Source organism: Phalacrocorax carbo, chromosome 16 (genome assembly GCF_963921805.1).
Source record: "Phalacrocorax carbo chromosome 16, bPhaCar2.1, whole genome shotgun sequence".
In the NCBI taxonomy this organism is placed as follows: Eukaryota; Metazoa; Chordata; class Aves; order Suliformes; family Phalacrocoracidae; genus Phalacrocorax; species Phalacrocorax carbo.
The window spans coordinates 8,406,696-8,526,635 of record NC_087528.1 but is presented as its reverse complement, the minus strand read 5'-3'; the positions used below and the strand labels follow the sequence as shown (position 1 = coordinate 8,526,635).

Here is a 119,940-nt window from a genome sequence, read left to right as displayed (position 1 = left end):
CCTCGTCCTGCTGGCGTGGGCAGGGGCTGCGCCTCGCAGGGGGCGTGGGCAGGGCTGGGGGGACCCAGATCTGGGGGGAGTGAAAGGTGGAGGGCTGCATGAGGGGGGAGGGGGAAGGAGGAGGGGGAAGGGGCTGCTGGAGAGGGGAGGGAGGCTGCAGGAGGGTGGAAGGTGGATGCAGGCAGGATGCAGGCAGGAGGAACCTGCCGACGGGGGAAGGGAGGCTGGGGGGGGCAGGGAGGATGCTGCAGGAGGGATGCAGGCAGGACACGGGGCTGCAGGGAGGAGGAAGCTGCAAGCAGGACGCTGCCGGCAGGGGGGATGCAGGTGGCCGGGGGTGCGGACAGGTGCAGGCAGGGGTACCGGCAGGGGGGTGCAGGCAGGAGTATGGGCAGGGGTACGGGCAGGAGGATGGAGGCGGGAATGCAGGCAGGGGTGCAGGCAGGGGTGCGGGCAGGAGGATGGAGGCGGGAATGCAGGCAGGGGTGCGGGCAGGAGGATGTAGGCGGGGATGCAGGCAGGAGTACGGGCAGGGGTACGGGCAGGAGGATGGAGGCAGGGATGCAGGCAGGGGTGCGGGCGGGGGTACGGGCAGGAGATGCGGGCAGGGGTACGGGCGGGGCACGGGCAGCGGGTGCGGGCAGGGCAGGGCAGGGGTACGGGCAGGGGGTGCGGGCAGGGGTGCGGGCGGGGGTGCGGGCAGGAGATGCGGGCAGAGGTACGGGCAGGGGGTGCGGGCGGGGCAGGGGTACGGGCGGGTGCGGGCAGGGGGTGCGGGCGGGGCAGGGGTACGGGCGGGGTGCGGGCAGGGGGTGCGGGCAGGGGGTGCGGGCGGGGCAGGGGGTGCGGGCAGGGGGTGCGGGCGGGGCAGGGGTACGGGCGGGGTGCGGGCAGGGGGTGCGGGCAGGGGGTGCGGGCAGGGGGTGCGGGCGGGGCAGGGGGTGCGGGCAGGGGGTGCGGGCAGGGCACAGGCAGGAGGAAGCTCCGGCCCTTCCCCAACAGCGCGGGGGGGGGAAGGGCAGAGCGCTCCCACCCCACGTGGGGACTGACGGGCAGGCAGGGATCGCAACGCCATTGGTCGCGCCGCAGCCAACCAGAGGCTGTCGGGATGCGGAGCCCGGCACCCATTGGCTGGCGGGGAGCCCTTTTGTTCTCACCACCCGGCTGCCGTTAACCCTTTCCCTCCCGCCGGCAGCTGCGGGGGGCGGGGCGGGGGTAGGTACAGGGGTGCGGCGGTGCTGGAGTGTAAGGGAGCGGGGGGGGGCTGCAGGGACCCGGGGGGGCGGTGTAACGGGGGCGGGGGGGGCCCGAGTGGGGTCCTTCCTGCCCCGCCCCGGGCCCGGGGAGCTCTGGCACGCCTCCCACGGACCCGCCCCCGGTCCCTGCCAGTGTCCCCCAGGGCCCCCCACGGACCCCCCGTTTCCCCAGAGCCCTGCCCGGCCCGGGCCCCGCGGAGCTGAGGCCGCGCAAACTCGCGTCGTGCGGCGGAGCGGCGGGGCGGTGCTGCCCCCTGGCGGCCGCCCCCGGCCAGGGCGCGACCGACCTACGGGGATGGGGCGGGGGGGGCGTGTGGATGGACAGCCGGACAGAAGGACGGCAGGATGGACGGACGGATGGTGGGCAGACGGGTGGGCAAATGGAGGGACAGGCAGGGGGGCGCCTGGAGGGATGGACGGACGGACAGATGGGCAGATGCGGGGAAGGATGGACTGACGGACGGATGTAGGGAGGGATGGACAGATTGGTGCAGGGCTGGAAGGATGGCTGGACAGCCGTCTGCAGGGCGGGACAGACAGATGGACAGGCAGACAGGTGCAGGGAGGCATGGGCAGACAGATGGGTGCAGGGAGAGCCGGACGGATGGACAGACAGACGGGCAGACAGCTGGGTGGGGTGCTGGCAGGGGCTGCGCTGGCCAGTTGGTGCCGCAGATTGGGTGGCCCCGGGAGACTCATCCTGCACTGGGCGGGGGGGGACCCCAGGGACCCACCTCCCGCGCTGGGCCTGATCCCGGCCCAGGCTGCGTCATCACAGCACCAGGCCCAGCCGTGTCCCACCTGCCCCCCCGAGGGGTGCACACCGGCACCCCGCCTTCCCCCGCACCCCCAGATCAGCAGAGAGACGACAGTGACCCCCACACCGCAGCCCTGCGGTGCCAGGGGGCTGCGGCTCAGCCGAGGCCTACGCGGGGGTCCTGGTGCCAAAGGGCTCCGAAGGCCTGGGTGCAGACAAGGACAACTGGGGACGCTTTGGGGACAGCCGTGGCACCATGGGACACGCCGGGAGGCTGGCACGGCACGGCACCACAGACGCGGCGCAGCACCCGCAGCCAGCGGCCTTGCGGCACAGTGACGCCCGAGCTGGCTGCACACCCCTTGCCCCGGTGACGGAGTGACACCGTCCCCCTCGGCAGTGGCGGTCACCCGTCATGCCCGCTGTCACCCGCTCCCCTGGGGACGCAGCTGTGGGTCCACACAGGCCTGTGTCCACCCCAAGTGTCCCCACGGCTTTGTCCCTGGAGCAAACCGCACCTGCCACCATGGACACCGCGCACTTGGGTCTGTGCCGGTGAACAGGATGGGAGGAAGAGCGCAGGCCTGGCTGGAGCCCCCTGTGCCAGGGCTGCAGGGGCTGGGGAAGGGGGGAGAAGCAGAGGCCAGCCGTGGGCACAGAACCAGCACCGGGACACAGCCACCCAGGCCCAGCTGCACCCTACGGCCGATGGGCCATGGAAGGCTACAGCACATGTCCCCTGGGAGCAACGTAGGACAGCAGGAACAGTGATGAGCAGAGCAGAGCTGACAAATCGCTACCTGACCAGAGGCTACTTAAATTCTAAAGAATTTAAATTGAGAGCACTGGCAATGCCCAGTTTTTGACAAAAATGTCAGGCCTGGAGCCTCCCACCCCCCACCCAGTGCAGTTTCTTCCACACCTGAACTGCTGTTTTCAACCCCAAAGCACCACCACAGCTCCCCCAGGGAGAGGAGCAGGGTGTACATCCCCCCCAGCACACAGAGCTCCAACTGGAGTTTACTGCAGCGCTTTTTTTATTTTCCTTACACAATGATGTGTTGTTGGGCATTACAATTTCTCAACTTTATAGGATGACTTACAAATTTTGGTTTCCTACCATCATGTGAAAACATTAAGGCAACGTACAAAAATCTTTACATAAATTAAACGATGCGTAAATTTACAGGTGTAAATGCAAAGTTTCAGCAACTCAAGTTGAGTAACTTCAGCCCCGTGATGTCAACTGGGATACGGGTGGGGAGGAAAATGAAGACTGGTTCGTAAGGCTCGGATGCGATATGTTTTCCCAACCTTGCTAGAACAGCAACAACAGAAGTGAATTCTCGATGGACTCCTACCAGCCTCTACAGGAAATCTGGAATACTCCACACTGGATGTACGGGACATCTGACCCCAAATACCCTGTACACACCGGTCCCAGCCCGGGGCGCGGGGAGACGGGCCGCTGTCAGTGTCAGGAGCCGCAGGCAGCCCAGCCAGGCGGGCTCTGCTCCGCAGCGAGGTGCCATGCCGGCCCCGCAGCCAGGAGCCGCTTGGTACAGGGTATTTTGCTCAGGCGTACAGCGAGGGAACGGTCACTCGAGTAACAAGGTCAGATCAAGTGACAGCTCGACCATCCAGTGCTGACATTTTGTCTAAACATCAGGTAGAGACTTTCCAAGGGCAAGTTTCTTTTGAAAGAAGGCTTATTCCAGTTTTATGAGGCTAGCATGAGGTGTATAAATTTGCCTGGGCAAACATATACTAGTGAGACAACTCATGCAGCAGGCGCGGCGCACCTGCCAGCAGTCCATTTAGAAGCATTTACGGTGGACGATGGATGGGCCGGACTCATCGTACTCCTGCTTGCTGATCCACATCTGCTGGAAGGTGGAGAGCGAGGCCAGGATAGAGCCACCGATCCAGACAGAGTATTTGCGCTCGGGCGGGGCAATGATCTGCGAGAAGAGAGCAGCAGTGTCAGAGCAGCCCGGCCTCCCCCTGGCAAGGGCTGGCAGCTACAACTGCATTGGCTGCAGGATGAGGGAGCATTTCTTACCTTGATCTTCATCGTGCTGGGCGCCAGGGCTGTGATCTCCTTCTGCATCCTGTCAGCAATGCCGGGGTACATGGTGGTGCCTCCAGACAGCACTGTGTTGGCATACAGATCCTTCCTGATGTCCACATCACACTTCATGATGGAGTTGAAAGTGGTCTCGTGAATGCCGCAGGACTCCATGCCTGGGGAGAAAGGAAGAAAAAGAGTTGCCGGCCCGTTGGCACCCATGGCAGCACCACATTCTGCTCACACCAACCCCATACCACAGAGGTGACCCAGGTCCTGGCCTGCACCTACCCAGGAAGGAAGGCTGGAAGAGGGCTTCTGGACACCTGAACCTCTCATTGCCGATGGTGATCACCTGGCCATCAGGCAGCTCATAGCTCTTCTCCAGGGAGGAGGAAGAAGCAGCAGTGGCCATTTCCTGCTCGAAGTCCAGGGCGACGTAGCAGAGCTTTTCCTTTATGTCACGGACAATTTCCCTTTCAGCTGTGGTGGTGAAGCTGTAGCCTCTTTCTGTCAGGATCTTCATGAGGTAGTCTGTCAGGTCACGGCCAGCCAAGTCCAGACGCAGGATGGCGTGGGGCAGAGCATAACCCTCGTAGATGGGCACAGTGTGGGTGACACCATCCCCAGAGTCCATAACAATACCAGTGGTACGACCAGAGGCATACAGGGACAGCACAGCCTGGATAGCCACGTACATGGCCGGGGTGTTGAAGGTCTCAAACATGATCTAAAAGGAGGAAAAAAAAAATCGATTAGTACCAAGTAATTAACTAGGTCACTCGCACCCACATTAGAACACACATGCTAGCATGCAAAAAAATAAAAGTGTGTGAAGGAAAAAGCAAAGAACGCAGGCAGAAACACAAATGAAAGAAACCTGAGGCGTCAGGGAAGAAATGCCAGGAGTACAGAACCCTGAAAATGTCGGGAGAAAGAAAAGACAAACTCAGGTTTAAGATGCCATGACCGAAGGAGGTTTGTGAATAAGATGAAGGTAAGGGGCGGCCACCCGAGTGATGATACCTGCGTCATCTTCTCTCTGTTGGCCTTGGGGTTCAGGGGAGCCTCTGTGAGCAGCACAGGGTGCTCCTCGGGAGCCACGCGCAGCTCGTTGTAGAAGGTGTGGTGCCAGATTTTCTCCATGTCATCCCAGTTGGTGACGATACCGTGCTCGATGGGGTACTTCAGGGTGAGGATCCCCCTCTTGCTCTGGGCCTCATCCCCCACGTAGCTGTCCTTCTGCCCCATGCCCACCATGACGCCCTGGGAAGCCAAGGGTGAGTCAGCGCCGGCTCGGCGGCAGCACCGCCCCGGCCCGCCCTCCCCTCCCCTCCCTCCTCTTCCTCCCGCCTACCTGGTGCCGGGGGCGCCCTACGATGGAGGGGAAGACGGCGCGGGGGGCGTCGTCCCCGGCGAAACCGGCCTTGCACATGCCGGAGCCGTTGTCGATGACGAGGGCGGCGATTTCCTCTTCCATGGCGGAGGCTCTGCGGTGGAGGGGCGGCCCGGTCAGCGCACCCGCCCCGGGGTGCCCCGTGTGCATGTGTTCATCCCCCCCGCCCGGGACAGACACCAGCACCCCACCCTTTCCCGCCTCTCGCCGTTTGAATCTCCCGCGCCCTGACGTCACCCGCCGCCGCCACCAATAGCGCCGCGCTTCCCCCCCCCCCCCCAAGCAGCCCGTTCAAGAGGGCGAGACCATTCTACACAGCCGGGGGGGGGGTGGGGGGGTGGGGAGAACGGGACCCACCACACATGCACACAAGGGGACACCGCCACAGCCCACCCCGGCCAGGACCAAACCCGCTACCCCCCCGGGGCCGTGGGAGAAGGGGGCGGTGGGGGCCACGCCCCGCGGCCGCCGGTGCGGCGGTGCCGGTACCTGTGCGGGGGAAGCTGCTGTCGGCGCTGAGGGAGACGGTGCCGCCTGCTTTGCTGCCGCCGGCTGAGTGAGACCGTCCGTCTCCCAGCCCCGCGCTTTTATACCCAGGGGGCGAGGACCCCACCCACCCGGCCGAGAACATCGCCATATATGGAGATCTTTCAGAAACAAGCGTTCTCATTGGTTGGCGCTCACCCGGCCACGTGGGGTGGCTGCCGGGCTGCCCCCGCCCCGCGGCACCCCGGAACCTGCATGGGGCGAGGTGGGGGGGGGGGGCGGCGGCGACCCCAGGCCCCGATGGGGACCCCCCCCCGGTGGGGACCCCCCTGTGGGGACCCCCGGTAGCACCGCCGGCACCCCCGGGCACCCTCCGCTTTCCCCCTGGTAGCGCCGGGGCCTCGCCGGGCCCGGCCCCGCACCCCAAAGGTAGCACCGTGCCCCCCCCGCCCCCCCCCCCCGCCCGGGGCAGCACCGGGCACCCCTCGGGCAGCACGTGCACAGCCTCGGGCAGCACGTGCACCCCTCGGGCAGCACGTTCACCTCACCCACTCCAGGTGCACCCCACTTGACCGTGCGTGCACCCCACCCACGGTACCCCGGTACCCCCACCTGCTACACTGGGCACCCCCACCTGCTGCACCCCCACTCCCAGCACCGAAATCCCCAGCACCTGGCACCCCCCTCGCAGCACCGGTCACCCCACTGGGCCAAGCACACCTGGCACCCACTGCCCCACTGGCAGCACCTCCCAGCCCTTGGGCAGTGCTGAGCACCCCGGCTTGCCCCTGGCTGCACCCCAAACTACACCAGCGCTGCCTCCCCGGGATCCCCCCCACACCCCCAGCAGCGCTGCGCCCCCATCGCACCCCCATAGGTAACCTCACATATCCTATGGGTTACGCGCCGCGCACCGGCGTGTGCAACCCATGGCGCATAAGCACCCCCTGACCATCTGTGCTCCTGCCAGCACCTATAGGCAGGCCGTGCCTCCGGTGCAGCGCTGTGCAACCTGCAGGCAGCACCCCGCACCCCGCAGGCAGCACCCCGCACCCCGCAGGCAGCACCCCGCGCCCTGCAGGCAGCACCCCACAGGCAGCACCCTGCGCCCTGCAGACAGCACCCCGCAGGCAGCACCCCAGCAGCACCAGCCCACCTGCAGCACCACACAACGAGCACCAGACACCCCGAAATGCTCTGCCTGAGCTTCAGTGCTGCCACACACCCCACTAATGGTGCTGACACGCCACAGACAGTGCTGTGCACCCCGCGGACAGTGTCCCCTGTGGGCACCACCTGCTGCACGGCCCCACCCAGAGCATCTCCCCAGGGAGACCCCCACCAGCCCCACTGGCACCCCTGCTCCAGCAGCACCTGCCAGCCTGGGGCCTTCCTTGTGCCCATGTCCCCCTGCTTCATCAGGGGGTGCCACAGGGTGTGCACCCCAAAACGCTGCTGGGTGCCATGGGCAGGGATCACACCAGCACGCCCTGTTGGATACCTGTGTGCCATGCTGGAGACCCCCGCACAGTGCCAGATAGCCAGGTGCCATGTCAGGTAGCCACATGCTATGCCGCATACCTTCATGCCATGCCGGCAGCCCACACACTGGCTGCCCAGCGCAGCTCCCGTGCCCCCAGCCCCTCCGTGCCGGTCGGGCGCATGGAGGTGGCAGCTGCCGGCCTCGCCATCACCCGCATCTGTGCCAGGAGCAGCCGGCAGCGGAAACTCGCCGTCTTCCGAGGGATTCCCAGCACCGCTTGGGGACGAAACGCCACACGCTCAGGCCTTCCCTGGCAGGGCCCGGTGCTGCCTGCAGCTGAGCCTGGGCGGGCGTCACGGAGGGGTGGCAGCAGGCCGGGGGTGCCAGGGTGCAGGATGGCGTGGTGCCGGGTGGGTGGCAGAGGGATGGGGAGTCCCGCATGGGTCCTGGCACAGCCTGAGTGGGGTCTCGCGTCCCCGTGCCAGCGCCGAGAGGCCGGCCTGGCTCAGCGTCCCTACAGGCCGCGGGGGGCTCAGGCTGGTGGCCAGGTGGGCACCAGCACCTCGGGCTGGGAGTCTGGCTCTAGGGGGGGCTGCGCAGGTGACAACCACATCCCGCACTCCCCATCCAGGGATGCGGGGACCAGCAGGACCCCCCACTCGGGCATACAGCATCAGAGCTCCCTGCTTGCCGGTGATTCAGGAAACCCTGGTGGGGGATGCAGACACTGTGGGGGGGTCCCGGGCAGGAAACACTGGGGGGACAAACGTGATGCTGCGCTGACGGATGGGGGGGGGGCCCGGGGCGGTGCCGGGTCCCTGCCCCGCTCCTTCCTCCTGCCCAAAGAAGGCAGCCCCGGTGAGTAAGGGCGGGCAGGGCAGGCAGGGCCGGGCAGGGCAGGCAGGGCAGGCAGGGCCGGCAGGGCCGGGGCGGGCACAGGCAGCGCGTCCCGGCCGTATTAGGAGCGATCGGGCCGGTGGCAGCGGGATGCCCGGCCCCGACACCGCCCCGCGTCGCCGCGGGGACCTTCGCCCGGGACGGGAGGAGGAGGAGGAGAAGGAGGAGGAGGAAGGAGCCCCGCCCCTCCCCGCTGCCCGTCGCCGCGGTGATGCGGGTGTGTCGTGTGTTCCCGTCCCGTCCCCCCCCCCCGCCGCCTGTGCGCAGCCTCTGTCGCCCTGGTGACACACAGTCATCGTCCCCTCCCGTCGCCATGGTGACACACACACAGAGTCATCGTCCCCTCCCGTCGCCATGGTGACGGCCGGGTGTTGGCGCGGGTTGGGTTGATGGGGTGGGGTCCCCAGGGGATACGGCCGGGCACCGCCACCCACCACCCCGATACCCCTCCCGACCCCCTCCCCATCCCCAACCCTGGCCCTGAACCCAGCTCCATCTCGACCCCCCCCCCCATTCCCCACCCCAACCCCCCCTTCCAACCCCCTGGGATGTCAGGGTACGGCTCAGCCCCCCCTCCACCCCCCAGTCCCCCACCAGGGCTGGGACCCTCCTGGCTCGAGGCTGGGGGGCTCCCCCGGCCGGCCAGCCCAGCACCCCACATCCCTCCCAGGAAGGGTGTTGGATGGAAACCAGGGTGGGGTCACCCACCCCGGCCCCCCGTGATACCCAGGCAGGAGGGGGCTGTCACAAGCATGTCGGGTCTCAGAAGCTACCCCATCGGGGAGTGGGGCTGGGAGGCAGAGCGGAGAGGGGTCTGGCTGTCCCTAAGCCTGGGGGACGCAGGGACAGGCTGTGGCTGTGGGCAGGGCCCAGGCGGGCCCCCCCCCGATGGGAACCTGACCCCTGCCGGGGGGACACGGCGGGGCCGGCTTGTATAAATACAGCTCCCAGCTCCCCTGCCAGGCAGGTGCCGGTGTGCACCAGCCAGGAGTCGGCACTGGTGTCCTGCCAGGCCCCGGGGAGCCCACATCCCCCTCAGCCCACCCCAGCTCCCTGGACCCCCCCAGTCCCTGCTGGACCCTGACCCACTTATCCGCCCCCCTCCCCAGCCTGAAAGCTGACCTGTATCCGTTTCCGCAGGGGTCAGTTACACCGTGCCACGGCTCGGGTATCGCTGTGGCTGGGGGGCCGCAGCACCCCCCTGGCGCGGTAAGAGAGAGCCCGGCCATGAAAAAGTCATGAGGCAACCAATCCCCAGGACCTATTTTCGGGAACAATAACTGGGTGCTGCGCTGACACCGGAGCTGCGGGGCTGGGGGCAAGGCGGCAGCAGGAGCCATCACGGCCGGGGCTTCGCTGCGGCACAGCAGCATCACCGGTGCATGGCTGGTCACCGGTGCAGAGCTGGCACTGGGTGTCCGAGGGCTTTGGGGCGCAGGCAGTGGCAGGGCCTTGTGCCAGCACGGACAGAGCCCGTCCCTGCCCGTCCCCAGGTCCCTGTGGTGGAGCGCGGCTGAGGCCAGGCATCCCTGTGGCTGTCCTTGCCCCAACCAGGGGTCCTCTGCACCCATGTCCCCTCTTGTCCCCTCCCAAGGCAGCGCAGACATACTGCTGTCATGAGCTTTAGGCGGTCTCAGCCCTGTGGAACTGAGGCCCCCTCACCCCAGGTGCTGGGGGATCCCAGCCATTGCCCCACTGGGCCGGGGTGGGTGGGTGGGCAGCCATGACCCCGATCCACAGCTGCAGGAGGGATTTGGGGCCACAGGACAGATGGAGGCCAGGGGCCCCAAAGTAGGATAAAAGGTTTAAACTAATCAAAATGCCTGGCTAATTGGTAAGGCGCTTAGGGGCTGGCTGGGAGGTGGCGCCGCTGGAGGTGACCTGCTGCTGAATCAGAGGGGCCGGTAACCTTAGCCTGCTGGGAACGGATACACCGGCCCGTGCCTGGATCAGGTTCCCACCCAAGTTTTCCACCCGTGGCTCCGCAGCGGGACGGGCAAGAGCCGGGGCCGTGGTGGCGGAGGGCGACAGCGCAGCTGTGCAACCCAAGGAGCCGTCCGGGGGCTGCTGCGGTCCCTCCTCGCCCGGGGTCTCAGAGAAAGCCCTGCTGTAGGTTACGGCTACTCTGGTGCCTGCTGCAATCTGGCCAGACTTTGTAATCCTACCTGTGGCTAATTAAACGGGCTGTGGCCCCCGGCCCACCCCTGGCACCCCCCCGCTGTGCCGAGCCGTGCCGAGCCACCCTGTGGGGCCAGTGCGGCAGCGGCGCCGGGGCAGTGCAGACGTCCCCGTGGGCACAGCCGGCCGGCCCCGCCGTGACGCCTGGGCTCGGCAGGGCCGGGGAGCCCCTGCCGGCCCCCCGGGGGCCACCCCACGCCAGCAGAAGATGCCAACGAATGGGATCCACCAGGTCCTGAAGATCCAGTTTGGGCTGATCAACTGCGAGAGCCGGTACTTGACAGCGGAGAGTTTTGGCTACAAGGTGAACGCCTCGGCGCCCAGCCTGAAGCGCAAGCAGATCTGGACGCTGGAGCAGGATGAAGCCGACAGCTCCGTCGTCTTCCTCAAGAGTCACCTGGGCCGGTACCTGGGTGCCGACAAGGACGGGAAGGTGCGGTGCGAGGCTGAACAGCCGGGCCGGGATGAACGCTTCAGCATCATCACCCAGTCGGACGGGCGCTGGGCGCTGCAGTCGGCCCCGCACCGGCGTTTCTTCGGGGGTCGGGAGGATCGGCTCTCCTGCTTTGCCCCCAGCGTGACGGAGGGCGAGCTCTGGACCGTGCACTTGGCCATGCACCCCCAGGCCAACCTGCTGAGTGTCAGCCGCCGCCGCTACGCCCATCTCAGCGCCCACGAGGATGAAATCGCCACCGACAGCAACCTCCCGTGGGGGGTGGACGCCCTCATCACCCTCTGCTTCCAGGACAAGAAGTACAGCCTGCGCACCGCCGACGAGCGATACCTGCGCTGCGATGGCACGCTGGTGTCCGAGCCCGGCGCTGGCACTGGCTACACCCTTGAGTTCAAGGCGGGCAAGTTGGCTTTCAAAGACTGCGATGGCAAATACCTGGCACCCACAGGGCCCACCGGCACCCTCAAGTCCGGCCGCAGCTCCAAGCCGGGCAAAGACGAACTCTTCGACCTGGAGGAGAGCCACCCCCAGGTGGTCTTCACTGCGGCCAACGGCAGATATGTCTCCATACGGCAGGGTAAGGGCTGCCTGCACCCCGCTGCCTGCTCCCTGCCCGCCTCGGGAGCCCTGGCTGCCCCAAGGGGATCCCGGGGGACTGGTTCAGCTGAAAGCACCCACAGCCGTGAAGGGTTCCACAGGAGCACCCCTGGGACCCCCACCACGGGAGGAGACCCTACAGTAACAGCAACACTGTGGCCAGTGGGGCCAGGGCGGGAGCAGCAGTGGGGCTGTGCGGGGCTCCGTGGGTGTGTGTGTGCATGCGTGCGTGTGTGCGTGTGCATGCATGCAGGGCTCCATGGGTGTGCACAGGGGTGTGTGTGCATGCGGGGCTCTGTGGGTGTGCCTAGGGGTGCGTGTGTGTGCATGTGCAGGGCTCTGTGCGTGTGCACAGGCCGGTGCACGTGCAGGGTTCCGTGGGTGTGCACAGGCGGGTGCATGTGCAGGGCTCCGTGGGTGTGCACGGGTGCATGTGCAGGGCTCTGTGGGTGTGCACAGGGTTGTGCGTGAGCAGGGCTCTATACAGTACCTGTAGGTGCATGCATTTGTGTGTTGAGCTCACATATGTTTGTGCACGGACAACGTGCACAGGGCTCTTCCAGCACAGTGTGTTTGCATGTGCACGGCTCTGCAGTGCTGCACGCATGCACATACATGTAAAGCTCAGCACCATGGGCACGCGTGGGGGTCTTTGCAGTGTCATGCGTGTGCAGGGCTCCGTGCAGCCGTGGGGGTACGCGTGTGCATTTACACACACAGCTCTGTGTGCATGCTCCCCTGGCGTGGGGCTCAGCCTGGCAGCCCAGGGCAGGCAGGAGGGGCTGGGCAGAGCCATGCCCACAGCCAGACCCCACAGCAGGGAGCTGGGCATGGTCTGTGGGATGGGAGCACAGCCTGCAGAGCCCACGGGGGTCCCCGCGGGGCCCTGCTCATCTGGGAAGCGGTGGCTGTGCCGTGCCCCCGGCTGCCCCAGCGTCCCCGCGGACACCAGGAACCCACCTGCCCCTGTGCCAAGCGGCTTAGGGCCAGGTGACGGTGGTGGGCAGGCTATAAATAGGGGGTTTGTGCGCCGCAGCGCTAACCAGATGGATGCAGTGGCAATCAGATTAACCAGCCCAATTAGCGTGATTGTTCGCAGGAGGATTTACCACTGCTGGGGAGGGACCGGGGGAGGGAGAGCGCAGCCGCGGCTCCTCAGCACACGTGGCCAGAGCCGACGGCTGCTCCCGCCTGCAGGCGTCAACGTCTCGGCAAACCAGGACGAGGAGCTAAACCATGAGACCTTCCAGCTCCAGATCGACCGCGACACCAACAAATGCAGCCTGCACACCAACACCGGCAGCTACTGGACCCTTGTGGCCCACGGGGGCATCCAGGCCGTGGCCACTGAAGTGTGAGTGCGGCCATGCCGTGGGGCTCGGGGGGGGGCCAGGGAAGGGGGCCTGGGGTGGGGGGTAGGCTGCCCCGGCTCACACTCATCCTCTGCCGCCAGCGCTGCCAACACCATGTTCGACATCGAGTGGCGCGGGCGGCGGGTGGCCCTGCGTGCCAGCAACGGCCGGTACGTCTGCACTAAGAGGAATGGGCAGCTGGCAGCTGTTAGCGATGCCGTGGGTAAGTGCCAGGGGTGAGTGGGGGGATCCCGGCCTTGCCCCCCACCCCAGGGTGCTCAGGGCCAGGCTCCCACGCAGGGGAGGATGAGGAATTCACCCTGAAGCTGATCAACCGCCCGATGCTGGTGCTGCGGGGTGAGCATGGCTTCGTCTGCTACCACCGTGGCTCGAACCTGCTCGACTCCAACCGCTCTGTCTACGATGTCTTCCACATCAGCTTCAGCGACGGCGCCTACCAGATCCGAGGTGGGTGATGAGTGGGGAGCTACCAGGGCTGGAGGGCTGCCAGTGGTCCAGCCAGACCCTGCTGATGGCCCCTGGGGACTCTCTGCAGGCCAGGGGGGCAAGTTCTGGTACGTGGCGAGCAGTGGGTCAGTATGCAGCGATGGGGAGCTCTCTGAGGATTTTTTCTTCGAGTTCCGGGAGCGGGGACGCGTCGCCATCAAAGGGAAGAATGGCCGGTACCTACGCGGGGACCCGGCTGGCACCCTGCGTGCCGACAGCGAGTCCGTGCTGCGAGCCACGCTCTGGGAGTACTGACCCACCTGGCACCAGCCCTCCACTGTGGTGTCCCCCAGCCCGCCCCACTCCCGGGCTGGCCAGGGGCACCAGCTCCCCACAGGCAGAGGATGGTGGTGGAGCCGGAGGTGGCACCATCCACGGCAGCTGTCCCCCAACCCCCTGCGACTCTTGGCATTAAAGTCAGTTTGGATCACACAGGGGCAGCGCCTCGTCTTCCTTCGCCTCTCACAGCACCCGAGGGGTGCTCAGGTGAAGTGCCAGGATCCCCCCACATCCCCCTCCCCCTGCCCAGCCTGGGGCCTGTAACCCAAGGGCTGCCCTGTGGAAGCCCCCACACCCAGGAAAGGGCTGATCCTCCCTGGGCATCCCGGCTCCACCACAGCTCTAGGATGCAGGGGCTGGGGGTGCCACTCAGGCAGCTGGGGATTGGGGCTCGGCAAAGCAAACCTGCTGTGGGCAGGATCCTGAGGGGCTGTGCAGGGAGCCAGAGCTTGGAGGGGCTGGGATGCTCATGGACCCTCTGCCAGGCTGGGGGAGCAGGAGGGAGCTGCAGCCTGGCAGTGGGCTGTGGGGGTGGCACTGGCAGCCCCCCAGGGAGCTGGTAGGGCCCTGCTGGGAGATGGAAAGGAAAAGAGACGGGCACTCGCTGAGCGGCACGATCGTTTTCATGGCAGACGACAGATTTACAGACACTGGAGCAGTGCGGGGAAGGACTGGGCCAAAACACGCTGCACCACCACAGAAATACAAGATCATTTATAGAAACAACGGGGGAGCGGAAAACCCCCTCCCCTGCCCAGCAGAAAAATGGGGCTCCCCCGGGCGGGTGCCCGCTGGGCACCCTGGCACAGCACCCTGTTTGTCCTGATCCTGAAAGGCAAGGCGGCACGGGGGCACAGCCCACAGCTGGCACGGCGTGGTGGCCACCGGGAGAGCACTAAACTACCACGGCTAGAACGATCTACAAGACAGCACAACCCCGGGGGCTGCCCGCCGGCATGGCCAGGCTGGGGCGGGGGGCGGCAGGGCCGGGCCGGGCCAGCCCAGAAGCCCCTGCTCTACCGCCGGGCGGCTCTTGGGGAGACACCGCCGGAGCCCCGCAACCCTCCGGTGCTGCCGACAACACGACCACGAAACACGCACACACACACACCCCCCACCCGGACCATCGCCGCGGCCTCCCTGCCCTCGCCGCCAGCCCACCCACCCGGGCCCGCTCCTCCTCCGGTGGGGGTCTCTCCCCGCCGCTGGCCCGGCAGACACCCACCCCGGCCAGCAGGGCTCGGGGCCCCCGGGACACGCTGGCCAGCCCCCTGCTCACAGGAGAACAAGGCTGGGGTTGCGTAGCTGCCTGTAGATGTGCAGGAGTTTCTCTGCCAACGCAGCTCCATCCTCGCCAAGGGGCAGCCGGTCTCGCAGGGTCTGCGCTTCCTTCAGCAGCATCTGCACAAGGGAGATGGAGGTTGAGTGATGCGCCTCGGCTCGGGGCTGCAGCGGGGGGTCCCAATGGCGTGCACCCCATGGGGAGGGGACCAGGGCATGGTGGGCACCCGTTGCCCCCTAGCGTGGGCTTGCGGCTCACCTCGTGGTTGGCCTGGATCTGGCGCAGGTACTGCATGCGGAGGTCGGGGGGCCCCGAGCCCTGTGCTGCCTGCTCCAGCACCAGCGCCTGCGGGGAGCGGAGAGCTCTGCTGGGGAGGATGCTGGGAGAGCCGGCTGTGGCAGCACCCAGCCCCGGGGAGCCCCGACTGCAACTCCAGGCAGGGGGCAGGTCTCCACCTGGCAGCCGCACTGGCCTGCTCTCCCCAGGCCTGGCACTGTGCTTGCCGGCGCCGAAGCACCTCCGGGAAGGCTGCCAGCCCCCACGCGCCGCAGGGGCCCTGCTCCATTTAGCTGCCAAACTGACCAGGGCGTGTTCCTGGGGCAGACAGCGGGCACTTCCCACAGCTCCACAGCCCAAATGCCCAGAGCCAAGGCTGGGACTTGGGTCTGTGATGATCCCCCTCCCCAGCCCTGCCAGAGGCCAGGCCATGCAGGGTTGTCTGCCACACGGTGGTGCCAGAGAAACCCTCCCAGAGTGCCCGGCTGCACCCCCAGGCTTTAGCCTCGGGGTTCTGGCTTCCTTAGGATCCCTGCTGTCCCCCAGGACCATGTCTGCTGGGGCCAGCGGCAGAGCCCTGCGGCAGCGGCCGAGCATACCTGGATACGCCGGATGACGGCATGGTGCATCCTGCACATGTCGGCCAGGGACGGGCTCTCCATCAGGATCTCCACGGCCTGGATGGGGCCCGCTGGACTGAGGTCGTTCATGGCCACCTGCGACAGCAAACACATCCTCACTGAAATCATCACCCGCACGATGGGGACAAGGGCAGCCCCAGGACAACTCCCCGTGGGCGCCGGGCTCCCCAGGAGGCCCTCCTCCCCTGCCCCTACTCCTCCAACCCATTTGCTCTCCAGCCTGGTGCAGGCAAATGCAGCAGAGGCACTGCCAGCCCAGGCAGGTGCCTCTGACCCCTCACCCAGCCCCTCTGAGGGGCATTTGCCCATGGCCCAGCCCTGGTGGCCATCAGGCCCAGGAGAGCTCTCACCTGTTCCCCTAACCCCGGCCTGGAGTGGCAGCAGAGGTGGGTACCGCTGCCAGGAGAGCGGCTGCCGGTCTCACCCAGTGCTGCTGGGGGTGAGCGGATGCCCGTTCCCTGATGAGATGCAAGCTGCCACCCCAGCGGATTTAATTTGTCAGGCTTAGCCCAAGGAGAATTAACGCCATCACTAATCACATCGGCGATATTAGTGCTCTGAAGCGTGACTCAACCCGAGCCAGGTCACTGCCAGCACAGGCGGCTGGGCCCCTCGGCACGGGGTCAGCTAGCTGTGGCGGGAGAGCTCGGCAGCAATTTTAGTATTTTTCCTTTGCGCTTAGAAGAGGATTTTTTGCATTTAAAGGGGGACGAGCTGCAGATCAGATATACACCCCGAATCCAGCCACATTCTTCTCTCACTTTGCAGAGCCAGCAAAGCGCAGCCCGACAAAGCAGCAGGGAAAGCCCATTCCTTCCTGCAGCCAAGCCCAACGCCAGGTTGGGGCACAGTGAATGTCCGAGGTTATTGCATCTCAGTGGGGCTGGGCAAGAGTTGGGCAGGAGCAGGAACCACACTGCTCCAGTGGAAAGGCAGTGGGAAAGGGCCCACGAGGATCCTGTGGATCAGCAAAGGGATGCTGGGAGGGGAGGGGGCATCTGCCTTTGCCTTCACAAGGCCAGCCTGCTGCACAGGGACATAGCGGCAGCAGGGAAATGAGAACATCTGGGGGACACATACCCACCCAGAGAGGGAGGAAAGCAGCTACAGCCAGTGGGAAGTCCCAGGCTGGGAGAAGGGGGATCAGCAACGCAGCCTGTCCAGCCCAGCACACAAGTCCCAGCCCCACAGCGTGGGCAGCCAGCAGGCTCCACACAGCACCCAGCTCCCTGGCACAAGTGAGGGGCTGTGGGATGGAGCCAGCTCTGTGGGATGGGGGCATGGGAAGTTTCCCTGTGGGGCTAACCCATTCCTTGCCTCTCGGATGAGCAGCTGCACCTCGCCTCCATCCGGTGCTGCACCGCGCACTGATGCCACCTCCCTGCTGCTCAGCGCCTCGGCCCCAGTGTTCTCAGCCAGCAGCCAGCGCAGCGTGGCACAGCTCAGTGGGACATCTGGGGATGAAAGGAGAGAAAGCAGAGCTTGTTACGCTGATGAACACCATCCCTGTGGCTCAGCAGCCCTGCTCAGGCCAGAGCGGCACAGGACGGAGCGGTGTGTGCCTGGTGCAGCCCCTGCGAGGCCAGGGCTGGCGCTGGGGCCATTCCCCTCCCTGCTGAGACAAGCCGAGCTCGGTCATGCAACTGCCATTGCGTTCACAGGCCGGCCCATGAGCAAATGCCGGGGTTGGTGACTGCATGGGGTCACGCAGCCCTCCTTGCCCAAGGAAGGGTCTGGTGACCGTCCCAGCCTGCACGCACGAGCTGTGACAGTGCCATCCTGGCCTCTCCTGAGGTGGCCACAAGCTGGGATGCACACACCTCTCGGAGATACTCCAGGAGCTCCCGGGATACTCCTCTCTAGGGACCCACCTGAGCCAGAGGTATTCAGTGCATTTTTCAGCAGCTCCGAGGACACCCTGATGGACGCTGCCGAGGGGGGCAGGTTTCCCTCTCCTGGGGTGTGTGGCAGCTCGCTGGCTTTCACCCCCTTGGGTTCAGTCTGCTCCTGGGATACTTTGAGGAAGGTCTCCACAGGGTCTGGGGGGGCAGGGGGGGCAGCCACTGGCGGGGAGGAATCTGGCTCGGGGGTGGTGCTCTCGAAACGGAGGCACTGGAGCATGTCAATGGTGCATTCGCTCAGGGGCAGGCAGATCCCCTCTCTGTCCGGGGAGAGGATGGGTGAGTCGTCTGGCAGGAAGTCATCCAGGGCCTCGGAGGATTCAGAGCCGCTGCCCAAAATATCCCGTAAACTGTAGTAGAGGGCACAGGAGATGGTCAGAGGCAGATCCAGCTTGGTGTCTGCAGCGGAGCCGAGGGGCAGTGTCAGCTCCCTCTTGTTCCCGGGGAGGAGCTGGTCGATGGGGAAGGTGAAGGTGGTGGCCGAATCCACAGACTCCTCCTCTAAGGCACAGGGGCTGGCCAGAAGCTGAACACAGAGGGTCCAGCCCTCCTCCAGGCTGTACTCGCTGCAGTTCTCCAGCAGACAGGAGATGGTGATGGTATCTTGGAGCAGGAGGCAGCTCCAGTTGGCAGTGACAGTGCAAGCAATGGGCTTCTGGCCTTCTTGGCTGGACAGCAAAGCCGCACTCACGTTCATCACCTGGTTCAGGCTGGCCAGGGCTCGGTTCTTCTGGTCCACCGCCTTCTTCAGGAAGGAAACTCTGCAAGGATAAAGTGTTGGCACTGAAATAGCAGGAGGGATGGCAGCCAGGACGCCAGGTCAGTGATGGAGGCGTGGCAGAGGCCAGCACCAAAGGCTGCTGCATGAAGGGCGCTGTGCCACCGCAGCAGACGAGCCCAGCATCCCCTGGCACGAGCCTGGCACCCTGAGCCACCCTAGGAACTCCCCAGCTCCCTCTCCAAGGCAGCCAGGATCCACGCTGCCTGCAGGGCCGCCCTGCCCACAAGCCCCCATCAGCTGAGCTGAGCTTGGGAAGCAGCTCCGGCCAGCCAGACGCCAGGGATCACCCTGCAAAGAGAGGGGAACTCGTCTACGTCCCCTCCCGACACGCAGACGGCTGTGGAGGCCAGAGGCACGTGCCTGCCCTGCCTGTTACCACAGACTTGGCAAGCACGGCAGGGTGTCTGGGAGTGCCTGGCACCCTGCCTCTCCCACCTTCTGCCACCGAGGCTGTAAACACCAGCCCGCCCGCAGCGCCGGAGCCGGCAGGGCTGCCCTTAAACACTATTTTTATCCTATCAAGGTCGAGCGGGCTTCCCAGCCAGGCTCCTGCACTCTGCAAAGGTAAACGTTGGAGCGGTTGCTGCCAGAGACCTCATGGCCAATGCACAAAAACCCAGCTCGGTGCCCACAAACCCAGCAGCTTGCAGAGTAAGAGCGTGAGCACGCGGCGCCGAGCAGCCCTGCCCTTTACCTCTCCGAGGTGTTGCCTATCCCAGACAGCAGCTCCTTAATCCTCCGGCCGACCTCAGCAGGCGTCAGCTCCACGTCAGTGTCCTCAGGGCTGCATAAGTCGCAGGTCATGAGGCGGCCTTTGGCAGACAAGGCCAGCAGCTCCGATTCACCTGCGGTCAGAGACGGGGGCAGGTCAGGCAACAAGCAGCAGCAGGGGGGTGGCTGGGAAGGCAGCCAGGGCTTCCCCGATGGCTGGAGGGTGGATGCAGGGGGACAGGGGAGCGCAGGACGGGACTGCCTGCCCCAAAATAGCAGGAGATGGAGATTCTGCCTCTGTCTGCAGAGGGGTATGACGGAGACAGGACACAGACCATGACAGCACACCCACCTTGCACGCAGCTCCCTGAGAAGGGGCCATCCCACAGAGGGAAATGTCCCCCTTCTGCCTGCCCTGCCCCCACGGCTCCTAATTGCTGACAGCCCTGCTGCCCCAGCCATGTTTCCCAGAGCTGGCTGCCCCCAAGCCAAGGCCAGCAGCAGCTGGGGGAGGCACCGGGGGGTTCTGCAGCACCCCGGGAGCCAGTGCTGCCATGCAGGGTCCCTGGCAGCGAGATGCATGCAGCTCTGTGGGCAGCGAGCAGGGCCAGGCACAGGCAGGGCTGCCTGCCTTGCCCTCACCTGGGTGCCCCAGGAGCCTCTCCTCGCTCATCTGCCTGTTCTAGCCCCGTTTGCTCCTTGTGCTTCCTGTGCAAGAGACTCGGTTACGGCTACAGAATACTTTCCCCCAGTCTAGGCCCTCTACTCCTTTCCTCCACTGCCAAGGGCAAGCACCACACCTTGCTCTGTGCCCCGGCTGTGGTCAGGCACCGCGTGCTGCCCTCGCTGGAGCCGGGAGGTTGGCACCCAAGCTGTGGGGCTGGAAAGCGCACCGCGTGCAGGCTCCGAGCAGCCGTACAGGAGCCCTCGGTCCCGACAGCAGCATGCCTGAACCCCGCTTTCTGGAGTGAGCCTCACCCCAGCTCGCTTGGGGCTCGCCGCAGGCTGTCCTCTGTGCGAGGAGCACAAGGGGACAGGGAGCGCTGCTGCGAGCATCCCATGGAAACCTGAGCGGACCGGCTGCTTCCTGCGACGCCGAGCAAAGAGGAACCATGAGCGGGCAGGGAAGAGCCGGAGCTGCGAGCACGCCTCGTGTTCAGCCCGAGTCAGCATGCTCGACAGAAACGACTTACAAAAACGAGGGGAGTCAACAAGAACTGATGGAGGACGGAGCCCAATCTGGACTGTAAGGAGGGGTGGAGACGTACAGGCCGGAATAGGCAGCTATCCTGCCCTGCTCCACCCCAAGACCCAGCGCACGCCCCACTGCCGGCAGTACCTTCTGATGCCCGAGAAGACAAGGAAAGAGCCACAACGCTACAGATACTTAAACTGGCCGGAGACAGGACGGGAGGCAGGACGCCGGTGCAGCTCTCCGCGTCCTCGGGGTCAGAGGAATCGCCGACCCAGTCGAGGTCGACAGCAGAGATGTCCGAGTGTGTGCTGTAATACATTCGGCTGCCGCTGCCACAGGCGGCGCAGAGAATGGGCCCACGCAAGTAGTACTCCCTGAGCTCCGGTACCGTCGCCTCCTCCCTCTGATCTGCCTTGACAGCCACCATCTTCCCGTAGTGGCCCACGGCCACCACGCAGTCACAGCCAGTGTCTCCAAAGAGCTGCTCGTCCTCGGCATCCTCTGCTGCCCTCCGCTCCGTTCTCAAGGCCCCAATGAAGACTATGGGCTCTTCCAAATGATGGAGGATCTTCACAGGGGGGTCTTGGTTTGAAACATCATGGCAGCCGTCAACAGGTGGTGAAGAGCTGAGGGCTTTCAGTGGCACAGAGCAGAGCTGTCCATCTGGGAAGCCGCAGAGGATCATAGGAGACTCCAGCATGGCAGCGTCAATCCCAAAGAGCAGGCTGAAGAGGGGCTCTTCCAGCACGAAGCCCCCCGAGCACCACAGCCCCTCCCCTGACCCCACGGTGCCGGGGGAGGACGCACAGCACAGGACGGGCAGGAAGCGGGAGGGTGGGCCGTCCCCCTCATCCCCCTCACTCCCAGGCTGGGGGCCAGGGCAGAAGCCCACCTCGCTGACCTGCCGGTACTGGGGACTCTCCTGCTCAGGGCGTGGAAGCTCGTGCAGTTTCATCCACCATTTGCTGTGAGCCTGGGACAAGGTGATGACGAAGGTGTTTAACAGAGTAAACATGCACAGGCTGGAGTCTGGGAAGATGCAGGCGTCTGACTCCACAGGGAAGACGCCGGAAGGGCAATTGCTTTCTTGGCCGTCGCCATCCGTCTGCTCCATTAACCTTCAAGCAAACAGGGAAGAGCTCTCAGCCAAGCCGTGGGGCGAAGCCAGCACTTCCCTTGGCCGCCTCTTACCCTGGCCCTCAGAAACAAGCTCCCTGCAGCACAGCTTTTAGCGTCTGCTGCAAGAGCGACGATCTGAAGAGAGCCAGAGCTTCAAACCACGTAACGCTTCCCATGCCTGCGGGAGGACAGGCGGGGAGAGGGCAGTGGCAGAAGCCAGGGGCTGGCCAAGGACCAACATGCCACCCCAGCCCCAAGATGCAGCCCAGGGACTCTGGCTGATAGCACAGGGCTGGCCAAGGCCAGGCTTGTGTCCCTGGGGGCGACAGCCAGCTCACCTGCTCTGCTGGTCCAGGGAGATGCAGTAAATGCCGCTGTGGGCACAGAGGATGTAAAGCTGCCGGGGCTGAGGCAGCAGCTCCACGTGCCACACCTGGTCAGGGCACCGGTACACAGCCTGGGTGGAAAAGCAGAAAGAAATGTCACCTTCCTATGGTACTCACAGGCAGGCGGCAAGGACAGGGCCGCTTGCAGCAGGCATGAGTGCAGAGGGAGCTACAGTGGCCACGCTGCTGGCCCAGGCAGAGCCCTGCTCACCCGCACCCGCGTGGGGGAAGAAAGAAACCGCTCACTGGGCAATGCTCCTTCCTGGGCAACCCCAAATTAAAGCAGTTATTTCCTGTAAATGCAGATTATAAGCAATTTCCAGGAATAAATCTATCAGGGCAGCGCATGGCTCATGGACCCAGCTGGGCCTTCCTGGGCTGGGGCAGCCACCCTCGGTGAAGAGCCGGTAGGGGGTCGGGAGAGGGGCTGCGGGTAAGGAGGCAGCCTGTCACTCCCGCGCCCTGAGGGGAAGGAAAACAGCGATCAGAAAGCCGGTACATGATCTACTTTCCTGAGAAGGAGCGCAGTGTAGGAGGCAAACCCTGATATTACAGCGATGGCTTTCTTAGAAATGATAATAAGAACAAGTTAAAGAAAGAAGCTGTGTATAACTCAACACGACGACTGCTGTTAGTCACAGCAAAGACAATAGCGAAAACCCTTTGTAGGTGAGAAATGAAAGAGATGTCACTTCGCTCAGGGAGGGAAAAAAAAAAAAGCACCTTTCTAGTTTAATTAAATGTTTGCCTCGCAAGTTCAGGAGAAGGGCCAGACGGCAGCACCCCCCGCCCCCAAAAGGGGCCTTGGAGCCAGGTAAGGGGCTCTGGTGCTGCTCCTGAAGTTTGTTTGTGGATGGGGACCCCCACGGAGGGACCCCAGGAAGGATTCCAGCCCCAGACCGGGTGACATGACTGGTGTCCCCACAACCTTCACCCTTTTCCTGGGACACCAGCCCCAGAGCACCCTCCCAGCATGGGGGGGATGTGGGATGAAGCCCCCCCGCCCTGCCAGGCCACTCACCTTCAGCACCTTCCCCTCCTGGTCATAGACGTAGACGAACTCGCTGCCGTTGGAGAGGTAGATCTCGTTCTCGTGGCACAGCACCCGGGGCTTGCCCGCCACCAGCCCTCCCACCGGGCAGCAGAAGCCGGCCAGGTAGTCCACCCGATGGCCCACGTGCGCCATGGTGCCGGGAGGGCGGCGGTGCCAGCCTGGGGGTGGGGGGACGGGGATCAGCGCCGGGGGGGGGGGCGCCCACGCTGGGGCGGGCACCGAGGGGAGAGGGGGTAGGTTCCCCCTGCAACACCCTGGGGTGCAGGAAGGGCCCGGATCCCCCCCAACCACTGACAGCTCCAGACGTGCAGGACCCGGCGCCCACGCCCCCCCCCCCAAGTCCCCGTGCAGCCCCACGGACCCCTCCCCCCGCCACAGGCCCAAACCTCCCCACCCGAGCCCCATCCCCCTCACCAGGCATCAACCCCATCCCCGCCACTCCCCACCCCAGACCCCCGGCCTCAGCCCCACACGCCCAGCCCGCCCCCTCCCCACCTCAGTGCCCCCCCCGTCCCTTGCCGGCGGGGCTGCCAGTACCGGGCGGGGGGCGCGGGCGGCTCCGCTTTACGGCTGCGCGGCGGCCGCCGCAATGGGCGGGGAGTTTGCGACAGGCCGTAAAGCCGCTATGGGCCGGGCATGGGGCGGAGGGATGGTGTTCTCCGGTACCGGTTGGAGGGTGAGGACACCCCGCGGCTGCCGTGGCGGGGGCGCAGAGAGGAGCGAGGCGGTGTTGGCGGTAGCGGCTTTATTGATGGCGAGCGGAGGGCAGACGCCTGCCCCTCAGCCGGGCCTGACCCCAACCCACGGCCGCCCTCTTCCCCCCCCCCCGTGTCCCTCCCCGTGGGGGCGGACACGACCCTCGCTGCTTTGCAGAGGCCCCTCAAGCCGGTGCCCGCCGTGCCGTGCCCCCTCCGTGCGCCGGGGCGCGGGGCGGGGTGTCGGGGGGGCTGCGGGCGGGCTGGGGCAGCCCCCGGCGGCGCGGGGGGGCCCCGGGGCCGTGGGTCCGGCTCAGCTGGTCCACGAAGGCCTCCACCTCGGCGAAGCGCGCTGACAGCCGCCCCAGCTGCTCCTTCAGGGCGCTGAAATCCCGGTACAGATCGTCCAGGGCCCCCGACAGCGACCGGATCCTGCCCGGAGGAGCGGGGTGAGGGCGCGGGACCCCCGCCAACCTCCCCCCAGCGGGGCATCGCCTGCTCCCGCGGCCCCCTCACCTCCCGTAGTCGGGCAGCACATTCTGGTGGTCGAACATCAGCAGGTTCCTCATCTGGGAGGTGATGGCGAACTTCCAGTTGTCCAGAACCACGGTCAGGTTGGCGCAGCCCTTCGCCGGCGGCCTCTCGGCTGTGGGGACCGGAGGGGACAGGCTGGCCTGGGCAGGACCCCGAGTGGCCCCAGGAGCCTGGTTGCAGGCTGGACCCCTGCCCCAGTGTCCCTCCAGCCCCACAGCTGGGGACAGCTGCCTGCTGTCAGGCAGGGATCTGGCAGGGAAGCCCTGGCCCTGCCTGTACCCAAGCACCAGCAGCCCCTGCCTGACAGGGAGGGAGTCCCGAGCGGTGTGGGGTTACCGTCTGCTCTGTCGTCCCATGTCGCTGGCCGCTGCTTCACCTTGGCAGCGCAGCCCAGAGCTGCGAGGAGCAGGAGGGGGAGAAGCCGTGACATGGTGCTGCCAGGGTAGAGCACCGTGAGAAGGGTCCCAGCCAGCTCCTAGCCACAGGCAGGAGGGAACTGGGGCACTGCATCCCCAACGGCCCCGGGACAGGGACCCCAGGGACAGGTGGTCGCAGGGTGTCACCTCCCCGAGGGCCAGGCTGGGCACGCGGGGCCTGATGCCATCGGAGTCATTTATGCCTCCTACCTGCGCTGAGGTCCCGGGCCGGCACGGACGAGGCAGCCGCTTGCCGGGCTTGGCTCCCCCGACTCTGGCTCTGCGTGGCTCCTGCCTTCCCTTTTCAACGCGCTGGTCTGGCGTGGGGCCCGGCAGCACGCGGCCCCGGCGCTGATTGCAAACAGACTGTCTGACCACAGCATAGCCGTGGGCAGGGGACGGGACGTCAAGTGCCTGGTGATGGGGTGCAGTGTCCCGTGGGGAGAGCAGAGGGTCTTGGCCCGGCCCCCGCACAGGTAACAGAGCGCAGGAGGCATGGCGCTGGCTCTCATTTTAGGTGCTTTTATTCAACATTACTCGCAAGACCCTGCACCCAGGTCAGTCCAGTCCAGGCCCTGCACACTGCTGCAACCCCAAACATGAACAAACCGCGGGGAAAAGCAAACCGCAGCCCATAAGCCCTGTGGCAGCACTGGGTGGCCACTCCGCTAACGCCGTCAGGACGAAGCCTTCGGCAGAGCCCAGGCAGGCACTTGCCGACAGCAGCGGGGCGGGGGGGAGGCTGTCAGGCACCGGGGGTCCCTGCTATGCTGCCTGCCCTGCTGCCTGGCTGGAGAAGGCAGGGGCAATGCTGTCCTGGCACAGGATGGGCCTCACACCTCCCTCTGATGAGAAGGGCACAGGGCAGTGCTGGAATCAGTGTCCTGCAGATTTAACTAAGGCCTGAACCTGCAGCAACAGGGCAGGGGGGTCTCCAGGACAGGGCAGAGGCCCTGCAAGAGGAGGGCTGAGCTCCCAGGGAAGTGCAAGCATCTGCCTGCCCTCTCCCCACCTCCCTGGCACAGGGCAGCCCCCAGTCAGGGTCTAAAGGGGAGATAGAGTGGCAGGAGCGCAGCCTGAGCCCCAGCTCCAGCCCTGCACTGTGGAGGACACGCTCGGGAGGGATGTGGGCATGGGGGAAGGCGCCAGCTGCAGGGGCCAGCTCCCTTGCCGAGCCAGGGCACATGGGAGGCGAGGTGGGTGCCCGAGTTATGCAGCTCCCTCTGCACAGCATCATGCCAAAGGAGGGGATGAGCTGCTGCTCAGGGTACCTCGCACATTCCTCGTGAGCCAAACCGCGCTCTGTGGGGTGACACGGCACACGGAGGAACATGACACCCTTCCCGCAGCCCCCACAGCGGATGGCCAGGACTAGGGCATGCCAGCCTCAGCACACATAGCCAGGCACTGAAGCATCTCTGCTGCACGAGAGGGAGCGAGCATGGCTCGGCACCCTGGGAGTGGTGCCAAGCCCGGAGCTGGCACATGCCCACCGCTTGCCCAGTGCCAAGGGGGGCCTGTCCTGCTACGGGAGTGCTGCCAGCACGCCGGGGCCCAGCCTGGCAGAGCCGCCGTCTGGCCCAGAGCTGTTAACAGTCATCTGCTCGGTCTGCCCGGGCTGTTTAGTGCGAAGGCTGTCAATACCTGGGCACCCAAAGCTGGCAGCAGCGACCCACGTGGGCAGGGAAAGGGGAGCAAAGCTGTGGGCAGCGAGGTGCCAAAGCCTCCCTGTCACCTCTGCTATGCCGTGAGGCTACTTTGGGCAGGCAGGCAAGTAGGGAGAGGGGTGCCCTGGCTGACCACAGTCCCCCCGAGCCCCCAAGCGCTGTCCCAGGATTAGGTTAGGACAGCAGCTGGGGGCAGCAGGGGGACCAGCCCGGCCCCACTGGGCAAAGGCTGAGGTTAAGCATTGTTTTCCCAGGCTGGGGCCAGCATCAGATAAAGCCAGGGCACCCAATTCCTTCTGCAACTATAGGGCTGCCCCTGAAAGGGAATGAGGAGTAACTGGGGAGGGCTGGAGCCACCCCCTGCCTGGCTCTGCACCCTGGGGTGGCCCGATGGTGGGAAGCGGAAAGAAGGATGGGGAAGGGAGAAGCACCACTCCTGCTGCTCAAGGGTTTGCTCTGTATTGGAGTCTGCCGCCGCGCTGGCGTGGCTAGGTCCGGGGCAGGCTGCACATCTCGCAGTGGTCCGTGCCCGGCTGGTTCATGAAGGTGCAGTGCTGGCAGGCCCACATGGCTGCCGACACGGCGTGCGTCGAGCCACCCATGGCACCATACTCCTGTAGTCCTGAGATCTGGACACCGACTGTGCCTGCGAGAGAAAGAGCCCAGTCAGAGCAGGGGGGAAGCACGGGGACCAGGCAGCAAATGCAAATTTCATGTCCCAGCCCAGGGAGTAGGGTCCCTGTGAGATGCTGCCTTCACCCCTGAGGCCGGCACCCTGTGGAGGCTCCAAGGTGGCAGTGGATCTCAGCACCCCACAGCTGAGTGCTGCAGATCCCATGCTGCAGCCCCCAAAGCTCAGCCCCACTCCCTGCTCAGTGCAGCGGGGACCACTCAGGACCAAGCAAGCTTTCGTCTTGCTGGAGCCTCCCATGACCTCCATGGCAGCTTAAGAGCAGCACTGTGCAGCCACCAGCCACCAGCCACCTTGGCCCAGCCCTGGCCTGAGGGACAAGGGACCCCCCTCCCAGAAGGACCCCCTTTCTTACTGCAGAGCTGCTCAATGGTGGCCCACTGCTCTGATTTTTTCCACGTCTGTGCGAGCTCCTCATTCTTGGTCCTCACAGCTTCCAGCAACAAGCTGATGCTGTCCTGGAAGCCATAAGAGGGGAAATCAGCGCTGGATGCTCCTCTGGCACCCAGGCTGGAGCTGTGACCAGGGAAGTGCCACCCTGCCCTCCTCCACCAGCCACAGCAAGGCAGAGCTGCGAGTCTGAGCTTCTGCCCCTTTGGGTTGCACCAGTGACGTTCACCAGCAGGGAGCAAGATGCAGTTTATCCCTTCTGCTCCCCACATTCAGACATACCCCTAAAAACAAACGCTTCCTTTTCCTCTGCACGGAGGAGGTTATCACCTAACCAGGCTGCAGCCGACCACTGCACCACCCTGTGCGGGAGAGCGTGCTGGCGCTGCAGGCGGAGCCTGACTCCCATGGGTGCAAACCCACCGTGCCGGAGCACACCGGCGCCCAGCTCCGGCCACACATGCAGCCCCTGGCCTGATCTCCAGCTGCCCAGGGTCAGCCTGGCTGCCCTGCACATGCGCAGTCCTCGGCGCACTCGAAGCCTCTGGCAAACACATGGCCCTTTTCGCTGGCGTGCTGCTTGCGCCGGGAAGGTCCGGCGGTGCAGATGTGAACCAGGGGCCTGGGCAGCCGCCAAGCTCCCGGTGCCTGGCCAAGAGAGGCAGAGCTGCACAGCCAGGAAGTCGCTGGCCTCACTGAGATTTGGGGGCTCTGATCTTGTTATCGCTACAACAGGAATTTCTGATTCTGAGATATTTTTTAAAATGTTTCCAGCTCTCAGAGCCATAGCCAAGTTGGCTCTGTCCGGTCTGCAACCATGCTAACAACCACCACCCCCTCACTGCTCAGAGCGTGCGTGGAGAGCTCTTGGTCTATTTGGGGGCTTTGGTTTCACTTTTAAACCCTCTGCCGCCAGCTCAGCCTGGAAGAGGCACCCAGCTGGGGAACGTGCCCAGGGGCGGCAGGCTGGGTCAGTGTCCTCCACACACATGACACCCCACAAGGAGCTTGGGGGAGCCCTGGGGATGGCGATGCTGACATAACTCTTTCCTCCCCATTACATACCCGCAGAGGCATGACCTCGTTCGTGACCAGGAAGAGGAGCAGATGGAAATCAGAAATGATGTCTAGGAAAACGGAGGAAGTATTTTGGGACAGGTACGTGGCCAAGCTGTGGAAGTCCTAGAGAGAGACACAATAATAAAGAGAAGTCACTTCCCCCACGTGGTAACTTTATTTTCCTATTTGGATCCACTAACAGGCACTGTAACATTCCTGTCTCTTTTGGGCATTGGCTGCAATGTGCAGAGACCCTCCCGAAATCAGATCCCAGGCTGGCTGATCAAGTAGAAGCTTACAACTTCCAGAGAAAAGGATCTTTGGATCCATACTAGCTCTCCTAGCCGAACACCTGAACAGCCCCAGTGCACAGAGAACTGCTCCTGGACACAGGAGATGCTGAGCAGAGGCCAGTCAGCTCAACTCAAGGGTCAGTCCCTCAGGAAAAGAGACAGATGAGGACAAAAGCAGACTCTTCTTCCCCAACTTGCTCTTCTTCTCTGCCCTTGAACCCAGGGCATCGTCAGAAATGAGGACCAAAACTGTCTTTGAACAGCTGACCTTTCCTGCTCTGCCAACAGAGCCACAACAGGCAGCGACCCTTCTCTTGTGATGACTTTTGGAGGAAGCTTTTGACATCTTTGGCACGGCCTCCTCAGAGAAACAAGCTGTTGCTGCTTTAAAGCAACTCAAGCCTTCTGTGCACTGGCAACACCCAACGAGCGCCTCGAGCTGTCCAGCAGCTGCCTCTGCTCAACGCTATGGGCCTCTTGCAGTAAATAGTCTCTGTGTTTTAAAAATCCATCCAGGGAAGAAGTCAGTGCTGTCTGAGCTAGAGCAACAGACCCTAGTTCCTCTCCTGTCTGCAGGGAGAAGTGGGTCCCATCCTGTCACCATGGGGCTGGAGCCCCCTGACCTCTTCAGTGCTGTCTGGGAGGCGCCAGCCCTGGCACAGAGCGAGGAGCCCTGGTCCCCATCACTGAGCAGCAGGGAGCAAGGCTTCCAGCCGCCTCATCGGCATGCAGACACTGCCCCACGCAGGAAGGTGTTTGGCAAGCACTGGACTGAACTGCGAAGGGGTGATTTAAGGGCACAACAGCAGCCATCCCTTTGCAGATATTAGTAAGCACAAGGGAGACGGACGACCTATCTGTATTAAACACAGCTTTGTATGAATCACTCCTTACCTGAGTTTCTCCCAGCACATCGCGGTTCTCGATGGGGAATGGATTTTGAGAAATAGAAAAAGTGTAGACTGGATCCTTGGGGAAAGTTGTAGTAATCTAAAAATCCAAGAAAGGACGATCAGAGCGCTGACAGCAGGAGAGGCAAGAGGGATACGGGAAGCAAGGCTCCTGATAGCCGAGAGCAGCCACGGATACACATTAGAGCTCAGCCAGGAAGACAGCAAGGCAATTACAGCAGGGATCTTCTGATGGCTTTTAACATTTAAAGTGCTATTCCAATCAGCACATCCTTTAGCTCCTGGCAGTCGTTTCTAACGAAGCTGGAGGGAGATGTACTGAGCTGGGTCCTGACAAGAGCACAGCATAACGCTGTGGAGAGTGTCCCTCTCTGCAAAGGTCACTGGGACACAGCAGCTCCCAGCTGCTGCTGGGGGTGTCACCCTGGGGGTCACCCTAACACCAAGGGGTGACAGGGGAGAGCACAGCCCCCATGTCTGGCCATGGGGTAGCCAGGGGACTGTGCTGCTCCATTCAGGGCTGGGATGGGTGCCAAAAAACCACCTTTGCACTTCATTGAAGAGAGCCACTCCATGCTCTGGGTGCACTAACCCTGCCTTGTCCCTGCACCCTGTGACAAAGGGACGGTGAACGGGGTAATACAATGTTGCGCCCACATTACTGAGTTCACAAGCTACTGTTTGGGCCAGCTTCTGACATTGAAACCAGTTCTGATACTGGGGGCTTTAAAGCTTTGGTGTCAGTTACCAACTGCGGGGACCTGTTGGCGAGGCCCTTTGTAAGCAGATATGCAGAAATACCTGCCAGGACAGTATTAAGTGGAATAATGCCTTTTTTAAAAAAAAAAAAAAAAAGAAAAAAAGAGACAAAACAAGATGCTTCAGAAATGCAGCTTTCCAGACTGTTCCTAAATATATGTTCCATCAATCTGCTTTCATCTTAATTACACCCCAGGTAGCCCGGAAACAGATGCCTTTACTACTTGAGTAAGAAATATACTCTAGCAATGCTGACTGGCATGGAGCATCTGAGGGCCCCGCACAATGGGCCCGTTGTTCTGGACACGATGTTTCTCTGTGTGAGTCACACACCCCAGCGTCAGCCCGAGTGCTGCTCTGATAAGTGACGTGCAGAGCGGATAGTGAACAGGGAAGAAGGACAAGCCAGTGGAAGCCTCCGGGCTGCCAGCTTCCCTGTGCCCGCAGGACGCTGCCTGTGCCAGGGGCAGCTGGGCCAGACCAGTTGCTCCGGTGGATTTAATTGTTATTGGCACCACCTCTAACTCCAGCAATATCATCTGTCATCCAAATTATTTGCTTTCCTGCCTTCCACACCGTAGCAGTTTCCTTTCAAGCCAAAGGGCAGAGCTGTGCCCCAGTGCCTGGCAGCGCTTGCTCACGGGCAGGCAGCAGCCCTGCTCCAGCCAAGCTGTGCTGCAGCGTGAACTCTCTCCCCAAGAAAAGGCATTTCTGTACAACCAACCTGGTCTGCTGAGTCACTAAAAGGAGCTGGATTCTTAATTGCTGCTAAGAGACAGACAACTGGAGCTCTCTAATTAGCTTCCTGAGGGGTAGTGCCCGGCACAGGTATCCGTGGGGCTGGCTGCTTCCCCTGCTGTGTGGCTACGTGCCAGTTTGGAGCCGTGATAAGACACCAGGCAGCGCCTTCCCAGGAAGCAAGCGTGTTCCCTGGCACCACACCGACCCCAAGGAGCACTGCAGTTACCCCAGAGCACACCAACCCTTGTGCTAGAGATGCCTGGCAGCAGAGGGAAAAGGAAAAAGAAAAAAAAAAATCTGCCCTATGAATCAGCTCCAATGCGAATCTTAGAGGCGGGTTAAGAACTGTGCTCCACCCTGACCGTCGCCTGCTGCAAGGAAACAAGTGCAACAAATACTTACATCTATGATTAGGTACTCAACCGGGAGCGGGCGAGCCAGCTGTGTGATCTCGTTGCCAAACTTGTCTATGTCCTGAAAGAAGAAAAGTCTTATTATTCCTCTGCATGGAAGCGGCGTGAAGCCTAAGGGATACTGCCCTGGGGATGTCCATCCAGAAGCCTGGGGATCCTCAGCTCTGGCAGACCACTAAGGGTGTAGAACAGAACCTGCTCGTATGTGACTGCTGCAGAACAGCCCAGTTACCCGCAGCTCCTTGGGACTAGAGATCTCTGTAACTCCATAAGCCAGGCCCTATGCTTCCCCGTGAGTCAAGGAGCGCGTGGTCACAAACCACCTTGGTCTTGTTTGCCTCAGTCATCACCACCAGAGAGGTGCCTGGCATTACCTAAGAAGTGTACATGCCATTTAAGGAGTAGTACTGTCTTAAAAGGGAGGGACAGCACCACATCTGCTTTCTCAGCCAAGGCAAACCTGACTTTCTGCAAAACCGGCCACGAGTCTCATCTAACTCTTGCTTGGGAATTGGAAATCCAGGCACTTTCTCATACACAGACCTGAAGAGCCAGCATATGACAACGCGCGAGCTTGTTTTGCTTTGCCAGACGAATTGAACATAAAGTTTAATTATGGAGAAAAACGGCCAGCATATGTTCATTAATCATGGAATGACAATTAGACGTGATTTATGTCAAACATGCCGAGTTCAAACACAGCTTCAGAAATAAATTCATAAGAACTGACACTTTTCATTAAAGATTCTGTAAGAGGGGGTTGTATTTTCTACCTAAATCATCACTTAACATGTCATAAATCATTCATTGAGCCCCATATAAATCATACGCCCATAATTTCCAATCAGGGACCTTACATTAAAGTTTACATTTACCGAGCTCTCAGAAGTCCCAGTGGCTGGAGGCAGACCCAGAGCCACCGTACGCCGGTGGAGCCATCACCCCCACACCTCAGTGGTTTGGGGGAGCTCGGTGAGAGGCCGTGACCCCGCAGGGTTTTGAGCGGCATTCCTCAGGCTGAGCCCGCGAGCACCGTGCATCGGGAGGAGCTGCCCACGGCCGACACCCTCCTCTCCCGAGCTGTATTTTCTCCCGGAGCACGCCACTCCCCCGCTATCAGCATTTCTCGGTTACGCTAGTATTTATACAGCACAAATATGTGGTATGGCAGCCAGCACCCTGCTCTCACGCTCTGCTCTCCCAGTACACCCAGACAGAGATCGCCTGAGCAGGCTCCGGCACGCTGCTCCCCTCTAGCAACAGCCCCCCTTCCTGAGCCCCCTCCCCAAGCATCCTCTGTCCCTAGGAATGGTTCCCTTTGTAAAAAATCTACCTTCCAGTCTTTGAAGCTCCTTTTAAAAGCAATTCCGATAAGGATCTCTTCTCCTTGAACATGACAGGTTGTTGGCCCTGTGGTTATTTCAGCAACAAGCCTAGTGGCTCCTGGCCTCAGATCTCTCTGACTCTGACAGGAGCAGGAGGAGATGTGGAGCCTTTTCAGGGAGATCACAGGACCTGAAAGCTAACCTGCTTCTAGATCTCGGTGATACCGCAAGAGTCAGGAATCAAATCCAATCAGACCGAATCAGCTTCCCAAACACAACCCTGCCCCTGCAAGAAAGAACCTGCAACAACTCACACATAATTAGCCCATCTGGAATTCATTTTCAAATCTAATTAAGTTCTAATATGCAGAAACATTTTTCCAGCACCTGTTCACTTTAATCTCTCCCTCTGGGGATTTCCATGTTAAATGCCTTCTTTTTAATGTCATGCTGCTGAGACCTTCAAGACATGCACTAGACTGTTAGTGCCAAACTGGAACCTCGCTCTCCCCAAGTCGAGGACATGTCCCGACCCTGCCCCTCCCCAGAGAAGCCCCCCGCCAACGGCAGCACTCTTCTCCAACCCCCATGCACCATTTTATTAGGCAATTACATTTTAAAGGCCTTAACAAACGTCAAGCTGGGAGAATTGCTGGGAGACAGACATCTTCATCCTGAACTTGGCAGTCGCTGGGGCCCCAGCAGCACCTCTCGGCACGTTATTGCTGCAGCCCTGGAGCCCGAGGCCCCCAAAGCCATGAACATGGCCAGCAGCAACCACTCCAAAGGGAGGCCAGGAAGGGGTTAACCAAGGCGCAAATATTTGGCTCCTGGACAAAAAAAAGAATAAAAAAAAACCCCAAGCAGCAAGGCCTGGAGGATTTGGACAATGAATCATCGTGAAGACAGAAGCAAACCGTAGGTTGCATCAGGCGCTGCGATTAGAGCCTTTCAAACCACTGTTTGGAGGCAGAAGGTGCAAATGGATGAGGTCAAACAGGGAGAAAGATGGGTGTGCCTGCAGGGAGCGCGGCCAGCCACGCCGCACACCTCTGTGGCACTGTGGGACAGCTGCAGTGGGAAAGGCTTCTGGGTAGCTTCAAGATTTCGGAGATGAGAGTGATGGGAGCAGCCAAGCAAGGAGCCAGGGCAGCTGTCAGCCAGGAGGGAGGCCCAGCTCCGTGTCCCAGGGCTGGTCAGCTGTTAGCATCCCATGCCCTTAGCCTTATCCTCCGGTTCACTCTGCTGAAGGTACCGTGGAGCTGAGCAGCTGTCTGTCCTTTCCATGTGTTAATAAAGCCCAGCCTTGCTCTTCCCTCTGCTGATTTCAAAGAGCTTTACTGGGCAGTCCTGCCCCCCTGCACAGATAGAGCAGCTGACACGCAGAAATGAAGCGACTTTTCTAAGAGCAAGCGATAGGTCAGTGAGAGTTGAAACTCTTCTCAGGAGACTCCTCATGAGCTAATCTAGCATCCTCCTCCCCAGAGCAGCTGGGACATCTAAGGCTAAGAAGGCTTTTCTAGTCCAACACGAACCGTTGGTAGGAGGCCAGGCAGGGGAAGTCCTTCACTGCTAGTGAAAACTCCCCGCAGAAGTCCCCGCGCAGCCTGGCTGTCGTGTTTTCCCTGGGAAGAGGATTTCAAAGTGAGCGGGTGGAAGCAACGTGTGCCACACGGGGGACAGCCTGGCTCAGAGGTCCCGTTTGGCTCTAATCAAAGCAGTGCTCAGGGCTCTTCCAGGGCCAGATGGGACCACATTTAACAGATGACAAGCCAAGGCCCAGACACTGTCTCAGCCATTGTAAATGCAAAAAGCACGCGCAGGCCTCTATGGGGGCAAAGGCTTCTTTCACAACACCGGTGCCATTGTAAAGGGCTTTCGTCTTACACCATCCCAAAGAAACTCAGGGGAATATTAAGGCAGCTGTAAAATGCAATTCATTGCAAGGATGACATCTTCATGTTTGCACTGAGCTGAGGCAAATACCTGTGATGAGAAACAAAGCCAGCCAGTCCCAAAATCCAATTATTCAAGTATTTCAAAGGGTCTGTAAACCACAGCAATCTCTTTCCCCTATTTGGTGGGAGGCTGAGATGCCCGTGAAGCTAATCGTGCAGCTAATCGTGCAGCAGAGCATACAGGTCTGTGGGCAGTGGAGTCAGGCAATGCTGCAGCACTGCAAAGTTACGGGCTCGGCAGACTGACTGCATGGAGCTGGGAGCATGGGAGGCACGGGGTCCGGGCAGCCCCACGGGAGGGATCACACCCGGCTGGGGCACTGAGCACCACCTGCAACTAACTTCAGCTCTGAATAATCAACCCATGGTTTGGAAGGTATATTCTTAGTGAAATCAAAATCAATATGGTTATTTTCTAGAACCAGATGGATAAAGGAGGCTGCTCAAGGGCAGAAGACACGGAATGGAAAATGCCCATATGTAATAATCAGCTGGGTTCTCCCTCACCCAGCTAAGAAAGAGGGTGAAGTGGCCATTGCAACATCCTCATCTTTACTGACAAAGAGAGTGGTTACCCTGACTTGTGTGCCTCTGTCTTGACAAGAGCGACTCCTTCATGAGTTTCGTTGCACTGAACTCGCCAAGAAGCATGTGCTGGTTGTGCAACATTCGAATTAGAAACAGCACAGAGCTGTGATGCTTCACAGACAACCCGGGAGGCGAAGGGTGATGTTTTCTTCCTTCTGGCTAATCTTACCTGGACAGGCATCTCAGAGCAAAGTAACTTGCACTCATGGTCCCCAAAGCCCTTGACTTTCACGCTAGAGCGGAACTCTAGCCTTCATGAGCCAGGAAAGCAACGGCCGCATGTAGAAAGCGCATACTGCCAATCCCGCTGGGGTGGTTCTCTAAGCAGCAGGGCTAGTGGCCAACATAAAGAGAATGGTAAAGAAATACAGAAATCACAAGGCTAGACGCTCAGGAAAAAACGCCTCGCCTCCTGAGGCAGGACAACGCTGGTGCCATCAGTTTTCCTATTTCCATGGAAGAAAAGCGTATCTATGCTAACGCACCATCGAGGTGAGTCACGTTCAGGCAGGAACAGCTGCGGCCCCAGGGGCCGTGGTAGCCCCTGCTCCCACCCCACAAACACAAACCGTGGTGCAAACAATGGAAAAACAGCTCGCTGACCAAAGACAGCCGTTCCTCTCTTTCCAGGCACCTCTTCGCCTGTGCAGTGAAGTCCCTGAAGCTGCAGCTCTCCTGCCTGCAGCGCGGGTCCTCACAGCCTTCTTGTGCCTGCAGCACTACCGATCCAGACACATTTCTTAACAGTCATCGCTAAAGTAACAACGCCTACTGCGAGCGGAGGTACAAGACATCTTCTTTGAACAACGTGACTGAAGTACTTCCTTACATTTTGCTACAGACGCAAACAGCAGCACCTTTTCCTATTCGCAAAGCCGAAGGTATCTGCTGCAGACAGATACGAGCGTTCAATAGATTTTGCCTGCATCTGGATGCAGAGTTGCTCTATAAATACCTCCGCACTACACAAACATTGGTCTGCTGGTTGTCATCCAATTAGAATAAATTTGTATAGCTCCTTTCATCCTAAAGCACTTTTCAAATGAATACTTGCATATTACATAGAAATATATATATATATATATATATATATGGACTTTCCCTCTATCAGCGATAGCTTCTCAGTCCGAGAAAAAATGCAGGCACTGCTCAGAAGTGCAGCTTTCTGCCCAAAGCTAGCTGGGCAGAATGGAAACCCCACATCAAGGACTGGGGACAAAGCTGCTTGCCTCCTGCAGTTTCAGCAGAGAAAGGGGGAGCAGGGCGCTGCACCACAAAGCAGCTGTCCTCTGCCACGAGGCCAAGCACCACACTCCCGTTCCTCGCACTGTATTTAACAAACGCTTTGACACCATTGTTGTCACCAACCCAGTAACTATGAGGTAGTGTCTCTGACCTCAAGCCTCGCACATTTAATGAGACCCCAAAGGTTTTCAAAGCCAGGAGTGACTAAGCTTTCCATTGATTTAAGAACATTCCAAAAAAAAAAAAAAAAAAAAAAAAGAAATTAAGAGATCCTACAGCCAAACACGTTTAAGGCTGAAGGACAATTACACCCGCCAGAGCAGTCCTCAAGCCTTCCTTGAGCACATCATGGGAAAGGCAATTACAGATAGAAGTTATAAAACATATGAAATGAGCTGCGGCCCGACCCAGTGAATCAGTGGTTCATGGAAATTTCCACAGAAGGCTGGAGCCATCAGTTAGCATTTTGTTTATCTCCCTGCTTCAGATTACGAATGGGAGAGGAGACCTTCTGGGAACACCCACTGGCTTCCTTCTACTCCAAACACCCAGGGTGGCCCACATGTGGGACACAGACCTATGGGACCTCCTGCAAGGCTGCACCCTGACTGTGGCACAGCACGGGCTCCTCCGGAGCAGGACCGCAGCACGCCAGGAGATGATCTCATCTTCACATTCAGGGCCAACCCTTGCACAATTGAGCTTCGCTGTATCTAAATCGGACCTGGCTTATCAGCTCTTAAGGGCAAGCTGGCTGCATGCTAAGGAAAAAAGCACGGATTCCATCCACCATTCCTCTTAAGCACTGAATTTAGCCAAGAGTTCTTCCTCATTTTCAGGTGGTATCAAGACAAGCCAGCAGTTCAGCATTAAGGGGGAAGACAGAGTCTCATGGGCTAATTCACCAGGCCAGGGCATACAAGAGCATCCTGACCAGCTCCATTTCTGTTACTGGTGCACAATACGCTCATTTCAGTCGTCCCAAAGGAAGGCAGCTTTCCTTATCCTATGCTCCATAACAGACAGCTTTAATACAGGCAGCAGGAGTGCTCTGGGCTGAGCGGGCTGTGAATATCAGACACAGACAAGAATGAGATAACTAACTTGGGTGATGGATGGCTAATTAGTTGGCAAGCAGTGCCATTAATTAATTCCTCTGTCCTTGCTCACGGGGCACCAACATACACAAGTTTGAGAAACAGTGCTATTAGCCTCCGCAGAGATCCTGTCCCCAAGTTTCTAACTCAGCCCTGCAGATGCATGGGGGCTGAAGATCTCCAGAAAGAGCTGTCAAGGGAATAATGACAGTCCATTCATCACTAACAAACTGTAGCAAAACCAGCAGCAGACAGGTTACCAGCAGTGCTCTTGCGTGACGCTTCAGTAAGAGTATTTTGGATCCGCTCTGGATGCACGTATCCCCCACTGCTCCTCAGGACTTGCTTTTACTGTCTGACCCAAGAACAGGAGCTGGGCACAGGCAGTAACCCCAGTACCAGAGAGGACAGCCAGGGACACGCTCCGGTCCCGCCCTTACTCTGAAAGCCTTTTTGCCTTCCTTTCCTTGCAGAAAAGCCAGCACAGGGTTGTCTCTCCTCTTGCTGCATGAACTACACTATGTTTTGTCCCATCTGCCGCCCAGTTGGTGCCTGTAAGTGTGTCATACACGAGCGAATCCCTGGCATCGCGTAAGGAACCCACCGCTTTCACCGCACCATTTGTGCTAGCACACATCATATGGCTGTGCAGTGGAGGAAGCTGAACTCAGCTGGGGATTAAAATCAACAGAGAAGCAATGCAAATACTGCCAACAAATACGGAAGAGGAGGTGAATTCAGAGCACTTGCTATGGGCTCTCGGTGGATGACTGCAGACCTCATTTAGAAGCTGGATAGCCAATGGCTACTGCTGCACTGGAAACCATAACAGCACGTTTACGAGGGGGAAATGGAGCTTATGCAATTAATTTGCAGACATGTGGTGAACGGTTACTACTGAAAATAGTTCAGACCTCAAAGACATCCTTTCCTGTGCTGGCCATACTGATTTCCAGACACACGGCAGAGCCGTTTTTGCAGCTCCCCCCACCCACAGGCACGCAGCCCTTACCTTATAGAACACATCAGGCACATACTGCTCACTGCTGGACTCCTTGGCATAGCCCAGCTCCGGTGCATCTCGGCAGGGCAGCAAACACTCATCTCGAACCAGCGCCATGCACTGATTTGAGACCTGGTACCCCTCAAAGTGGACCTGGTTGTCGGGACCACCTGGAAGAGAAGAGGCTAGTTAAAAATCCCACACGAGAGTGATTTGCCCAGGGTAACTCAGAGAGGCACAACATTAAACACGACAGTCTGGCTAACAGTGAAGAATGGTGAGATGAAACCGCTGGTGCTGCTGCATGGGAAGTACTTCTAGGCAAGAATCCCCTCTAAGCTCTACATTTATTTAGTAACACACATTTTTACAGATAGCCCAACAGGACAGACCCCTGGAGCAACAGCAAGAGTGCTTTGCCAGGAGCTTAAAGGAGGCAAAGCTGCCCTTTCTGAAGGCTCCTGATAGCACCACCCTCCCGCTACCCTGTGGGTATCTCCTTCTCTCTCAAAACAAAAACCAGGCACACAGCACCTGTGAGCCTGTTTCATTTCCAAGGAACCATGAGCTGCAGATTCAGGATTGGTCACCTAATAATGTCAGGCATAAGAAGAAAAAGTGTTTTCTCAGCCTGTAATGGATGGCTTGGTGGAAATCTGACATGGAAAGTGGAAATTAAGACTCTGGCTCACTGATAGATCACATGCTTGGCGCTTTAATTTGGATAATGTAAGCAACATCAGGTCATATGTCATTAGAATACAACTGGAAAGAGAAGATACAGACAGATGGTAGGAAAACGTTTCTGTTTCCAAACCTAGGAATTCAGGAGGGGATAGGAATTAATCCATGTAGAGGATTTAAAGGCAAAGTTGATGCAAACTATCCAAATATATTTATACAGCACAAAAGGAAGGAATCAAGTGTTTAAATAGAAACCTGATGGGCTGATTTAACAGAAGAGAATGAAATTATCTGGAACAGAAAAGAGGAAATATTCGTTTTCTACCCTTTGATCTCTAACCTCAATGACTCACTGCTCCAGAACAAACACTCCTAGAAATTAAACATAGACCAAGACACGGGGAAGACCTGAACAAAGCTAGCCATCATTTTCTCAGTAAAACACCTTGTTTAAAAAAATATAAATAAATAAATAAAGAAGGAGATACACATCTATCTTTAATGAAAGATGGATGCATTTGGCAGTCTGGAATGTACGGGCAGCTGTCTGACTGCACGGGCCTGTTAGCTGAAAGAGAGCATTTTCACTGAAAAAGGCTCCGGGAACACTTACAAAACCTGGGCTCAGAGGAGGCAATATAATATCACACTTTCAGTTTTTATATTGGATGCTATTTGGAAGTCATGCGGTTTTTTCATTGTGTTAAATAGACCCAGAACCCAGCGTATCTGGTCCAGGGAAATTTTAAATGAATACATGTGTCATCCCGTGGAGAACAGCAGATTGAACTTCTAACGCTACAACTCTCCCAGTGCACGCCAACATCTCCCCTCGCAGCCCGGGCAGTGCGGACTATTCCGCAGCGCCTCTGGAGACTTGCTGTGAAAATGGCTAAAATCAGAGGTGAAAAAGCAAAGCATTTTGCAGGCTTCTCTGTTTTATTCAGGCAAACAAAAAACCTTTCCATGCACAGAAGAGCACAGCATCCTATGTAAGGGCTTCCCTGGCAATGACACAAGGGAGATAAAGGTCCCTCCTTTATGGTGAACCAGCCAGAGTAACTTTCAGGATCCAGATTGCCATGGTTCTGCACTGCTGCTTTCCGGCAACAGAATTTGGAGCTTAAAGATTCCAAACAGAAAAGCAAGCAACAGATATTCCCCTGGCTGCAGGCAAAAAATGCTTTCTGGATCAGAAAGGTGGACGCTCCAGGTCTGAGACTCAATTAAGTTTCCTGCAGGGGACAGAGTAAATAATTGTAGAGAAGACAGCACAAAGAACAAAAAAAAATATTTTACTTGACAGAGCAAGGCAAACCCCTTGTTAAATAGGACAGATGGGGACCAGGATGTCTGACTTCTGGCAGAGCTGCATATTCTTCTTCTATTAACAAGAGATAATTCATGTGTAACCCAGAAAGCCGGGGCAAGCTGAGGCCAGTTTATACCTGTAGCCACAACTGTGACAAACTTGGATCCAAAATGACCATCTGGAGAAAGGCGACAGATGTTGGGCTGCTGGTTCTGAAAGTTTCCAGCTGTGATGCACTCTTCTGCACTTAGATAATACGTGTCCTGAGGGAAGAGCAGAAATGTCAATGAAAAGGACAACGTGATGTAGCCTAGACCTACTTCCCTGGTCTGCAGCCAAAGAAAGCTACCAACACCCTAGTAAAACATGCTTTCGTAGAAAGTTGCTGCAGAGACTGGGAAAAGAATGCGACATGTCAGCTCTCCAGCCCTGAGCCTGGCTCTTGCCCGAAGGACTGTCCCACTTCTAGTTCCACCCATCTTTACACACCTTCTTTTATTTATTTTTTTTTTAAACGGGGTTTCATTTTCCAAATACGGATATCATTGGTTTTAGAATTACAGGAAACTGAGAAGGTCAAAGTTTCAGCCACGTATATCTCACGAAGCCAGCCCATAGGAACATCTTCTGACTGAGTCACTTTTGCTCACCGAGTTTACACCTCACACCCCATTCCTTCCACTCCACTAAATTTTTTTAAGCCACGAGCACTATTTTCTTAAAGCAGAACGGGTGAAGGATTGCAGGCAGCTTTGCATGCTATCCAAAGAGCTTCCAATCCCTAACAGTCCTCTTTGAGCTCAAGCTCCTTTTCCTTCAGGAGCTTCTGAAAAACCCCATTTCACAAGAATTCCAGTCCCAGCGTCACCTCCAGCCCGGTGCTGCCCTGGCTCAGCACTCTGCTTGGCACAGCCTGCGTTTATGCGCTTACACAGACCCTCAGTACCAGCAGCTGTTAATTAGCTGCACACTTGAATCTCACCTTGTTTCTGCTGTATCGAACAGTCCCTTTCCGTGTGTCTTCAGAGACCAGATCAGTAAATATCCAGCCAACCTACAAAGAAGTGTTATGGAGAAAGTTGCTTTAAGAAAAAAAGGAAAGGAAAAAAAAAACCCCAAAACCCGAACCAGAAGAGAGCCTATACATTTTCTCCTAGCAGGACAAGATGTTCTTGGCTCCTCGCACGGCCCTGCTGTATGCTGCCTGAAGGAAATGGCTCTCCCAGCTGTGCCGGGCTCATTTGAATCCGATTTCCAGGAGCAGCATGCCAGCTGGCTGGCTGGGGGCACCTGCAGCTTTATGTTTCACTATGGAATATTTTTTCATGGAAAGATCTGGAGGCTGCAAGAGGCCTCTCAGCCGCTACCTCCTCCCACCCACAGCAAAAAGCATTTCCTATTGAGCATTCAGAGCAAAGCAGCGTTGGGAGTGCCAGCGGATGACAAAGCAGCTCACATGATCTCATTTTGAAGCTCGCAGTCACTAGTTAAGATAAAGCTCATACATTCCCACTGGAGTATGATTCATTCCAAATCGGAGTCTGCTCCGATCCAAAGAACACATTCCTGCTTTCTGCATTGTTTGCACATAGGAGTATAGATGTGTACACACACACCGCTGCGTGAACCCTTCTACACACATGTGCTAAAAACAGCTCCGCTCAGCCCCCTCGTGACCAGCTCCCACAGCGTTAACCCTTCAGAGGAAGAACTGCTGATTCAGATTCCTAGCAGAGCCCAGACAGACAAAAATCTGCAACGAGCAGTAAGTTACATGTTAAGTTATATTGATTAAAAATATCTGCTGTGAGAAGCAGAGGAAAAGCATGGAAATAAATAACACGCACAGAAGCTTTGCTTCAGACACTGGCAAAAGGCTAAAGATCTTATCTTCAGAGAACAAAAGACCTCACCACAGATGTTTATAGTCTACTGCACTGAGCCTTTTCTGATTTGTGTTTTCTTTAGCAAGTCAAATCTTGTTTGTGTACATCTCATTCCTGGCATTCACGTGATACCAAATGATGCCCCAAACTGGAAAATATCAGTACAGGCTTGAGGGATGTCAGCAAACCAGTGGATTCCAACACCCATACGCCCTGAACGGACGACTGACAGGCTGCAGGCACGAGGGGAACAGAGGACTGAGACTCAGCTGCTGGGGGACCTGCACCTCTAAACCAACATACAGATCAACTCGCTGCAGCCTGCCTGAGCAGCACCAAGAGACAGGACCCCACAGAGAAGAATATAAAGCAAGCAGGAGCCTCTGCTCCTGGAAGTGGAGCACGGATTCTGTCAAAAGGAAGAACAAACTCAGAAGGCAGCTCCAGCTACATCTGTGCCAAATTAGCACTCACCGGGGAGGTGCTACCAGGAATGGCTCCTATCTCAGGAGAAATAAAGGGAAAATCGTGTTCTGCTTCTTTGCTACTCCCTTTGATGCCATTCATGACAGAAGACTGCTGACTTCAGCTGCACAGCCCTGTGAGATGCCTGTGCTCAGGAAAATGCTCTTGTTTTGTTTTTTCCTACCTAAAAGCACAAGAGCTATGGACACTTAAGGTAGATTTCAGATGTGCCCAAACAGTCTGGAATAACCCCGTGGAGCTGAAGAAAACTGCCGATGACTTTCTTCATTGCCAAAGACACGTGAGATCTGACAACATCCTAACCTTTCTCAGTCCAAGCTTTGCAGCGATCTCATCCACAACCTCAGCTTTTGGATCTTCCAGGATCTCCAGGCTGTTCTGTGTACCGATCTGCAGCAAAGAAAAACTCACTAGTAAGAGAGATCAGGAAAACCCACAGTACACTTAGCTGTTATCAGAAGCACAGCGGAGGATGGAAGCAGAGGTCTGGGTTTCCCCTTCAGCATTACCTCCGACCGGTTTCACCCCACAGACCTCCTCCTGTCAGAGCTCTTCAGCTAAGTTTGCACACTATGTCGGGGTTTATGAATGAAAGACTTGGCATTTACAAACAGGCCATCGCTGTTTCCGAGCACTTTGGAAAAGGCAGGCGATTATATAATTTTTTCCAAAGCTCTGCGTTCAACCTGCCAGTTTTGTACCGCAGTTTTGTTTGTTTGAATCTTCGAGCAGCAGAGAGGCAGAAATCCAGTAAATCCATGAGCCCACGCCCAGGCCTTCCCCCCACACTCTGGAAAACACGGCTCCATCTGGGTGCGTTTCAGAGGCAAGCTTTCTCGTGTGGGGAGATGCTGTGCCAAGACGCACAGCAGAGACTGCTTGCCAGGAAAGCAAAAGCTTCCTTGCTTTTACCGTGCACAACTAGAAGCATATGAACTTCCAAAGCAGGGGCTTAACAGAGATATTGAAACAATAGCAGGCATGGCTCTATTCATATTGGAAAGAAAGGGAAGGACTTATAAAAGTCTTCCAGTTCTGCTCTCTCACGTACAGTCCCAAAGATCCATTTCTTTCCCACTGACAAGTCTGTTGCATTTTACTCTAGCAACGCTGCAGAAATCAAGAGGAAGAAAACATATGACCCACCACGATATGTTTGTATACATAGTGTCTGCACTTAGAAAAGTGACTTTGATCAGCAGTAGGGAAACTCAAACTTCAAGCTGAGCCTTGTGTTGTGGGCAGAGTGGCTTTTTGTATTTGCCGCCTCTGTTTTCAGCTCTCTGACACTGAATTTGGCTTTTGGGTTCCGCGGGAGGCCAGGCTTGGCGGGACCCGCTCTGGCCGCAGCCTCCCGGAGGACTTGGAGGTGCCGAGTGCGGCGCCGTGCACCATCTAGTGGGGACTCCCGACTGCTCTGAGGCATCAGATCTCATCCTCGGCCTCTTGATCAAGGCAGAGGACTTCATTTTTGTCAAATCTACCGTTACACAGTCACCCTAGCTTTAAATCATCTGAGCGAAGAGTGATGTAAAAGAAAGTGTAAAAATAACAAAAAGCAAATCTGAGTTTTAAAATTCTTTCAGTGGCAATAACAAAGACATAAATCACAACATCTTTTTCATGGGACCGTTTCCCTTATGGAGCTGCAGTCGAAAATACTGCATGAGGTTTCCCAAACAAAAAAGTGTTTCCATGTTCCCTGATTATCTTTACGAGTCAACACTGACACCACGGCACCCAGCTTTTACCTGTGGGGGTTCATAGATGGCAGCAACCTCCGCCCGGATCCCCAGAGGGATGTCTTTGTGCTCTGTGTACCGGCCATACAGATACCCAAGATGTTGGTTTCCTGTCTTCCGCCAGAAGTCTAGGAAGCGATCTGCAATTGTGTGGTTCTCAAACATGATGTTGTCAACATGCCTGTATTTCTGTTTGACAAAGTTCAAGTGTCAGGCCATCCTCAGCTAGGTCTGTTTAGTTTGCCTATCGCCGATACCTTCCCAGCTGCCTAGGACACACACCACCCCTTGCAGCTGAATCCTGCCGGAGCAGGGACAGGGAAAGCTAGCTGGCTGCCTCCCTCTCCCCTCTGCTGCCTTCAGCACCACTCCCCTGCCCAGCAAGCAGAACTCACCATGGGCTGGACTGAGGGGAAGCGCTAAGCACCCCCAGCACCCCATTAGCTTCGCTTCTTTACTAGGGCCCTTATCCCAAGAGACTTAGCGACTAAAAAAAGATAGTGAAATTTAAAAGGAAACAAGAAGAAACAGTGGGTGGCCTTTTGGATCCCATGAGGAAAAAGAGTGGAGATTCATTGCTAGCGGTGCCAGCTCAGGCATCCTCCACATCAAGAGGAAACTGCTGAACCAGATACATTTTGGAGTCCTTTTCTGCAAGGACTGAAGACCTTAACAGCCATTTCCCCAACAACTGCCAATACACAAAAGCTTCTTGCTCCAAATTGGCTGTTCTTGAAGTCACCTCTCCAAAAATAAAAGTCAAGTCCCTTCTCAGCTTTAAGCACAACGGCTCCTGCGAGCTCTGTCTCACCTGTCTATTGAGAGTGATGGCACTTGGCTGACACTTTGTGCAAATGCCTTCTGGCCAAGGAGGGTGCCCTTCACAGCCCGATTTGATCTTACAGCTGATGTTTTCCAGGGCAACAAATTTCCCCCTGCAAGAAGGGAAAGAGCAGGCTGCTGTTACCACAGTAAATGCTTTTGGGTCTCAAAAAAAGCAAGCGGATAGAAATATCAGAGAGGAAGTAGGGCACAGGAGACACGGTGGCACCACTGCTTTGCATCTTCAGAGGATCTCAAAGTGCCCTGCAAACTCCCACCGGGGGATACTCCGCTCCTGTGGTCCCCAAGTAACCTTTGCTGCCCACTTAGCGAGGGAGGTCAAGAGGCTGACATATGGTCCCTGACTCAGGTCCTAAGCAGATATTCGAGCAAGAGCAGAGACAGAAAGCTCACAGGACCCTGCTTAAATAATTTATGCAGCACGTGGGAAGTAATAGATTATATCGCCAGGGCAAATTAGAGCTCCCTTCATGTGCACAGGCTTCCTGCAAAGGGAACTTCCCTTCAAATGAAAGTATTATGGACTGGAGCTGCATCTCACAAAGACATTAAAAAAATCCCAATGGCATTTAGGAACAGGAGGGAGAAGGTTACACCTCTGCATAACTTATTTAAAGGAACTATTCAGAACACAGTGGCTCCCCTGACATCACTGAAGGGGACTTTAAATCCATTGCTGAACATGTGTGTCACAGCAAGACATAAAGAAATAAATACTACTTTCAGCACTTCCTCTCTGCTCAGCACTTAATCTGCCCTGTGTCATCACAGCATCCCCCACCCCATCACAGGGCACGATGCCTTATTTTCCAGTTACCAGGTGGTGAACCATGGCACCATGACAAGAAAGGGTTTCACTAAGAACACATGGAGCACGGGACAGAGCAGAATCACGCCCGGAGGAATGTTAGGCTCATCTTTCTGTCCTGTTCACATTTGTAGGTGAGAAAAGCCATCGGTGAATAAAAGCTCCCCATGTCCACCACAGTCTCAGTGCCTCTCGATGATGTTTGAGACCCAGGCTCGGAGCTTGGTATAATTAGGGAACCTCTTTGCTTCCATCTGGCCTTCTCCCCCCAGCAGTAGTGTTTCCTGGTAGCAATTACATTGCCACAGGGGAGAAAAAAAAACCAAAACCCACCCGACTATTTTATTCCCTGCTGTCTTTTTAGTTTTTTCTTCTTTTTTTTTTAAATGTATTCTTTTCTCCTCAGTTTGCCATTCAACAGTTGTATCCAACGCTACTCTGGTGAGATCTGTCTGTACTTTCATTTGTATTTTAAAAAAGAAGCTACAACAGATTCCCCTAAACGCAGAGATTTTCTTACTTGTCTGCCCCTCCGGTCAGCTTCCTGATGTAGGCATGGAAGGACATATGCTTCACAGGAGGTTCCAGATGGTTTAAATAATCCTCATCAAAAGGCTGCCAAAAACACCACACAAAGAAAAGCCAGGTCAGACACCTGTCTGATAATACACTGATCACTAAACAAATGGATGTTCTAGAGTCAACCCCACTCACTCTCAATGTGGAAACAATCAAGAAAATTTAGGCTGATTTTCAAGGCAGCTACTACTGTGATAGAAACAGTGGGGCTTTTCAACAGCCAGTTTTATTATCGCCTCCTACTTTTATAACAGATTGGCTCCACAAATCAGAACGAGCCTCAAAGGCAAAATGCTTTTTCCTTTCAATATCTAATGACAAACAAAAAGCCCAGCTGCTCAAACAAGGCCAAAGAACTTCCAGAGCACACAGCAGGGAAGCGGGGGAACAGCCATGCTGGCTCGCAGCGACTTTTGAGGGATCACTGCTTCATGCCATAAATTATACGGCTTAAGCACATTTGTAGGCGTTACTAAAGCTGCCTTCAACCTCAATAATACATGGGTAAACTGGGAAGTACTGGGATCCACAAGAGAGGGGATGAAACAAGAAGATCCAGGCAAGAGTAAAGAGGGAGGAAAATTGGAGCTTTTCTAAAGCACTTTCTGTTAAACCCATTACTGCAGAAAAACAGAGCATTAACTGGAATAAACCCAGGGTCACAAAGGCCTAGAGCTTTAGCAATCCTGGATGCGAGCCGCCACCTTTGACAGCACACAGCAGGATTCGGACCCAGAGCTGCCACCTCTGCGTGGGCAGTGCTCTGAGGAAAAGCATTCCTACGAGAAGAAACCAAATCCAAGAGGACATGCTTTCGTGTGACTTTCTAGAGCTCCTTCCTGGGGCTCTTACCTCCAGCGGTACACAGTGCACACATTTACCCAAGGGGCCATGGCGACACCTATGCAAAGAGAAAGAGAAGTAGCATTAAATCTTATGTAATAATGGAAAAGCTGGACTGTAAAAGTTGCCCTAGACTAACAGTTTTGACGTGGAAGATCTGTGCAATCACATGGCCCTGAGCAACTCTCCACCCACTAGGGAGTATTACAGAGGGGTCACCAGAAGATAATTTCACATAAAGAGGCAGCAACAGCTTCAGGTTAAACCTGAGAGTCCCAGGTCAAGATCAAACCCTTCTAATGTCTGTGCCAGTGGCAAACGGCTCTGCTCTCCAAATGGCCACGTGAACCAATGTCAGATCACAGCTTCTCAAGTTTTACAACCCCGCGCTGAGGTTGCGTTTCAATTCAAAGAATTTTAAATCTACGTCACAGGGCTGGCCTGCGTGCTTTTAACAAAGAGACAACCAAAACATTCATCCTTTATCAGTCACTAGAGGATGGTCTGGAACAAACAAGGGAGCATGTGTTTATTGGACAGATAAAGACCTGCTGGGTGAAGTTACAAAACAGAGGGGAAAACATCTCCTTTTGAGGCAACTGCTTTAAAAAAAACCCAGAACAGCAAAAAACTCCCCCCACACCTCTGCCCCAGCACTAGGTCAGTGCTAGTTTTCAAAGGAAAGCCTCTAGAGAGGAGCATGGATGTTGGCTCTTGTAAAGATGAAATGGATGGGATCCAGTTGCAGCATCGCTTTTAACAAAGTATTGTGGCAGATAATGTACATAAAGGACCACTAAAGGCTGCTAATGCACTCAGCTGACCGCCAGCATCCCTTCGTGTTTAGATTGATATGCACTCACAAATACAGGAACAAGCCCAGACACACTCTTTTTATCGTAAATATCCACCGCTGTTCTTTGGCTCCCTGCTAAGGACAATACCTTCATTTATTCTTTTGAAAAATGTGGTCAAGTTAAAGACAATGTTTTTGCCACGGAGTGGTGGGGTTTGCCTTTATTGTTTTAATAACGTGACATTTCCCTCATTTATCATCAGCCTGAAAAGGTTAGATAGGATTTTCCATATAAAGGCTACATCTCTCCAAACTTCCTTGCTGCTGCAGCACTAAAGATAAACCATATGGAAGACAACACAATGGGGAAGGACAAGCTACTCGGTTTTAGAAAGAATTCCTGGTTGCCTTTAAAATATTCACTCAAGCCCTTTCAGAAGTGACTTTGCAGAGGGGTCAGCCTCAAGCCCACATCCAGCACAGACATCAGGCCAGGACCCAACTGGGACATTGTTAATGACGAGCAATAAAGAACAACCACCCAGACAGAGGACATTTTAGCTGCATCAGTGTAGATTTATGGTGGTATTAAGTCACCATTGTATTACTACTCTTACAAAAAGTACCAGCTGCTTTGTTTACCTAAGCCTCTTGCAGCGAAGAGCTTTGGCAAAGTTAGACTTCGTTGCATTTCTGTGAGCAAAATGGACTCCCTGGTTTCACATAAAGGTTAGAAGTTTTCCCTTCACTTCTTTGTTTTTCCTTTATAATGAGTGGCTGGATCTGAAGACACAGAAGTGCTCCTGCTCAGGACATCCTAGAGACTACACGGCAGCCAGAAAAGGCGACAGAGCTCAGGTCTCTACTCTGACAGAGGAGCTGCCTGTGATTTAGAAAACAAATCCGACCTTGATGCTCACCCGCTGCCGGCTGGGGGATGCTGAGGCAGCAGCTCTGGCTGAAAGCACATTTCCCTGTCCGCACCTCTCCTGCGAGATGGAGACCTGGCCCTGCCGCCCCGCAGGCCCATCACCTCAGGACCCAAACAACGGGGAGCTGCATATTGAGGCCACAGAGAACAGAAGCTACTGCAGACGGCAGGACCCTGCTTATTAAGCAATAAGCCACACACGGAGCATAACCTAGTATTTCTACACAGCTCCGGCTGCCAGGACATCCCAGGGAAGAATTCAAAGTATTCCTTTTAATCTCGAGACCTCCAAATGCTTTAAGAGCACAAAATATACGATCACAAGTCCCATAGCAGGGGCCACCTTGATCAGAACAATAGATGTTCTGAATGAGTCCTTCCTGGCAAAGACCCTGGGATTTTGGTATCTGCTTCCTTCCTCCGCTCACCAGAGCTCGATTTAACCCTCCAGGACAATGGCAAAGGCTGTTTTCCCTTGTGAACGTTTCAAAGGCAGAGAGGGGTAGAGCAGTCGCTCAGAGGGCAGTTCCCATAGCACACTTCCTGGCTGCTGTTTTCAGACAAGATGTTACAGGCTCTGGTGAGGCACAGATGCATCAGCAGAAACAAAGTCCACCCATACTTACAGCTGCTGGTCTCGATTTCGGTAAATCTTCCCATCCTGTTTGATCAGATACTGGTCAATCTCATCTTCCACCACCTGGGGAGCCCCCACAGGCCGCAAGCCTTGGGAGACAGAGGTGTCCATAGTCTCTGAGGAAGAGCCAGCCGGGCTCGAGGGGTAGAGAAACAGCATATCGCCATGCCTATAGGTGTGCAAAAACAACATGGGGGTATCAGCTGAGCACGAGCTTTACTTCCAGCTATGTTGGGGTGGGAACCAGGCAATAACACACACATGCTCTCACACAGGTGGAAAGGCTCACAGTCCACTCTCTCCACCATTCCCTCTCACTGACAACTGACCTACACCAGACCGTCACCGCGACCGCCTGGAAGAATTGGCTCCTTTGCACCCATACAGCATAGGAAACGCCTGTGCTTGGTTCATGGCATGTTACAAACCAGACTAATGTTTATACACCTTTAGTAGCAAACCTCCCAGACCATGGAGGAGCATGTAATTTATAACAAACTACAGACACTAGCAAACATGGCAGTCCGAAGCCATTCCATTAGCCACCTCTTTCTGCTGCTTTGGTCATTTGCAGAACAAATGCAAATCTTTTCATCAGGAGACAAGACTGAGGGAAAAAGATGAAGAAAAAGGTGAAAGTAATCTATAGAGAGAAGCAACAGCTCCAGCAGGGAAAAGGACTAGTGCAGATCCTGTGCATGTCAAGCCATGGCCTTCCCAAGGCAGCTGCCAGAGCTGACACATTCGAGTGACAAGCTGCACGCTGTGGTAACAGCTCTTGTGGTTTTAACCAGTTTAACATTATTCTTGACTTGAACAGAATGAAGACATTCCCAACCAAACACGAAGCGATCGTACCATTTGGCACCTCTGATCTCCCCAGGCGCCTGCCTACAGAAGGCAGGAACCCTGGCTTCTGCACAGGGGACTATCAGACTCTGGCACTGATGCCAAAAAAAAAAAAAAAAAGGATAGCGTGAACGAAAGCAGGGATGAGGGAGCTTGCTGCAGGCTGTAAAAGAGCAAACAGGAGGCCTGTGGCTGCCTTACACCACAATGAGCAAATGCAACACAAGAAGTGACCTAGGAAATGGCTGCCACAGCCTCACACTTAGTCAGTTTGATCACCCCCATTTCAGCATGTCAATCGAGCTTGCCCCTTCAAGCAGTTGGTGAGTGACAGCTTAGGACTGCTGTAACATGACTTCGCCAGCTGTGGCCCAGTTTGGAGGGAAGAGTTCAGGCAAGCTCAGAGAAGAGGCACCCTGGTATACAAAGCCCCCCTCCACCCACAGCACTCTCTGTCAGGACTCACTTGATTTTCAGTAAGTTGAGGGATTTGTTTTGTGATGCTGTGATCTCTCCTGTCCTGTTTCTATTGGTGTAGACAGAAAACCCATTATTCCTGAAACCAAATTCTTTTGCAACCTGAGAGAGAGAGAAGAATGACAAGGTTTAAGATACCTCACACCCCCGGTCAGGTGCTGAAAGCTGCTCAGAGCAAGCGCTAAGTCCAGGGAACTTCTATTGCAAAACTTTAGCTGAATTCATCCACATTTCTGGAGAGCGCAGGATAACTGAGAAAAATAGAAACGCTTAGTAACACAAGCGATCTATTTTAAAAAGCGACTTAAACAGAACGTGTCTCTCACACAGGACAAATGCAGTATTTTATCTAAATCCAGGCAACCACTGTCGTGACTAAAGGGGGGGAAACTATCTTCTCCATTATCCCAGCTCTCTCGCTCCAGCCTTGCCAGCAGGCACCAGCCAAGCCACTCTCATTTTCCTATGACCAGAATTCCTCAGTCCAGATCTTCACCTCTGAGGAGCTTTTGCCCTCAGCTCTACTCTTGCCTACCAGTTGCTACATGAGTTTCACTCAGGCTCTTTCTGCTGTTCTCCTTTCCGATTTTCTCCATTTGCTTCTTTTCTCCTGATGGAACTTACCCTCGCAATAACCATCTCTCAGTCCCCAGGCAGGTTTTTCCCCTGCTCATCCTCTCACCAGTTCAGTTTGAGGCTGCTTTACTCTTAATCAGTCCAATGCCTCTTCACAGCAATAGCAATTTTCACATTTGGCCACTTAAAATCATCAGCAATTTAAAAGTGGCATTAAAAGTTTCTCTAGATGACAAGTTTTCTCCTAAATTCTTAAGTTAATAGCCTTTATTTTTATTAAGTACATCTCCCTGTGGCTTTGGTAGGGCTCAGAGACAGTGACTGCACACAGGACAAATCAAACAAGCCACAAACAGACCTGTCGCATGAGCAAAGCTATGGAAAGCGGTTTCTCCACTGTCAGATTCGCTGCGATTTGTAGCAGCAAGTGACCTGCCGTCTGAATGGAAGCATGACTTTCAAACGGTTCGTCTCCCGTGTAACACCTGCCAGAGTTAAGCATTAGCTCATCAGGCCAGACTTCACCAGTTTTTGGGGGGAGACAAATTCCACAATACATTAACAAAAGGCTCGAGTTAGTTCCTAACTTGATTCTAACCTGAACGCACCTGAGAGCTCACTTTTTTCATACTCTTACCTAGGACCTGCTACAAATGACAGAGAAGATTGTCGAGGCCCTTATCACTCTGGAAGGTGTGTTCCTGCACACTTCTTTCGCAGCTTCTCTGGAGTTGTCAAGGAGGAGATCTCAGTTAACTGGTAGCATAGGAGAAGCGATCTGATGCCTCTTTACTTACAGCTGCCTAGCTAAATACGAAATCCACCACAGGGATTAACAGTTCAGTGTTAAAATCCACAGCTATTAATACGCACAGAACTTACGTGGCAGAATTTGCAACTTTTCTCTTTCAAATAAACCCTATATCAGGAAAGAAACCCAAACATTTCCTGTATTCAACTCATCAAGAGGATTTAGTTTTCCCCAGATCAACAGGCAACTTTAGTGAGTGCTGATGCTTTTGTTCCGATGGCAAGTGGTTACAAGCACGATTGTTCCACACTGCCTCGGGTAATATGAACCCTGGAAACCGAGCAGCTAGCTTTGCACGGGTTCCAGAGATTTTGAAAGCAATTTTTTTTTCCCTTGGGTAAGTGTTCAGAGACTGCAGCGGGTGTCGCTGACCCAGTCCTGAAACCCATCAGGATTTTCACTTGGTCAGGTGGGGATTGCTGTCGTGGTCTGCGCCCAAGCTTCGAACAAAGAAAATGACTCTCAAACAGCAGCAGGTTTCAGTCTGCCCCCCTTCCCCCTCAAGGGGGAAAGGAAATCTAGCTGACTAAAAGAATGGCCCTTCAGGCACAGGAACACAAAGTACTTCTCTTATGAAGCAAAGAAATCCTAATCTGAGGGTTCCAGGTTACAGCAGAGTTCCAGGAGAGAAAGAAATGGAGAACTGCTCACTCTTAAATAGCAAACTTTAAACATTTAGCAGTTGTATCAGACCAAAGAACGAGCTACAGCCAACTCCAAAGCTGACAGCTCCAACACTCAGTGTGTTCTCCTCATCCCAGTTTCCCAGGAGACCCCGGAGGCTCTCACACCGCCTTATGATCTCGTCTTAATTCCTTCCTTGCTCTCTCCAAAACCACACTGGAAAACCAGTGGCACGCAAAGCACATTCAAATGATATTCAAAGCGCAAATCAAGCAGCTGAGTTTCAGCTGGATCTCGCCTAAAGAGGTCAGTCCCTTGCAGCAGGCTTTGACTATCAAACAGCTTTTCCATGCCGTTGTCAGCCTCTGCTTCCCCAGCTGCTACTTCTTTGGGAGAACACTAAAAACATGTCTTCCCTCAGCAAAGCTCCCACCCCTGGAAACTCCAACTGGAAAGCTGAGTAAGTTTCTTCTTTAATTTTGTTATTTTCCCTCTGGAACAGCAATGAGAAAACTGGTTTGGCTACACCAATAAAAATGCCGTTTTCCACCAGGCTGCTGATCCTCGCTGTCGTCAGCACGTTTACCCAGCGAGGTGAAGTGCGTATCTCCCACGAGAGAGAGCTGCTGCGCAGGCTGAGCCGCGGCAGCCCTGCCTTGTCCCGCAGGCCAGCAGGGAAGGCGCAGCAGAGCCTCCGGGTACCTTCTTGAGGAACGTTGCCACTGTTTCTCGCTTCGTGGCCGTGATGCGCTTCACTCCTTCTGGGGACTGCACACGGATTATCTGCGGAGTTAAGAGGACAGCCCGAGTTAGTGATGGGGATACAGAGCTCACCCTCTGCTCGCAGCCTGCGAAGCCGTGCTGAAGTTCCACACACAGCCCAGACCCACCCCACAGCTCCTCCCTCCTACTTTTAACGCTGCTCTTTGAAAGGGAGTGCAAATGCACAAGGAAGTAATTTGCTTGCGGCAAGGCAGCACCAGACCGATGTTTGCATGCCACAGGATGAATTACCCTAATGCATGAGGCACGGCAAGAAGCTGGCACCGAGAAAAATGCTAACGCTGCTTTTTTTTTTGTCAAAGCTCTGACCTCAGACATGGAATTAAACTTTCAGAAGGAGGGTGAATCAGAGCCTCCACGGGAGTGATTTATGCGGCGCCTACACAGAAACACTGGCCTAACTGGTGTTAATGGGCCCCTGCCCATTAACACCATGATGGTCATTATGCTTCAACCCACATTACCAACCTGCAACTTCCATCACTAACGAACAGACGAGGAGAAGAGCCACAAGGCTCAGGCTGTCCCCGTGCAACACTAAATAGCAGTTTTGCTGCAACCTCAAGTAAGAGATGGAGAAAAACCAGCAGTTTGGAGGGGAAAAGACCAGGGACAAGTCTTCACATACTGGCAGGGAAATGGTAAATGTAAGCGCCCAAATCCTCGTGCTGCCGGGGAGCAGAGACGTGACTCAGGGTGCTCCAAAGAGCACGTTCACCTGCTGATCTGTAAGGCTGAGCCGCGGTCAGGATGGCACCGTGTGTGCTGAAAGGAGGGACACTGGAGGACACGGGAGGACAGGGGAGGCTGCCGGCGCCCCGGCGTTACCTCGCAGGAGCCCCTTTACACTCTCCCAACTTGCCAGCCCGGCCTGACGGGAGCGGGAGACCTTCACGGCTCCTTCCCCGGCCAAGACCGGGCACCTTCCCCTGAGACATCCCCGCCCGGGGCTGAGTGGGGTCACGGTCCCAAACCCCACATGGTCCGAGGGGGGCACCTCCTTGGGGCAAGAACACGGGGAATCCGTCCACGGGAGCGGTGCCCGGCTCGGACACCGCCAGCCCCGGCCGACCCCGGGGGTGCTGCGCTCCCGGCCGGCTCCCGGAGGGATGCCCCGTCCCTGAGGCCGCCGCGGCTGCGGCGGGGCCCGGTGCGGTTCTGCTGGGGGCCGGTGAGCGCGGCCCGGTCCCGCCGCCCCGCAGGAATCTGCTGCCTCATCGCCCCTCCCCCCGGCCCCACTCACGATCGTCTCCGCCATGGCGCTGCCCGCCAGGGACCGGGGCTCGCCGCGCCGCCCAGCTACCGGCCCGGCCCGCTGCGGCCCGCTCGGCTCCGGTGCGGCCCTCTCCGCCCCACTCCGCTCCGCCGTGCCCGGCCCGGCCCGCTCCGGCCCGCCGCCTCCCGGGCCCGGCCCGCCGCCTGCGCCACCGCCTCCCGGGTCCCGCACCCCGCCACCCGCGTTCCGCTGCGCGAAGGTTCCTAGGTCGGGCGGAGCAGGGCGGTGCACCCGCCACAATCTCCCCCCCTCCCGCGCTGCCTCAGTGCTACTGACACAGTGTCCCCCATAGTGCCTCGGTGCTACTGACACAGTCGTCCCCCTCGCCACCGCCGAGGGCGCCACTTCATTCCGCCCACAACCAGGCCCATCCCCGATGTGCCCGCCGCAGGCGTGGGACCCCTCGGTGCCCCCTACACGGGGCTCGGGGAGGCTCCCATCGGCCCGGTGGCGGAACGTGGGTTCTACTGGGGGCTGTCCCCCCCATTCACCCCGAACCCCCATGCATCCCACTGTGCCCTCATTGCCTACCCTGCTAACGGGGCAGCGGGCTGGGCTGGAGCAGGTCCAGCTGTGGGCCCAGCTGTGCGCCCGGGAGCCGCCGCCCTATTTAAGCTCCAGCCACAGGCCCCTCACATGATGGGAGTGTGATTGCTTGGGCCCCAGCACCAGGCTGCGAGCAGGATGGCGCTGAGCACAGCATGGCTCTCCCGGCCCCATAAGGCAGCTGGCAGCGGGGAGAGCACCCGGCTGCTGCCCCAGGTAACACTGGGGTCCTGTGGGACCCCCAGCCCCCGCTCCTCCCCTGGTACCCCATATCGCCTGACCACTGCATGCTAGGGTGCTGGCTCCATGCTGCAGCCTGCAGCACCCACATCCCTGCGGGTCTCCATAGGGATGAATCTGGGGGTCCCTGTTAGGGGCAGGGTCTCTGGGAGAGCAACTACATGTTACCCGTCTACTCAGACCCCAGGGGTCTCTGTGGCGGGCATGGTTACAGCATGGGGGGTGGATGTGGGGTACCCTGCAAAGGGGGTGCATGGTGGCTCCGGGACCCTGTGACAGCCTCAGGCTGTGGGGTGGGGACTACACAGGCTAAGGGGGGGGGGGCATTTCTGGGGGTCTGCTGGGGCTGCCCAACTGGCTGTGAGCAGCTCGCCTGTCCATACAGGCATCCAAGCTGGTGGAGCTGCCCTACTCTTCCTCCGATGACGATGATGGCTCACTGGCTGGGGACGTGGACCTTCCCACAGCCGAGCAGGACCCTGGAGCATGGTGCCTCTTCCTCCCCACACCGGGCACGTTCAGCCAGTGTGTGCGGTACCTGGCCTTTCTCTGGAACCTCCTCTTCTTCCTGCTGGGTCTGCTGGCCCTAGCTGTGGGGGTGTGGGGGCTACTGGCCAAGGGCTTCCTTGGGGGGGAGCGTCTGGCCTTGCTGGGCTCCGACCCCATGCTGCTTTTCCTGCTGGTGGGGCTGGGGGCCAGCACGGTCTCCCTGGCTGGCTGCCTGGGCGCTCTTCGCTCCAGCCCCTGCCTGTTGCGCTTCTTTGTTGGGGCCGTGCTCGCCTTTGTGGGGCTGGAGGTGCTGGGTGGGCTGCTGCTGCTGGCGGCGCGGCACCGGCTGCGGGATGCCCTGCGGGACGCCCTGCTTCTCTGCCTCCTGCGCTACCAGGAGGAGCCCGACCTGCGGTTCCTGGTGGATGAGATGCAGCGGAGCCTGCAGTGCTGTGGTCTTGGCTCCTACCGCGACTGGGAGACTAACCCGTGAGTCGGGGTGCTGGGGGGTGCAGCAGGGAGACCTGTCCCTGCACTGGGGAGGTGCATGGATCTGGCAGCTCTTCTTGTCTGTCCCTGCAGGTATTTCAACTGCAGTGCCCCGGGAGTGCAAGCATGTAGCGTCCCTGCCTCCTGCTGCCTGGACCCCTGGCAGAATGGCACTGTTGCCAACGACCAGTGTGCCTTTGGGGCCCTGCGCTTGGGGGACGTGGCAGCCAGCACCATCGTGCACCTGGGGGGCTGCATGGCACAGCTCAGTGCCTGGCTCCGTGGCCAGGCAGGCAGCATCATGACCGGCGCAGCTGTGCTGGTGCTGGTTGAGGCCACTGGTGTACTCATGGCGCTGAAGATGCTTAGAGACATCACGCCCGTCGAGGTGCGGGATTGAGGGTGTGCTGGGATGCCACCAGGGTGGGGGACACCATGGGATTGGGGGTGGGCTAATCCGGCCCAAAATAAACCTTATCAGAAGCCTGAACCCCATCCATTTCCTGTCCATCCCACCCTGTGGCTCGGGCAGACGCTTTCCATCCACGTTCCTGCCAACCCCAGACCACGACACCAGGCTCCTGTGTTTGTTCTGGGTTTTAATGAGCATTTCTCCAGGCTAAGCCCCACTGTGTGGATGAGGCAGCTTCTACCTATGCGGCACTACAGGGCAGGCAGTGCTGGCTGCAGCCTGCCTAGATGATGCCATACTGAGCCAGCTCGTGCAGCTCCAAGTGGCTGAAGGCTTCCCAGGGACAAATGACGGTGATGTCTGGGGAGAGGAGAGAGACTGTCAGCATGACCCTCCCCAGCCTGGCCATGGGCAGCTGTGCCAGCAGCAAGCCCTTCTTCCCACCCACTGCAAAGGGGCAGATGGGACCCCGTACCTGTTCCCAGCCCCTCCATGCCTGGGATGTCATCGCCAAACCTGCAAGGAAAGAGAGAGAGCGTGTCTGTCCTGACCCCTGGCCAGCCCTCACCCACCCCAGGCTGGCACATAAGGCTGCATCCCCCCCCACCAGGGCCCTGCTGTGGGTCCTGGGGTTCTACCCTACTCACCCCTGCACCCCCTTTTTGGGGGGCTTGCTTTTGAACTGCCTTGTCTGCCTCTGCTTGAATTTGGGTGGTCCCTTCCGGGGGGTGGCGGGTCCCCCTGTCACCCTCGTGGCTGATTTGATCTCTGGCTTGGGGGGCTCCAGGCTCATGGCTGTGCTGGGACTGGCAGCCTGCCCCGGGTCGTGGTTGTCCCTGCGGGTCCGGTGCTGGCACAGGATGGCTCCTCACACCTAATGGAGGGGAGATGTGGGGGGCACCAGCTTCTCCTACCACACACGAGCACGCTGTGTCTCTGCTCCCACCCTGTCCTTCCTCAGGGCCCCTCAGCTGTCACTGGTCGGCTTTCCAGGCTGCCACAGAGGAGAGCCCCCTCCCTACAACCTTGACTTAGCCCAGCTCAGAGCCTGCTAATCCCCTTACACCAAAGGCAGGAAGGGTATCCCTGGGGGCAGCAGAGCTGCTGCCTCCCCTTGGGGCCATTCCTCCAGCCCTTGCCCCCCACCCCAGCGTGGATGTGACACCCAGGGAGCCCCTTGCTGGCACTGCCAGGAGCCCCCACAATGGCTTGACCTGGGGTCTGCACCGAGCTGTGTGCGCTGCAGTGGGTTGGCATCTGTGCAGCCACAGGTGTGGGAGCAAGGCATCCCTTGGGCCTTGTTTGCAGTGGGATGGGTTTTGGGGACACCATGGGCTGCAGACCCCTTGGGACCTGAGCTGGAATGTGGGCAGCCGTGGTGGCTGGGTAAGTGGAGGGCAGCACATGGGCTCCATCCTCCTGTGGTCGTGCCTCCTCTGAGAACAGCAGCCATGCCATGGGCCAGGTATGGGAGTTTTGCAGCACAGAAGGTGGCCCCAGCATTGGTGTGAGGGGGTTTGGCCCTGCCACAGAGCCCAGCAGGTAAGCACAGGCCCCAGGCAAAAATAGACCTGGCTAGGGGAGATGCCGGAGACATTGTCCCCAGCTGCAGGTTGCAGGAGTGGGAGAAAACAGCAGTTCCTGCCCCAAAGCAACGCCCTGCCCTGGGAGCCCTGGTGCCACCGGGACTGAGTTCCCATCCCACACACGGAGCAGAGCCCCCAACTTACGCAGCTGCTGCAGTCCCCAAGGCCAGAGCTGCTCCGCAGGAGACCCTCCGTCCCGCTCCTGCTGGTGCACGTCCTATAGACGCTCTGGGTGGCTTTTAGGGGAGGGCAGATTTATCCTGCTCTGGGGTAATAGGATTATTTATGTCCCTTCTTTTCAAAGGGGTAATCTGATGTCCTTCCCAGTGTGGGGGGTGGGAAGGGGGTATCTGGATTAGTGCCACTGGGACTGACAGTGTCAGGATGGGCAGCAAACCACCTGTGGGGGGATCCTGCCTCATTTCACCAAATTGCCGAGACATCTCCCCCAGGGTAACCCCCCCACTTCCCGAGAGGTGGATCCCAGGGCAAGGATGGGACCCCCAGCCTGCCCAGGACCACAGACCAGCTCTCCACAAGAATTTGAGTTGGGATCTAAACACCCTTTGTGGGTTGACCCCAAAAGGGCAAGGCAGTAACGCAGGCAGGCTGTGCCAGGAAATACCAGCAGCAGAGCCCACATGGCTGAAACCACTGGGACTGCGCCCTGCACTTGGTGCTGACCATAGTGTGGCCCTAAAAGTGTGGGCTGTGGGGTACAGCTGCCAGGACTCCTGCCTGCAGATGCTGCCAGACTCTACCCTGGCACAAGGGCTGCCCTCTGAGCCTTGTCCCTACTGGTGACACAGCAGATGACTTTACCTGGGGGGCAGCCCAAGCCCTGCCTGGCTGAGGGTGTATCAGGCCAAAATCTGGCAGAAGAGGAGCTGGGCAGCCCCTGCCCGCCCTGCCCACCAGCCCTGCTGTCCATGGGACAGTATCACTCCAAAGCTTCCCTTAATCCCAACACTAAAGCAATTTAAAAAAAAGGAATAATCTCAGTACACTTTAATTGAACTTCAGCCCCTGCCACTAATTACAATTAGTTGGACTGCAACAAATAGGATTACAGGGATCCGGGAGTGTTTTCTACGAAGCTGGCAGAACCAGCTACTTCTCTGGCAAAGAGCAGGGCCCTGGTGTTAATTGCTGGCTCGAACTTGAGTTTCCTTAGCGAGCACTGCTTGAGAGCTTTGTGGCAACTTGGGGAGCCCACCCCTGGAAAACAGGGAGTCTGGGGGCATTCTGATGGCCAGGAACCTGTGAGTCTCCCAGCCCACCTAAGCAGGATGGAGGTGGGGATGTGCTGCACCAAATTAATGGTGTTTTAAGGTGGAGGCAAAAGCCATCAAGGAAGAAAAGGCACTGTGAAGAGCAGCCTGGCAGGCTGTGACTTTGGTGCTGGAGCCTGAGTTTGATGCCCTTGCAGGCAGGCTGCTGGACCCCACGTGCTCAGGGCTGCACGCTGCCTGTACCTCCTGCCTGGGGAAGGGGCCAGCAGCCCCAGGCACCTCCCCTGCAAGCCCTTCATTTGGAGAAGCCCCTAAGAGGTTTATGGTACCGGTGGGGAGGGGGGATCTGTTGCAGCAGCCAGGTGTGGAGGGGTCTGGCACCATGCCCCAGCCCTCCCCAGTCACCAGGTCACAGCCAAGCCGCTGAAGGTGCTTAAAATCCAAGCTGGGGAGCACAAGGACGAGGCAAGAGCAGCAGCATGGGGAGGGTTGGGTGTGTGTGGGGACACACAACAGCCTGCCCTTGGCAGGGATTTTCTGCCCCATGGGAGCGCAGACCCGGCTGCTGGGAAATCCGGGGCTCAGAACATGCGTGAGCCGCTACCTGTCACCAAGGGCAGGTTCCCCCATAGACGAGACATGACCTTGGCACCATCTGTATTGAAACACACACAGGATCCCATGCATGATGCCATGCAGGTCCCTGGGGGTGCTCAGACCAACCCCAGAGCTCAACACATACAAATAAATACTTTAAATAAGCTGAGGCTAGATCCTGCCATCCAGCCTGGAGCAGAGGGTCCCGGGGGCGTATCACCCGCTGGTTTTTGGGTGCTGGGGAGGATCAGTGCTTCTCCATGCGCAGCCTGATCTCCATCTTGAGGATCATTTTAATGTTCTCATCCTCCACATGCTCCTCCACGGCAGCCAAGGCCCGCTCCCCGCCATCCTGGTACTGCTCCAGCAGCTCCTCCACATACCCAACCCAGACGCAGCTGGGGCAGCCGGTCCCACAGCAGTGCGTGGGTGGTGGGGGGATTGGGGGGGCAGCAGAAGGGAGACCCTTCTCACCCTGGGGGGTGCCTGTCCCACCGTCGCTCCCCAGGGAGTCCGAGGTGCCACCAGCCTTTGCTGGGGTGTCCGAAAGTTCCCGAAGGCTGGAGATGGTGGGGTGGGGGTATGGGGTCCCTTCCCTGAGCACCCCCCCGCGGCTGCCGGCACCATCTGGGGGCTCCTGAGAACCACGACCCCACGCTGACGCCAGTGTGCGGGGAAACGTGGGGGCAGCCCTGCCTGTTGCACCTCCCCTCCAGCCAGAGGACCCCCACCCATCCCACAGCACCCAGCTCCCACTGTACCCCCCACCCTACCCCCATCCCCTCCCCAGCAGCTCACACAGCCCCAGCAGCACCCCTCTGCCCCATCCCAGCATCCCTCTATTCCCACCCAGTTCCCCCACCCCATCCCCAGCACCCCCCACCCCTCCCCTCAGCCCCCCACCCCGTCCCCATCACCCCCCTCAACCTCCCCAACCCGTCCCCATCTCCCCCCTCAGCCTCCCATCCCCAACACCACCCATTCCTCCCCCCAGGCCCCCCTCAGCACCCTCTATCACCAGTACTCCCTGTTCTCCCCCAACCGCCCTCCCCAGCACCCTTCCACCACTCCCCTCTCCCCCGGAGTCCCCCCCTCCCGACTCGCCCTTACCCACCCCGCTCACCCCGCGGCGCGCCCCCGCCAGCCCGCGCGCCCTCCGCAGCAACATCCGCCCGCAGTGCCCCGGGACTGGATCCCGCTCGAGAGGCAGCTCTTCCGACCAATAGTAGCCCGGCGCGGCCAGCTAATGAAGGCTCGGCGGCCGGGCGGAGCCAATAGGGATCGGGGGGTGGGGCCGGGGCCGTGAGCGTTGGAGGGAAGCCGGAAGTGGCGGAGGGGTGGCGGCGTGGGGAGCGGAGGGGCCATGGGTCGGGGACCGGGACCGGGACCGGGACCGGGACGGGGCAAGAGACAGAGACCGGGACCGGGCAGGGGCAGGGGACAGGGACAGGGACCGGCATCAGGGCGGGGACCGGCCGCCCCGCACCGCGGCAGGTCAGTGCTTGGGGGATCTGGGGGTGGCGCCCGGCTCGCCGCCGGTTCGGAGCCCGGTCCCACACGGGCGGGATCCGGCGGTCCCCAGGGCAGACGGGGGCTTGGCGGGGGCCCCGCTTCCGGGAGCTGCGTCCCGGTGTCCCACCGTGCCCGGGCCCGCTGGTACTTCTCCAGGTACCGGTGCTCCGGTACCCTGCCATGCCCCGGTCCCGGTACCCGGGTCGGTGTGTCCCCCTGCTCTCGTGTCCCGCCGTGCCCGGGTCCCAGTGTTCCACCATCCCCGAGGCCTGGTGTCCTGCCATGCCCGGGTCCAGGTGCTTCAGGACAGGTCTCACACGCTATTCGTTCTCTCTCAGGAAGGAGAAGATGGACAACATGAAGCCCAAGCACCCCGACGAGCAGGAGATCCCCTTCCGCCTGCGGGAGCTCATGAGGAGCCGCGAGGCCATGAAGCGCCCCAACCCCGGGAAGAGGCGGGCGGCAGGTGGGGCACGGAGCTGGCCTGGGCAGGGGTGCTCGGGGCCTGGCCGAGGAGCCCGTGTGCACCCCGCGGTGCTGCAGTGCAGCTGGAGGCAGCTGGATCCTGCAGTGGGGCGTCGTGCCCCCGCCAGTGATGTCCCATCCTTGCCCTGCCAGTGGGAGGGAACCCCCAGATTGTCACTGCTGTAGTAATGTCACCCGTCTCTCCTAGAGAAGAAGCAGCAGCAGCCCAAGTCAAAGGGCCCCAAGGCCCCAGGAGATGTCCCTGTGCCCAAGTTCAGGAGGGGGAAGGGCGAGTCGGAGCGTTCCTACATCTGCCGCATGGAGCAGGAGGTGCAGCGTGTCCTGTTCCTCACCAAGAATCAGCTGCAGCGGGAGCCTGAGAAGGAGGCGACGGCACCAGAGAAGTCCAAGAGGAAGAAAGAGTGAGAGCAAGGCCAGCGTGGCTGCCGGGGCTGGACGGGGTCAGCCCAGGCCTGTGCCCCAGACTGATGCTGGGTGTCTGGTGGGTGCTTCGCCAGTGCTGCAGCGCAGGTCCAGCATCCAGCAGCGACTCAGGATGTGGGTGGAGGGTTGTGGGCCTCGTCTCCACAGGGCCAAATCTCTGGAAGCAGCCACAGACCTTCTTCACTTTCCTGCTGCTGGGTTGGAGCTGGGGGGAGAGCTGTGGGGCCCCATGTTTTGGGGGGATCCTGTGGGGTAGGAACTCATTTGCTCCCTGTCTGGTCATGAGTCCTGTCGTAACGCAGCTCTTCAGGTTTCAGAAAAAGAAGCTGGAAAAATTGCGGAAGAAAAAGGAGGAGAAGAAAGAGGCCATGCTGGAGAAGAGCCTGTTCCAAGGTGGGTCTGGTGCAGCACGGTGGCTGGAGTGACCCCGTGCCCTGGCAGCGTGTGGAGAGGTGGGACCGAGCTGGAGCTGCATGTCCTGGGAAGCTCCTGCCTGATGCCACCTCCTGCTTCTCTCTCTTAGACACGGTGGCGTTCGGTGAAGTAGTTACGCAGCCGCCCATGATCACTTCGCGGCCCAGGGGCCGGGTCCCCACAGAGCAGGTGAGCTGCTGGGGAGTGATGCCTCCCGCCCCTCGGCCGTGCCCTCTGATACCTGCAGATCTGGGTTGGACCCAGTTCGTGTCACCTTTGGGCTGGAAATCAGGCCTGGAAGGTCAGCAGTGACCTCAGCCTCCTGGTGACAGTTCCTCAGAGCTTAGTCCTGGGTTTTTCATCCTTCATCCTTCCTGACCTGTCCCATTTCTGCCTGCAGGCTGGACGGAAGCAGCTCCTCCTGACGTCTTGCCTGGGCCAGAGCCAGGTGTCCCAGGTGTCCCCGGCAGCACCGGTGTCGATGGCTCGCCAGCGCATCGTGGAGGAGGAGAGAGCACGTGTCATCCAGGCCTACAGGGACATCCAGAGGCGCAAACAGCAGCAGCGGGAGGCAGAGCGGGGCAGTGCCCAGGCCGGATGCAGGGTCCCCCGCTGAGCCTTGCCTGGAGAAGCTGGGCTTCCCTGGTCCCAGCGAGAGTGTGTAGGCAGCATTCAGGCAGCATGGGACTCTGGGACTCGAGTGGGACAGTTGTCCTGACCCTGCTCTTCTGTTGCCATTGCCAAGCCCTGGGGCTCCCCACAGCCCTGTACCCCAGCTCGGGGCACCCCACGGCCTCAGTGCCAGAGCTGGGACCCCTGTGGTGCCACGGACCTGCTTGTAGTAAAAGTACCATTGAGTTCTGATGGTGTGAGCACGTCTGTGCCTCCCTGAGCTGCCCAGCTTCCTTCCTGCGCGGCGGCTGGGAAGGGTCATTGCCGTGCCGGTGTGTGTGCGGCTGTGCCGGGCAGCGTGCCGGCAGATGGCGGCCCCGGCTTGCCGTGGGCGTGTCGTCCCTGTCACTGTGGGCTGGCCCTGGCAGGGCTCTGGTTAGGGGCAGGACGCCTGTTGCTGAGCCTCGAGAGAGACCCCAGTGCCTGGCCATGACCACTCTGGCTCCCACCTTAGCTCCCAGTTGGAGGAGAGTGAGCCGACCCCTGGGGACATGGAGCATCCCACAGGACTTACCTGCACGGTGTCACTTTCCTCTGTTGTCACCACTCAGGGACTCTGTGTAAGCCCTTAGTCTGCAGCCATGCTCACCCCTCCCCTCAGCATTGCCACCCAGCCTGGCACTGCCCACATCCCTGCCTGTCCCCGGCAAACACCCCAGGTCACTGATGCCTGATTTTGGCTTTTCACTGCACCATCACAGTGACTGTGGTGCCTTCCCTGCTGCCAGGGATATTTCCACACCAACCCCGTGCTGCCCAGCACAGCCGTGATGCCCCACGCGATCCAGACCTGGCACACACCGCGTCGGGACTGAGGCCCCCAGCTCCTGGCCCTCGGCGGGGCGGGCCCAGGGGCTGCTCCCGGCACAGCACAGCCCACGTCTGCCCACGGGGCCAGCACGGCAGCTTCACCTGCATGGGACAAAGGCAGTGCTGTTCAGCGGCCCCGTGCCGCGGTGCCTGCACAAAGCATTGCCTGTTGGAGCAGGGCCGGCCCCGGCTCTGCGGCCGGTGCTGACGGCAGCCGGTGGGATCCCAGGCTTCCGGAGGGGCTGGGGCCAGACACGGGGAGCGGAGCCACCGGCAGCTGTGCTGTCCCCTGCCAGAGCTGAATGGGGACGGTCTTTGCCCTCATTTTTCAGGTGACTCTGCTGTCCCTGGGGGTGTCACCCCTTTCCTTGCACCCCAGGAAGGCAGGACTCTGCTGTACTGTGGCTGGGGACTGCAGTGTCCCACGCATGGGCTGGGGGCAGCTGCTGCAGCAGCCCAGCTCAGCCTAGCTCAGGGGCCCTGCAGCATGGTGCAGTGCCGTGCTGTGCCATGCCAGCAGTGGTGAGGAGGGCACGCTGCTGTGGTGGCAGCCCTGGGGACCTCAAGTGCCTGGTGCTGCCTGGAGACGTCCCCGCTGCCAGGTGGCACCAGGTAAACACAGGTGACGCAGTGTGGGCACGGCTGGATTGTGCTGCAAAGAGCCGGCTCCCATGGCTGTCCCCAGCCTTTGGGGCTGTGCCTGCCCTGCAGTGTCCCTGCAGCCAGGAGCGTGGGCACGTGCCGGCTGGCAAGGGCAAGGCTGGGACATGGCACGTGCCAAACTTTTGCTCATGCATCCCTCATGCGGGCACCACGGCCACACACAGCCCTTGTGCCTGCAGCCCTGCTGTCGCCAGCCCGGCTCCAGCTCAAGGAGACCAGGTTACCCACCTGCCCCCACGGAGCCATTTCATCCCCTGAATAATTCATGGCACTGCCATCCATGGCCACAGGCTTCCTGCCCAGCAGGAGAAATCACTGCAGAGGGGAAAGGCAATCTGAGCAGGAGAAACCGCTTCCGACCTTGGCATGTCCTCCGTGCCGTGCCACTTCCCGCCTGGCAGCCCATCTGCCTGTGGGCTGCCGGTCCCACGCTGCCTGCCCTGCCGAGGCTGTCTGCCCTGGGCCCAGCGGCCCCATCTGTGTGCCTGGCACTGGTGCATGTTGCCACAGGGCGATGGGCAGCAGGGGTTGGGGCTGAGGGGTGCTGAGGTCCCTGCCCTGAGCCCCACCTTGCTCCCCGCTGCTCCCCAGGAGTAGGACGTGGGACTGAGCCTGCCGGCACTGTGGCAGAAGCCCTTGGCCGTGACATGGCCAGGGATGGAGGAGCAGCTGGTGGCACGGCTGGGTACCCCCTCCCCATCAGGGGCTGCCTGCAACAGCACCGCATAGGAAAAACCACCTTTATTGAGGCTGACCTGAGAAAAAGGGGGAAGAGGAAGAACGACAGAGAAAGCCACGAGGACGGTGAGGGGCCCAGCTCCCTCCCTGCTCCCTGGGAGGGATCTCTGAGCCGCGAGGGGGGAAGGCACCAAGAAGGTGGCCAGAGCCACAGGGGGGTTCAGGTCCCCAGCCCCAGCAAGGCACTGATTCCCCCAGACCCCGAGCAGCCCCCCTTCCCTGGCAATTGGGAAACTGAGGCACAGCAGAAGCCAGGGCTGGGGAGCGCTTTGTGTCACCTTATGCCCTGTGGTGGGACAGTGCCAGCCCCGCTCAGGGCCTGTGATGTCCCCAGGGCTGGCGAGGGTCAGCATGGAACCAGGGGCTCAGTGCTGGGGGAGCCCTGGGCAGGAGTCCCACTGGCTCCCTGACTTCTTGGTGGCAGATGGTCCCTGGCCCAGAGGGGACGGGATGTTCATGTGTCATGATGGCAGCAAGGGGATGACTCAGGGTGGCCCCGTGGGAGCCGGTCCTTGCAGTAGGGATGGCAGCAGGGACGAAGGTGTCCAGGCAGAGCTGGTGGCTTGCAGGTGCCATGGCCAGGCGGGATGGGCAGGCAGAAGCACTGTCTCTGGGACTGTGTCCGGGTGTCCCTTGCACAGGAACCAGCTCCAGCCGCTGGATGGGGTGGGATGAACATGGTAGGGAGGGACGAGGCTTGATGAGACCTCAGGAGCGGGACGGTGGGACCGCGGATGTGCCAGCGCTGCGGGGCCTGTGCCACGGGGGCTTCACCACCGGTTCCTGCTGTATGGGGACTGCACCTGTGGGAAGAGCAGGATGGTGCTGGGTGGCATGGTCGTGGAGGTGCTGTGGCACAGGCCGGCAGACCCGGCTCTGGCACCGGTGGGGAGGTACAGCCACACTCGCCCCCACGCTGGCTTGTCCCAGGGCACTGGGGTGCCAGGCAGAGCCATCCCTGTCCCTGCCCTCCCACGGGAGATGCTGTGGCAGGGATAGACTTTGCACCCAGTCGTGGGCTGGACATTGGTGCCCACTCTCCCGCCCACATGCGTTGCACATTAACCCACCTGGCAGCTCCTGCCATCCCGCTGGGCGCCGGCGTGTCGGGCCTGTGCCGCAAAGGCGTCCTCGGCTCGCAGCGTCGAGCTGGCACTGCCGGCTGCTGGGCTGGCGGTGGAGGCACGGGGCAGGATCACGTCGTAGGGACCTTCGGTCTGTGGGGCAGAGGAAGGCGGGCTGCAGAAGCAGCAGGAGCACCCCTAGCCCCACGGGATCCCAGGGAGAAAGGCAAAGGGTGACTTCCCCCAGCAACCTGTGACAGCAGTCCTTGGGACATGGGGGCCAGGGTAGGGTCCCCACAGAGCCCCCCCAAACCCTGGCCCCCTTCCCAGCCACTCTGGTTGAAAGCCCGTCCATCAGGCAGGATGCAGCTGCCCCTGGAGAGCCTGGCTGGCCAGTGGTACCACACTTACCGGCCCCTTGTGCATCAGAGCCATCTCGGTGGGCTGGTAGACACTGGTCAGCAGCTGCCCGTTGTAGCCGCTGTATGGGGACACCGGCTTCTTGGCTGTAAAGAGACGGGGATGGTGAAGGGCAGGAGGGCTCCCACAACCACCCCCACCCCACTGGGGAGCCACTCCTTGTTAGTAGGTTTAATGAGCTGACTCAGCAACTGGCTGCTCTGTACCTTTCCCAGTGGACAGGAGGGATGTCCCAAGAGTTTGCATCACCGTGCTCCTGGCACAGCCCCTGCATGGCCAGGGTTTATTATTGTAGGGTCTCTTGGGAGGCAAGGTGGCATGGGTGCTGCTCAGGAGCACCCACCCTGCCCTGTGGGCTGCAGACACCTTTGCTTGGGCAGGGCTGGTGCTCACCTGCTGGTCCCCACTGGGGCAGCTGACACTGCCCTGTGTTACCGTAGGGTCTCGCGAGCACAGCAGCTGCCTGGGGTGGAGGGCCAGGAGCCATGGGCACCCCACGCCAGGGAGGGAGCACCCCTGCAGCCGCTGAGCTCAGCCCAAACCGGTACACCCAGCCCAGCAAGTTTCTAGGAGCCACAACGGAAGGCGTCAATCCCGGGCAGGTCGCGGCCAGACGTCGCGCCGCCCGCCCGCCGCTGCCAGCCCCGGTGCTGGTGCCCGCTGCCAGCCCCACTGTGGGGCAAGAGGGTCCCTGGTGAGCCCTGGCGCCTACCAAAGGAGGGCTCGTCCATGGAGAAGGCTTTGTTCTCCACAAACATGCTCTGCGACTTCTGCTCCTTAAGGATGGTCTCGTAGCCCACCCCACGTGTGGGGTAGACATCATCCTCAAAGGCCTGCTCGGAACCCCGCCGTGTCATGTGCGTCACCTCGGGGATGATGTAGAGGAGGAGGAAGGTGCAGGCATTGGAGACCAGCGCAATGGCCAGCGTAGGGTCATCCCAGCCGGGCTTCTTGCCTGCATGCTGGTTCCCATAGAGGTACATGGCCATCCATGTCACCCAGATGGCCATGGAGAGGCCGGTGGTGGCCAGGATGAAGGCGCTGTGCTTGCGCCAGTGGCCATAGCGGCCACAGAGGGCCGTCCAGGCAGTGCCGAAGGCAGCCACCAGCAGGAACATGACGTAGATGAGCGCCATGACGAAGTCAGCATCTGCCAGCTGGCAAGGGTCCGGAGAGCCACCCTCCCGCCGCGCCACCGTGATGATGAGCCACTCGGCATTGATGATGACCTCCACCAAAGTGAGGAGCAGGGCCACCGCCAGCGTCACCCAGCTCTGCAGGCCCCGGTTCCTCCGTGCCAAAAAGTTGAGGGCCACGGCATGCGCCAGCAGGCAGGAGAAGCAGATGCTGAAGAGGACGCCGAAGAGGAAGCGGCGGGAGGTGCAGGTGGAGAAATCCGCCCCCACAATGAAGTCAAACGTCAGGCAGAAGAGCCCAAAGGTGCCCAGAAGAAAGAAGACCTGCGTGGCCACCAGGGTCTTCTTCTGGGGTTCCTGCACGAAGGGCAGGCTGGCCACCAGGACAATGGTGAGCACAAAGCTGGTCACCACGCCGAGGCTGGCCACGGCCTCCAGCACGATGCCCCAGGCTGCTGAGAGGTCACAGAGGTTGTAGTAGAGGGAGGAGAGGTCCTTGCCGCAGCCCGAGGGAGGGGTGGTCTGTCCACTGGTGGTGGGGAGCAAGGCCAGCAGCACGCAGGTGGCTGCAGGTGGCACTGCCACAGCACCCATCCTGCACCGTGGTGCGGGCACCGAGCGGGCGTCCAGGGACCCTGTGGGAGAGAGGGGGCATTAGGAAACCGGGACCGGGGCCGCAGCTCAGCTCCTGGCACTGCCTGTGCCATCTCCAGGGCTTGGAGCATCCCTGCCCGCAGTCCCCGGCTGCGCATCCCTCCCGCTGGCCCACGGCAAGCAATTGCATCCTGGGGAGCCCTGTCTGTGCCGGCACAGCCGAGCCCACCCCAGCACAGCCCAAAGCAGCCCCAGGCGGGACCAGGCAGACATGTGTCCTTTGTCAGCTCCTTGCCTGGAGGCTGGAGGCAGCTGAGTGGGGCTCAGGCCCCTCTGTGCCCCACACGCTCCCTCCTGACATGGGGTTTCTTTGAGTGCAGGCAGCTCTAGGACTGTGCTGGTCCCTTCCTCTGGTGCGGGGAGCAGGCAGCACTGTGCCCGCTGGCTTCCCCAGGAACACCGAATGCGGGCCTGGGCTAGACGGCAGTGGTAATACCCAGGAACGAGGCTGTCCCCTTGGCTTGTCCCCACACGCCAGCACGTTCCCCTTTCCACTTCTGTCCCACTTCCCTCCTTCAGCTCCGGGCACTGACCCAGCACAGGTCCTGTGTCCGACGCTGCCAGCCACTGGCACGCAAGCAGCTGCAGCCTGGCACGGCGCGGCACGGGCACGGCACGGCACGGGGGCTCCAGGTCCCCACTCCTGTGGCCCTGGGGAGCACGGGGTGGGCACGGGGAGGAGGAAGCAGCGAGGAAGCTGCAGCCCCGCTGCTTGGGGGGTGGAAATCTGGCAGGAGACCTCCGGCAAGGTGACCCCGGGCTGGGGCGGTAGTGGTGCCCGGGGCTGGGACCCCCCGCTCCCCCAACGGCACCCGGAGCCCGGGCAGCCCCCGCACCCGGGGCCGCCGGTCCGAGACGGGGACAGGGACCCCCGCACCGCGTTGGGACCGTGCGCCCACACCCGCCGGTTGTACCGGCTTCCCCGCGCCCGGCCCGGCCGGTACCCCCGCCTCTCCCCGGCGGCTCCGGCCCGATCCCCCGCACCCCTGGCCCGCTTCCCACGCACCTCCCGGCCAGTACCGGCCCGGCTCCCCGGTGTTCCCGACCGGTACCGGACCCCAAACTTGGCCAGAACCGCCCCCAACTCTCCGGCCAGGCGAGCCCGCGGGGGCGGACGGTTCCGAGTCCCGGGTCCCGATCCGTTCCCGTTACGGTTCCCGGTTCCCGCCAGGGCTCGACTCCCCCCCCCCCGGCCCCGCTCACCGGCTCCAGCGCCCGGTGCCCGGCCGCGCCGCTCGCTCCCGTGCCGTGCCGTGCCGTGCCGGCGGGCGAGCCCCGGTCCCGCAGCACCGCGCGCGCCTGCCCGGCCCCTCCCGGAGGTGCGGCTCTGCCCGGGGCCGGCCGGGACCTGCCTCGCCGCCTCGGGCGGGGGGACCGGGCCGGGGTCCCGCACAGGGCGGGGGTACCTGCCCTGGGGGCACGGAGAGGGCCGGGAGCGGGGCCAGAGACCGGGCTGGAGCGGGGGGGGGTGTCCATACAGGAGCCCACCTGGTCATCAGTGCAATGAGTCCGTGGGGTCTCAGCCCAGAGGAGCTGGGTCAGACCGGCCCTGCTGAGCTCAGGGGGGAACCCTGGGGAATGGGGGACAGAATGGGGGACCTGTGCCAGGGCAGCATCACCCACACGGGGCCTTGCACCGACCTCCCCTCCGTGCTGGGCCGGCGGTACCTGGCTGGTGGGTGGGCACCCAGGTGGGAGCCAGGAGCGGGGCCCTGCGGGCAGCCCCGCTGGGTAAGGATACACTGGCTCCTGCCGGGAAGCCCCGAGGCACAGGCCTGGAGGGGCCTCCCGGAGGAATGTCAGCTGATGGCTAAAGCCGGAGCCCTTGGCAGGGCAGCAGGGCCCCTGAAAAGCCCTTCCTGCAGGGGACCGGGGGCCCAGGGCAGCCCTGACCCAGGGTCAGCACATGGGTGTCAATGATCCCTGTCCCGGCAGGAGTGGCTGTGTACCCTGGGGCTGGGCATGGGCACCCTGCAATCACCCCATCCCTGGGGCTTGGGGACAGGGAAAAGCCTCAGGAGACTCGGGGTGCCCTAGGGGACCCAGGGCCCTGCCAGACCTGGGGGAGGTTTCCAGGCAGGCACTGCTATTTTGGGAGGGTGAAGCAAGAGGGTGAAGGATGCAGACGAAAGTTCAACGTGCCTCCGGCAGGTCCTCCCCCAGCTCAGGCCAGGATGAAAACAATCCGAGGAGAAAGGGAGGCAGAGCTGGAGCCAGCAGCACCCATGGCACGAGGACCGGCACCCGCCAGAGCCCGCAGGGAAGAGACAGCATGTCTGGGCTGGGTGCTGCACCTGCTGCCGCCATCCCTCCAGTGCAGGGGCCACCTGACCTCCTGCCCTTCATCTTCCTAAAGAGCGTTTAGCTTCAGGACGGTATTTAGGGGAGGATCATCTCTCCCTGCTGGGGCACGTGCACAGGCGTGTGCTCTAACAGGGGCACTAGAGCAGGGTGGCATGGATGGAGGGGCTCCACAGCAGCCTCTCGTGCCTCAGTTTCCCCGGGGAGTCAGGCTTCAGACTCACAGGGCCTGACAGTAGACCCCGCTCTCCGGCAAAGGCTCAGCCTTGGATAACCGGTGCCAGGAGCGCGGGCTGGCTGCCCTGCCGCCCCCGCACCGGCGCTGACCCAGGCCCAAGCCGCAGAGAGGCCATGCTGCACGCCGCTTCCTGCCGGCTGCTTCCTTCCGCCGCGAGGGGCCGGCGGGTTTCCCGGCTGCTGACTCAGCATGAGCCCCCCACAACCCCTGCACCCGCCGTGGGGCCGATGGCAGGCGTCCGTCCTGCCGAGGCTGCCCCATGGCCACACAGCTTTCACCCTCACGTTCCCCTGCATGGTGGGTGATTTCCTCCCCACTTCTTGTGGGGACCCTCTTGGCTTTCCAGCTGCACGCCCCTGGGGTTTTTGTAGGTCCTACAGAAACACCCCGCCAGGGAGGCTGTGGGGTAGGTGGGATGTGACACCACCATGTGCTGGCTGCCTTGCAGGGACCAACCGTGGGCGGTGAGGGACTGGCTGCCCTCAGTCCCCTCCTGCGGCCAAGTGCCGGGGTGGTTGGTGCCTGGCACAGCCCTTTCAGCAAGGGCAGAGCCTGGCCTCAGTGCCCCAGGTGGGCTGGGGACCGCGCTCCCTGTGGTGGGACAGGGCAGAGCCGGTCCCTCCGGCACAGCAGCTGCGGTGAGAGGCTGGAACGCAGCTTAGCATTGCAGTGGGACCTAAGCCAGGCTTCCCTGCTGGCGCACTCCGAAAACATCGGCACACCGGGCGCATTTTTTCCGGGCTTACCTTTCCTACGGAGCCGCAGGGCCGGGCGGCTGGTGTGGCTGGCACGGTGGCGTGGCTGGCACGGCGGTACGGCTGGCACAGCGGCACAGCCGACTGAGTCCCGTCTCTGTGGCAGCTCACCTCAGGAAGGCGAGAGCTGTACCTGGGGCTGGGGGGGGGGGCCCCACTTGCCTTCCCAGCTCCCTCCCTGTCGCTGTCGTTGCTCAGGCTGGGGCTGGGGAGCTGTTTTCCACCCAAGCCGGTTCTGTCCAGACCGGAGCCCCCCTTGCTGCCGGCGGACGCGGTCAGCACATTTCCACCTCCCTCTCCAAGTAAATAAGAGCTGGTCAGCGAGGGGGGGCCGGCAGTGGCCCTGGACTGCTGCAAACGGGGCTGGAGCTCCTGCCAAATGGTGTCCTTGCTGGCAGAGCCCCCCTGCCTTGTGGCCTCTCCAGCCCTGGTGAAGGGCCCTGGGGTGGGATCTGGCCCTGGAAGCCCCCAGGGACGGGTGCCCGTGGGGTGGGAGGTGCTGGCCAGGTTAATATCTAATCTCTTCCCAGTCCTGCTCTCCTTGCATGCCAGAATTAATGGAGCGAGCACCTCCCAGGTACCACCCGCGCCACCAGGTCAGAGTTTAACCCTGTCACTGGGCATATGGGCAGAGCCGGATCCTGCCTGGTGTAAGGCAGCACCGCTGGCAGGGTCTGCCCTAGCAGGGGACTGATCAGCTGCGGGGCCCCGTGTGCATCGTGGGCAGGCGGGTGCATGTTGGTGTGGGTCAACCCCACGTCCCAGGGGTTGTGGCTGATCCCACATGCTCCGGGGGCAAACACTGCACCCCGTCTCAACCCCGGTGCTGGGCACAGCCGGGGCGCAGCGGCGTGGGCACGGGGAAAGCCCAGCAAGTGGGGGCAGGGTCTCTGTGCCCACCCTGGGGCAGCGCAGATCCCCTGGGGGAAGCTGGCTGAGCCCCTGCTGCCGAGGGCAGCCCCCGTGGGTGCTGTCCTACCCAGTCTCTGGGGAATTAGAGGGGAAAGACTGTTTTGATTGGGGGTGGATTACGGTAAGGACCTTATGGGGGAATTAGAGTGGGGAGCGGGGTGGGCAGGGCTGGTGTGGGGGCTGGGGATGCTGCGGATGCCAGCTCCCTGCCCCCGGGCTGTGCCACCTCCGCAGGGCGTCCCGTCCCTGCCCTCTGGTGGCAGCTGGGGACAGGCAGGCTGGCACGGCATGGCTACTCGCCCAGCGTCGCACCAGCTTGGCACTGGCGTAAATGGGAGGACGGCACTGGTGCTGGGTGCACTTGAAGCAGGGGGGCATCAGGAGCCCCCTCCCTTGCAGCTGGCGGGACATCCTGCACCCTTGCGTTGGGGTGCACCCGGGGTGCCTGGGGGCTACAGCCTTGCAGGGCGCCTCTCCTGGGTGTCTGGGGAAATAATGGGTGGGGGCTGGCTCCTGCAGAGCACAGAGCTGGGGTCTTACCCTGTGCCCAGGGCCCGCAGCTGGGGACACTGGACCCCGTGGACACTCCCTCCTAGCACCCCACCAGGGCAGGAGCACTGGGGAGGGCAGCGCTGAGAGCTCAGGGCTGAGCAGAGGGACCCTCTGCCAAGAGGTGCTGGTGCAGGTTGTCCCCATCCCAGCCGCTCGCAGGGAGCCGGACCCAGGCAGAGTTTTGGTCTCAGCACAGCAGTTTATGGAGAAACAACTGTCCCACAGGCACCCAGTGGGCACCATGCCCCTGCCAGGGCCTGCAGGAACTCACCTGCACCCATCACCCCTCACCACAGGGCAGCCATGCCCGCTGGGTTTCCCAGGACCTTCGGTGTGTTGGTTCAGCATGGGCTGGAGCTGATGCAGGAGAGCAGCCGAGAACATGGCCACACTCCTTGGTCATGGCCAGCCATGGAAGCCCCATGAACACCACAGCTGCAGGGCCAGTGAGGAGCCCAGCCTGGGGGTATGTGTGGAGCAGGCAACAGCTCGGCCACTGAGCTGGGGCATGTCTTTGATGCCTCGTGGCTGAGTTTCCTCAGGGCCCGAACACCAACTGAGGGACTGAGCACAGGCAGGGCTGAGCTGCCTCTCCCAGTGGGGCTCAGGGAGTGGGCAGGGGTCCCTGGGGTGCAGCGGGTGCTGCCACCAGGCAGGACAGCCCAATGGCCCCAAAAGAGCGCAACCTGACAGCTGGGCACAACCGCCTCCTCTCGTCACTACCACCAGCACCTGCGTTAATGCCCAGCTCTGCGGAGGGCGGGCGTTGCAGGGGCAGTGTCCCCAGGCCAGGGTCTCGCCAGGCCCCAGGGCGATGCATGGGGCTGGGTGAGCACTGGGATCCCTAGCTGAGTGCTGCTCTGGCTGGCAGCAGTCCCGGCTGGCAGCAGCTCCAGCTCAGAGGGCTGTGCTGGCCAGCAGCTCCAGTGGTTTCAGGGCTGGAGGTGGGAAGCGACCACTGCCAGACCTGGGGCTGTGCCGGAGGTGGACCCGGAGCACCTCGCCCACTGTGCGACGGAAGGTCTGGCTGACGAAGCAGTAGAGGAAGAAGTTGAGGGTGGTGTTGAGCATGGCCACCATGTTGGCGATGTCCAAGGCCAGGTGCACACGCCAGTCCCTCTTGACTGAGGCCACGTAGAGGTGGCAGATCATGACGATGGTCCGGGGAGCCCAGAGCACTATGAAGGTGGTGGTGACAGCCAGGAGGAGGGCCATGGTCTTGCTTAGGTGGGGTCGCCCACCCCCTGAGCACCTCCGCTGCTTCAGCTTGCAGATGATGATAGAATTAGTGGCCAGGAAGATGCTGCAGGGCAAGAAGTAGATGGTGACGCAGTGCACCCACTTGAGCACCATGTCCAGGGCCGTGGGGGGGTCAGCATCACGCCACACATCCAGCCACCAGTAGAAAGGGATGCCTGTGGCCAGTGCCACAGCAAAGACGGCCGCAATGATTTTGCGGGTACGCTGTGGGTAGGAGACGGTACGGTACCGCAGCGGGTGGCAGAGGGCCACGTAGCGGTCCACGGTCAGAAGGACGGTGACCCAGATGGAGGCATGGTTGGCCGTGAACTCCAGCACATTGACAGTGTGGATGAAGGCACTGGGAACCGCCCGGGCCAGGATGGCTGTCTGCAGGATGAAGCCCACAAAGACAATGAAGACCTGGGTGAGTATGTCAGAGGTGGTCAGGGCCAGCAGGTACCAGTATGATGATTTCTTGGTCCTTGTGGCAAGGCGGGACAGGGCCACAGCAGTCAGGATATTCACTGGAGGGAGGGGAGCGATGTGTGGTGGTGAGACCCTGGGGCTCATGGCCTCCCCACGCCCAGCACACAGGACCCCAGGCTGCCCAGGTTCTCCACGGGCCACAGGGTGAGCGGCCCCAGGCCCTGGCTGGGGTGCGGAGCTATAAATATCATGGTGAGGTGGGGATTTGCTGAGCTGATTAATCTGTTCTGTCAGCCCAAGCAATGCAAATACCATCTGTCCCTGCTGCTGCAGCACCTGCCATGTGGGGCTGGGCTTTAGAGCCGGGCACCGCAGCTGGGGCTGGCCCTGAGGCCAGGGGGGCTGTGGGGAGCAGGCTGGTTTCCCCCACCTCTGAGGACTCTACCCCCCATCCCCAAAAGCCCTGGGGCTGGGACAGGAGCTGAGGCTCTGCTGGCAGCAGAAGGCACAGGCTGGGCTCAGGATACACAGCTTGGAGGAGGCAGGATGCGTGCTGCCTCCTGTGCTCCCAGGCAGCCCCCCCGCCCCAGCCCCCTCACCTGGCAGACCCAGCCCCAGCAAGACGCTGTAATACACGATGGGGAAGATGCCGACCATGCAGGGTGACCGCTCTGGCTCCGGCCATGCCGCCTCACCACCCCACACCACCGCTGTGCTGTTGGGTACTGGGACCATTGCCTTCCACCACAGATCAGCTGCAAGGGGAGATAGGGAGTGTCAGGGAGCATTGGGGGACTAAGGACCCCCGTGGCACCCAGGTGGGGGCTCAGCTGGGACATGGCACAGGGGGCTTAGTATGGGTTGGCTCCAAAGGGTGCAGTTGCCCCAGCTCTGCCACCATGCCTGCCTGCGATGACACTTTTTGGAGCTGCCCGTTGTCCACAGATGCTGCGGGACAAGGGACCCAGGATCCTTCCCCCGCGGTGATGCTGGGGCGACGGTCCCTATCCCCACAGCGGAGGGTGGCCCTGCTATCTGAGATGCTATTTCTTTATCCCCCTGGCTCCGCTTATCACCCTGAAGAAAACCGGATTAAAACACCGTGTTCCTGGGTGGCTGCCAACTGGGTGAGGCCCTGGCTCCCGGCCCGGGCTGGGTGTCACCCGCCAGGACCCAGCGGTGACAGGGAGGTCCCAGGGGTGCTGGAGGGGGGTCCCAAGGGTGCCGAGGAGGGTCCCGGGGCGGGTTGGCCATCTGCAGCCTGCCAGCCGGGCTCTTTGCCAGCTTCTCAGGCAAGTCCGCATGGGGCAGCAGCCCTGCCCGCGCCCCGCGCCCGGATCGGGCCCACCATTCATAAATCCGGGCGGCACCCCCCGCCCCGAGCTCTGCGCTTCTATTGGCTAGAGGCGGACAGGCTTCACCCAATCAGAGAGGCGTCCTGCAGGAATAAGGAGGCCAAACCTGAGCCTTGCGTTCTGATTGGACAGAATCGCCCCCTAATTAGCATCTCCCTGTCCCCAGTCCGGGGATGGGGAGATACCGTCATCGCTCGGGTCCCAGTTCCACCCTGGCCCCACAGGGCCCCCAAACTGGAGTCACCGCACAGCCCCGACGGCTCCGGGGTTGGGGGGCACGTTTCCCCTCCCCGTTGCTCCCGTTCCGGGACCCCCCCAGCGATGGATCTGCCCCCACCAGCAGTGCCTGCGATGGGGGGGCACTGGGAGCCCGGGCGGGGTTTGTCTTTGAGCTCTGCACCCCGCCGGGATGGCAGCAGGGATCCTGAGCAGAGCCCCGGGCTGGGTGGGAGCCTGGTGCGGGGCGGGGAGGGGGGTGGTGTGGCACGGACGGGGGGACACGCACAGGGAGATGCTAATTAACTGCAAATTAGATCTGGCTAATCAGCAGGGGCAAGTCCAGTCCCTTCATGTCCCCCAGGGAACCGGGACATCGATCGGGCTGCAGCTGCTGCGGGAATGCATTAACCCTTTCCCAGCCCTGATCCCGTTTGCTCTGCAGGGGGGTCTGGGCCCAGTCCGGTCCCCCCTTGCCCTCTGCCCGGGGTCCCACTCCCCAGGCGCTGTGGGAGATGGGCTCTCACCTTGGTGGCCCCTGTGCCACCCACCAGGCGTGTGGCACCACCTTCCCTGGGCCCGGAGAGCCACCGGTGTCCGTGTCCTTGTGGACGGCTGTGTCCTCGCCGGTGGCTGCGTCCCCACTGGTGGCCGCGTCCCCTCCAGCACCCACAGCATCGCACAGCCTCCTGGGGCGCGAGGGGTGCGGGGCGGAGGGAGAGCGGCGTGGGCAGAGCCGCAGGCTGGGCTAGCGGGGCAGGAGGACGTCCCCGGACCTCGCTGCTCCCGTGGGTGCCAGGGGTGGGGTCACCTGGGAAGGCTGTGCCAGCCCTAAGTAACTACGACGGAGCTCATCCCCGCTCCAGAGCAATAGGGATGGTGGTCTGGGTACTGAGGGACAGCTTGGGCCCCCTGTTATACCCAAAAGCCTGGATCACCAAGCTGGGGTGCATTGTTCCTGCGCCCGGATCCCCAGCGCCTCTCCTTTGGGTGCTGGACCCCCAACTTCTGCCGGGTTTGCTGCACACCCTGAGGTGGGCTGGGGCTGGGCAGAGGTGGGTGTGGGCAGGCAGGGCTGCCCAAGCCTGGTGAGGTGCTGGGGGCTGGCACAGGTCCCCCAGCCCCTGCCCTCTGCAAGCAGGCAGCCAGGGAGCACGGCTGCCTCTGGGGCCTCAGAGAAATGGGTGGGGCGTGCTGGTGGCCCAAGCAGGAGGGAAAGCCTGTCCGTGCCTCAGTTTCCCCACCAGCACAGGTAGGGGTGGGAAGGCTAATGTCCCCTGCCCATCCCTGGGGTCACCTAGTCCCCTGACTCCTGCCCTCCCTGGTGTCCCCCAGCCCACAGGGGCGATGCCCTGCACACAGCCGTGGGGCAGCAGGAGCCGCCTGGTGCTGGTTATTATGGTGAGCCACCCCTCCACCGCCTCAGTTGCAATTACTGGAGCCAGCACAGCTGCTCTCTCCACCTCACCAAGGGCTGGGGATGGATGCTCTGGTCGCCCCCAGCACCAGCACCATGGTCCCCCACATTCCCCCTTGGCCCACAGCCCATGCCACCCTGCCCTGTGGCCAGCTGATGCCCCCACGGGGGACACAAGGGTCCCTGGGCTGTAGGGTGCAGCCTGGGCTGGCACCGTGCCGGTGGCTCGCTGGGCGCAAGCTCCCCGCAAGCTGTTGTTTTGCAGACAGGTGGTTAAATGAAGCGTCAGTGGATACGGTGAGCCATTAACCATGGTGTGCTGGGGCGGGGGCCCCTCGCCCCCCCAGCCAGTCTGCAATCACTGATTGCAGCGAGGAATGCTTGCCTGGGCTGTGCGCTCTGCTTGCACGGTGCTCTTGGGGCTCCCCTGCCCACGAGGCCACAGAGGTTGAGCCCCAGCCCCACAGCAGGCATGGCATCGCCTGTCCCTGCGAGGGGTTGGGGAGCCCTGGGAGCGTGGCACAGTGATGTCTGGGCAGCTTGTCTGCAGCCTCTCCACCCATGGATCAGGGTGAGATGGGTAATCCCCACCCCCCCAGGAGCTGCAGGAACATCTGTCCACATTCAACATCTGGAGACCCTGTCTAAGCCTGGGCCCCTCACCCCCCCTCTCTGGCCACGACTGCACTTGGGGATGGGACTCCTCAGCCCCATGTCACTGTCTCCACTCCCATGTGAGCCCAAAGCAAACCTGTCCTCAGAAGCCCTCGCTGACACCAAAGCACCCCTGGCCACAGTGGCAGCACCGTGCCAGGGCCAGGCAGGCTGATGCAAAGGGGCAGATGTACTGAGCATCCCCCACTCAGCTGGAGTCCCCTTGCCAGCACAGAGCCCTGGCCACCACCGCGCTAACCCACCACATGCACCGATGGCCACCTTTGCCCTGTGAACTGCTCACTCCCTGTCCCACTGGCTGCAGCATGCCGTCCCTCCTGCTGCAGGGTGCTGGTGCTGGCAGCACCGGCTGTGGCACAGCATCCCCCCGTGGGTCCCAAGGAAGGAGCGACCAGGGTGTGAAACAGGCGCCAGCCACACCGCGCTGTCACCTCGCTTGGCAGCTGAACACAGAGCTGCAATACCACAGGGTCCGGCAGTAATTCCATCAGCCCAGACAGATACTCAATAACCAGGAACAGTTAATATTCCCCCACGCAGCTCTGGCACTGCCACACACTGAAGGTCACAGCATCTCCCCGGTGGTGTCCCCAAGAGCAGGGGGCCTAGGCGCTGCCACCCGCAGCATACGGGGTCCTCCTGCACCCCCGAGGTGACCTTGCACAGCGGTCCTGGGGCTGAGTGCGGTGCCCAGCAGCTCCTGCCCGGGGGCACCAAGCTGCAGGGCAGGGGGAACTCCTGCCCAGCATGGACCCCCCCACTGCCTTCATGGGGAGCCCCAGCAGTGGGTAAGGGGCTGCCATGCCAGTGCAAGCTGGGCTACCACCATCTGTCCCCCAAGCCGCGTCCCGTTTGGGAGTCCTGGTCCTGGATCCTGACCTCATGGTGCCACTGGGGCCACAGCCAAAAATGGGGTGTGGACACCCCCTGCTCCCACCCCGCTTGCTCAGGCTGTGCCAATGAATGCTCCTGCATAGAGGGGTGCCCATCTGCCACAGTGGGGCGGGGGCACCCAGCACCACACCCAGCCCCATGCCTGAGCCACACCGGCCCTGGTGTGTTGCACCAGGGCCGCGGGGGGGTGGGGGGCAAACACTACCCCAGCCCCATTGTGAAGCCCCTCAAGAGCCGTCAGGGCAGGCGAGATGCCAGAGGAGGCCAGCACAGGGCACTCGCGCTGCGCAGGCAGCCTCTTGGCTGCAAAGGCTGGGAAAAGGGCAGGCAGTTCCTGCCGGCAGCCCGGATGCCATGGTGATGGGCTGATGCCGACATGAATACCCATGAGCTGGGGGGAGCGAGGAGGCCACGCCGAGCTGTGCCCTGAATGCAAAGACCCTGCTGCCTCGTTCCAGCAGCACAAAGAGCTGCGGCCATGCATGGGGCTCCGGCACGGCGTAGGGCTGCAGCGCAGCACGGCAGCGCCCGGCAGCAGTGGGAGCAGGTGGCAAATGGAGATGCCCCCATGCTGTGCCGGAGCTCACCAGGGCACCCCGTCATGCCACCCCGGGGTGTGGGGCTGGGGTCTGGGGTCAGGGTGGGATGGACAGGGACTGGAAGTGGTTCCCCTGGTAACGGCCGGTCCCAGTTTCCACCAATTGATGTGACGGCGCGGGCGTGTGGGCTGGGAGGGCTCATGGCCTACATAAGCACCAGACGGGCACTGTGCGCCCGTGCTGTGCCGAGACCCGGCAGATGCGCTTGCAAAGCCATGGCCAGGCTGACGGGCGCCGGGCCCGTGGCCGCCCACCGCTGGGGCTGCACCGCCACTGCCTTCCTCTTCCTCCTCCTCACCGTGCAAGCTGGTAAGGGTGGCCATGGTGGGGGGAGGCAAGGAGGGGTCCCCGTGCCGTGGGTCCTGCTGCCCTTGCTGGGTGCCAGGGTGGGGCTCAGCCACAGTGCGTGTATCCAGTGATGCCCATGGGAGGATGAGCATGGCTCTCCAGCAGCCGTTGTGGCACCTGGGGAGGGATGGATGTGGCTCCTGGGTGTGCTGTGACCCACGGCCATGCCCCACTGCACCCGAGAGGTGCTGCTGGCAGCAAAAGCTGGGCTGTGCTTGCTGCTGCCTGCGGAAGGCTTGGTACCATGGGGCGAGGGGGTCCCAATTCCCTTCCCCATCTTTGCTCAGCGGGGCTTAAACCGGTGCTGGGAAGGGTAATCTGCTGGATCAACAGCTGGCAAGACTGGGATTTGAGAGGAGGGATGGGGCCAAATTCACACTGGGGAAAGGATGCTCTGGTAAGGGGGTGAAAATTGTCCCAGGCATGAGGGAGAGGAGAAGAGGGTGGAAGGCTCCTTACACCTGCAGGAGCACGGAGACCCCTGTCTTAGTCCCTATCCCCAGTGGGAGCCTGGCACTGTGGGAACATGGACATGGGGGGACGGTCACCCCCTGGTGCATGCCCAAGCCAGGACCAGGCTTGGCAGCTGGCACACACAGCTGGAGGAGGGGAGTAAAACTTGGCTGGGCAGGAGGCGCCAGTTCACGGCGTCAGTGAGGAGGCAGGGATCACACCGGGAGCAGGCACAGCACTGCAGCTGCCTGCTCAGCATCACCGACCTGCAGCGATGCTGAGGCAGCTGGTGTCCCCAGGCTGCTCACACCATAGGGACCCCATTGCTGGGTTTGGAGGCAGAGTGTTCCTGGCCCCTCGTGCCCGCTGGCTCTTGTGTGCCTTGTGTGTCAGTCTGGGATGCTGGGGGTCCGGGGCGATGCCTAGGGCTCGCTCTGCCTGCAGCAGGGTTGGCAGACCGGGCTGTGAGCCAGCGCTGCCCAGAACAGGGCCATTTCCCAGCACGCCCCAGCTTGGGACAAGGTGGTCTCACCCCTTCTGCTGCAGAAAAGCAGTTTGTTGGCTCCTAAAGACACAAATGTCCCCTTGTCCCCTCATCCTCCCCACACCCTCTTGGCACCAGCCACCCCTTTGATGCTGGGTGGCGCAGATGGAGGATGTGCACAAAGCCAGGCTTCCCCAGCTCCTTGTTAACCATGCATCACCCCACAGCTGGGCCCCACCCCACTCTGCTGTGCCCCAGCACCCCGTGCCCAGTTCTTGGGGTGCAGCACTGGGACAGTCCCATCTCCCCACAGCCCAGAAAGCCGACCTTAGTGGTGATGCCACGGCGGCCACCATCAACCACTCACTGACGCTGCTGCAGCGGCTGCAGGAGCTGCTGCAGAATGGCAATGGCAGCGATTCGGTGCTGCGGGTGCGCACAGCCACCTCCGATGAGGCCAAGGTCTTCCACACCCACCAGCTGCTCCTCAGCCTCCAGAGCGAGGTCTTCGAGAGCCTCCTGCGCAACCAGAGCGTTGTCACCCTGCATGAGCCACCTGAGACTGCTGCACTCTTTGAGAAGTTTATCAGGTATGTGGGGACCCCATGGGATGGGGACATCAGGAGGGACGCGGCTACCCTGGGGACCATGGGAACCCCATGGGATGGGGATGTTGGGAGGGATGCAGCCAAGGAGGTGGAATATTCTCTTGGGGACCATGGGGACCCCACAGGATGGAGATGCCCAGAGGGGTGCAGCCAAGGAGGGAGGATGATTACTTGGGGATTATAGAGCCCCCATGGGGTGGAGAAGCCTGGACGAATGCACCCAAGGAGGGAGGATTCTCCCCTGGGGACTGTGCTGCTGGAGCTTGGGGCTGTGTGGCGGATTGGGAAGGGGATGGGGGGGACAGCAGTGTCACCGCCTCGCTCTCTGCCCCAGGTACCTGTACTGTGGGGGGGTCTCCATCCTGCTGCACCAAGCCATCCCCATGCACCAGCTGGCCAGCAAGTACCGGGTGTGGGGGCTGCAGCGTGGCGTGGCCGAATACATGAAGACCCACCTGGCGAGCGAGTCAAGCCAGGGCCATGTGGTGGGCTGGTACCACTATGCCGTGCGCATTGGGGACGTGGCGCTGCAGGAGAGCTGCCTCCAGTTCCTGGCCTGGAACCTCTCGGCTGTGCTGGGCAGCGCAGAGTGGGGCTCAGTGAGCGTGGAGCTGCTGCTGCTGCTGCTGGAGCGCTCCGACCTGGTGCTGCACAGCGAGCTGGAGCTCTACACAGCCGTGGAGGGCTGGCTGGGCCGCCGGCAGCCCGAGGGTCCTGTGGCCGAAAGGGTGCTGCGCGCCATCCGCTACCCCATGATTGCGCCCAGCCAGCTCTTCCGGCTGCAGGCGCAGTCGGCGGTGCTTGCGCGGCACTACAGCGCGGTGCAGGACCTGCTCTTCCAGGCTTTCCAGTTCCATGCTGCCTCCCCCCTCCATTTTGCCAAGTATTTTGATGTCAACTGCAGCATGTTCCTGCCTCGCAACTACCTCGCGCCCAGCTGGGGCTCCCAGTGGGTCATCAACAACCCGGCGCGGGATGACCGCAGCACTAGTTTCCAGACCCAGCTGGGTCCCAGCAGCCATGATGCCGGTAAGCGGGTGACCTGGAATGCCCTCTTCTCGCCACGCTGGCTGCCCGTCAGCCTGCGCCCCGTCTACTCGGACTCAGTCTCGAGCGCCGTCCAGGCAGTGCGCATCGAGGACGGTCGCCCCCGGCTCGTCATCACCCCGGCCATGAGCAGCCCCGACTTTGCCGGTGTCAGCTTCCAGAAGACGGTGCTGGTGGGCGTGCGGCAGCAGGGCCGCGTCCTGGTGAAGCATGCCTACAGCTTCCACCAGAGCTCGGATGAGGTGGCCGACTTCCTTGCCCACGCGGACCTGCAGAAGCGCACCTCTGAGTACCTCATCGACAACTCCCTGCACCTCCACATCATCATCAAGCCTGTCTACCACTCCCTCATCAAGGTGAAGAATTAATGAGGCAGAGCCAGGTCCCGCAGCTGGACTGGTCCCAGCCCCGCATGGGGGCTCGTTCTTGGTCCTCCTGCTCACAGGTAGCCAGAGGTCTCTGTGCAAGGGGGCCCTGGGGCAGTTCTCTGCTGCCCACCCCTCCCTGATTGTCCCCCCGCCACATCCCATCCCCATCGCTGTCCTTGAGTGCCTGCGGGGAGCTGGGGATAGGGGACATTGGGACCCCCCCAGCCCTGTGCGGGTGGTGCAGGGGGTGAAATATGCAACCCACTGCCACAGGTGCAACCCCATCCTGGGCTCACAAACCCAACAGGCGAGAAGATGGGGACAAAGACAGCCTGTCCCTCCTCGGATACCACCCCTGTGGCACTGGGGTCCCTCTGTGCAGGCAGTGAGGCCATGGTGCTGGGTCTGGCTGCTGGCATGGGTACCCCAGCAGCAGCACCCCAGGGCTTGGTGATGAGCTGGGTGTGTGCCCAGGCTGGTGTGGGTGGTCTGGCTGCCTCCCCAGGCAAGCGAGCCTTGGGGGGCACCGTCCCCACTCACAACCGGCAGCTGCCCCATCCCTGCCCGGGCATGGGCGCCCCCCCCCCCCTTCCTAATAAAAGCAGAAAACAAGCATGGGGTGTGCGGGGGCATCTTTGGGGGATTCCCTGTCCATGGGGATGTGCAGGGGCTGTGCACAGCAGTCACACCACGCCCCAGCTCAGCATGTCTCCTTTTAATGTAACCCCTTGGAAGGACAAACACCCGTCCAGACATCCTGCACCCAGGCAGATGCATTGGTGTCTGGTGATGCTGGGTGGTTGGCAGCGTCCCCCGGGTGCTCAGTACCCACAGGGGCCCTTTCTGGAGCAGACGCGTGGCTCCGGCCAGGGTCACTGACAAGCACGGCTGTGTCCTTCCCCAGGGACTTGGGTCCTTGCCTCGGGATGGGTTTGGCATGGGGAGGACTGGCCCCCTGCCCTGCTCCCTGCCTCTCTCTGCCAGCCATGCCCACAGCAGGGCTGGCACCAGGGCGCTGCACGGGCATGGGGTGCCACAGGCAGCCCTCGGCACAGGGTATGCCGCATGGTGCTGGGGCTGGCAGGATGGGCGCTGGGCCTGCTGGCTTGGCACAGGATCTGGCCCCCCTCTGGCAAGGCACTTGGCTCAGTACCAGTGACTCCCTCCATCCTTGCTGGAGGCACTGGCACCGTTCCTGGTGACGCAGACAAGCCACGGGTGCTGGCCCTTCCTGGGGCTGGCAGGGGAGCTGGAGGGGGAGAGGCAGAGATGGGAAGGGGCACTTCAGCAGCAGCCCTAGACACTGGGCTGGGGCATGGGGAGGGGGCAATGGCCCCTGCACCCCACCCCTGGCCAGGGGCTCACCTGATGGCTGGCCGTACTGGGGCTTTGCTCCAGGCAGGGCTTTGCGGGGTCCCTGGGTGCTGGCTGCCTGCATCCCCGCCAGCACACCGTGCTCAGAGTGGCTCTGCAGTGTGTTGGACAACAGTGGGGGGCCCTTGGGGGCCACCAGCTGCAGGAGAGAGGGTCCATGGGCACAGCGTTTTGGGGAGGAACCGTGCTCTGTGGGGGGGGACAGGAAGCGCTGTCTCGCCAGGGGCATGGCCCCGCTGTGCCTGCACCTACCCCACAGCTGGTGACCTCGAAGGACCATGACCGCCTCGATCTCCTTCTGCCACCCAGCAACTCCTCCTTCCTCCCCAGCTCCTTGCTGCCCTTCTTGCGCGCCCGCAGCCAGGTGCCTGGGGAGTGGGTGGCCGTCCCTGCCAAGCTGTCCTCACTGGTGGTGTGTTGCAGCCCAGGGCCACCCCGCTCCTCTGCAGACCCTGGTGGGTGTGAGCTGGTGCTCTCTAGGATGCAGGATCGGTGCTGGGCAGCCTTAGCCATGATGCTCTTGCTGCTGCTTGACATCTCCCGTTGCTCTACAGCACAGCGGAACCATCAGCGGGGCACAGCCATCCGCCCAGCCCCGCTGGCCGCTCGGCTTACCTCTGCTTGCTGCCAATGCCGCCTCCAAGCTGGTCCCACTGCCCGAGGAGGAGTCATGCCAGGTGCTCAGGCTGGCCCATGACACATGCTGCTGGGACATACAGTACCCGTAAGCATCCCCAGCTCTGGGTTTTGGTGCTGAGGGCACAGCTGCGCTCACCTGGGCCACTGTGTGCTGGCCAGGAGGTGGGGTGGGCACCACCGTGCTCCCCAGCTGCTGTGTCCCTGGGGTCTTCTTGAACATGGGGGTCTGGGTGCTGCCAGAGAGGGGACACCCCTTACCTGCTGCCCAGCAGCTGTGGAGCGTGCCAGCCCCGTGTGCCCCAGGGGTGGTGGATGCCTACCCGTACCTGTCCCCTGTGGGGTGCAGGGGTGGGAGGGCATCACGCTGCAGCAGCGTAGGGTGTTCACAGCTCTGTGTGCACACGCTGTCCCAGTCTAAGTTCGGCAGGCTCTCCGTGCCGGTCATCTGTGGGATCTTGGGCAGGGATGTGCCCTGGGCAGGGGGCAGGTGCTGAGTGCCCTGCCTGGGGTGGGGGGGGGCCCTGCCACCCTGCCCTACCTTGAGGGTGCTGGTGTCCCTGGGGCCCCCCTCCAGCTCCTGCAGGTAGGTCTCATACAGCTCCTCCAGTGTCTGTGGCACCGACAGCCGGTGGTCTGCCAGCGAGAGGGCAGAGCGGCGAGCATCAACCAGGCTGTGCGCCACACCACACCGTGTTCAGGTGGCAGCGTCGCGTCTATGTCATGACACTGGGGGGGTTTGCATTGCGGCATGTCCCATCGCAATAACTGGGTGACACTGCAGGACTGCCAGTACAACAACACACAAAAGGACCCTTTGTCACGGCAGAAGCCACAGGAGGGACGCACCAGTGATGAGCTGCCGCTGCTGGTGGATGATGCGGGTGCAGAGGGCCCGGTGCCGGTCGAAGTGTTGTGCGGCAGCAGCTGGCAGGTGCCGGAGGCCTCCCTTGAGCAGGGTGCGGGAGTGCGTCTCTGCAGTCTCCAGCTCCAGCTGGTGCAGATGGCAACGCAGGGCCATCACTTCCTGCTGCTCCTCCAAGCTGCTCCGACGCCGCATGGCCTCCTCCAGCTGCTGTGCATGCTGCTGGCTCTGCCGGACGCGCCGCACCAGCTTTGCCTGCAGGTGTGCAGGAGGTCAGGGTCCCTGCCCACAGCCAGCATCCCTTCCACGGCATCAGCATCCCTGCCACGGCGTCAGCATCCCTGCCACGGTGCCAGCATCCCTGCCATGGCATCAGCATCCCTGCCACGGCGCCAGCATCCCTGCCATGGTGCCAGCATCCCTGCCACAGGGTCAGCATCCCTGCCACGGTGCCAGCATCCCTGCCATGGTGCCAGCATCCCTGCCACAGGGTCACCGTCTCTGCCATGGTGCCAGCATTGCTGCCATGGGGTCACTGTACCTGCCACGGAGCCAGTATCCCTGCCAGGGCTGTTTGTCCCTGACCAACACCCCAGCCAATAAGTATCCATAATCCCCCAGGGCTGCTGGGAGACCCATGCTACTGGGCTGAGACTTGTCAAACTCAGCTCCCTGGTGATGGGTTTTCAGCTGCTGGCAGTGGGGATGAGGGTCCCAAACCTTCTGCTGCTGGAGCCTGCCTTGCTCCTCCACCAGAGCTGTGATGCTCTCGTGGGCAGTGGCCACATCAGGTGGCTCTGGCACGTCCAACTGCTTGTCCCTTGTGTCCGAGTCCCTGTCGCTGCCGCAGAGGCCACCTGGCTCCCCTGGCCCCTTCTTGCTCCACTGCCAGCCCCACTGTGTCCTGCTGCGGGGAGGAGGAGGAGGAGGTGGTCTCATCCCATCCCAGCTTGTCAGGGGACCCCATCCCTGGGGTGGAGTGAGGGTTTCACCCACATACCGGGCGAGGGTGAGGAGGTGCCGGGTGTGCAGCTCAGTGCTCTCCAGCCAGAGGAGGAGGTGATGCAGGGCCACCTGCTTGCTGCAGGCACCAGGCAGCTCCTCCCACACATGGCCCAGCTCCAGGTGGGTGCAGCGGGCACCACGCAGCTGAACTTGGGCTGGAGGCACAGGGCATCAGCGCTGAGCCCCGCGGGGCTGTCGAAGGGCAGGGTGGGCCAGGCCATACCCTGGATATAGGGGGTGTCCCAGCGCTTGCCCTGTGCTGGCTGCCCTGGCTCAGTGCCCCCCTGGCCCTTGAGGCACTGGGTCTCCCTGCACAGGCCAGCCACGACGCTGCCACACTGTGCCACACAGTCCAAGATGCTGGGCAGGTTGTGCCTCACCTGGGATAGGGTCGGTGTGAGTGGCACAGCTCGGCCCCAAGTGGGGTCCTACGTGGGTTCCCTGAGCAGGACAGAGCTGGTGGAGCAGGTTCCCAAGTATGCCTCTCAGTAGGATCCCCAAGAAAGGTCCCTATGGCTGTATCCCCATAGGGTCCCCAGGCAGTGCCCCCAAGCAGTGCAGGGTCACGGAGCAGGCCCTGAGCATCCCATGGCCAGTAGGGCAGTGCCTCAAGTGGTTCCCCTGCTGCAGGCACCTGTGGGCCAGCGTAAGGGCAAACACCTCGTGCCCTCCCTGTTGTGGGGCAGTGGGGACAGGGCTGCTTGGGGAGGGGGTCAGGAGACGGCTGGTGCCCAGGGAGAAGGGTGCCTGCGCTCTCGGCCCTACCGTGGTGCGGATGCTCTTGGCGCGGTGGGCGTAGGTGAGGGTGTTGCGGGACTCCTCGAAGGCAGTGCTAGCCGGGCTGATGTGGGCAATCATCACCGTGCGGCTGTTGCCCCCAAGCGAGTCCTGGCCATGGAGATCATGGCTGAGAGGGACAGGGGGTGGGGGCAGCCTGTGCACCCTCCCCAGCTCAGACCCCACTGAGGGGAGCCAGGACCCCCGGCCGCACCTTGAGCAGGCGGGTCAGCTTGCTGTCACGGTAGTTGATGTACTTAGTGCTCGCCTGGTTGCTCAGGGCCTTGATGCAGTTGCCCAGGGCCAGCAGCGAGCGGTTGATGTGGGCTCCCTCCTTCATCCTCTGCCCGCGGTTCTGCGTCTGGGCAGGGAGGGGAAGGCAGAGGGAAAAACCTGTCAAAAGAGGGGCTGGGAGGGCTCCCCGTCCTTGCAGCCCCCCAGGCGGGTGCCGTACCTGCGCTGCCCGCTCGGAGCCCGCCAGGTCGATCATGAAGAGGCGGCCACAGTGCAGCCCCCTGCCCTGGCACCGCTGGTGCACAGTGACCTGCAGCACTGCATGGGAGCGTGATGAGGTGCAGTTGGCGGCCGTGGGCTCCTGAGTCCGCTGCCTGTTCCCCCGTGCCAGCAGCTGCATGACCTGGGGCAGATGGGCAGTGCCGGGCAGGGGGGACTCGCTGGATCCCCCTGTGCCCCAAGAGCGCTCGCTGGCTTACCTCCTCTGCGTTGATGGCGGACACCTCAGTGATGCCAGCCACCTGGATGGTGCCGCTGGCGTCCTCCCGCAGCTGCAGGCAGCCCAGAGAGGGGTTCAGCAGGTCCCGGATCATCTCATTGTAGATCTGGGCAGGGGGAAGGAGCTAGGCACGTCCCCCCAGCATGGGGACCCGCAGGGATACAACATCCCACGCTGGGTGCAATGATGCCTGGGTTGGGGCCATGTGCCACTTGCTGTCCCCTGCCCTCCCTGGGGAGGTACGTCCCTGTGCCCCCTGCTGCACCTCGAGGTAGGACATGGAGACCTGGTACTCCATGTCACCACTGGTGTCCTTGATGGCCTGGAAGAGGTCACCCAGGGCGCGGGTGCAGATGCCAGGGTCACTGTCGGTGCCCAGCATGGTGTAGGTCTTCCCACAGCCTAGGGGAGAGGAGGGGCCTCGCTCAGGGCTGGGACCCCACCATGTCCACGGAGCTGGCCCCCTCCCCAGCCCCACACCCCTCACCAGTAGGGCCGTAGGCAAAGATGGTGGCATTGTAGCCGGAGATGATACCAGCGATGAGGCCCTGGGTGGTGGCACGGTACACGGTCTCCTGCAAGAGAGAGGCCCTGGGTGCGTCCTGCTGTCCTGCACCCCCACTGCTGTCCTGGGCACCCCAGCCTGCTTCCCCTGGCCCCATATCCCCTGGTGCTCTGAGGGACCCACCTGGGTGGCTGTGGAGTCAAAGGCCACGTCGAAGATATATGATTTCTCCCGGGAGCGGCTGGCACGCAGGACATCATTGGGGTCTTCCATGGGGTCTCGCAGCACCACGACCTGCCGGGGTACATGAGCGGGGCTGGCTGGCGGCATGCACCAACCCCAGGCACCCACCACCCCTCTGCTCTGGGGTCACCTCCAGCCTCCTGTGGAGGCACAGCACACGCTGGGCATTGCACTGCTGTTAACGGTGCTAACTAGCACCCGGTTGGGCCCCAAGGGGTAATGAGTTGCTGGGAGCCCCATGGGCTGGTGGCATTGTGAGCACAGATCCCCCAGGATGTGCATGGACAGACAGATGTGCCAGGATGCTCTCCCCAGCCCCAACACTGGGGTGACCCTGAAGCATGGCTCCCTGGGAGCACCGGCATGGTCCGTGTATGCCGAGCACCTCCATCCTGGCCGGTGGGTGAGGGATCCCATGGGAGACCACATCACCCCCCCGGAGACTGGGTTCCCAGAGCCCTGGGAGGACCTGAGCAGGACCAGAGCCCAGGCATCAGCACCCCTGCGCTGTGTACTGCAATCACTCACCCCTGCCGGCGCCAGGAGCTGATGGGGACTGAGCACCCTGCCCAGGCATCACCTGCGTGTCCCGTGGGGGAGTGGCTTGCTCAGAGCTGCATCTTCCTCCACATTCCTGCCCCGGTACCCCGCATCGCCCACACCAAAGACAGTGGTGCCAGACCCAAGGGGGGTACCCTGATGAGTGTGTGACACTGGGATGTGCTCCCCAGTGGGTCTGAGCCCTCGTGGGACCCTGTGGGCATCTCCCCTGCTTTACTGGGACAGCCTCCCCTCCAGGCCTCCCCTCCATGCCGGGGTGCAGGAGGTGGCCGGGCTGGTGCTAGTGCTGGTGACTTGGGGCCCTTTGTGCTCCTGAATCGTCCCATTGTCCCCAGGCCAGGCTGGGGCTCAAAGCCAGCTCTGTGCGTGGTGTCAGCAGACCTGCCGGGCCGGCTGCCCCGCTGCACCCACCTGGGCACGGTGGCACAAAGGACCCTCTGTAAGTGCGGCCCGCCAAGGTGCCTGCTGCCCGGGCACGGCGAGGTGGTTGGGGATACCAGCACCCTACAGGGACCCTGCGTGTCCCTGTCCCTGTGTGGAATGGCCCCTCGCAGGTTCTCCTGCTCCCAAAGACCCTGGTGCTGCTCCCATTGCAATGCAGATTTTGACCTTTCCCCATAATGCAAGCTGGTCCCTCGCTGCTGCCCTACTTCCACCTCCGCTCCCCCTTGGCATGGCCCCCCCTCTGCCCAGGATTGGGGACAGGGACAGGCAGTGCTGGTGTCCCACAGCACTTCAGGAAGGGGGGCTCCTGACCCCACCCCAGTAGAGTTTCCCGCCCTACTCCTTTGTTATTGTAGGGTCTCCTGCAAGGGCTGCAAGGTTGCAGCGTCCCCCCCAGCCTGTGCCTGGCACACGTGGGCGTCACCCACAGCGCTGGGTGCTGCCAGGGACATGCCAGGGCGTGCACTGTGCTGAGGGTCGCATCCTGCTGTGGGGTACCTGGCCCCATTGACCCTGCGGGATGGGCATGGGGCAAGCAGGGGGGCAAATCACTAGGGCCAGGCAGCGCCTGATGAACCTGCGGATGCCCGTCCTGCAGCTGTACCTGCTCGTCCACGCGGTCGGCGATGGGCCTGGCCCCCTCCGCCAGCTCGGCTGCGCTCATCGGACGGATGCGAAGAGCCACCTGCAAGACACAGGGGGTGAGCGTGGGGTGGCACAGATGGGGACAGCGGGACATGGACACGGACCTGCACGCGAGCCATCGCGGTGGGGTCTGGCAGCCGAGGCTTCAGCAGTGTGATGTTGACGTAGCCCCCGGGACCCCCCCAATGCCAGGAGCTGCAATTAGAGGTTCATTTTCCTGGGATGAAAGCGAACACCGCTGGGACTGCCCTTAAAGGAGCAGCCGGGCAGCGTGGCCTCCTGCTGGCACCTGGCCCCTCACCGACATGGCTCAGGGATGGGTAAGCCTACGGTGGCACAAGAGGAGTGGGGGGACCATGGGGTGCTGGTGCCAGGGCTTTGTCCCCTGAACCCCACCAGAGTGGCTCAATGGCATCCACCAAACCAGCCCTGTGGTGCCAAGGTGCGGCAGGGACGGCTGCTCCGTGGTGTGGCAGGACAGCCAAGCCATGCCAGCCATCCTGTCCCCTTCACATCCCCCTCACATCGCCCCTTCCTGCTGCATCCCAGCCCCCTGGGGTCCCCTGGATCCACGAGTCTGCACTGCCCTTGGCAGTGGTGCTGCTCCCCTTGGGGACAGTGTGCCACCAGCCAGGACTCACCGCCAGCTGCTGGTCCTCGCTGTCCCCTTCGTGTCCTCGCTTGGGGCCGAGGGGAGCCTGTGAGTGGGGGTGCCCCATGTGGGGTGTGCTGCTCCCTGCTCTGTCCCCTCGCTGCTGCCCCCGTTACCCGTGGGAGGGCTCAGCAGGGCACATCCAGCCCAGCCTGGTTCTCCCCACTTCCTTCTTCAGGCACTGGCACAGCCGTTCTGCCCTCCTGGGGAGGCTGTGGGCCTGGCCCCATGGTTGCCCCCCGGCCAGGGCTTGGAGGTGTTCAGGAGGCTGCATCTCCCCATCCCACTTGTCTGCCCGGCTACCCTGGAGATATTGAGCTGTACACAACACCAGCAGCGCGGCCGGCTCCTGTTGACACAGTGGCTGGCGGCGTGTGTGGCTCTGGCCACACTCTGCACCTTCTGCCGGCTGCACCCGGAGCCCCGCGGCAGGGACAGGGTGCCGTGAGCCGGGGGAAATGTGCCTGTCCCACATGGGGCGCGGCCAGTGCACGGCTTGGAGAAATGCCTTTCCTGGCTGCTGGTACAATTAGGGCTGGCCCTTAACAAGGCACTTGGCTGAGCTGCAAGGCTGCTCGGGCAGCACTTCCCAGCCTGTGAGCCGGCTGTGCTGGGACACGGCAGTGTTCAGCTCGGGGCTGGGGGACGGTGAGCTCTGTCACCCCCCTCAGTCCCATGGCAGCAGGTGACCTGTCCTCTCCTTCTGCCACACTGCCAGGACAGGACCCACACCCAGCCGCTCCACAGTGCACCCACCCCACAGCTGGGATGGCTTCAACAGCTCCTGGCCACCCTCCAGCCCCCAAGCAGAGCCTGGGGATGGGTCCTGCCAGGCGGGCTCAACCCCAGCCCCGGCACACAGGATGCCGGCTGCACGCTGGCCCCATCCCTCTGCCGACAGCTGTGCCACAACCAGCAGCTGGTTAATAACTGACAGGTGGGTAAGCAGGCGATACCGGCCGGGCTGTTTACCCAGCGCTGATAACCCCAGCCCAGGCGCTGCAGGCTGCTCTCGCAGGGGTATCAGCAGGTATCAGCAGGCTGGGGTATGGGGCTTTGCTCAGCATCACTCTCCAGCTGGGAAGGGGCACAATGCTGTGCTGGTACCCCACTGCTGCCACGAGCTGGCCTGCTCTGCCCTGCTCCTTGGGACACCCTGCTGCCACGGGTGCTCTGCCGTGGTCAGCAGCTGGCTTTGATCTGTGGCCTGGCCTGAGGAGGGGAGACGAAGAACGAGAGGACGCAACTTTCCCACCCTTGGCTCAACCCTGCTGTGACAAAACAGGAAATGTGATGTGGAAAACTCCTGTTTATTCACCCTGAAGAAAAAAAACATCAGGAAGGCGAAGGGCCAGGGAGCATCTGTGACCAATGCGAGGGTTTCTGTGTGACCCACCAGTCCTTTCTCGGCTACAGCTCCTGCAGAGGGAACAGGCGTGGGGTCAGGGAGCTGTGCAGGGCCCTCTGCTCGCCATCCCGCAGAGGCAGAGACCCCACGAGCTCTGCTTGGCTCGGGGACAGCAGCCTCATCCCTGCAGGAGCCACAGAGCAGCAACCCTAGCAAGGAGGGGGAAAGCAACACAAAGCTGGAGTGCACTGACCTGGACAGCATCCCTCTCCTCCTCCTCCTCTTCCTTGTCCTTAGGCAGCTGGCTCTCTTCTCCCAGTGCAGCGCCCTCCTCTCCCACATGGTCTTTAACCTGAAAGGCAGAGGCTGACCCATGTCCCCTGCCCCATGGCAGGGAGTCCCTGCTGTGTTTTTCGGTCTGTCCTGCCCCGGTACCTTGCCATGCAGGCACTGGGTCTCTGCCTGTGCCCTCCTCTGCATCTCTACTCTGATGACCTCGAAGAACTCCCTGCGGGTACGGTCAAGCACCTCGTGGGGACCCTCCACCAGCTCCTCCTCCACCTCCGTCTCCTGGCCCTCCGACCTGGCGCGCTCCTTCAGCCGCAGCTCCCGGTGCCGAGCCTCCAGGATCTTCTCTCGCTTCGTCTCCCGCTCAAACATCTAGGGTGGGGTTGGAGCTGAGGGGTGCAGGGCCGAGCAGGGCAGCCCATGGGACAGCGTGCTCTGCGCAGGGACAGCGCAGGGCTTGCTGGCAGAGCTGCTGCGCACGGGGCCAGTGCCATGCCACCAGTGCTGAGGGCTTCGCTGTGACCTGGCACAGGGGCTTGTGGCCCGAATCACACGTACAGCGGTGGCCAGGGTCTTCTCATTCTTCTGGAGGGTGCAGAGCCCGGAGGAGATTTCCAGCAGGGTGACAGTGCCCAGCTTTGAGCCACAGCCAATGACACAACCATTGTCCTGCAGGCGCAGGCTGGAGAGGGGCTCGTCGCAGACCTGTGGATGGAGGATGGGTAGATGGAGGCACTTAGCCCTGATGTGATGCCCTACAGGGGAAGTCAGGCAGAACGAGCTGACAGGCAAATCCACACGCTTGCCAGTAACAGGAGCCTATATGCAAATTTTCGGGCACACTGGGCTCTAGGCACAGCTCAGGGCTGAGGGGACAACTGCTGCGTGATGGAGCTTATCCTGAGCTCTGTGCAGGCAGGATGAGACCCTGTCCCCTGGCTGTGCCTGCTCCGTGCAGGGCAGGGCAGATCTGCCAAGCACCCTGCTGCCAGCACTGGCCGGGGGCAGCCCCCACTCCCCTCTCAGGGCAAGGCACCCAGAGCTGCTGCGACCTGACCTTCAGGCTGAGGGAGGGATCGTTCTGCTTGAAGAGGAAGTCCCAGACATCCAGAGTCCCGTCCGATCTGGTGGTGAAGAAGACAGCCGGCCTCACGGTACTCCAGCACCCGTCCGTCAGGTAGGAGAGGTGGTACCTACGGGCAGACCCGATGCAGCGGGGATGGGCTCATGGCCTCTATTCCCGTGGCCCCTTGGCTGCTTGCCTGCACAGAGCCTTCAGCCAAGAGCCCTGGGCACCCTCCATTCCAGTGCCCTTGGCCATGCTGGCACTGCTCTGCCTTGGTGACCATCCCACCACCTTCTGCCTGACCCGAGCAGACCAGACCCTGCTGGTCACCCGCCCTGAACATGCTCTTCCACAAAAAAGAAGATATTTTGCAGTGCAAATGCACACTGACACCTACTTTGTCCACATAATTGATTCCTTGGTCTCCTCCGACCAGATTCGGGCAGTCCAGTCACCGACTGTCAGGAAGACTTTGGGGTAGAAAGGGTTCCTGCCCAGTGCATAGACAGGTCCGTGGTGGCCACTGTAGGTGCTGGTGATTTTTTCAGGGGGTGTCTTGGCCTTGCGGTTGCAGGCGATGATGATGCCCTGCTCTGTGCCCACCATGAACTTGGTGGGCTGAGGGTGGGAGCAGGAGAGAGCAGCCGTCAGCAGGCTGGGGACCCCATGGTGCAGGGGGCAGTGGGGCAGCAAAGGGCTTTGCTGTCTGAGCAGGGGGAGTCTGCTGCAGCCAGTGTCTGGGGAGAACAGAGCCCTGGGACCTGCCATGATCTGGGGGATTTAGAGACTGAAATGCCAGCAACGCCCTGTGTTTTGGGAGAACATCTACTCCTAATTCTTAAAGATGGGTGAAAACATGCTGCAAGCTGCGGCACGGGGCTCTGGGTCACTCTGGGCATCAGACACTTGTGCCGTGCCCCTGGAGCCCTGCCTGTGGGGGTTTGGCTTGGCTCACGCTCCTGCCCAGGTGAAGATACCAGTTGTGTGCAGGCAGGGTGATCCTGACGGCAGAGCAGGGAGACTCACCATGGTGGGCTCAAACTCCAGCGTGATGGCACCCAGAGCGTTCTCCAGGAGCCCTTGCCGGGTGATGTCCAAGACCAGCGTCTCAGTGGGCTCGGTCAGCTTGCGGATGTCCCACCACAGGACCTGCACGGGACAAGCAGCAGGTGGGGCTGTGGGGCAGGGGCTGCTCCTGGCTCAGCCGTGGGGAGTGTCCTGGAGCCAGGCAGCTGCCGTGTGCCAGGCTGTGCTGCCAGGCTGGGGGCATGGTTCCCGTGCTGCCATGGGTGGAGAGGGGCAGCGCAGGCAGGGGAAGCTCTTTTGGGCTGTCGGAGCCTGCCAGCGCGGCCCCTGTGTGAGTGCCCAGCACCCTGCCCTGCCCCTGCCCTTTACCTGCCCGTCGGTGGAGGCTGAGAAGCACTCGGTGCCTGTTTTGGACTGCAGCCAGATGGCTCCGTACACGGGGTCCCTGTGGCTGACCTCCACAGTGGACACCTCCACAGGCAGCCCCCCTTTCCTGGTGTCCCAGTAGGCTGGGAAGGAAAAGGAGCTATCAAGATGTGAACCAGCTCCCTTGCCTGGTTCTTTTGCTTGCCACGTGTTTCCCTGAGGAGATGCTGCCCACTGCCTAAGCCAGAATGGGGAGCAAACCTCATCACGTGCTCTCCCTGCACTTCCCAGCCCCAAAAGAACCACGCACATGCCCCGCGGACTGAGAGGCTGCTGCTGGGATCACTCGCAGGGATGCCTACTCTGAGTGGTAATGCAATTTGTACCTCTGCAAAGGCCAAGCTAGATGGTGGTAACGTACTAAATAGCTGCAGCATTTCTTCAGTGATCCTCTCTCTCTGGCAGATGCACTACAGTCCCCAGAGACAATAAATCCCGCTGGCTCCCCTCTGTTCTGCACAAAGGGTTGCAGCAGGACCAGACATGGTCTAAGCAGCCCCCAGCCCCCTGTCAACTCCAAACAGTGGCTCTTACACTCGATGCTGCTAAAAAACCAGCCTGTGTGACCTGACCCTCGCTGTGCTCCCCTCCTGCATGCCTGAAGGGCCCTGGCTAACGAAGGCAGGTCCCCTGCGGAAAGCAGCAGCCATCCTTTCTTATCTCTGCCTCTGACATGTGGCAGAGGGCAAGCCACAGCGCAGAACAGGCCACGGTTCAGCAAAGGTGAGGCAGCTGGGCTGCAGTGGCACCGAGTTGCACGCGCTCCCTCTTGCTCACTTCTAATTAGGCAATCGGATGTGACGGAGTGTGCTCTGCTGGGCCCGTGCCACACGCCTGGGGAAAGCTGCAAAGGATGGGGGGGGACCCCTCCCCGCCATCACCTGTGGAGCGTGCAGTAACAGCCCCGTAATGCATGCCCTCTCAGATCTGATTGCTGCTGCAAATGGCAAGGAAAACATCAAAACGAGTGCAATTAAATCAAAGGGTTTGCATGGCCAAGTAAACAACAAAGCCATAAATGAAGCTGGCAAAGAGGGGCCCTTTTCCAAGCACTTCAAACAATAGCACAAGAACAATTCAGTGCATGAAACGACAGCAGCTTGCCTGGGCTTTTGCCATGCAAAGATACGGGGCCGTGGGTGAGGTGGGAGCACAGCACATGTGCTGCTCAGCTGTCTGATCCAGCAGTCCCTGCTGGGCTCCCGCTGTGGCCGCAGCTGCCCTGATGCCCTGAGTGCCTGCAAAGGGCTCACAAGCACAGTGTCCTCCCCTCCCCTGGTAACTGCTCAGGTGAGCACATGCCTGCCCTCTGCACGCCAAGCACGAGGGCTTCAGGCCATGCTCAGGGTATTCCCAGCCACAGCACTAATGACATTACGTCCTCTGTGAGTGTAGCAGTGTTGGAACCACGCTCTTGATGAATTAAAATGAAGCCAGGCCCTTGTTAGTATGGCCTCATGCCTAATCCATCTTCCTTACCCATCTGCCCGTTGTAGCATCCTCCCACCAGGACATGTGAGTCTTTGGGGTTGTATTCCAGGCTCACGAGCGGGGATGATGGCTTGAGAACGAGCTCTGGCTTGTTGGGGTTTTCTGCCAAGAAGGGAGAAAAAAGAGCAAAGCACAAAGGCAGTCCAGAGGGTGAACACCCCGCCTCTAACCAGCCTCCTGATACTGTACCCTGCTCCCCCACACTTGGCTCCCTGCCACGCTGGTGCTTGCCCAGCCATGCTGGATGAGGTGGCCATGTCACCAGGATGCCTCGCCTTAGCCAGGGAAGGGAGCTGACCTGTCCTCGCCTGCTAGCCTGGGGACAGAGCTGTGGTACCTCAACCCCGGGTACCCCGACCCCTCTTCTTTGTGTTTTTCAATCCAACATACAATAGGTCTAAGAGAGTCTTTGGCAGAACAGGGAAATTCTCAGCCTAGGCTTATGCTGCCTCTTTCTTTCTTAATCAAGCACAAGTGAACCATATAAAGACATGACCGACATAAGAGGAGTGTGGCTTAGCTGCCTGTTGTGGTCACAGGCACTCTAGCTCATGAAGTCATATAGTGGGATTTTAGTGGTTATTTTCCACCTGTTGGCCAGCTTTCAGGTCCCATTTCTCCCCTTCCGAGGATTGATCTGTGGGCAAAGCAGAAACCGAACCCCTGTTCACCCCCTCCAGAGCACTGTGAGACTTCATTACACTCTTTGAAGACACAAAGTGCTTCCGCTGCGGCAGCATTACTGACTGGTGAGTTTTCCCTTCCCCTTACCGAGATCCCAGATGTATGAGTCAAAGCTCATGTCTTTCATGTTTTGCTGGAACTCCAGGCTGGAATAAGCCACTGCCAGTTTGTTGCATGTGTCAGGGTGCCAGGAGAGATGCGTGGCTGTCCTCTTGGTTACATTTGGATCCCTTTTTGATAACAGGACATCAAAGAAAGATGTTAGTTTGCTAACAGCTTTGCCACGCCCTGGGGTGACTGTCTCCCAAAGGCAACTGTGGGAATCACAATTAAAACAAGCTGCAGCCCTTGAGCACTAAGTGCAGGAAATGACTCTCTTGGGGGTTGGGAGGGGGGAGAAGAGTGAACGATTTAACAAAGTCTTTCCAGTTATACGTTTCTAAGAAACCAATTCTGTTACTGGATCTGACTTCTAGAAATCACCTACTGCCCCTGACATTTGAAAATAATCTCTGAGGCACCAAAAAAACCCACAACCCCAAATGAAACCTGTCTAAAGCACTCTTAGAAGATGCTCAGAGCTGCGTCTGTCCTTGGATGGTGGTATTTATCTCCAAAGCACCCGAGCAGGGAGAGGAGGAACAGATGGAGTTATGGAGCAAGGGGGCTGCGGTAGGTCTCTCCATGCATAAACTGATCCAGCACTACTCTAAAGCCACTGGATTTTCCACCTCCTTTGTGTCCAAAGCCAGTTTAATATGCAGTAGCCTGCTGTGGATCTGGAGAGCCTGGTGAGCCCAGCTGTTGTCCTACCTGATGACATTGATGGTTTTTGCGGAGGGGGGCTCGTCTTCTACCTCTGCCAGCTCCTCCTCTCCGAAGTACTCCTCATAGATGTTGATGGCGTTGTTCTGCTTGACGCAGTGCTCCATCAGCTGCAGGGACAGCACAGGCAGAGGCCGTGCCTCTGGGAGCTGCCTAGGTGAGGGAGCCGGCAGCAGGCTGGCAAGGGGGGTTCTGGGAGCGGGAGGTGAGAAGGCGGGATGGACAGGGCCTTACGGTGCTGAGGTGTGTGATGGTGTTGATGTAGTTTTCATCTTTCTCCACTTTCTTCCTGAAGCGGATGGTTTGTTCCACCTCCTGCGGGTTGATGTCTTTGGGCCAGCCGCCCTCTGTGTGGTTGACACCACGGGATTCCACCTCCACCCTCTCAGTGTTGACCTGGGGGGGTGGCATGGAGAAAGGAGAGCAAGAGGTGGAGCCGAATGGGTAAAAACCACCACTTTTCCCCTTTGTATGGTGCTGCTCTGCAGAGCAGCAGCCTGGGAAGCCCTCCATGGCTGGTGGGCAGCCCTCACCTCATGCTCTGACATGTCGCTGGTGTGCTGGACGTAGCTGTCTACAGGGTTCCTCAGGATGAAGCTGCTGGCCATGCTGGGGTCGGGGGGGATGTCCACGTTGACCTTGGCTGGGCAATCGGAGAAGCTGCAGGGTCGGCCGAACTCGCTGCGCTTGCGCGTGTACACGTAGATGATGTCCATGGCGGCCCTGCTGGGGGGTCCCCGAAAGGGATCGGGACCGCAGAGGGGGCCCAGCAGGACAGGGGACACCCTGGCGTCCCAGCGAGGCCAGGCCTCCCCAAGCGCGGCCTTACTGGTAGGCACTGGCAGGACTGCGTCTGCCGTTGCCTGGCAACGCGACCACGTGACAGCGGCCACCATATTGGGAAGGTCGTGGTGGTGGTGTCACGTGACAGCCGCCGCTTGCCGCCATGTTGGGAGGGCAAAGCCCGGCTAATGACGGGGGCGCAATTAGCACAGCGAGTGGGCGCGGCAGCGGCTTCCAGCTGGGGGGGGGGGCGGAAATCCAGGCTGGGCCCCAGCTCCACGTGTGGGGACGGGGCGGTGGCCTGCTCCCTCCAGCCAGGGGAGCCCAATCCTTGGCAGGGCTACCCTTGCTGCTCCCCCAGCGCCCCTCCTGCCGCAGCCCTCAGCCATGGGGGGAAAGCTGTGGTTTCTCCCCCAGGTTCCTGGGGGGGCTGCTGTGTGGGTGCCACGACGTCCCTGCGGCCGGCGGGGGTTGCGCCTCCCCCCCCCCCCGCCCCTGGGCTGCAGCACACAGCCATTGCTGCAGGGCCCTGGAGGCCTGGGGTCCCCCAGGTCCGGTGCCCACTGGCAGCCCAGGGGCTGGCAGCAGGAGACGGTGCTGCTCCCCATGTGCCCACGCTCACTCCGACATGAGAACGGCTGGGAAAGGAGCAGGAGATGCAGCTCTCGATACCCTTCCCAGGGCTCAGTGCATCCAGGGACCCTGTGGTCACCTGCCAGCCCCAGCAGCAACCACCCCTCCCGTTGCACCAAGGACATGGACGCTGCACCCCCAGAGCCTGTGACCCCCCCACTCCCCAGCACTGACGCTCCTGAAACCACTCCAGGCATGACACCCCCCACCCCAACCCCCCAGCCAAAACCACTCCAAATTGCAGCCATGGGATTTAAGCCCTATGAAAAACCGCTTTGACTGCATGAAGTGCTGGGACAGCGCTTGCAGCCATGCCTTTGCACTGGCCATGAAGAGTCCCGGCCCGGCAGAGCCGGCACACCAGGACGGTGTGCAACTCGAGCAGGGCAAGCGAAGTAGCGGCAGATGCAGGGCAGCCTGGTGAAACCCACAAGGAGGAGATAAGTTTAGTACAAGTGTTTATTGTCGTTTCCCCAAAGGGCACATACAAATCAGGCCGGACTCCAGCTCCTGGAGTCCTAATGAGGTTAGTTCACATGCGTTTAAAAGTTTAAAAACAGCTCTTCTACCAGTACCGTTACGTTAAAACATTAAAAGCTGGGGGGGGGGAAGAAAAACAACAAAACAAAAACCCAAACCCAAACCAATCAAACCCCTGGAAGTTTCCAACAGCAAGTAATGCTAGTCACACTTAACACGGATAGACGACGTTAGGGGACCAAAGGGTATGTACAAGTTATCTTTAAAAGACACAGTGAGTCACTGCTATCAAGTAAGACCCCCCCGGCTCTCCCGAGGGTGACAGCCCCTGGCCACCCCGGGGTCTGCCCAGCTGCAGCACTGTTAGTCAAAGCAGGGAGGAAGGGATGGATTGCCACCACCAGCAACACAGGAGGCGGCTGCTAACTGCAATCAGAGGGAAAGCCTTTGCCCTCCCGCACCATGGGTACAGCCTTTGCAGTGGGGAAGAGCCCTGGAGCAGACCCAGACCCAGTGCAGAATGTGGTTATGAGAGCTGAACTCGCCCTGGGAGGGAGGAGAGGGCCCAGAGGGTGAGCGGGCAAGAAAACACCCATCAGCCTGTCTGCACCCTTTGGGCTGGGAGATCTGGCTCCATCCCCAGTTGGTGGGATGGAGCAGGAGGCTCTCCCTGCCCATGGTGGAGGGGTTGCTGTGGGGAAGGAGCCTTTGCTTGCATCCTCCCGAGGTTCCCAGGGCAGCCTGTGCTGAAATGGGCAGCCACAAAGGATCCGTTTTGGCCCACGCTGGTTCCCCCAGCTCCTTGGCTCCCAGAGCTGTACCCTGGCCTAGACTGAAGCCCTGGCTGCCAGGTAAGCCAGGCAGGGTGGCAGGAGTATGCCTTCCCTTCCCTGGGACTGCATCCTGCCCCAGAGACACCTGAGTAGTCCCTAACTGTTTCCCAGGGGATTCGTGCTTACCCCAGGGCTGTCCTGCAGAAGGAGGGGAGCCTGCCCCAGCCCACTCTGCCGGTCTGCCTGCCCCGGGGAGTCAAACCACCAAAAAGAGCCTACAAACCAGCCAAAAACCTGCTAACAACATGCACTGCGGTAAAACCATGCTGGGACAGAGGCAGTGAGTCAAACTGTACCTCTGCCCTGCAGAGAACTCATAAAACCCAGAAGCAAAGCAAAGGAAAACCAGCAAGGCCAAAACATCCCTAATTCTACAGTCTCCGAACCCAGGGTGGCTCTAGCTGGGGCAGGGGGCAGCGAGAGGGGAACAGGGAGCCAGCTCTGCCTGTGCAGAGCAGGAGCGTGGCAGAGGGGAGCAGCTGGTGTCACCATTGGGGGGTGGCAAGGCCGCCGTGGGTGCCGGGAAGGGGCTGGGATCACTAGTGGTTGGTACTGCATTGCTACGGGAGTGAAGGAGCTGCTGCCCCGGACCCCTCCCCAAGGGGCTGGTGCTGGGGGCAGCCTGTGGTCCCAGGCTTTGCACTTCAGGCAGAGGGAACTGGAGAAGGGTTCCCTCCGTGGCATAAAACATCCCCGAGCTGCTGTGGACGGGAAGGGAAAGGAGAAGCCAACGCAGGGCTGTGAAGCATCTCCGGTCTTCCCGGCGCACCAGGAGCCCGGCCGTGGCACTGCCCCGCTGCTGGCTGGCCTTCGGCCCCGGAGTTGCTGTCAGCCCTAAGGCAGGAAGACTTGAGACTGAGCGGAAGCTGCCGAGGGGGAGAGAAGGGTGCACAGAGCACATGGTGGGCACAGGGCTCCCCACTGCCGGGGCTCGTCCTCCGGCTGTGGGCTTCCCACCGTGTCTTTTCGAGGTGTCTTTGGTTTCCGTTACAGAAACGCCGGTGGCATTTTCTCCTCCCATGAGCTGCTCGGGGCGAGTGTGTTAGGCTGGGAACTCAGTGTTGTGGTGCCTGATGTGCTCATCGGTGACGGACAGGTAGGTGGCTCGCATGCTCGGGGAGTACTGCAAGGAGAGGACATGGGTGTCAGCGCACCCCCAACCCATGGCACACCCCGCGGAGCCCCCACCAGCCACATCCAGCGCAATCCTGTGCTGCCACATGCCGCTGAGCTGCCAGAGAAAGCCTGAGGATGGAGTGGGAAGATTGCTTCCTGTTTGTATTAATCCCCAATTAATCTGCCATGCTGCCATGGGTAAGGGGGGCAGACTATGGTCACTGCCTCTTCAAGGACTGGAAGGGAAAAGACCCACCAGCCAAGATGCCTCCTGTGCCTCAGATTCTGCTCTGATCCTTCCTGCACTGCCAGGACATTGCCCAGGTTTGTCCTCCACCTTCCCAACTCCAGCCTGGCAGCAAATTCAGCCCCATCACTGAGTCTGGATGCATCCAATCCAGACGAGCTCGCACCAGGATGCCAGCCACAGGCTTGAGCTGCCCTCCCTGCACTGCCACGGGGACAGTGGCACTGCAGGCACCGGCTTGGGCTGGCATGGTGGTGGAACAGGATGGGGTTCAGCCCTGACACACGGGAGCACCCAGGCTTGGTGCTGGGTCTCTGCGGCAGCTGAGCTGGGTTTTGCCCCTGATCTTCCCTGTCCCGGGGTGTGCCACGGCTCACCAGGTGCCTGTGCCAGCACCGCTGCAGGCTGAACCTCCCGGGGCTCACCAGGCAGGGCAAGGTCCCCCCGCCGCACTAGGAAGGGGGTAGCGGCAAGCCCAGGGCAGAGGCCAAAAACTCCAGCACCCCACACCCCACCGACATTTTGCAGGAAGGAGGGACACCCCAGCCAGGCATTAAGGAAGATTATTCTGAGTTTGTTATTTTGGACCGTGAAAGTCCTTCCTCAGGGATCTGAATCCTGGTTAAATTAGACCATTCAGGGCGGGGAGAAGTGCTCAAATTAATCCCCCCCTCAGGGAAGAAGCTCGCCAGCTGCCAGGTCTGCACAATCGGATTACAGCCTCCCGCGCTGGCGCGGCTCCATGCTTTCACCTGATGGCAAAAATCTTCCCTGGAAGAGCCGAATGTGGTGTCCCCGCCACGGCAGCATGTCCAGCCCCACCGCGGTGTTACCACCGTGCCCGCAAGGGCTGAGCCGGCGGGGCATTACTGCTTCGGGTGGAGGCATCGAAGCAGATTAAATGCTGTCAGAAAGGGAAGGGAAAAAACTGCACGGAGAAGGGGATGAAGATGGGGATGGTTTCCATTCCCAACATACGGGAGCCGTACAGCCTCTTGTACCTGGGCCACAACGCGAACAAAATGTGGTCCTGTCCCTCCCGAGCCCCCTGCATTCTTCCCAAAAGCAAACCAGCCCCATGGGAAAGGGGATGGAGGGAGGCACTGAGGCGAGGCAGGAGGTGGGGAACCCAGCTGCTGCCCCAGGATCAGGAGGGAGAAGGAAGCGGATGAACTTACTCTTGATGGGCAACTTAGCTCCAAAATAATTGATGCAAAAAAAAAAAAGACAAGACAAGAAAAAAAAAAAAGCAGGCATTAACAGACAGGGTGGGTTTAAACATAACAGCGAGGAAATGTAAACGTGCACGGGTGACTGCGGAAAGCATCCTTTGAAAGTCAGGATAAATAAGAAATAAAGCAGAGAAGAGCAGCTGAAAGGAAGGCTATTTTGGTCTCCTCCAAGCATGTGGCTGGTGACCTCTCCCTGCAGCCTCCACGGGCCAGCTGGGAACTGGGTTAGCAAGACGGGCAGGAGGGATGCGCTCGCAGATGGGGCACGTCCTCTGCAAGGGCAGGAGGAGGGGGCTGAGCTCACCCACCCCCCCCCCGTCCCCACCCCAGCAGACCTCATCAGTGCCCTGGGCGAGTTGTTTTTTGAGGAGGCAGAGTGGGCTCCTTGCCACCCAGCTAACCACCCCCCTCAGCCCACTGGGCATCACAAGAAGGACTTGGCCTCAGCCGTCCACCGTACCGTGGGAGGAGGAGAGCCTCTGCCGATCAGGGGGACGTTCTCGTAGCGCGGGTTTCCACCGAAGAGCACAGCTTGGTTCCTGGCGGGGGAGAGCCTGTCAGAGTGGGGGGCATGGCAAGACCCCACCATTGTCCCATGCCCCTGACATGGAGTCAGGCTCCATCCCTGAGATGGGGGGGACCCAAGGGTCAGCACCTCCAAGGAAGGGGGTCTCACATGTACTCGGAGACAGGGGCGTTGGAGATGGTCTGCGCCGGGGGGTGCAGGCTGCTCTGGCTGCCCAGGCTGCTGCTGTAGCTGCAGAAGCTGCGGAGCTGCCCCCGGGCTGGGTTGTGGGTAGCGATGCGACGAGCCTGTGGGTTGAAGGGGTCCTCCTCGTCCATGTCGTCATAGTCCCGGTCCCTGCAGCGAGGCAAGGCACCGGCACTCACCCCCCCGGCCCCAAAGGCAGTTCCCCCATGCCCGGCTTGTGCCACACACGCAGCCTCGCATCCCCCAGTGAAGGCAAGGTGGCTGCGTGGGCAGGGGCCATGGACAGACCCACCGGCCAGCAAAGTGCTTCCATGCGCGTGGCGTGGCACAAATGATGGTGGAGAAGGAGGCGGCCACCAGCAGGGAGAAGAGGACCAGATAGAGCAAACCCTCCACCCCGTCGTAGCAGATGCCGATAAGGGCGTCCAGGTAGTCCTGCAGTGGGAGACAGGACAGGGCAGGGCTGGTGGCAGCAGAAGGGGTGACCCTGGGAGCTGTGACACCCCTGTCTCAGGCTCCCCCTTACCTTGTGTAGCCCCCGGCAGTCCAGCATGGCTGTGAGCTGGTGCAGGCTGGTCTCTGAGGAGTTGAGGAGCTGCTGGACCCCTAGCAGGTCTTTCTGCAGGAGAGAGGGGGGTCAGGGCAGTGCTGGGCAGGATGGGGAGCGGAGGGGGGGCACGGGATCCGGCTTCCCCCACCCTGTACCTCGGCTGTGGGGAAGAGGGGCAGTGCAAACTGTATCAGGCCCTGGATCTGGATCTGCATGGTGGTGATTGAGCGCTGGAAGACGGTGAGAGCCTGGGAGGGCGAGTGTGGGGAGCAGTCACGGAGCTGCCCAGGGCCACCCTCTGCCCCAGGCAGCACAAAGCAGGGTGCCGGCTCCCCCATACCTGCTGGAAGGGGTTGCTCAGGCTTTGGTCACAGTACAGGTAATAGTGAACCACCTCTGCAAAGCAAACGGGAGACATCGGTGTGAGCACCCTGGGGGCAGAGCGCCGTGTGGTGGCGGGCAACACAGCAGCAGAGAGCGCTGGACCCCCAGGTAGGTTTTGGGAGAGCACGGGGGTCCTGCCCCGAGCACATCTCCACCCCGTGGCTGGCTCTCACCCGCGCTGATTTCGCTCTCCGTCTGGTTCATGATGAACTTGTCTGGGGCCACACAGAAGTCGCTGGTGCCCTGTAGGGATGAGAGGGACATCGTTGGGGATGGGAAGGGTGGGATGGGTGTCCGCAGCACTCGGCTCTGCCCCGGCACAGCCGGTACCATCCCTCCCCTCCCAGCCCCACTTACCACCGCTGCTGCCGTGTCTACGGCCATGGAGGCCCAGCTGAGGATGAGCGTCAGCAGCCCGCAGCACAGCATCCTGTGGGAAGAGGGATGAGCACACCATGGGGTCCAGCTCTGCCCTCACCGGTGGCTTCAGCACTGCCGAGCCCGCCCACAGGGTACTCACGTGGTGAGGAGGCAGCGGGAGCGCTTGGCCAGCCCCAGGCAGGCCAGGAGGCAGACGGTGAGGACGAGGATGAAGAAGAGGAGATAAGCCAACCACCTGGTTACAGAGGAAAGCTCCATCATACATGCCCACCTCCCCAGCCCTGCTGGGAGATGCTCTGGCAGCCCAGCACCGCAGCCCTGCTCACCGGTAATACTCAACGTAGGCAACGTGGCCAGCCAGCGTGGTGAGGTCGGCGCTGGTGCCCCGCCAGACGGGCAGCCCCGAGAGCTGCAGGACAATGCTGCCGGCCAACTGCTGCATGAACTTGAGGGTCTGCAGGTAGTCCCCCCGTTCAGCCAGGAGCTCCGTCAGCCGCACCAGGTGCTGCTCCAGGCCCACCTGCATCTGCAGCGTGGTGCCCGCCACCTGGGGATGGCCGGAGGGTCAGCCATGCCAGGACAATGCCAGGGGCTTCCCCACCGTCAGCCCCGCACCCGGTGGAGCTGTTTGACCAGTCTGCAGGATGCCGACCCTCCAGGAAAGCAGCCCCACGTTGACCCCCTGCGCTTCAGCCTGATCCATCCCCTGGGCCGGCCCCACCGCCGCCCCCCGGCCCTTCATGGCCACAAAGGCCCCATTCTGTGGGGTGACGTCACCCTCCCATGCTCAGCACGGCACGGCCGCCCCGGGGGCTTGGCCAGAGCAGGCAGGGCTCAGCCAGCAGCGCAGGACGCCTGGGTCCCTCCAGCTGGATGCCTCCCTCCCCAGTCCTCTAACCAAACCCAGGACGGAGGATTGTCGTGACCCTGGGGGACATGGAGGGACAGGTCGGATGGGGGACCCTGCCCCATGGCCCTACCAGCGAGTCGATGCCAGTCAGGGTGTGGTTGGCGTGGTCCACGGCGTAGAGCAGCTGGTACACCCCATCGTTGGTCTCGCTGTTCCCATAGAAGCCGATGCCGACGGCCGCACTGTGGGCAGAGAGGGGACCCCCGATTAGAGGGGAGGGAAATGCTCACCCCAACATGAGTGCCTTGCCTTGGGGCCAGGGAGGATGTGGGGACACCAGCTGGACAGGGGACACTCCCCAGAGCATCCTGGTTTTGGGGGACCTCCCCACCCCCAGCAGGGCAGAGCCAAAGCAGATGGGACAGGGACAGCACTGTGGTGGGGACCTGCTCCCTGCTGTGCCCACAGGGCCTGGGGACACCCGAGCCCAGAGCTGCTCCACAGGCTGGACGTGGTGGGTTTGAAGCTCCTCCAGCCAAACCCCGAGAGACTGAGGCCTTGAATTGTGACTGTGCTGGAGGTCGGAGCCGGCTCCAAGGAGGGATGTGCCCCTGCCCCGGCCAGGCACGTGCCCACACGCAGCCGATGCCTGTGGTGCTCCCTCCCTCCCCACAGCAGACACCGATAAAACTGACAGACATCAGCCCATTCACCACGATTAGGCCTTTAATGGCTGCAAACAGGCTCAGTGTGGTTGTCGGCAGTGGGGAGTGTGTGTGTGTGTGTGTTTCAAAGTCCCTGGGGAGCTGCAGAACCATCCCCTGCTGCCTGCCAGCAGGCGCCCCAAGGCTGGAGGCGCGGGAGGACCTGGGGGGAGCACGCCAAGCTCATTAGTGCCATTTCCCTGCTCTGTACAATGCTCGCAGGCAGCCATCTCGCTCCGCCCAGGCAAAACCAGCCCCTTTGTCTGGTGAGAGGGTTGTGGCTGGGCAGCAAAAGGGCCCCATGTCCCACCCCGTGTCCTCCCCCCCCAGGCCAGGCCTGCTGGGGGACACATGGGCTGGCTGGTGGGGGCCCTTCCAGCCACAGGCTGCCAAAAACCGAGATGGGCTTGGAAAGCCACCAGAGCACTGCCGGGTGAAGAAGCATCCCCTCGCCTAATTGCTCCAGTTGCAATTAAGGCCAGGAGTGCACGGGACCTGCCAGCTGGGTTATGCTGCTGCCCGCCATCTGCTCCAGGCTGGGATTAGCAACCCGGCCCTGCTCCCGCCCAGGATTAGCCGGGAAGGCGGCATGGCTGTAGCAGGGATGGGGACAGGGCTGGCCCGTGGCCGGTCCCCGCGGCTGTCCTGGCATCAGCAGCTGCGTGGAAGGAGGCTGGGATGGACCACGTTTAATTGCACAGATTTAATTAAGGCGGCTCATGGCTGGAGCATAGAGCCCCCTCGGTGATGGGGTGGGGGGACAGCATGGGGTCCCCTGCCCCATCCTCACCAGCAGATGAGCCCGGCGGTGACGGCCATCCAGGTGACACAGCAGGAGTGGGGCCGCTTGGTCTCCGGCTCCTGGTCCCTCTTGCAGCAGCACAGGCAAATCAGGTAGATGGTGAGGAAGAGGAGGTTGAGGCCAAGGCAGACGGCGGCCACTAAGCCCAGGAAAAGCAGGGACTGGGAAGGAGAGAGGGAAGAGTCAGAGGCCTGGCTGCCACGTGCCGCAGAGCGCCCGGTGGTGGGCAGGATGCGGCCACGTCCAGCGCCCCACGGGACGGTCACACGGGGTAAGAGGAAGCGTCCCCGTCCCCACGCAGGGCTGTCAAGCTGCGAGTCGGGGAGACCGGGGTGCGGCAGCCCCCTCGAGGGGTGGTGGGGTGCCGGTGCTCTGTCGCGTGTGTCCCCCCCCCAATTTAGGGATCACGGTGGTCTGTGCTGGGGGGCTACGGCGGGTGCCGGGAGCGGGGTGCATAGCACCACCAAAGCAAGGGGTGACACCCTCCCCGGGGGGGGGGGCGGTACTCTCGGGGGTGCTGGTGCCGGCTGGCCCGGCGGGGGGGCCCCGCGCACCCGCTGCCTGCCCGGGAAAGAAGGGGCGCTTTGTGCGGCCGCGAGATCAGAGCTGGCGCCGGGCGCCGCCGGATGAAAGGGGCCATTGCGGGATGTAGGGGGAGAGGACCCCGCCGGCAAGCGGGACCCCAGCCCGGGGAGGGCTCCGACCACCCCCGGGGGGCGCGGGGCAGGGGTCCCGGGATCGGTACCTGCTGGTAGTCGGGGTCCCGCGGTCGGAAGGCGGCGGGGACGGGCTGGAGGCGCAGGCCGCGGTGCGGCAGCCCGTGCAGCCAGGCGGCCCACCAGGGCGGCAGGTACTCGGGGCGGGCGGGCGGCATGGCGGGGCGGCGGCGCCGGGCCGCGCCGGGCTGGGGGCGCCGATGGCGGGGGGCGCCGCGCCGCCACGCCGCGGGGCTCCGCCCGCCCGGCCCCGCCCACGGCCCCGCCCGCAGCCCCGCCTCCGGGGTGCCCCGCACCCCATCACAGCTCAGCGCTCCCCCTATAGGGGCTCCGCTACCCCCTCCCCTCCCGGCTGCAGGGGCACAGGCTCCCCCACCCCCTCCCCACTATAGGGCCTCCGCTCCCGTGTCCCCTCCCATCCCAGCTACAAGGGCACCGCTCCCCCATCCTCACCCCACTATAGGGGCTCCACACCCCCTCCCCTCCCTGCTTATGGGTCTCTGCTCTCCTTTCCCCTCCCTGCTATAGGGGCTCTGAACCCCCATCCCCACCCCACTATAGGGGCTCCACACCCCTTCCCCTCCCTGCTTATGGGTCTCTGCTCTCCTTTCCCCTCCCTGCTATAGGGGCTCTGAACCCCCATCCCCACCCCACTATAGGGACTCCAAACCCACTTCATCCCCTGCTATAGGGGCTCTGCTCCCCCCTCCCCTCCCCACTATAGGGACTCCAAACCCACTTCATCCCCTGCTATAGGGGCTCTGCTCCCCCCTCCCCTCCCTACTATACGGGCATATGCTATAGGAAAGGAGGGAGACACGCTGGCGCTGCTGAGGACCTGGCGCAGAGGCCCCAGCTCCCAGTCAAGGCATGGGTGTCCCTGTCCCATCTCGTGCTTGTGGGTGCCCTGGTGGCACCCGCTGCAGGATGGGATGGCCACGATCTTCTTGGGTGCTGAGGAACATTGGGGCTTTGCTCCCGCCCCAGCGTCCCACCGCAGGCACGCCTTGCACCCCACCACCAGCCGGTGCTGCGGAAGCGGTGCCTGCCGGGCAGCGAGAGATCTGCCCGCTCGGCCCCTCCGCCGCCTTGGAGCAGTGAGAACACCCGCGGCTTCAGCCCAGTGCCCCTGGGCAAAGACAAACGGGACATGGGAGAGCGGTTCAGGTTTTTATTGTAACAAACATGGAGAAACCTACAGTTAAATGGCTCATTTCAGCTCCTTCACGGCCAAACCTGGGGAGGAAAAAGAGATGAGTTAATGGTTTAAAGGCATTAATGGTTAACGAAAGGCCCTGCTCGCTGCCCGGCCAGCCAGCCGGGGGAATGGTGTCTCCTCCAGGAGAGGTGGAGGCTCACCCAGCGCCTGTGAGGGGCTGGGGCTGCACCACCTGCCACCGGGGGCGGGTGGGTGGCATGGCCACAGACCAGGCACTCAGAGCCCTCCTGCTCCCCACCAGTGCTGACGCCAGGGAATCAAGAGGGGCAACAGCAGGGTTTACCCAGGCAAGGAACTGACCGTGGCATCAGTTCCAGGCACAGGGGACAGTGGAACCGAGCAGGGCCTAAACGTGTGGGTGACCCCGAATGGGGCCGGGGGACAGCAGGACTGGGAGAGCGGGAGGCCCACAGGGGCCCCTCAGACACAGGGGATACCTGGGGGCAGGGACTGCTTCAGCTTCTCTGCCTTCTCCTTGTCCGTGATGACCAGGGTGTACAGGTACCGGCTGCAGCGCACCTTGAACTTCACGTTGTCCTTGTTCTTCTTGATCTTGACCGCTGCAGGATTAAGGAAGCGGTCAGCAGGACAGCACTGACCGACCGCACCTCCTCCCTCTCACCCAAGCTGGGGGGAGGTGATTACAGCCCTGCGCGCCCCACCAGCACCACAGAAAACCCAAATGAAGGAGTTGTTTTTCTTTTTCTACAGGTGGCATCACTAACAGGAACAGCCCCAGTCCGAGGGCTCCACTTGCCGCCTCACAGAGGTTTCTCAAAGCCAACAGCTTTATTTCAGAGGCTGTTTTGCTTCCCTGCAGCATTTCACAAGCAACATGAAATATTTATTGCACTGCAAATTTTCAGCGGAGCGTGACAGTTCACGCCAGACTTGTTATTTACCCACGTCATCTCCTGCAGCTGAACAACCACGCCAGAGCTCGTAACGCGGCGTGTCTGAGCTCCGTAGCCAGGGCTTCTGACCTCCCCCACATCCCCCTAAAGCTGTTTTATCTAAGCAGCTTGCTCAGAGCCGTGGTCAGCTCCTCTCCTTCCCCGGCAGCAAAGCGCTAGGAGAGCTGCTGCAAAATCCAGAGCAAGTTGGAAGGCAGGGAAATGCTTTACAACTGTCATCAGCTACAACAGTGTTTTGGTGTTGAACCATCCTTTCTCGCCCACACCGGCGAGTTAACAAAACGCTTCCAGAGTAGAAGTGCCTCTCCCCATGACAGTTGGATCCAAATAAGCAAGAGAAGAGGCAAAACTCTTCACACGTCATTAAATACTGAGACAAGGCATTTCTAGTGTTTCAATTATAGTGGTCTTTGTATTTGCAACAAAAGAAAACTCAAGTTGCAGTATGATTCACTTGTCATTCTGATAGAACTCCTCAGCCTCTGACACCCCGTAGCTTTTCAAAGACTACAGCAAGTCAGAGGCAGGATGACATCTGCAAAGTTTCCAGCAAGCTGCAGCTGGGGCTCAGCCAGAGCACTGCAGGATAAGGAACAGCGGAAGATGGGAGCAGGTGTCAGAGCACCTGCCCCTGGGTAAGCCCGGTCCTGGACCCGAGCCCCTGCAGGGTCTGTCACAGCATCCCTCTGCCCAGAGTGGCTTTGCTCACCGACACCATGTCCAGACAAAGCCTCAGCACCATCTGTCCCTCAGCGCTTCCAAGCCAAGGAGCTCCTCAGCCTCCGTGGGGACGTATGGCCCCACAGCCCTGCTCCGGCAGGAAAGAACAGCTCCTATGCCAGAGCATCCCACCTCTCTCCTCCCCCAGAGATACACAGCAGCCTTGGCACTCACACTTTGCATCCTTCCTCCTAGCTGTCAGCAGAAAGTCTTTAATCTCCTCAATTTTGCGAGGCTGAAAAGTAAAACAAAGACTCAGTGTACAAAGAACGGCCGAAAGCTTGCTCCCCAGCTTCTGTGAACACCCTGGGATTGCTGTCAAGTCCCTACTCCTGCAGCCAAGACCACCCCCAGCAGCTGCCCCAGGGCACGGGGCATCTCTCCTAGAATCATAGAATCATTCAGGTTGGAAAAGACCTCTACGATCACCAAGTATAACCACCAACGCAACACCCCCAGGCCTCCTAAACCATCCCCTGAAGTGCCACATCTACATGTTTTTTGAACACCTCCAGGGATGTGACTCCACCACCTCTCTGGGCAGCCTGTGCCAGGGCCTGACCACTCTTGCAGAAAAGACACTTTTCCTAATGTCCAATCTAAACCTCCCCTCATGCAGCTTGAGGCCATTTCCTCTTTTCTCTTAAGTAACAAGTGACAGGATGAGACCAACCCCCCGCTCACTACAGCCTCCTTTGAAGCAGTTGCAGAGAGCAATAACGTCTCCCCTCAGCCTCCTCTTCTCCAGGCTAAACCCCCCCAGCTCCCTCAGCCGCCCCCCAGCACACCTGTGCCCCGGACCCTGCCCCAGCCCCGCTGCCCTTCTCTGGACACGCTCCAGCCCCTCAAGGTCCTTCTTGTCCCGAGGGGCCCAAACCTGAGCCCAGCATTCGAGGTGGGGCCTCCCCAGGGCCGAGCACAGGGGCCCCATCCCTGCCCGGCTCCTGCTGGCCACACCAGTGCTGATGCATGCCAAGATGCTATTGGCCTCCTTGGCCGCCTGGGCACACTGGTGGCTCACACTCAGCCGCAAGCTGAACATGAGCATGTTCTTCCTTGCATCCAGATAAGGGATAGCCTCTCTCCCAACAGCAGCAGCTGTGCCCTCCCCGGCCCCCCAAGCGCCCCCTCCTCACCATGGTTCCGGCCCGGGGCTCAAAGCGCTCCAACCTGCGGCAGAAACAACCCAAAATGGCGTCAGCGCAATCCCACCGCCCAGCATCGGCCTCCCCACGGCCGCCCAGCGCCCGCCGTCCGCCACCGAGCCGCCACGCGTCCCCCCTGATCCGCCGGCCCGCCCCGGATCCGCGCAGCCCCGCATGGCCGCGGATGGCGACGGATTCCGCCGAACCCCCTCCACCTCCACCATCCCCTACTCACAGCCACAAACTCTTCGCAGACACCGGAAGTGAGAGCGCACTTCCTCATCCGGGCCTTAACCCCGCCCCCGCAAGCGCCGCTACGGCTCGGGTGGAGGGACAGAAAGGGTGGGATCGCGATCGCGATGGAGGGTGCGGCTCCTGCGATGAGTTGGTGGGGTCTCAGCCTCTGCCCTGCGGGTAATGGAGAGTATGAAGCCAGCACCGGGCACTCCCGCCCTCCGTGCACCCGGCCCCTCCGTGCACCGCGGCGAGTGAGGAGGACGGGTGCCTGGGCGGGCTGTTTGCAGCCTCCCGAGCCCCAGCATCCCTCGGGAGGCCCTGGTGCAGAGCTGGAGCCAGGGATCCCCGGAGAGATGCTGGGGCTCGACGGCTTGGGTAGTGCTGTAATGGAGCAGCTTTGCCACAAGAGAGAGCTTCAGTCACGCTCAAAACCCTGAAACCACCCCAAACCCCTGCAAGAATCCTTGGGTGTGGGTGGCGGGAGTGAGGGACGCGGTCCTGTCCCTGTCCCTGCAATTTTTCGGTCCCTCTCGCCCTGTCCCCATTCTGCTGAGCCCCGCAGCGGGCAGGACCGGCATTTTGGGATGCTGGGGTGCTCAGCAGCGCTGGTGTGTGCATGCTCCAGTGCTTGGCTGGGGACAGAGGGGTCATCGAGTGCAATGGGGACGGTGGGGCAGGAGGCTACATGTCCCCACCATTGGCCACAGTTTCCAGATCTCATGCTGGAGGTGCTTTTGGGCGATCACCCAACCGGCGCTGGCTCTGGGGACGTGACCCCATGTGCCCTGTGATGGCTATGAGCACTGGAACCTGTCGGTCCATGCAGGGACCCCCCATCCATGCTGGGGTCCACCAGTTGGGCCATCACCCATAGGGGTTGGACCCCCTGGGCAAGGAGGGGCTTGGGGGCAGCCAGGCGGCTTGTCCGTGTCTGGCGTTTCTGGGGTGGAGAGAGGGAATTGAGGGAGCTGGTGGCTCCCATGTGGCTGGTGTGGCACCCTGACCTGGCATCCTGCTCCGACACCCTGCTCCGGCACGGGCACTGCCACTGCCTGATGGATGGTTCAAATTAAAAGGGAATAAACCATTGGGGAAGACAAATGCCCAACGTGGCTGCTGGGATGGAAGTGAGAACCGGGGGAAATTCAAGCCCATAAATCAATCACACATCCCTCTGCCCACAAGGAGGGTCCCTGCCTCAGCCGGGGCTGTCCTGAGGGGTCCCCAGCTACAGCATGGCCAAGGGCTCTGGCTCGTCCCCACTCCACGTTCCTGCCCAGCTGCCCGCGGGGTGCCAGGAGTGGCTTCTCAATCTCGCTCCCTGGGTCCATCCCTCCCACTGGGTGGGTGCAGAAGGACTTTTTCCACTGGGAGAGAGCTGGGGGGGAGTGGAGCAGCCCCTGCAAGCAGCCCTGTGGTGATAGGGACAGGGCTGGGAGGAAAGAGGGGTGGCCCAGCTGCCCTGCAGCAGGATGCGCTCTGATGGGGTCCCTGGTGTCCGTGCACATGTGGCCCCTTGATGAGCATGTGTGAGCTCACGTGAGTGTGGGGAGCATTGTGGCAGGGGGGGCTGCCGAAGCGGGGTAATCACCGCTACGTGCTGTAGGGAAACAGCTGTAACTCACTAAAAAGCAGAATTTTTGTTCCAGGCCTATTAAACAGCAATGTTTAACGGAGGGTGAGGAGTTACAGCCCCGCAGAGGCTCCTCCACTCCGCAGCTGGAGGACAAGCTCCTGCTCCACATCACCCATGGCCCCATCCATGGACATCCCCATCCATTGGACCAGGCTCACCCATGGCCATGGGGGCTGCCGTTTTGCAGGGGGCTGTGCCTGGGCATGTGCATCCCAGCTGCCTTACAAAGCAAATGCTGCCCCAGGACCGTGCCCTGATGCTGTGGGTCCCCCCTCCACAGCCCTGTGTGGGGTGAACCCCTGTGGACACCCATTCCAGTGTGGCCCGAGCTGGTGCTGGGTGCCAAAGTTGCCAAAGATTAGTTACCTACTGATTCCTGATCTTGCAGCCATGGTGGTTTTGGAGATGGGTAATTAATTACCTTCTGCTTTTAATTACTGCTGCTGGGGTGATGCTCTTGGCAGTGCTCGTGTGCCCACGAGGGGACCGGAGGGTCGTGGGGCTGTGTCTTGTGTTGGCAGTGTGGATACGTCCCAGCTTGTCCCAGAGACTCAAAACTGCCAGGACACAAGTCCATCGGCGCTAGGAGCTCCCTTGACTGATGAGATTAAGTTATGAGGAAGAAGAGGGAGGAGGAAGAAGGGCAGTGGTAGGTGACACTGGGGAAGGGGCAGCTCTGCCCAGGTCCTGCATCTGGGCTCGCCCCTCTCCAGCCCCGCCTCTCCTGGCCAAAGGGGCGCTTGGGGTGTCCCATGGAGTTGGGGGAGTGGATTTCACAGGGGTGCTGCGTGCGGGCTCTGGCAGGGTCCCCACCACGGCTCCTACGTGCCCACCCTGTGCCCATTGCCCCATGCCCGCCGCCCCACCCCATCGCCCCGTCCTCATCACCCTGCGCCCCTCACCCTGCATCCCACAGCACTCCCACCTGCTGGCAGTCCCAGTTGCTCCCAGTATCACACCAAGACATGTTACTGGGACAAAGCCTGCAGCTGGGGAGGGAGCTGTGGGGCTCCCACCAAGGGGGGGCTTGCTGGGTGGGATGATCCCCCACCCTCCACCAAACGAGTTTTTTAATTGTTTGATTTACTTATCTCATCTCTGATCGGCTGATCTACTCTGCTGCCTTTTAATTGCTTCAAAAGTTGAGCAGTTTTTCATGTTTTAAGGAGTGCTGAATTGTATAATTAAAACACTAACAGTGTAAATCAACAGTGCAGAAGAAAGACAGCAGAGAATTAAGCAAGCTTCTTGGCATAATAATAAAACGAAACCAGCATGAAAAGTGCCCATTATGGCACTGATGCTGAATACTAATGCTCGGCCGAGGGGAGCGAGGCACCGTCCGGCCCCGGCGAGGGACTGTGAATGCCGGCATGCCACAGCGGCCTCCAAAATCACATTGTTTTGGCCCAAAGCGCAGGGTGGCTTCACCGCCAAAGCCTGAGTCAGGGGACACGTAGGTCAGGCGGTGGCTGCCCCTCTGTCCCACCGCCCCTGCGCCCCCTGAGCAGCATCGCTCCCGCTCCTGCCTGGGAACGGATTCACTTTTACTTTATTAACATTATTTAAAAGCCGAGTGGGTGTATAAATCAACAAAAATAATTCATGAGAGTCATTAGCTCCTCAAAGACGGGATCTTTACGACCAGCTTTAAATTAAAAAAAGAAAAAAAAAACCCCACCACATTCTGAAACTGCAGCTTTTAAAACACATCAAATACATTTCCTCCTTGCCTCCCACCGGCCCGGCTCCTCTGCCTAATGAAATTCAATTAGCATCCTTAATTCACCCGCTGGCTACCAGTTTTATATTAAAAAATCTTTCTGGTTCTGCTTGGGAAGCGCCGTGCCAGGATCACAGTTGTGTTTAACCCTGCGGCTCGGGGGCACAGCGCGCCCCCCCAGCGTGGGGTTTGGTGAACAGCTCGATGAGGAGCCTTCCTCCTCCTCCTCCTCCTTTTTTCCTCCTCCTTCTCCTCCGCCAGCAGCTCCGGGAGGCTTCGGCGAGGTGGATGTCGATGGAGGCACACCCAGGATGCTAGCTCTGGCCCCCGGCCCCTTGCAGAGATCCAACACACCCCATGTCCCCCTCCCCAAACGCACCCCTCGCTGGGACCCACAGGTGCTGCCTGCGGGACGATGCCCCCACTGCCCTTGGGAACAGCGGGGACCCAGCCAGTGCGGGTGGCAACCCCCCAGCAGCTCACGTGGGAGTTTATTTGCAGCAGTGGGTTTAAGCGGCGCGCTGGCAGCCGGCGAGATGCGTGTGTCACCGGGTGATTAGATGGTATCGCCTTATCAGCGGCAGCAGCACCGGGGGCTGCGGGGAGCGGGGTAACAACAAGAAATTTAAAAAAAAAAAGGAAGTAAAAGCGAATGTGATTTTTTGCTCTCTCCCTCTCAAAGGTCTGATTCAAAGTTAAAACAGCCGCCAAAGATAATCTGCTGCGGGCTCCATCCCTCAGCACCGCTCGCCTTGACCTCGGGTCTTCGGCTGGCAGAGGCAGCCCGAGTCCTGCTTGCTTTGCGTGCTCACCTGAGAGCCGAGTGAGCCAGGAGGGCTGGGTGCGGAAGGGTACTCTGTCAAAGCTGTGTTTACACACACAAGGGCAGCTGTATTTTTATTATGCATAATTACACTGTCCTTAATGGAGTTGCAAACCATTTTTTCCTGGCGCAGGGAGGGAGCGGCTACACAGGAAGGAAAACTGCAGCTGGTCTGAGCATCAGGGTGAATGGTGCTACCGGACTGGTCCTGACCGCACTGGTGCTTGCTGCAGCCCCAGGAGAGTGAGC

General features: G+C 60.6%; 16 protein-coding genes across 27 annotated transcripts; 4 read left to right on the top strand and 12 right to left on the bottom strand.

Moving 5' to 3' along the window:
• Nucleotides 1–3,027: 3,027 nt before the first annotated feature.
• Nucleotides 3,028–6,075, bottom strand: ACTG1 (actin gamma 1). Its single transcript, XM_064467514.1, has 6 exons — nt 5,967–6,075; nt 5,439–5,571; nt 5,108–5,347; nt 4,373–4,811; nt 4,076–4,257; nt 3,028–3,974 (listed from the first exon to the last, which is right to left on the bottom strand). The coding sequence occupies exons 2-6, from the start codon at nt 5,559–5,561 to the stop codon at nt 3,831–3,833; spliced, it is 1,128 nt and encodes a 375-aa protein (XP_064323584.1). The 5' UTR covers nt 5,562–5,571; nt 5,967–6,075; the 3' UTR covers nt 3,028–3,830.
• A 3,999-nt stretch (nt 6,076–10,074) lies between these two features.
• On the top strand, nt 10,075–13,853 carry FSCN2 (fascin actin-bundling protein 2, retinal). The gene is made up of 5 exons (XM_064466842.1): nt 10,075–11,552; nt 12,770–12,926; nt 13,026–13,147; nt 13,225–13,392; nt 13,481–13,853. Exons 1-5 carry the CDS (start codon nt 10,730–10,732, stop codon nt 13,684–13,686), a joined length of 1,476 nt encoding a protein of 491 aa, XP_064322912.1. The 5' UTR covers nt 10,075–10,729; the 3' UTR covers nt 13,687–13,853.
• A 462-nt stretch (nt 13,854–14,315) lies between these two features.
• Nucleotides 14,316–23,677, bottom strand: FAAP100 (FA core complex associated protein 100). 2 transcript variants are annotated; one of them, XM_064467301.1, is made up of 10 exons: nt 23,594–23,677; nt 23,024–23,214; nt 21,955–22,073; nt 20,642–21,615; nt 19,286–19,436; nt 17,781–18,571; nt 17,227–17,363; nt 15,868–15,984; nt 15,251–15,337; nt 14,316–15,111 (listed from the first exon to the last, which is right to left on the bottom strand). In XM_064467301.1, exons 2-10 carry the CDS (start codon nt 23,186–23,188, stop codon nt 14,986–14,988), a joined length of 2,667 nt encoding a protein of 888 aa, XP_064323371.1. In that variant the 5' UTR covers nt 23,189–23,214; nt 23,594–23,677; the 3' UTR covers nt 14,316–14,985. The 2 variants fall into 2 exon arrangements, with proteins under 2 accessions (XP_064323371.1, XP_064323372.1); XM_064467302.1 differs by having other exon boundaries at nt 23,552–23,640.
• A 122-nt stretch (nt 23,678–23,799) lies between these two features.
• On the bottom strand, nt 23,800–25,213 carry LOC135315989 (uncharacterized). Of its 3 annotated transcripts, none has more exons than XM_064467304.1 (4): nt 24,912–25,213; nt 24,622–24,719; nt 24,268–24,397; nt 23,800–24,183 (listed from the first exon to the last, which is right to left on the bottom strand). In XM_064467304.1, the coding sequence occupies exons 1-4, from the start codon at nt 25,211–25,213 to the stop codon at nt 23,937–23,939; spliced, it is 777 nt and encodes a 258-aa protein (XP_064323374.1). In that variant the 3' UTR covers nt 23,800–23,936. The 3 variants fall into 3 exon arrangements, with proteins under 3 accessions (XP_064323374.1, XP_064323375.1, XP_064323376.1); XM_064467305.1 differs by having other exon boundaries at nt 23,800–24,135; XM_064467306.1 differs by having other exon boundaries at nt 24,622–24,760; nt 24,912–25,039.
• Nucleotides 25,203–55,961, bottom strand: NPLOC4 (NPL4 homolog, ubiquitin recognition factor). Its single transcript, XM_064467303.1, has 17 exons — nt 55,752–55,961; nt 54,428–54,508; nt 51,704–51,816; nt 50,378–50,557; nt 48,034–48,082; nt 47,123–47,217; nt 45,763–45,886; nt 44,961–45,140; nt 43,513–43,599; nt 41,820–41,891; nt 40,974–41,100; nt 38,851–39,011; nt 31,615–31,686; nt 29,696–29,791; nt 28,515–28,631; nt 27,415–27,517; nt 25,203–27,014 (listed from the first exon to the last, which is right to left on the bottom strand). Exons 1-17 carry the CDS (start codon nt 55,764–55,766, stop codon nt 26,857–26,859), a joined length of 1,830 nt encoding a protein of 609 aa, XP_064323373.1. The 5' UTR covers nt 55,767–55,961; the 3' UTR covers nt 25,203–26,856.
• A 441-nt stretch (nt 55,962–56,402) lies between these two features.
• On the top strand, nt 56,403–57,971 carry TSPAN10 (tetraspanin 10). The gene is made up of 3 exons (XM_064467129.1): nt 56,403–56,546; nt 56,956–57,548; nt 57,642–57,971. The coding sequence occupies exons 1-3, from the start codon at nt 56,469–56,471 to the stop codon at nt 57,946–57,948; spliced, it is 978 nt and encodes a 325-aa protein (XP_064323199.1). The 5' UTR covers nt 56,403–56,468; the 3' UTR covers nt 57,949–57,971.
• A 166-nt stretch (nt 57,972–58,137) lies between these two features.
• Nucleotides 58,138–61,625, bottom strand: PDE6G (phosphodiesterase 6G). Of its 2 annotated transcripts, XM_064466965.1 has the most exons (4): nt 59,691–61,625; nt 58,608–58,834; nt 58,436–58,476; nt 58,138–58,320 (listed from the first exon to the last, which is right to left on the bottom strand). In XM_064466965.1, exons 2-4 carry the CDS (start codon nt 58,751–58,753, stop codon nt 58,244–58,246), a joined length of 264 nt encoding a protein of 87 aa, XP_064323035.1. In that variant the 5' UTR covers nt 58,754–58,834; nt 59,691–61,625; the 3' UTR covers nt 58,138–58,243. The 2 variants fall into 2 exon arrangements, with proteins under 2 accessions (XP_064323035.1, XP_064323034.1); XM_064466964.1 differs by having other exon boundaries at nt 58,608–61,625.
• On the bottom strand, nt 61,623–62,543 carry OXLD1 (oxidoreductase like domain containing 1). Its single transcript, XM_064467425.1, has 2 exons — nt 62,499–62,543; nt 61,623–62,012 (listed from the first exon to the last, which is right to left on the bottom strand). The coding sequence occupies exons 1-2, from the start codon at nt 62,541–62,543 to the stop codon at nt 61,623–61,625; spliced, it is 435 nt and encodes a 144-aa protein (XP_064323495.1).
• Nucleotides 62,544–62,723: 180 nt separating this feature from the next.
• Nucleotides 62,724–65,074, top strand: CCDC137 (coiled-coil domain containing 137). The gene is made up of 6 exons (XM_064466962.1): nt 62,724–62,869; nt 63,226–63,353; nt 63,561–63,774; nt 64,107–64,189; nt 64,320–64,399; nt 64,611–65,074. The coding sequence occupies exons 1-6, from the start codon at nt 62,739–62,741 to the stop codon at nt 64,824–64,826; spliced, it is 852 nt and encodes a 283-aa protein (XP_064323032.1). The 5' UTR covers nt 62,724–62,738; the 3' UTR covers nt 64,827–65,074.
• Nucleotides 65,075–67,081: 2,007 nt separating this feature from the next.
• On the bottom strand, nt 67,082–73,894 carry GPRC5C (G protein-coupled receptor class C group 5 member C). 5 transcript variants are annotated; one of them, XM_064466922.1, is made up of 5 exons: nt 73,653–73,894; nt 69,290–70,348; nt 68,569–68,663; nt 68,164–68,310; nt 67,082–67,896 (listed from the first exon to the last, which is right to left on the bottom strand). In XM_064466922.1, the coding sequence occupies exons 2-5, from the start codon at nt 70,305–70,307 to the stop codon at nt 67,864–67,866; spliced, it is 1,293 nt and encodes a 430-aa protein (XP_064322992.1). In that variant the 5' UTR covers nt 70,308–70,348; nt 73,653–73,894; the 3' UTR covers nt 67,082–67,863. The 5 variants fall into 5 exon arrangements, with proteins under 5 accessions (XP_064322992.1, XP_064322995.1, XP_064322994.1 ...); XM_064466925.1 differs by having other exon boundaries at nt 73,773–73,853; XM_064466924.1 differs by lacking the exon at nt 73,653–73,894 and adding an exon at nt 72,427–72,511.
• A 1,421-nt stretch (nt 73,895–75,315) lies between these two features.
• Nucleotides 75,316–79,037, bottom strand: GPR142 (G protein-coupled receptor 142). Its single transcript, XM_064466888.1, has 3 exons — nt 78,892–79,037; nt 77,393–77,548; nt 75,316–76,891 (listed from the first exon to the last, which is right to left on the bottom strand). Exons 2-3 carry the CDS (start codon nt 77,526–77,528, stop codon nt 76,023–76,025), a joined length of 1,005 nt encoding a protein of 334 aa, XP_064322958.1. The 5' UTR covers nt 77,529–77,548; nt 78,892–79,037; the 3' UTR covers nt 75,316–76,022.
• A 2,967-nt stretch (nt 79,038–82,004) lies between these two features.
• On the top strand, nt 82,005–85,858 carry BTBD17 (BTB domain containing 17). Its single transcript, XM_064467042.1, has 3 exons — nt 82,005–82,258; nt 83,548–83,824; nt 84,177–85,858. The coding sequence occupies exons 1-3, from the start codon at nt 82,090–82,092 to the stop codon at nt 85,255–85,257; spliced, it is 1,527 nt and encodes a 508-aa protein (XP_064323112.1). The 5' UTR covers nt 82,005–82,089; the 3' UTR covers nt 85,258–85,858.
• A 99-nt stretch (nt 85,859–85,957) lies between these two features.
• On the bottom strand, nt 85,958–94,197 carry KIF19 (kinesin family member 19). Its single transcript, XM_064467041.1, has 17 exons — nt 93,687–94,197; nt 93,005–93,085; nt 91,336–91,446; nt 91,135–91,222; nt 90,913–91,049; nt 90,628–90,753; nt 90,369–90,551; nt 90,129–90,275; nt 89,903–90,025; nt 88,117–88,387; nt 87,809–87,903; nt 87,597–87,742; nt 87,407–87,503; nt 87,247–87,337; nt 86,884–87,179; nt 86,623–86,770; nt 85,958–86,506 (listed from the first exon to the last, which is right to left on the bottom strand). Exons 1-17 carry the CDS (start codon nt 93,762–93,764, stop codon nt 86,130–86,132), a joined length of 2,595 nt encoding a protein of 864 aa, XP_064323111.1. The 5' UTR covers nt 93,765–94,197; the 3' UTR covers nt 85,958–86,129.
• A 794-nt stretch (nt 94,198–94,991) lies between these two features.
• DNAI2 (dynein axonemal intermediate chain 2) lies at nt 94,992–101,702 on the bottom strand. The gene is made up of 13 exons (XM_064467072.1): nt 101,385–101,702; nt 101,086–101,247; nt 100,840–100,961; nt 100,114–100,256; nt 99,331–99,444; nt 97,795–97,934; nt 97,426–97,548; nt 96,797–97,017; nt 96,391–96,526; nt 95,892–96,038; nt 95,481–95,705; nt 95,299–95,397; nt 94,992–95,116 (listed from the first exon to the last, which is right to left on the bottom strand). The coding sequence occupies exons 1-13, from the start codon at nt 101,565–101,567 to the stop codon at nt 95,108–95,110; spliced, it is 1,824 nt and encodes a 607-aa protein (XP_064323142.1). The 5' UTR covers nt 101,568–101,702; the 3' UTR covers nt 94,992–95,107.
• A 1,006-nt stretch (nt 101,703–102,708) lies between these two features.
• Nucleotides 102,709–111,531, bottom strand: TTYH2 (tweety family member 2). 4 transcript variants are annotated; one of them, XM_064466851.1, is made up of 14 exons: nt 111,304–111,528; nt 110,547–110,719; nt 109,183–109,294; nt 108,529–108,749; nt 108,342–108,437; nt 108,179–108,251; nt 107,995–108,064; nt 107,778–107,833; nt 107,593–107,685; nt 107,414–107,506; nt 107,180–107,322; nt 106,852–107,037; nt 106,636–106,714; nt 102,709–104,703 (listed from the first exon to the last, which is right to left on the bottom strand). In XM_064466851.1, the coding sequence occupies exons 1-14, from the start codon at nt 111,430–111,432 to the stop codon at nt 104,623–104,625; spliced, it is 1,605 nt and encodes a 534-aa protein (XP_064322921.1). In that variant the 5' UTR covers nt 111,433–111,528; the 3' UTR covers nt 102,709–104,622. The 4 variants fall into 4 exon arrangements, with proteins under 4 accessions (XP_064322921.1, XP_064322920.1, XP_064322919.1 ...); XM_064466849.1 differs by lacking the exon at nt 102,709–104,703 and adding an exon at nt 104,731–105,695 and having other exon boundaries at nt 111,304–111,531; XM_064466852.1 differs by lacking the exon at nt 102,709–104,703 and adding an exon at nt 105,713–105,847 and having other exon boundaries at nt 111,304–111,530.
• A 900-nt stretch (nt 111,532–112,431) lies between these two features.
• On the bottom strand, nt 112,432–115,618 carry RPL38 (ribosomal protein L38). The gene is made up of 5 exons (XM_064467018.1): nt 115,508–115,618; nt 115,264–115,297; nt 114,302–114,362; nt 112,931–113,053; nt 112,432–112,510 (listed from the first exon to the last, which is right to left on the bottom strand). The coding sequence occupies exons 2-5, from the start codon at nt 115,264–115,266 to the stop codon at nt 112,485–112,487; spliced, it is 213 nt and encodes a 70-aa protein (XP_064323088.1). The 5' UTR covers nt 115,267–115,297; nt 115,508–115,618; the 3' UTR covers nt 112,432–112,484.
• Between the last annotated feature and the right edge of the window lie 4,322 nt (nt 115,619–119,940).

What these genes read in the sequence shown, in the direction of transcription:
- GPRC5C (XM_064466922.1), bottom strand. Translation starts at nt 70,307, where the DNA reads ATGGGTGCTGTGGCAGTGCCACCTGCAGCCACCTGCGTGCTGCTGGCC. An exon ending in CATGGACGAGCCCTCCTTTG is followed by an intron (nt 68,664 to 69,289) that starts GTAGGCGCCAGG and finishes GTCTCTTTACAG; the next exon opens with CCAAGAAGCCGGTGTCCCCA. An exon ending in CTCTGATGCACAAGGGGCCG is followed by an intron (nt 68,311 to 68,568) that starts GTAAGTGTGGTA and finishes TCTGCCCCACAG; the next exon opens with ACCGAAGGTCCCTACGACGT.
- LOC135315989 (XM_064467304.1), bottom strand. Translation starts at nt 25,213, where the DNA reads ATGAGAGCCAGCGCCATGCCTCCTGCGCTCTGTTACCTGTGCGGGGGC. An exon ending in ATGGGACGACAGAGCAGACG is followed by an intron (nt 24,398 to 24,621) that starts GTAACCCCACAC and finishes CGGTCCCCACAG; the next exon opens with CCGAGAGGCCGCCGGCGAAG. An exon ending in GTGCTGCCCGACTACGGGAG is followed by an intron (nt 24,184 to 24,267) that starts GTGAGGGGGCCG and finishes TCCTCCGGGCAG; the next exon opens with GATCCGGTCGCTGTCGGGGG.
- RPL38 (XM_064467018.1), bottom strand. An exon ending in TAGGAGGAAGGATGCAAAGT is followed by an intron (nt 113,054 to 114,301) that starts GTGAGTGCCAAG and finishes TTAATCCTGCAG; the next exon opens with CGGTCAAGATCAAGAAGAAC. An exon ending in GAAGCAGTCCCTGCCCCCAG is followed by an intron (nt 112,511 to 112,930) that starts GTATCCCCTGTG and finishes TTTCCTCCCCAG; the next exon opens with GTTTGGCCGTGAAGGAGCTG.
- FAAP100 (XM_064467301.1), bottom strand. Translation starts at nt 23,188, where the DNA reads ATGGCGCACGTGGGCCATCGGGTGGACTACCTGGCCGGCTTCTGCTGC. An exon ending in GTCTTCTCGGGCATCAGAAG is followed by an intron (nt 19,437 to 20,641) that starts GTACTGCCGGCA and finishes CTCTGACCGCAG; the next exon opens with GTGAATCGGAGCTGCTGGCC. An exon ending in ATAGGCAACACCTCGGAGAG is followed by an intron (nt 18,572 to 19,285) that starts GTAAAGGGCAGG and finishes TTATCCTTGCAG; the next exon opens with AGTTTCCTTCCTGAAGAAGG.
- ACTG1 (XM_064467514.1), bottom strand. Translation starts at nt 5,561, where the DNA reads ATGGAAGAGGAAATCGCCGCCCTCGTCATCGACAACGGCTCCGGCATG. An exon ending in TAGGGCGCCCCCGGCACCAG is followed by an intron (nt 5,348 to 5,438) that starts GTAGGCGGGAGG and finishes TTGGCTTCCCAG; the next exon opens with GGCGTCATGGTGGGCATGGG. An exon ending in CTTCCAGCCTTCCTTCCTGG is followed by an intron (nt 4,258 to 4,372) that starts GTAGGTGCAGGC and finishes CTTTCTCCCCAG; the next exon opens with GCATGGAGTCCTGCGGCATT.
- TTYH2 (XM_064466849.1), bottom strand. Translation starts at nt 111,432, where the DNA reads ATGCCGCCCGCCCGCCCCGAGTACCTGCCGCCCTGGTGGGCCGCCTGG. An exon ending in TCCCGCTGCCTCCTCACCAC is followed by an intron (nt 108,252 to 108,341) that starts GTGAGTACCCTG and finishes CTCTTCCCACAG; the next exon opens with GATGCTGTGCTGCGGGCTGC. An exon ending in TGAGCAACCCCTTCCAGCAG is followed by an intron (nt 107,686 to 107,777) that starts GTATGGGGGAGC and finishes TCGCCCTCCCAG; the next exon opens with GCTCTCACCGTCTTCCAGCG.
- CCDC137 (XM_064466962.1), top strand. Translation starts at nt 62,739, where the DNA reads ATGGGTCGGGGACCGGGACCGGGACCGGGACCGGGACGGGGCAAGAGA. An exon ending in AAGTCCAAGAGGAAGAAAGA is followed by an intron (nt 63,775 to 64,106) that starts GTGAGAGCAAGG and finishes GCAGCTCTTCAG; the next exon opens with GTTTCAGAAAAAGAAGCTGG. An exon ending in GGAGAAGAGCCTGTTCCAAG is followed by an intron (nt 64,190 to 64,319) that starts GTGGGTCTGGTG and finishes TCTCTCTCTTAG; the next exon opens with ACACGGTGGCGTTCGGTGAA.
- NPLOC4 (XM_064467303.1), bottom strand. An exon ending in CCATCTATGAACCCCCACAG is followed by an intron (nt 43,600 to 44,960) that starts GTAAAAGCTGGG and finishes TCTTTGCTGCAG; the next exon opens with ATCGGTACACAGAACAGCCT. An exon ending in TGCCTGATGTGTTCTATAAG is followed by an intron (nt 31,687 to 38,850) that starts GTAAGGGCTGCG and finishes TTCTTCTTTCAG; the next exon opens with GACATAGACAAGTTTGGCAA.
- PDE6G (XM_064466964.1), bottom strand. Translation starts at nt 58,753, where the DNA reads ATGAGCCTGGAGCCCCCCAAGCCAGAGATCAAATCAGCCACGAGGGTG. An exon ending in CCCAAAAAGGGGGTGCAGGG is followed by an intron (nt 58,477 to 58,607) that starts GTGAGTAGGGTA and finishes CTTTCCTTGCAG; the next exon opens with GTTTGGCGATGACATCCCAG. An exon ending in CATGGAGGGGCTGGGAACAG is followed by an intron (nt 58,321 to 58,435) that starts GTACGGGGTCCC and finishes TCCTCTCCCCAG; the next exon opens with ACATCACCGTCATTTGTCCC.
- BTBD17 (XM_064467042.1), top strand. Translation starts at nt 82,090, where the DNA reads ATGGCCTACATAAGCACCAGACGGGCACTGTGCGCCCGTGCTGTGCCG. An exon ending in CCTCCTCACCGTGCAAGCTG is followed by an intron (nt 82,259 to 83,547) that starts GTAAGGGTGGCC and finishes ATCTCCCCACAG; the next exon opens with CCCAGAAAGCCGACCTTAGT. An exon ending in CTCTTTGAGAAGTTTATCAG is followed by an intron (nt 83,825 to 84,176) that starts GTATGTGGGGAC and finishes TCTCTGCCCCAG; the next exon opens with GTACCTGTACTGTGGGGGGG.
- FSCN2 (XM_064466842.1), top strand. Translation starts at nt 10,730, where the DNA reads ATGCCAACGAATGGGATCCACCAGGTCCTGAAGATCCAGTTTGGGCTG. An exon ending in AGCTGTTAGCGATGCCGTGG is followed by an intron (nt 13,148 to 13,224) that starts GTAAGTGCCAGG and finishes GCTCCCACGCAG; the next exon opens with GGGAGGATGAGGAATTCACC. An exon ending in CGGCGCCTACCAGATCCGAG is followed by an intron (nt 13,393 to 13,480) that starts GTGGGTGATGAG and finishes GACTCTCTGCAG; the next exon opens with GCCAGGGGGGCAAGTTCTGG.
- GPR142 (XM_064466888.1), bottom strand. Translation starts at nt 77,528, where the DNA reads ATGGTCCCAGTACCCAACAGCACAGCGGTGGTGTGGGGTGGTGAGGCG. An exon ending in GCTGGGGCTGGGTCTGCCAG is followed by an intron (nt 76,892 to 77,392) that starts GTGAGGGGGCTG and finishes CCCTCCCTCCAG; the next exon opens with TGAATATCCTGACTGCTGTG.
- DNAI2 (XM_064467072.1), bottom strand. Translation starts at nt 101,567, where the DNA reads ATGGACATCATCTACGTGTACACGCGCAAGCGCAGCGAGTTCGGCCGA. An exon ending in GCGACATGTCAGAGCATGAG is followed by an intron (nt 101,248 to 101,384) that starts GTGAGGGCTGCC and finishes CCACCCCCCCAG; the next exon opens with GTCAACACTGAGAGGGTGGA. An exon ending in AAAACCATCAATGTCATCAG is followed by an intron (nt 100,257 to 100,839) that starts GTAGGACAACAG and finishes GTTATCAAAAAG; the next exon opens with GGATCCAAATGTAACCAAGA.
- OXLD1 (XM_064467425.1), bottom strand. Translation starts at nt 62,543, where the DNA reads ATGTTGCTGCGGAGGGCGCGCGGGCTGGCGGGGGCGCGCCGCGGG. An exon ending in TGGCGGGGGCGCGCCGCGGG is followed by an intron (nt 62,013 to 62,498) that starts GTGAGCGGGGTG and finishes CGTGGTTCTCAG; the next exon opens with GAGCCCCCAGATGGTGCCGG.
- TSPAN10 (XM_064467129.1), top strand. Translation starts at nt 56,469, where the DNA reads ATGGCGCTGAGCACAGCATGGCTCTCCCGGCCCCATAAGGCAGCTGGC. An exon ending in GCACCCGGCTGCTGCCCCAG is followed by an intron (nt 56,547 to 56,955) that starts GTAACACTGGGG and finishes CTGTCCATACAG; the next exon opens with GCATCCAAGCTGGTGGAGCT. An exon ending in CGCGACTGGGAGACTAACCC is followed by an intron (nt 57,549 to 57,641) that starts GTGAGTCGGGGT and finishes CTGTCCCTGCAG; the next exon opens with GTATTTCAACTGCAGTGCCC.
- KIF19 (XM_064467041.1), bottom strand. Translation starts at nt 93,764, where the DNA reads ATGGGGCACCCCCACTCACAGGCTCCCCTCGGCCCCAAGCGAGGACAC. An exon ending in GCGAGGACCAGCAGCTGGCG is followed by an intron (nt 93,086 to 93,686) that starts GTGAGTCCTGGC and finishes TGTGTCTTGCAG; the next exon opens with GTGGCTCTTCGCATCCGTCC. An exon ending in CCGACCGCGTGGACGAGCAG is followed by an intron (nt 91,447 to 93,004) that starts GTACAGCTGCAG and finishes GTACCCCGGCAG; the next exon opens with GTCGTGGTGCTGCGAGACCC.